This window comes from Balaenoptera ricei, chromosome 1 (genome assembly GCF_028023285.1).
Source record: "Balaenoptera ricei isolate mBalRic1 chromosome 1, mBalRic1.hap2, whole genome shotgun sequence".
In the NCBI taxonomy this organism is placed as follows: domain Eukaryota; kingdom Metazoa; phylum Chordata; class Mammalia; order Artiodactyla; family Balaenopteridae; genus Balaenoptera; species Balaenoptera ricei.
Window position 1 is genome coordinate 35,611,431 of NC_082639.1, and position 142,094 is coordinate 35,753,524.

The 142,094-nt window shown below is 45.6% G+C and overlaps 3 protein-coding genes across 11 annotated transcripts; 1 reads left to right on the plus strand and 2 right to left on the minus strand.

Annotated features, from left to right (window-relative positions):
- Positions 1-5,863: 5,863 nt before the first annotated feature.
- Positions 5,864-11,458, minus strand: MED8 (mediator complex subunit 8). 2 transcript variants are annotated; one of them, XM_059920647.1, is made up of 7 exons: positions 11,421-11,458; positions 9,920-10,038; positions 8,753-8,897; positions 7,921-8,061; positions 7,647-7,728; positions 7,034-7,282; positions 5,864-6,192 (listed from the first exon to the last, which is right to left on the minus strand). In XM_059920647.1, exons 1-7 carry the CDS (start codon positions 11,424-11,426, stop codon positions 6,128-6,130), a joined length of 807 nt encoding a protein of 268 aa, XP_059776630.1. In that variant the 5' UTR covers positions 11,427-11,458; the 3' UTR covers positions 5,864-6,127. The 2 variants fall into 2 exon arrangements, with proteins under 2 accessions (XP_059776630.1, XP_059776620.1); XM_059920637.1 differs by lacking the exon at positions 11,421-11,458 and adding an exon at positions 11,029-11,388.
- Positions 11,459-11,533: 75 nt separating this feature from the next.
- On the plus strand, positions 11,534-64,005 carry SZT2 (SZT2 subunit of KICSTOR complex). Of its 4 annotated transcripts, none has more exons than XM_059920661.1 (72): positions 11,534-11,630; positions 22,229-22,354; positions 22,665-22,838; positions 23,148-23,318; positions 26,615-26,746; positions 27,517-27,658; positions 28,071-28,177; positions 32,858-33,068; positions 33,294-33,464; positions 33,887-34,121; positions 34,311-34,440; positions 35,186-35,328; positions 35,581-35,733; positions 35,880-35,994; positions 36,209-36,426; positions 36,524-36,739; positions 37,128-37,206; positions 37,453-37,547; positions 37,819-37,987; positions 38,188-38,302; positions 38,416-38,529; positions 38,731-38,901; positions 39,066-39,160; positions 39,404-39,527; positions 39,634-39,798; positions 39,890-40,094; positions 40,399-40,514; positions 40,625-40,871; positions 41,740-41,881; positions 42,029-42,121; positions 42,260-42,338; positions 42,442-42,735; positions 42,897-43,038; positions 43,217-43,312; positions 43,401-43,464; positions 43,697-43,882; positions 44,251-44,418; positions 44,507-44,594; positions 44,694-44,765; positions 44,943-45,144; positions 45,964-46,063; positions 46,801-46,930; positions 48,870-49,022; positions 49,122-49,224; positions 49,314-49,419; positions 49,505-49,616; positions 50,244-50,362; positions 50,471-50,635; positions 50,916-51,000; positions 51,164-51,328; positions 51,417-51,584; positions 51,946-52,085; positions 52,519-52,685; positions 52,803-52,900; positions 52,990-53,122; positions 53,239-53,369; positions 53,501-53,601; positions 53,675-53,866; positions 54,047-54,314; positions 54,417-54,496; positions 54,581-54,706; positions 54,832-55,031; positions 56,932-57,022; positions 57,264-57,344; positions 57,423-57,497; positions 59,765-59,978; positions 60,401-60,554; positions 60,693-60,815; positions 60,924-61,329; positions 61,461-61,577; positions 62,899-62,967; positions 63,121-64,005. In XM_059920661.1, the coding sequence occupies exons 1-72, from the start codon at positions 11,604-11,606 to the stop codon at positions 63,262-63,264; spliced, it is 10,308 nt and encodes a 3,435-aa protein (XP_059776644.1). In that variant the 5' UTR covers positions 11,534-11,603; the 3' UTR covers positions 63,265-64,005. The 4 variants fall into 4 exon arrangements, with proteins under 4 accessions (XP_059776644.1, XP_059776655.1, XP_059776674.1 ...); XM_059920672.1 differs by having other exon boundaries at positions 53,675-53,851; XM_059920691.1 differs by having other exon boundaries at positions 39,890-40,050; positions 40,625-40,693.
- HYI (hydroxypyruvate isomerase (putative)) lies at positions 63,998-66,600 on the minus strand. 5 transcript variants are annotated; one of them, XM_059920743.1, is made up of 8 exons: positions 66,350-66,591; positions 66,161-66,272; positions 65,113-65,227; positions 64,857-64,909; positions 64,693-64,742; positions 64,511-64,580; positions 64,277-64,411; positions 63,998-64,157 (listed from the first exon to the last, which is right to left on the minus strand). In XM_059920743.1, the coding sequence occupies exons 1-7, from the start codon at positions 66,546-66,548 to the stop codon at positions 64,318-64,320; spliced, it is 693 nt and encodes a 230-aa protein (XP_059776726.1). In that variant the 5' UTR covers positions 66,549-66,591; the 3' UTR covers positions 63,998-64,157; positions 64,277-64,317. The 5 variants fall into 5 exon arrangements, with proteins under 5 accessions (XP_059776726.1, XP_059776698.1, XP_059776708.1 ...); XM_059920715.1 differs by having other exon boundaries at positions 64,857-64,944; XM_059920725.1 differs by having other exon boundaries at positions 64,831-64,909; positions 66,350-66,590.
- Between the last annotated feature and the right edge of the window lie 75,494 nt (positions 66,601-142,094).

A 142,094-nucleotide genomic window follows, 5' to 3' on the forward strand; every position in this document is an offset into this window, starting at 1 on the left:
TTTTGAAAGATTAAGATTGAGTATTCATCACAGAACGATGGGGCAAAATGTTCCACGCAGAGGGAACAGTGGGACTAAAGGAATGGAGTCTGTTACATTCAGGAAACTTCAAGCAGTTTGAAGTGGGTGTCAGGACAATACAGAAAATAAGTCAGAAGTCAGGGGCTAGATCACACAGAATCCTACTTGCCTTTCCAGGAAATCTAAGCTGTTTTTCAAACTTCCACTGAAGTAAATGTGAAAAAAAAAAAAAAAAGGAAGAAGAAAGAAATATCCCCAGAGAATCCCAAAGGGCTAATCCCAAAGGGCTAATTATGAAGTCCTTCAGACTAGTAGGAATTCTTTGAAGTCTATTTTCTCTTACTGCATGCATGATAATTCTGCATTCTGGGGCTTCCCTGGTGGCGCAGTGGTTGAGAATCTGCCTGCCAATGCAGGGGACACGGGTTCGAGCCCTGGTCTGGGAGGATCCCACATGCCGCGGAGCAGCTGGGCCCGTGAGCCACAATTACTGAGCCTGCGCGTCTGGAGCCTGAGCTCTGCAACAAGAGAGGCCGCGATAATGAGAGGCCCGCGCACCGCAGTGAAGAGTGGCACCCACTTGCCGCAACTAGAGAAAGCCCTCACACAGAAACGAAGACCCAACACAGCCATAAATAAAATAAGTAAATAAATAAATAAACCCAAAAGTTAAAAAAAAAAAAAAATTCTGCATTCTGTTTAAATTATTTACCCTCGAGTAAAATGGGCATTCCAGGATGATTTTTTTTTTAATATTTATTTATTTATTTATTTAGGCTGCTCCGGGTCTTAGCTGCAGCACGCGGGATCTTCGTTGCGGCATGCGGACTTCTTAGTTGTGGCATGCGGACTCTTAGTTGTGGCATGCATGTGGGATCTAGCTCCCCGACCAGGGATCGAACCCAGGCCCCCTGCATTGGGAGCGTGGAGTCTTACCCACTGGACTACCAGGGAAGTCCCTCTAGGATGATTTTTATCCTGTGACTTTCAGTATGCCTGGCACACTGCCCCTACCAACCTGCCAGGTATGTGGACCCCAGTTTGAGAAACACGGGAAGGAAACGATCAAAAGGATTTTAATCAAGGGAGTAATGTGATCAGACCTGCAGTTTAGACAGATGTATCTGGCAGCCATATGGAAGATGAGTTGGAGTGGGCAAGACTGGATACAGGGAGTCTGAACAATACTTTTAGGGTGAGAGGCCCAGAGCCTAAACTGCAGGGCAGGATCCTGGGGAGACAGAAATGACAGGATTTAGTATCTGATTGAGTTGGTGGGGGGTGTTTAGGATGGCTTCCATAGACCTGGCTTAGGTCACACCTAGGATGTTGGAAAAGAAACAGGTTTGAAGGGAAAGATGATTGGATTTGGACAGTCAGAACCTGAGGTACTCGCGGATTATATGGGCAGAGATACCCAATAGGCATCTGCAAGTCAGCAAAGAGGGCTGGGCTGAAAATAAAACCTGTTTGAGTTATGTACATAAAGGTGGTGGTCACAGAGAGAGCAGGTAGAATAAGAAAAGAGGGTTAAGGACAGAGTACTGGAGAATAACAACATTCAAGAAGCAGGCAGAGGGGGACTTCCCTGGTGGCACAGTGGTTAAGACCCTGCACTCCCAATGCAGGGGGCCCGGGTTCCATCCCTGGTCAGAGAACTAGATCCCACATGCATGCCGCAACTAAGAGTCTGCATGCCACAACTAAGGAGCCTGCCTGCCACAACTAAGACCCAGCACAACCGAATAAATAAATAAATAAATAAATGCTTTTTTTAAAAAAAAAAGAAGCAGGCAGAGGGACAAAAGGCCAAAAGCTGCAGAGAAGGAATGGCCAGAGAGGTGGGAGCCGGTGAAGGGCAAGAGGTGAAAAGTTAATGGCCAGCACTGTTAAACACCATGGAGATAAGTAAGAAATATAAGGACTGAAAAAAGTCTGGATTTAGCCATCAGGTCAGCAGTGATCTGAGACAGGGTAGTTCCCGAGGAAGGGTGGAAGCGGGGCTATAGAGTGAATGTGAGGTGTGCAGGAAAATGGTAGGCTCTGTATTTCACGAGCGTGGCTGTGAGTCAGTGAGTGGGGACATGGGCTCAAGAAGGACTAACATGGAAGGATACTAACCAGGGCCATGAAAATGGGTGCAGCCCAGAAAAATTAGTACAAAAAAAGAAATAAGGATGCTCTACATTTGGGGTGTGGGCCAGAGAAGATGAAGAATCAAAATGACCATAAACTAGGGAAATTCGGGTGAGAGCCAGGGAAGGCAGTGGAATGGCAGAGGGAAAGCGGGAAGGGGAGCAGCCTAGGGCTCCTTGGATTTGATTCAGTAGGGAAGGTTATCATGACATGGAAAAGTATAATTTACTGCTTTTATGGGGGAGTCTCTCTGGTACATATATCTTGCCCAGGGGAGAGAGGGGGATACCTGAGTGGGAAGGTGACTTCTGGCATTCAATGCATTTATCTCTGTGGTAACTTACTACCTCTTTGATGAATTTTCACTAAAGAACTAGTGAAAGCTAGAAAACAATTTTAGGGAAGTGATCTAGAGGGATGTGGGTATTTTAAGCTGCAGGTGACAGGGAACTTTAGGAACAGTTTGGAGGGGTTCAAGGGATTGGCGGGCTGATCTAGGAAAAACCTGGCCTATAATAACATAGTCATGCAATGAGGAATATGAAAAATGCCAGGGATAAACAGGCTGGAGAATCATTGCCAGAGACTTTAAAGCTAGGAAGGATCACTGGGAGCACCTAGGCGAGAAAACTGAGGCGTAGGGAAGTCAGGGGCCTTGTCCATAATGTACTTGGGGAAGCTGCCATGTCCAAATGGTAGGCGACATCTTGAGAACATGTGAACTCATCAAGAGATGACAACAGAGATCCAGGACCTGCCTCAGAGACGCACAGGAGCTCAAGAACAAAAGAGAGATAAGTTAAAGGGAAGAAGAGAGGAAGTTTGTCCTGTGGGACAAAACACATGTTGAAGCAATGGATGCTATGGCCCTGTCAGATGGATTGGAGTTTACCTTCTGTTCCAGTTAGAAAGCCACATCTGCAGGGTGGCAAACCCCTTCCAAGTGTTAGCCCCTGTGTGTTCAAAGCTGACGGGCCAGAGCCACATCGAGCCTCCACAGGTTGGTACAGTGAACACTCTGGACTGAACCAGAAAGGGACCACAGCCCCCAACCCTACTCCTGGCCCATTGCTAAACTCCAATAGGCTAGCCCCCCAAATCTGGAACAGATGGAAGAAAATGTACATCCCTTGGTAGTTTCTCTGAACAGTAATCAGGAGTTGACCTAGGGTGGGCATTTGGAAGGATTCCGCCTCCGTCCTGCCTGGTGCTGGGATCAGCTCACACGGCTCCTGTGTCCACAGGGCACAGAGAATACATTGTCCATAAGGAGGATTATTCTGTACAAGAAGCTCAGACAAAGGGAGAGGTTGTTCCCAGCTGCCTGGGGGAGGTGAGAAGGGGGTGGGAAAGGGACCAGCCTTGCACTGGGGCATTCCTGCAGAGCTCAGCTTCTTCCCTTCAACAGCAGGACAGGAGGTGGGCGCTACACCCACTGCAGCTCAGTCCTAATGGCAGGACTGATAATGGAGTTAGAAGGAGCACTTAGCTAGAACCTATCTACCTTGGCTGTTTCCCAAGAAAATGCAAGGTGAAGTTAGGTGACCTAGCTAGGTAGGGCAGCAATAGACACCAGGAGGGGAAGAGAACAGGGTGACTGGGGCAATGAGCAAAAGGGAGGTTCAACAATGACTGAGTCCCAGCCTCAGGGCAGAGCTGGAGAGGAAGTGGTCCTAGCAATGGGTGTCATGCGAACACAGATGCAGTAAGCGTCCGCCTTCAGCAGGATGACCTCTGTGCTACAGAAGATTGAAGTTTCACAGCTGCTGCTTCTTTCTCCATCCCAGACACACACCTGGGAGACGATGGCCTAATCTCATTCTCCCGGGGCCCCAAGAGTAGGAGAAAACACAGGCCCCAGGCCAAACAGAGCCATCAGAAACTGAGCAACAGTACCAGAGTGGAGCAAGAGGGCCATCTTTTGCAAATCTGGAATCTGAGCAAGGGAGCAGGTCAATGTCCTCTTCTTGAAAGGAAACTCTGTATTCCCTCCTTTGGGAATGAGTGTGTTAGGGATGGGAGATACTCTCCATTGAAGCATTTACTGGGCTGTATGGGCCCCAAAGTTGGCAATGCTACATAGATTTGTGCACTCCAGAGGATCTGGGGTTGAGGGGTTGGGAATGAGAGCACGTGCTCCCGGAGTGAATATAAAGACATGAATGCCTGCGGAGTAATGACTGTTGGTTTAAGGGCACAAGATGTAGGTGGGGTCCTGCATATGTCCCTGTTGGCGCAGGAGGACATTTCCACTCTGGGAGGACAAGGAAGCCATTTCAGATGGTACTTTGGGAATGACGTCGATATTAGCCTGGGACAACAAAGAAACTTGGGGTGGTTTCAATAGGTCCAAAAAGTTTTCAAGAAACTTTCAATAGGAAGGAATCTTTTGGCAGAATAAAAGACAGCAGTCACCAAAAGATGCTCCAGGGGTTTTAGAGAAGCACACCTTGAACTCTATCCAGTATGACAGTTAGCTCTGACATTTCCAGTGCAAAGGGAAGAGAAGATAAGGAACATCTGAGTGGGCTGAAAGACCAGTAAGGGAGCACTGTTGAAGTGGGGGACAGGTCTGACATTGCCTCAGAGCTGATGGCAGGACTTTCCATGCTCTTGTGTACTATGATCAGTGAGCTGTGTGAATACCATTTCTTGTCTTGATGGAACAGGAATGGACATGACATCTGCAACCACTTTTCCAGCCCTTTGCTGCCACAGCCTGGCAGAATTCTGCCTGGCACCGAACAAATGCCGAAGTACTAATGTGTGACAGAAGAGAACAGAAAAAAGGCAGCTGGAAGGTATGAGCAGGGCCTCCTATTACCTCTCAGGACATTTAGATCAAAGCTAATCAAAGATAAGAAAACTTTTTATTGGAAAACAAATTAGAATTGCCTTGCAGCAACCTTAAGCTGGAGACCCAAGCCCACTCTGCTCTCAGCTTTATAAAAGCAGGCAAAAGTACTGGCGGCTGCCACCTCCCGCCATCCATCTGGCCCTTACTGGAACCACAGGCTCAGTGTACTGGAGAAAAACCATCCTGGCTGGAGCCCAGGAACCAGGCATATTATGAGGATAACTCAACCATGATGAAAAATGGTGTGAGGTGCAATTCCCCTCTCCCTCTAAAATAAGAAAAAAAGAGTCTGGAGAACAAGGGACTTTTTCATTTGCTAAGAAAAACCCTTTCTCACATAGTCCGGCCTGGTAGAGCCACTTCCTGAGGAAGCCCCCATATACCGGGCCTTCAACATCTTCCTTCGTGTGTGAAGGGTAGGGTAAAGGATAGGGTACTTTGTGACTATTTCCCAGATAAGAGCTGAATTGGCTTCTCAGAGGATGGAGAGTAGAGCAGGCCTGAGCTTCTCCAGAGCCACAAGTGGACGGTCTGTCTCAGCCCAGAGGCCTCGTCACCTGCAGCTTGGAGAGATGGCCAGGATGGAATCTGGGCAGGAAGGCCTGCGGAGACAGTAAGCCTCTAAGGACATAGAGGCTGTCATCGTTTCTGGCAGCACGAAATAAGCACAGGCTTTCAAACAGAGCTGAGTGGTCCATGATCTTGTGTCCATCAGCTCACCACAGACATGAAGCAGTATCAGATCAGGATAAGTTCTGGATCGAGGACTGAAGAGGGGGCAGTGGGGAGAAGTGGCTGTAGAAACTCTCATTTATTGAATACCCATTATTTCATAGACCGTGCCAAGTGTTTTACATTCATTTTCCCATTTTAATCCTCACAACAACCCTATGAGGTAGGTATTATCACCATTTATAAACAAGAAAACCGGCTCAGAAAAATTCGGTCACTTGCCCAAGGTCACACAGCTAGTCGGCAGTGGAGATGGGATCTGTCTGTGGCTGAAAGCCCGTATTCTTTTTATTATACCCATCTAGGTCAGCTTTGGGCAAACGGCAGTTTCACTGCCCAACTCTGCAAAGAGCACCTGAGAGTGGAGGTTGTCGGCCACACTCACCGCTGGTAGGGATGCATGGAAGCCGACTTGATGTTGGTTTTTATTCCACTTGGCATTTTCCCTAAAAGGAACATGAAGAAAGACACCTGAAGCACAGTAAGACGTTCATGGTAAATCAGAAATGTGGTCTCTCAGGTTCCCTTCTGCACCTCCGCTATCGTCTCAGAATCTCTGTGGCATCTGACCCTGGACGGCAAGGCTCAGAGGTATGGCTCCTCGTCCAGCCCTCTCCCTGAAGGTGTCTAGGGGGAGGAATAGTGGGAGGGGTTGGAACACACCCGGCTCCTGCTCATCCCCTCCTAGAAAAAGAGAACTAAATCTGTGGGACCCCCATTTAATGTCACAGGTAAAAGAGTGCTATGTCCTCGCTTATTTTAATTGTCCCTTTGCCTAGACAGCTTGGAAGAAAAATACCTCTTCTAGCTGCCTGCATCTGAACTCTGCCAGGCTGTTCTTATAATTACTAAAGGCGAGCAGGAGAGACAGGATACAGAGAAAGGAATACACGCAGCACCGGGAAACTTGCCTGCTTGTCCATTCCCAACACACCTACCCAATGGTCCTAATGAAGGTCTGACCATTCATTTCTCTACCTAAGACAAGACAGTGACAACACACCTAATATCCAGAGTTAAAGGGGACAGAAGGGTAGTTGAGACCGAGGTCTGAGATGGGGTGGGAGGTGAGAGCAGTTTCTGCTCGTCAAAGTTCTTCCTCATTGTCTGGTGCCTATTAAGAGTCTCAAATGAGACTTTTACTCCAAAAGCTTATTTTCTGGGTCACAGTCCAAGGGAGAAAAGGAGAATATCTCCAGCTCTGGGGATGCTGGGGCCCCAGATAACCCAGCTTATTCCCACTTCCCTGCTCAAGGTCTGCCACCATGCCAATCCCTGTCACCTTACCTGGTTGACCTGCTTGGGCCATCTGCACCCCACTGAGCATTGGCTGCTGCTGACTTGGAGCTCCTGCCATCTGCACCTGCTGTAATCCTGAGGCTCCTGAGAGGATTGTCCCAGCTCCTGGCTGGCCCGGCTGGCCAGGACCACTGCTGCCTGAAGGCCTCCAATTAGACAGCCCCTTCCCAAAGGCAACAGCTGCCACTAATGCATTGGTGTCTGCTGGGTTAAAGGTCTGCTTGTTCGGCCGGAGACCTGAAGAAAAAGGTAAGTGGGGACCCCGAGGTATGCTTCTGGCCCTGGACCGAACCTAGCAGCAGGAAGACCAGTATGGGTACCAGGGCTTGGAGTTCTGACTTCAGCAGAATCTAGGCTCCCTGGCAGCCCAGAGGAAGAGCCAGAGGACCCCCATGACTATCTCAGAATACTCCCTTCTCCCTTTGCCCATTTCCTCCACCTGCTCCAGGGCTGGCCAGAAATACAAAAGGCTAACAGAATGGACGCATACCTTTTCCTAAGCAGCACATCCTTACGTCCTCACTTCACCACTACCAACACCACCCTTCCGATTGATCTTATCCCTCTTTCCTCCTCCGTTTTGCCACCAATCCCTCCGTACCTCCACTCTCCGCTTCTCGTTCCTCTTTGCTGATTTTCTCCAGAAGGTTTGAGCACATTTTATTCAAGCTCTGGATCTGCTTCTGCAACACACATAAATTTGTGCAGAGATTAGGGCAAGCAAGAAATGATTACGGGGAAGTTTCTTCCTTGGGCTATTCCAGGGGCAACTGAGGGGTAACCAGCTGTGCATCCCTACCATACAGAGGTGGTAATGCCCAGCTTCTCATGATAAAACTCGGGGTGGGGGCAGCAGGGCAGTGACTCAGTCCAACCTGAGCTGCATCAGCACCAATGCGGGCAGCATCCGTTGTCAGCTGCTTCTCTTGCTCTTCTACCTCAGGGTCAGGCTTGGTTCTCAAATGGTCAGGGACCACCTCATGGCTGAAAACAGGTACCCGTCCTTCAGTCTGCCTCTGTAACACACAGATTTTATTGATCCTACTGTGCACTCCAAGAAAATTCAATCTGGCCTGATATATACATAGTTCCTTCCAAAGGCAAACAGTGCATTTTCAGGGAAAACACAACCTGAGACTAACAATATCTGACTTCCTAAGACACTATCCCCCTCACTCCATCCTTCAGTTCTGTCTTCTCACTCCCCTATCTCTACCAGACCTAAGGATAAACCTCTCTCTGCCACATTTAAATCAAAGATTGAAAGAGAAAAAGTCAGGGACTTCCCGGGTGGTCCAATGGTTAAGACTCCATGCTTTCACTGCAGGGAGCACGGGTTGGATCCCTGGTCAGGGAACTAAGATCCCACATGCCGCGCAGCTCAGCCAAAAAACAACAATGACAACAAAACCAAAAAAAAAAAAAGAAATAGAAAAAGTCACAAAAGAACATACTTTCTGCTCAAGACAGGTGCTGGAGGAAAAAGGTCTTTGTCTTGGTGACAAATGCCTCAGATTAATTCAGTTTGGGAGTGGCTCTCCCAACTCCAGAAGGACAAAAAGCAAGGGCTCCAAAATGCAGCCCTCGCTTCTTACTGCCACACACTACTGCACATTCAGAACTTCTAGAATAGCCAACCAACCACTGCGCCCTCAGTCCTCATCTAAGAACTTAATTTCCCAAGTTGCACCCCTCTCCTCCTCTTACCATGAGATCTTCATCTCGGTCTGGGGACAACACCAGAGGGATGATGACCTGGTTACGGAACAGTGGTGTCTTTTCATGCTTCAAGACCTTGTTCAGAGTGTTCAACTGTCCAGAGAGCAAGGCAAAGCTGTCCAGGACAGATGGCCTGGTGGTGGAAAGAAGGTGTCAGAATGTTCCCGGTAAAGGAGCCTCAAAGGGGTCCTTCAGACTAGGAATACCCAGACTCACCCCCAAAACACTCATAGCCCTATGGCTGGCCTGGGCAGGAACTAGACTGGCTCACAGGGATTATGGGGTTAAGAAAGAGGGACACACTTTCAGTTTCTGATACAGATGGAGAAGAAAGGCAGGTCATTACAGCAGGCCCCCCTTATCTGCAGTTTCACTTTCCGAGGTTTCATCTACCCATGGTCAACCACAGTCCAAAAATATTACATGGCAAATTCCAGAAAAAAGCAATCCATAAGTTTTAAACTGGGCGCTGTTCTGAGCAGCGTGATGAAGTCTTGCTTCATCCTGCTCTGTCCCACCCAGGACGTTAATCACCCCTTTGTCCAGCATATCCATGCTGTATACGCTACCCACCCCATTAGTATAGGAAAAAAACCATAGTATATACAGTGTAGGTTTCAGTACTATCACAGTTGCAGGCATCCACAGAGGGTCTTAGAACTTATCCCCCACAGATTAGGGGGGACTACTATATTTGAATGGGGGTGAGGACAATGGCAAAATAGGAACCATGGCTACACTATTATCACTAAAACTTCAGAAACTGGGTAAAAGTCTCCTTTCTGGCCTAAAAATAGTATCCACACTTCTAGAGTAGACTGGGCCTAAAAGACTCAGCAACATCCGTGGCAAGAGATCCAGTATGAATACTGTAGTGGGAGGACCCACTGCGGGAAGACGTCCTCCCAGAGAAGTCAAAGAATGAGAATCAAAAGCTAGTGAGAACCTGGGCTGGGAAACTGGGCATCTCTCTACTTCCTTACCCTGGGGGCCCAAAGCCAACTTCAAAGTTAAATGTTGGGAAACCCAACTCTTTCTAAATCAAAAGATGTTTGCAAACTGATAAATGCTTACGTCACTGGAAATGTCCTATCCAGCAGGTGGCCTGGCCCCCCACCCATGGAGCCCTCCCCAACTTGCCCTGGGAACCCTTACCAGGTCAGCCGGTCATACTCATTCTCCAACTTGTAAATGAAACTCCCCAGTGAGTTCTTCAGATCAGCCACTTGACTCAGCAGTGCATCTAATGATGCCTCAAGCTGCTTCTCCTCCCTCTGCACCAATAGGAATAGGTTGGTTACTCAGATGAGTGTGAGGATGACACATACAGAGGAAGGCTGAAAAGCCAGGATGACAGTGTGCGACACCAGTCCAGTGACACAGGATCTCATTGGCATAGGGAGAGCCAGGTTGTTTACTTTCTTTGGTATTAGGGTTACAGACAGCGTCAACCCTTAGACCTTTAAACCCATTCATCTGACCTCAATTCCTCCTACCTACTGATTCCTTTCTCTCATTGCTCCTAATCCAGGCCTGGTTTTTCTCTGTATTAGGTACACTCTATTCTCTCCCACTGAGCAATTTTCACCAGACCTAATGCCTGGGGTTTATTATCTTTTGGGCACCTCTGCAGCATACATACTCTGACTTCCTCTGTCCTAAAACCTGCCGGTGAGTCTAGCCGTTCTTGCCCATGATACAATCTCTGGAAAATCTACCTACACATGAAGGCTCCTCTGAATACCTGCCACTGCCGCCGCCACCACCGCTGCCACCCCCCACTTTCATTTGCCCTCAGTCTTTGCTGCTTCAACCTCCTCCTTGCTAAATTAATCTGCACTCATTTTTTCTCTGTGCCAATATTCCTGTGCCCCTTTCACAAGCTTAGTCAACCTCTAAAAACTTACGGAGAGGCTACCAGCTGCAAGAAACTAAGTGACAAATGAAAAACAAAACAAACAAACAAACAAAATGCACATGCCCCTAAGCACTACACAAACTATTTTAAATGCTGGGGGAGGGGGGTCTCCAAAGCATTTCCTTTCCATCTATGGCCTCCAGTTTCATTTCATTTCATCCTTAATTACTATCGGGCACAGACTAGGAAGAATGAAGCAAAACTGTCTTACCAAATCGCCAACGTTTAGGACAGGAGCCTTGATCCTGGGTTCCACCCACGGCCTCAGGTTATATTAGTCTGGCTTTTGGCCACCGCGGTCCCACAATTCCTTCCACCCTCGGGCTTCTCTCCAATTACAGATTACCTGTTCTGTCGGCATCCAACAGCGGCCATCCAACAGCCTAGGCCGGGGCCTGAGCCGATCCACCACTTTCTTGAGCCGTCTTCCTCGGACTGCACCTCAACCTTCCCAAATTACAACCTGATCCTTTCCCACACCCTAGCAAGTCAGTGCTGCCTTCTCCCTCCCGACTTAACCGCAGTCTGTCTCCCGTCAGCCGAGCTCCACCCCTATCTCTCATCTGCGCCGCTCCCTCGCCAGTGGGCCTCTGCCCCATCGCGCGTCCCCTTATTCGACGGTCGAGGGCTCTACCCTCTCCTCTCAGCCCCAACTCCTCACTCCCTCCTCCGCCAGCCCACTCTCGGTCCCGATACCCGAAGCTAGCTAGCGGTCACTAGCGCCAACCTGGCCCTCACCTGCATTGCGGCAACAGGGGCGGTGTCAAAGACTTCCTCTTCCGTTTCCCAAGTCAGCCAATCAGAAAGCTCAGAACTCGGCCCTCCCCCTCACTTCCTGTCCCGCCGGTCGCCAGGCCGCCGGGTCAGGGGTCACGAGCGGAGCAGCTTCTCTGGCCCGGGCCGGCGCGGGAGGGCTGTGTGATGGCCTCGGAGCGCCCGGAGCCGGAGGTGAGGGGCGGGCGGGCGCAGCGCTGGGTCCCGAGATCCGAGGGGGAAGGCCCGGCGGCCGGGCGCGGCCGTGGCCTCCTCCGGGTCCGGGGCCGCCGGGCCAGCCCGAGGCCCAGACAATCGTATCTCCTCACCCGCACTTTCCTGGGGGGGCTAGAGAAGGAACTTGTCGCTGTTTTGTTTGCCGAAATTTCATCCACGACGCCAACTCTAGGGCTCTCGGGTTCTTTGACCTCGTAATGGTATTAAGAAAACCTGTATTTTGATTTTCCGTTGCAGTTTCAGTGGGCAGCTTTGCCAGTTGCTGCATTTCTTCAAATATTGGAATGGCGTAAACAGCATGAATTTAGTTCTATCGCTCATGCTTTTGGAGAGCAACTTTGGTTTCATGAAAAAACATTTGACTCAGAGAGAAACCTCGTTCCGGTATTGGCGCTGCCGTGTAACTATCTGTGCAACTTCGGGCAAGTCTTGACTTCCCGGCCTGTTTCCTTCTTCATAAAGTACTTATCATTGGTGTATTGTTAGGGTCACATGCTTTAAATCAGAAAATGCAAATAAAGTATCCGTAAGGTGCTAAGGACCATGCAAGGAACTTTATATACATTGTGTCATTCAAACTTGTGCAAAGGAAGGTGGCAATACCCACTGTCATTTACAGGTAAGAAGCTGAGAATCGATAGAAGTACCTTACCCAAGTGCTACTCTCAGCTGGGGTGTAGCAGAGTTTTGGAGTTAGAAGATCTGAGTGTAAAATCTCGGATTTGGAAAGAACAACGTCACTAGGAGAGGGGCCCGGTGTTACAAGAGAATATATGAGTAGATGGGAAGGGTGAGAGATGTGTATAATGATGCAGATAGTTGTCATTACTTATTGAATGCTTACTGTGTGTCAGGGACCATCTCAGCACTTTACCAACATCAGTTAATACTCTGAACCCTACTCAGTAGACAATACTATCATCCCCATTTTTCAGTTGAGGAAACTGAGGCACAGAGATAGATATTAAGAGTAATAAAGTTGCACAGCTAGTAAGTACCAGAGCCAGGACTCCAAAACTGGTGGTCTGCTGTAGATCTTGTGTTCTTAGTCATAGTGTTTACAGTATAAATAATAAAGTAGCCACAGGATGGTGAATCTCCAATTCGATGTCACGAGACCCAAGATTAAATATGGTTGTAGGAAACTACCCTATTAAAAAGGATCAGATGTGTCGACAGGGGTGATGGAGTAGCCTACGCATCAGAGATATCATTGAGAAAAACCGATGAAGGAATTTGGAGTATGTTTTGTTATGGGTTAAAATGAGAAGAAATGGAGGGATGTTGTGGTGAAACACAACATACCTTTTAGGCAGGTAGTCTAAAACAGCACTGCATCCAATGCAAGGCATATATGTCAGTTTTCTAGTAGCCACATTTAAAAAGGTAAAAAAAAAACAGGTAAAATTAACTTTAATAATATATTTTTCTTTAACCCCATATTTCCAAAACATTATCATTTCAATATGTAATAAATATTAAAAATTATGAGATATTTAACATTCTTTTATTGTACGAAGTCTTTAAAATCCAGAGTGTATTTTACAGCGTATCTCACTTTGGACTAGCAACATCTCAAGTGCTCAGTAGCCCCATATGGTAATGGCTACCATATTGAGCAGTGCAAATCTAAAGGAACTTGGAGTCAAGACATACGCTCCTGGAAGTCTCACTCAGCCAAAAGTTCATTTGTTGAATTCTTGATTTACATTTCTGAAAATTTTATCTCAGAAGGTAAAGGGAGTAAAGAGTTCTGCCCCTGAGCAGAAAAGTGACTGATTGTTAGAGGTTATTACAATTCCAAGAGAGAAATATTGGGCATAGTCAGATTTAAGAAGTCATTCATTCCTCAGATACTTAAATTATTTTATGCTGCTGCTATGGACTCAGAACTGTGCTAATTATCAGGGTGGATACGGAGCAGTGTAAGACACATTCCCTGTTCTAATGGAGTGCACATGTTGAATTATGATAATAAGCGCTTCAAAGGAAAAGTACGGAATGAATGAGTGTTTAACAGGGGTTCTTAACCTAATTGTTCAGTGGAGGGGGTGGATCAGAAAGCCTCAGAGGAATGACATTTAAGCCTGAAGAAGGAGTGGAAGGTGGCTGTGAGAAGAGGCAGAGCGCATTACAGGCAGAGGGAACAGTGAAAATGCTGAGGTGAGGAGGAACTGAGAACCTTCAGAGAACTAAGACGAAGCAGCTGCCAGTGTGGGCGCAGTGGCAATGAGAATAGCTAACACGAGTGCTTACTGAGTATCATCTAATACTGGGAAAACCCCTGTGAAATAGACACTGTTGGGACTTCCCTGGCAGTCCAGTGGTTAAGACTAAGCCTTCCAGTGTAGGGGGTGCGGGTGCGGGTTTGATCCCTGGTCGGGGAGCTAAGATCCCACATACCTCGTGGCCAAAAAACCAAAGCATAAAACAGAAGTAATATTATAACAAATTCAATAAAGACTTTAAAGATGGTCCACATCAAAAAAATCTTAAAAAAAAAAAAAAAAGCACTCTTACTATCCCTGTTTCTCAGATGGGGAAATTAAGGCACAGAGAGTTTAAGTAACTTCACCAAGGCCTTATACTAATAAGCAGCAGAACCAGCGTTTGATCCAAGGCGCTCGAACTCAGGTGGAGGTGGGTGAGAGAGAAGGCTGGTGAAGAAGATTCAGGTTGAGGCCATGCTACAGGTTCAGGACTTTGGTATAAGTACAGTGGTTCAAAGGCATGTGGAGACTACATTATTTTGTGGGATTCTGTCAACAGAAAACAGCACAGGGGTTGGAAAAGTCTCCAGGAATAATTTATACCTTAACCACCAAGGGACAGGGGCAATGAACAAACAACAAATTAACGAGATGGACAGTGTTTGCTTCATCCTGGTATACATGGTATGCAGCACAGTGCCTGATAATGTTTTATTCATCTTGCTATAAATGGTATAGAGGCCTCAATAAATGTTCCAAAGAATGATAGGCTTCCTCTATCATTGTTCTGACTCTCCTGATTAATTGCCACAACATCCTTCTGAAGTAGACATTCTTTTCTTTTTTTAAAATTTATTTATTTTATTTATTTATTTTTGGCTGCATTGGGTCTTCGTTGCTGCACGTGGGCTTTTCTCTAGTTGCGGCGAGTGGGAGCTACTCTTCGTTGCGGTGCGCGGGCTTCTCATTGCGGTGGCTTCTCTTGTTGTGGAGCATGGGCTCTAGGCGCACGGGCTTCAGTAGTTGTGGCACTTGGGCTCAGTAGTTGTAGTTCGCGGGCTCTAGAGCGCAGGCTCAGTAGTTGTGGCGCACGGGCTTAGTTGCTCCGCGGCATGTGGGATCTTCCTGGACCAGGGCTCGAACCCGTGTCCCCTGCATTGGCAGGCGGATTCCTAACCACTGCGCCACCAAGGAAGTCCCTGAAGTAGACATTCTTATCCACATGTTATAGATGAAGAAACTGAGGCCTGGAAAAACTAACTTGTCCAAGCTCACCTAGATAGCAAGTAGTAGAGCCAGATTTAAATCCAGATCTCTGACTTCGAAACCCTGCTTTCTCTTTGCCAGACTGCTCCAGTGCACTTCAGACTCAGAAGGATTAAGTGTCAGGGATTAAAGCTCCATATGAGTGTGGGTGCTGGGAGAACACAACTAATTCAGGGATTCTCAAACAGGAAAGCGGAAGAATCACTTGGGGGAGCTTGTTACGTATAGCTTCCCAAGCTCTCTCAGCTCTTAATTCAGGTGGTCTCGGATGGCGCCCAGGAATCTGCATTTTAACAAGCACCTCAGGTGGTTCTGATGCTGCTGGTCCTTGGATCACACTTGGAAAAATACCATTCTAGCTGCTTTAATTAATTCTTGAGTCTTTAGTTCTGTTAAATCACCTCTTTTTTTTTTTTTAAAGAGCTAAGGGTCTGGCTTTTTTTTTTTTTAATTATTAGCACCTTTAATTATTATTATTTATTTGGGTGTGTTGGGTCTTCGTTTCTATGCGAGGGCTTCCCCCAGCTGCGGCAAGCGGGGGCCACTCTTCATCACGCTGCGCGGGCCTCTCACTATCGTGGCCTCTCTTGTTGCAGAGCACAGGCTCCAGACGCGCAGGCTCACTATTTGTGGCTCACGGGACTAGCTGCTCCGTGGCATGTGGGATCCTCCCAGACCAGGGCTCGAACCCGTGTGCCCTGCATTAGCAGGCAGATTCTCAACCACTGCGCCACCAGGGAAGCCCTAAATCACCTCTTGAATGTGACGAAGACTTAGAGATGATGTTTGTGAAAATGTAGTTGTTGACTTGGAAGGGTCGTGTATGGGGGGAATGTTGCGAGAAAACTCGAGTTAGGAAACGTTCCTGGTTTCAAGACAGTGGATTCTATAAGAACTGATTGGTGAACTAGACTTCAGTTTGGCCTTGAAGAGTCAGTCTGTCATTCAAAATAACCTTCGAAACGAGGTGGAGAAATGGAAGCTGCACAGCAGTGGAATTAAGCAGCCTACTAACAAATAGTGTGAAGAAAATCTTCTAATAGGACAGTGCTTGTTTATATCCTCCATCTGGTGTATTCCCCTTTCCCTCCTCACTAGGCCAACCCTGCTCAGTCTTCAGGGTCACTTTCTCTTAAGACTCTTGCCTGAATCAGGTTACTTTGTTACATGCTGTCATAAAACCACATTCTTATCCTTGGCACACTTAGTTTGTATTAATATAGTATTTAGAGTGATTATTTGATTAGTTTTTTCCTCCACTATAGGGTAAATCTTGTGAGGGCAGAGAATGCCAATTTTTGCTTTCCATTGTATCCTTAGGACCTAGCCCAGTGCTAGCATGTATCAGGCTGTCCGTAAATTTGTTGACTGATAAATGAATGCATGCTCACCTTGCCTTTGTCCTCTTGGGACTTGGATGAGGACTTGATGGCATCCTGATCAAATTAGCAGGGAAATTAAGCTGGAAAGAGATTTACTAGAAGACAAAACAGCAGTCAAGCTTCACAATAGAAAATAGGCTGGATTTATCCAATGTAATAGGACGAATTGAATAATTGTGTGTGTCCCAAAAAAGCCAGCTGCATGAGGAGAGAATGGAGGATGTGTCTAAGCAGCAGCAGAAGCGAGAAAGTCAGAGAGGTTTCTCGGGTCAATAACATGGTAAAGCTTCGCCTGAAGTAAATAGAATCTAGGAGATTCTGAATCTGTGACCTCACCTGGGTATTGTGCTCTCTTCTGGCCCCCACATTTTAAGTTGAAAAGTAGACCATCCAGAGCTCATTTGTAGGCACGTGATCTGAGATATAAAATAGTGAGGGAACTTGAAACCATGCCATTTGAGATACATGTAAGGAACCTGGAGATGTTTGTTATGGAGAATCAAAGACTCAGAACCATCATCAGATGTTTGATAGCTTCTCCTTTGGCAGAGGGTCAGATTTTTCCCTGTGTGGCCCCAGGAGGTAAAACCCAAAGTGAGTTAGATATGTTCAAGAGAACAGATTTCAAGAGCAGGTCAAGGTAATATCAACAAGACAGATTCTGGCTCAGTGTGAAGAAATTTCCAACTCTGCCAACTAAGTGGGGGTGAGCCAAAAAAGCTGAAGGGAATGGCTGTGCAGGACTTCCTCCAGACTCAAAGAAGCAGCACCTTGTTACTACTACTGTGTGCATTTATGTGGCACTTTTAACTTTACAATGTGCTTTCACCCATCATTGGGGTAGGTGGTGGTATTTTATAGAGGAGGAAACTAAAATTCAAGCCCAGAGTCTCAGCTATCATATCACATTTTCTTTCCATAATACTGTAATTCTGTCTAAAACAAATCTATTAGAGTTTACACTACAACTCCCCTTCCCCCGATTCCAGAATTGTAGAAAAGAAGATAATACCAGTAAAGAACATACTAGTGAAAAAAAAAACTTGGTAAAAACAACTTTCATGGAGGCAAAGGAAAAGTCCAAACAACAGACTGGGTTAGTTTTTCCATAAAGCAGATGAGGAAGGATGAGAACTCTTGAACAACAAAAGCCAGATGTTGATAAAAATGAAAAATTAGGAATCTCTGGTAAGATACTAAGAACATAGCTTGAAATAGAGAAGAGAATAAATATAGCTTGCGAGAGCAATTTCCCTCATTCATACATTCATTCAACAAATACTCAAACCCTTAGTGTGTCTTGGCACTGCGCTAGTTGCTAGAGATACAGCAAAGAACAATATAGACAGCCCCTACCTCCCTGGAGCTTCTACACTTGTAGGGGAAACCAACGTTAAAAAATACACAAATTCTTCATTATAAACTGTGGTGGATGCGATTAAGAAGTCCAGACTGCTTTGTTAATGCCTAGCAGAGATAACAAACAGTGTAGGGAATCATGGAAAAGTTCATTTATTAAACCCAGAGTGGCCAAGATTTTAGTCCTAGAAGATGAAGTGACCAAGTGTCCCCAGCTGTCCTTACGGTGGCCCCTCCTTTAACCCTGGCTCAATATGGGCCAAAACTCCTCTCCTGGATATTTCCTTGCATAACTGAAACAGGCTGGCACTTGAAAAAAAGTCTTTACTAAGCACCAAAGAAGAACAAAAGGAAAAATGTGGAGAAGATTGTTAAGATTACCTCACCTTAAGAAGAGTTGTACTGCCTGTGATTCATTTTAAATGCTGCGTTTGCTTTGCTTAGCTTAGAATATATAGTGAATTCACTTATTCAGCAAAATTTTATTGAGCATCCTATTGCCAGGCAATGCACCAGGCTCTGGGGATAGAGTGATAAACAGAAAGGGCTGCTGAACTGGGATATCCTTCCTATTCTGATAATACTGAGCCCAGCCCGTCCTTTTTTAGATAAGAACCTTGGCAAGGATCCAGCATAGTCAACTTGTAGACGAGAGAGATCACTAATATCATACCCACACCAGTTCAGCCAATCCTGAGGGAGAGGTTGCCTATTGGCATTGAGCGCCGTTGCTCCTTCTCTGCGAAAGCCAAAGCCCAATACAAATGAATATATTTTATGGTGTTTATTGGTGCTCTAATCATACATATGGAAGCCATCAGGCCTTGAATTTCTTATAAGGGTGTTGACAAAATACCAATGAAAAGTTAATGCTAAATGTTTTACAGTACAATATGTAAGTATACCCAAGTTAATAGACTAACACTGTGGGAAAGAAATTAGGCAATCTGGCAGAATTTTCGAGATGTTAATCAGGGAGAAGACTGTCTTTTCTATTTATTTATTTATGGGAGTATCTCCTCCTGAGACCAAGGATCAGAGAAAGAGAGGGCAGGTAATTGCTGCAGTTTCCTTCTTTGCCAGTAGACCCCTTTTGTCTTTTTAGGAGTTTGGCAATGAGAGCGTTCAGTTTGATGGGATCTTTTGAGGGGGATGGTGGTTAGAAATAATGGGAAATAGCTATATCTGATTTCTCTAGCTAATGGAAATCATCCTGCAACTTACTCGTTTCTGATGTTGCCGTAGTCATCCTTGACGCCTTGTTTTTTTTGGTTTTTTTTGGTTACTTTCCTCCCTACTTCAGTTAATCACCGGTTCTTGTCCATCTTATTCTAAAGATTCCTTAAAGTACAATTGAGCTCACTTCACTTGCTCACTTGTCTTGAAGTTTAGTTCAACTGACTTTTCTAAGACTCTCTCAGTGAAAGGCAGTGCTGGTTTTACGTTCTAGCACAACTACTTGTCTCTTCAGGAACAGTCTCAAACAGTTCACAGAATGGCTACTTTGAGTAGCTCTGGTCTAGGCCATTGTCATCTCCCCTGGTTGTTAGGGGATCTTTCTAAATCATGTGGTAGCCAGACGGAATTTTTTTGAATGCAGATATAATAGTACTGCCCTGCTGAAAAAAGAGTTTGGTAGCTTGACCTAACTCTTGGATAAAATCCAAAATCCTAGCCAGGGCCTGCCTCAGCCCAGTGCAGGGAAACAGTACAACAGAGTGGTATTTCCCAAAATGTGATTTTAGATGGTGTAGAGACAAAACACAAAATAATACTAAATCACATCATATTGATGTTTAAATTGTCTTTTTGATTATGTCAAAGCATCCTTTCTATTTATAAACCCCCATCGTGTTCCTTCTTGTAACCACTTTAAATCTTTTCTGCTCTTAAGTCCCCAGTTTGATCCAGTTGTCACACTCAGTAGATGGGTTTTGCAGCTCATCAAGCCTGGGTTTGACTTCTGACCCTATGCCTATGAATTCTGCTAAGTCACTTAACTTTTTTGGACCTCAGCTTTCTTCTATTAAATGTTTTGTGTGAAGACTGAATGCAGTTACTTAGGTAAAGAGCCTAGTATTGGGCCTGGTAATAACCTGTAATAATTAACTTCTATTATATTCTTTTTTTTTTTTTTAACTTTTGGGGTTTATTTATTTATTTATTTATTTATTTATGTTTGTGTTGGGTCTTCGTTTCTGTGCGAGGGCTTTCTCTAGTTGCGGCAAGTGGGGACCACTCTTCATCGCGGTGCGCGGGCCTCTCATTATCGTGGCCTCTCTTGTTGTGGAGCACAGGCTCCAGACGCGCAGGCTCAGTAGCTGTGGCTCACGGGCCTAGTTGCTCCGCGGCATGTGGGATCTTCCCAGACCAGGGCTCGAACCCATGTCCCCTGCATTGGCAGGCAGATTCTCAACCACTGCGCCACCAGGGAAGCCCTATTATATTCTTATAAGTGCCATGCACTGTGCTGAGTGCTTCATATGCGCGGTTTCCCTTCATCCGCAGAACAGCACAATTAGATTGGTATTAGGATTTATCTCCATTTTACAAATGAGGACACTGAGGCTTAAATAGTTTGAGTGCCTTTTCCACAATCTCACAGCTAATAAGAAGCTGAATTGGGATTCAAACCCAGGCTGTTTGAATCTGAAATTCTTGTACTTAACTTTTACAGTGTACTATTGAATGTATTTTAGGTGCTCAATAAATATGAGTTCCTTCCCTCTTCTTCCTTCTCCTCTCATGCATGCCATTTTCTAATATCTGTTTCTATACCTCTTTATGCTTGCCTTCTGAAGAAGAAAGACTTTCTTCATCTTTAGTCATTGCATCTCTGCTCTCCACACTCTTCTCCGACATCAGGCACCCTTCATTATTGCTTTTACAGGACTTTTTCCATCTCTTCTCCATGCATATTTCCCCATTATTGAAAAAAAAAAAAATCTTCACTTCCTTTCAACATCCCGTTTCTCAACAGGTAGCTCACTTCCTCACAGCCTGTCCCCCACACTAGGAACGCTGGAGGAGAAATTTGCAGTTTGTCTAAACAGGAGGAGAGTAATCTTTTCATCTGAGGCAAGAGTAAGGGGGTAAAGGAATGTTACAGATAAGGGTTAATCTGGAGGAAACATTGGAGGAGTTCAGACCAGTTGACCCTTATTTTTATTTATTTATTTATTTATTTATTTATTTGTTTATTTATTTATTTATTTATTTATTTATGGCTGTGTTGGGTCTTCGTTTCTGTGCGAGGGCTTCCTCTAGTTGCGGCAAGCGGGGGCCACTCTTCATCACGGTGCGCGGGCCTCTCACTATCGCGGCCTCTCTTGTTGCGGAGCACAGGCTCCAGACGCGCAGGCTCAGTAATTGTGGCTCACGGGCCCAGCTGCTCCGCGGCATGTGGGATCTTCCCAGACCAGGGCTCGAACCCGTGTCCCCTGCATTGGCAGGCAGATTCTCAACCACTGCGCCACCAGGGAAGCCCTTGACCCTTATTTTCTCTGCAAAACAGTAGGCAAATTTATCTGCTGGGATGGCGGGGGTTGAGAGATTGGAAAACCTGAGGGGAATAAGGAAAGGTTACTGACCAGGGAGAAGCAAAAGGATTGGTAAAGGCCACTAGAAGTGACACCACTGGCGAGGTGACAAGTTTCTTTCTGTCAGAGTACAGCTGGTGTGGTATTTGTGTGGATAAGGAAGAAAGTCAAATTCACCCTGAGTCAAGATTTAGCTGGGCTTGTGTAGTGATAGGTGAGGACACGGGCAAGGGAAGTGACACTTGTTAGGACACAGTTGAACCGACTGCCCATGAGGCAGTGGAAGGAAGGAACTAGAGCGTTGACAGCTGAGAAGGGTGGGGGTGGGAGACTGTGACCCACAGAAGTTGGGCTTTGAGGTCTTTAGTAGGCTTGCCATTCACCCAGTGAAGATCCTTTAGTGCCTGCTGTTGTCAAGGCTTATTAGGGGGAACTGCCAGGCATTATTGTCTGCTCTGTTTTAAGCAATTTGCTAAGCACAGGGACACAAAAATAGAGCAAGACGCAATCCCCACCCTCAAAGAACTTAGAGTTTATAGGAGAAACTCACATATCTGTTGAAATGTGCAAAGGTCACTTGGTCTACATAGACATCTTTATAGGGGGAATGGGAGCCAAGAGTTGAGAACTGAATCCTTGGGAAGCCCTTGCACTGAGGTGGGGGTAAACGTTTCACTTCTGCTGCCTTGCCTCTCACTAATGGATTCTGAGCTCTTTGGACAAGTTACTTGCACCATGATCTATATGTACTAGGAACTAGTGAATTTTTATGGATTTATTAAATGTCTCTTTGTCCCCAGGTGGAAGAAGCTGGGCAGGTGTTCCTGTTGATGAAAAAGGATTATCGAATATCCCGAAATGTTCGCCTGGCTTGGTTCCTCAATCACCTGCATCAGACTGTGCAGGCCACACCCCAGGAGCTGCTGGTGAGGCCCAGAGACACACAGGATGTGAAGGGCTAGCCCTGAGGATCTGTCTTTTTAGGAGGGTGCTGGAAACACACAGGAGGGGAGACTAACTCTGAGGGGTCTGACTCTAGGAGGGGCAAGTGACTTTGCCCACAAGATGATTCCCCAGGGGAAATCTTGTTTAATTGTTTTTCCAGCTCGGAATAGTGCTTGGTTGGGTTGCAGAAGGTAGAACCAATGGTGTGTCATTTTGGATATGGAAGTCAGGTCCTGGAAAGAAAGGGGTGACTTCCTGACTCTTCCCTTTCCTCCCCATCCTAATTGTCAGCTTCAGTCTGAGCAGGAGTTGGAAGTCCTCAGTGTCCTGCCTCCTGGGTGGCAGCCAGATGAACCGGTGGTCCCCAGGCCATTCCTGCTTGTACCATCCACCCGGGTCACCTTCCTGGCCTGGCAGTATCGGTTTGTCATTGAGCTGGACCTCAGCCCATCTACTGGCATTGTGGTAAGGGGTTGGTTGAGGGGAGACAGTGGGAAGAAAGGATTGGGTGGGAAGTGAGGAGAAGAGGAGGGGCCTGGGATAAGTGAAGAATGATCCCACAATGATACCATTTTGAAAAGGAGACAGGTTTCCTTTACACAATGGAAGGAGTGGTGGGTGTTTGAAGACAGATCCCATTCATCTGTGGCACTGTATTTGGATGTGTGATCAACCTTAAGAGTCTAACTGACCCATGGAAGCTGCTTGTTTCTGCCCTCTGCTCAGGGCTGCCTTTGGTTACCCTTGAGAGACCTTTCTCTGCATTGCCCTCAGGATGATTCCACAGGGGAGATCTTGTTTGATGAAGTTTTCCACGCCCTCTCCCGCTGCCTAGGCGGGCTGCTCCGGCCCTTCCGAGTGCCTGGATCTTGCATCGACTTCCAACCTGAGATCTACGTCACTATCCAGGCCTACTCCTCAATCATTGGCTTGCAGTCCCACCAGGTATTGCATCCTTTCTTCAAGTTTGTATCCTCAGACCTAATTTCGGATAGTCCACTGACCAAGTCCTTATCCTGTCTCCACTCTCCGTGCCCGAAGTCCCCAGCTCTCCTCGAACCTGTTCCTAGTCATCTCTGTGAGTCTCTCTCCTCTTAAGAAGTATCCATTGCTCTGGTCTTAAAGGGCCTTCCCATAGCATTAGGTGAGTTGGCATTGACTGGACAAATGCCCCTCTCATTCCTCCTCTAAGTCTCTGGTTCTGGCCACTGAATGACTGTTTTCTCTCCCCCGCTCCCTTTAGTTCCATCAGAAGGTTAGCTAATGTCCTAACTCCTTGCGCTACCAGCAGGAGAAACAAAGACCCAGAAACATAATTTCTTCCAAGGACAGAGGAGGGTCATTTTTCTCCTAGAGCCCTGTGAACTGTTGGGTGTAATGCTGACTACACAGATAATTACAGGGCTTATCCAGCACCCAAGCAGGCCATCAGAAGGCACTCCTTTTTGGAGAATGGCCAAGTCTGTTACTGGAATATCTGTATTGGGCTTAGATAAGCATTGGGCCAGTTTCCCTTCATCTACTCTTAACCACCCTCAACTCACTGGTAGAGGCTTACCCTGAAATTGTCCCTGATGGCTTCATTGTCACCTTAGCTATCAAACTGGCTTTGAGAGAAGGGGATGCAAGGAATAGTATCTGAGGGGCTGAAATATACACAAGGCAATTGGTACATGCCTGGATCCCAGCCCTCTGCCCTGGTTTAAAGTGTTCTCCTAGTGCAGGTGTTAGGACTGTTGGTTGTGGGCTACATCCCCAGACTTTGCAGGTGCTCACAGTCAAGGCGGGAAAAGCTTGGATATTAGGTAATCACTCAACACTTGGTTCACTTTGACAAACACTTACTAAAGCCTGACTGGGCTAGGTCCTGGAGACACAGATGAATCAGACCCTGTCCCTATCCTGATGGGAGGGGTTGAGAGTTAGTTGTGGAGACAGATATAAAAGGGGGTAATTTCAGTTGAATGTGATAAGGACACTGGTAAGTTTTGACTCGTGCTATGGGAGCACCCAGCCAAGCCTGGGGCAGCAACAGGAGAGACTTTTGGACAAAGAGGCATTTGAACTGAATCTTGAAGGATGAATTGATGTTAACTAATCAAAGAAGAGGAAATGAGCTTTCCAGGCAGAGGGGCCAGCAAAAGCAAAGACACAGAGCTATGAAACTGTGCTCTCAGACAGGGGTTCTAGGGAACTACATGTTACTCAGTTGGACACAATGAAGTTTGAATGATGGGGGGAAGGTTAGGGCGTTGGTAAAGAGGAGACTGGAGAGATAAGTGGGGGCAGAATTATGAAAGGCCTTGAATGTCATGGCTAAGAACTTGTACTTTATTCTGTAGGGGAGTTTAGTGTGGTGGTGAAGAGCACTGGATCTGGAATAACAGTGCCTTATGTGCTTCCTGGCTATACCACTTACTGGCTGTGTGCTCTTATGCAAGTTACTTAACCTCTCTGTGCATCTGGGTCTTTTCTCCAAAATGGGGATGTCAACAGTACCAGTATTGCATGGTGATTGAATTAATATATGTCAAGCATTTAAAACAGTGCCTGCCACATAGAAAACATGCAAATGTTAGCTGTTAGAACTATTAGCCATGGGTAGAGAACCACTGGAGGTTTGGAATGTCAGTGACAGGATCAGATGCGTACACTAGGAAGATCACACTTGTTTGTGGCCGGTGAGAAAGATGGATGGGGGGCAAATTCTGGATTGGGGAGAACAGGCAGAAGAGTATTGCAGCATGGGAAAGGAGATAAGTCCTGAACGAGGACAGCAGCTATGGAGAAGACAAGGACTGAGAACTTAGGTAAGCCTCCAGGGCCACTTGCCACTAAGTCAGCTAAGAAGTCAGACAGCTTCCTCACTGTCTCCGTAGCTCCCTCAAGATGCATCCTGCTGTTTTTCAAAACAAACAAACAAACAAAAAGTCACGTTTATAATACATGCCCAGTGAAGGAGATTTGAAAAATACGTAAAATATAAAAAACTCACAAAACTCACTTATAATAACCACCCATAAATAACTACTGTTGACATGTTGTGGACTGTGTTTCTTCTCTTTGAGTTTGTGTTTACTTCCCTCACCACCACCCCTCCATCCAGAGAGAGGAGAAACATCAGGCTCATTCTAAACACACAGTTTTACATCCTGCTTTTTTAACGTATGATATGGGCATTTTTCCGTGTCACTAAATATTTTTGAAAACACAATTTTTAATGACCACTTGTCTTAATATTTTATCATATTTTGTCGTTATATATTTAGCCAAACCTTTACTGTTGGACCCTTAGGTTGACCCAGTTTTCACTCTTCTAAACAATACAGCTCTGAGCATCTTTCTCACCTTTTCACAGCCCCAGTTCCCACTATTCCTCTGATTCTGTTTCTTTTCTCACAGTCAGGCCTTTAGTGGTCCAGAGTCCCACTCTGCCCTCTTCTGGCTGTCCCCACCCACTCACCTGAATAGAGAGAAGAAGTAGCTGTTGCACGGGAGGGCAGGGGTTGGGGAGAAGTGGGCAGGTTGTAGGAGTCTGATGGGGGCAGGGAGAGAGGAGAGATCCCGAGGGCCACCACAGGGACCACCAGGCCTTTATAAAATTTTTAGGATGGGGACACTTATTTATGTCGAGAGTAGAAGGAAGGAAACCCCATGGAGAGAGAATGAAGCTATTAGATAAAAGATCCAAGAGTGGATGGAACGATTAGCTTTAGAGAGAAAAAGGAGGAAGAGGAATCTTTTCTTCTGAGCCTGAAAGGAAGAACTAGAACACAGATAGATATAAACATCTAGCAAACACTGAGGACATTTTCGATGGGTTGGAGAGTAGTACACCCTCAGGGTTAGGGTGAGTGGGTAGTTCCTGTTGACTTGTTTCCTTTCTCTGTGAAGAGGGGGGTGGGAATTATCTGCTGAGGGTAAAAGGAAAGAAGGAGCATTCACTGGGGGAATAAGATTTTGAGCTTAAAAAAGAGAAAAGGTCCAGAACAGCTTCTGTGTGCAGTGCTTAGAAATCAACAAGAATAAGAAAGTACGAGTCAATGAAAAAGGCTTTGCCTGGCCAGATAGGGCAGCTTATAGACAATGTTCTGGAGGCCAAGGTGGAGGAAACTGGAAGATCTTAACGGTGCCTCCATGCTTGGGGAAGCCCAGTGTGGAGAATAAATAGGGAGACCAGAGGGGTACTGCCCAGTGTCCCCCTGACCTTCATGTCTTGCTCTTTCCACTGTGCTTCTCAGGTGCTGGTCCAGGGCTGCCTTTTGGACCCTTCCCAGCGGGAGGTGTTCCTGCAGCAGGTGTATGAGCAGCTCTGTCTCTTTGAGGATAAGGTGGCCACCATGCTGCAGCAGCAGTATGATTCCCAGAGCCAGGTATGTGGGAGAGAAAGTGGGTAGAGGCCACTTAGAAAGAGGAGCTGTTAAGGGACAGAGAGGAGAGAGGAAGGACAAGCCAAATATTATAGAGGGAGAAGACAGCAGAAAAAAAGGACTGAAAGCCAGGGACAGAGGGTGCCAAGGAAAGAAGTGCTAGTGAGTGCACACAACAGGTTTCCTGTTGAAGAGGGCTCGGATACACTCCCCAAGACACACGTTCTTGCTGGGAGAAAATGTGAAGGCCATTTGCTTGTGTTTTTTCAGCCTTGGATCTTCTCCCCCAGTGGCTCTGAGAAGGTGATCATGGGTGACTTTGATCTCTAGTATTTTGTACAATCAGCGATAAAGCTGCTTGGGCTCACTACAGTGCACTCTCTCGTTCCTTTAGATATCCTAGAAGTAGCCAGGCAGATAGCAGTTCTATATGTCTGAAGACTTAATCTGATTGATGTGTAAGATATTTCATAATGGCGATGGGAAAAATATGGGAAAGGGGCCTTATTGGCAAAAGGTGGGGAAGCCCTGCTCCAGTACAGTGTGGTGCTTCATCTGGTGCTGGACTCCCTGCCCATCTGAGGGTCAGTATCCAAGCACACATTAGGGGAGGGAGCATAGTCAGGACTTGGCCGCACAGTAGGGGAATTGGGGTCCTCACAGGATTAGGCCCATCTGGCCTGGGCAGTGCTGGGCTATAAATTCTGGTTTTGCTGTGGATGGGGCAGCAGTGCCATCTGTCCCATTCTATCTTTTCTGTTTTCTTGAGCCAGGCAGAGGACCAGTCTCCAGACTCAGGGGAGCCCCCAGGTCGGAAAGTGGGAGTCTCCATGGTGACAGCTGATCTTGGACTGGTCAGTATGATTCGTCAGGGCATCTTGGCACTGCAGTTGCTGCCGTCAAACTCCAGTGCAGGTCAGTAGAAGGAATGTTGGTGGGATTGGGGAAAAGGGGGAATACAGGAAGGGAAGGGGGCATTATCGGCAAAGATAGAGGTTCCAGGGGATCAGTGGGCCCCAGGGAAGAGTGTCTGTTTCCTTGTTTGTAAAAGGTAAGTGTTTCTTAGTGTATATCTCAAGTACTCCCTTCTCTGACAACTGTCATGGACCCTAGTGGGAAGGAGTAGAGCACCAAGGTTGTCACTTAGGAGGAAGTTGGGATCCAGCCCTCGAGAGGAAGGAACAGGAGGAAAGGAGAGAAGGAAAGGTGCTGGAGGATTATAAAACACATTGGTTGGTGGACACTGAGGCCCCGTCCATCAGATGCCTCCCCGTGACTTTGATCAGGCCAGAGTCCCCAGGTCTGAGTCTGATGCTTCCTGCTCCAGGTATCATTGTGATCACAGATGGGGTTACCAGTGTCCCTGATGTTGCTGTCTGTGAGACGTTGCTGAACCAGCTTCGCAGTGGCACTGTGGCTTGTTCCTTTGTGCAGGTGAGGACTTTCTGGGAAGGAGGAGAGGGAGGTGTCGTATATCACAAGGTGGGATGTGGCTGGTTACTTTCTTGCAGGCAATGATTTCCCAGGTAAAGCCAATGACATAGTTCTGGAGGGTGGGGGGGGACATCATGTCTAGAACAGGGTGGGTACTGTGGTGGGAGAGGACTCTCATCTTTGTCCTCTTTCCTTAGGATGTGAGAGGCAGCATGTTACAGTAAGAAGAATGCAGAATTTGCAGTCTGGCAGTCAGTTCCAGTTCCACCTCTCTTATTAGATTAATTATTACTGTTTTGGTTGCAAGGGTCAGAAAACCCAGCTCAAACTGGCTTAAGCAGAGGAGAGAGTAGGTATATTCAGGGACCTGCAGCCAGTTTGGATTGACAGACTATAGGATAGGAGGCAGAGAGCTGTGGGAAACAAGGCTGAAGGGTAGGCATGGGCCAAGCATGGAAAGCCGCTTCTGCTGTGTTAGGCGTTCCAGCATAATTCTGCGGGTGATGCAGATATATGGAAGGAAAACCACTAGCTAGGTGTATGTTTTATAAAGGTCACTCTTGTTGCTGGGGGAAGGGCAGGAGAGAAGGCAGGGAGGCTGTTAATTGCAGTGGTCAGGTGAGAGAGGATCAGGGTTTAAACTGGGGGAATTCAGGGTAAGAGAGAAGGTGGTAGGATTGAGGAAATGAAGCGGTAGAGTCAACATAACTTATGATCAGCAGAATGTAAGGGGTGAGCAAGAGAGAGGGGCTAAGGATGTCTCCAACTTTCTGACTTCACTGATGACTGTGTATCTGGCAGAGCAAACAGAGAGCAGCAGTTGGGGTGGAGTGAGGACAGGACGATGAATCCAGGTGTGCGCATGTTGTGTTTGAGGTGCCTGTGGGTCAACAGGGTAGCTGTAAAGCATCACCTCTGGAGTTAGGCATGCCTGGCCGGCATCCTGGCTTCACTTACTGGCTGTGTGACATGGGGCACATCACTGTCACTTCTTGGTTGGATTCATTTGTAAATGGGTGAGATGATGCATTTAAAGGGCTTAGCATAATGCATAATTACGTAATAAATGACTGCCGTTCATAGCAGTTAGCAGTTGGATATGCAGATCGGATACTCAAGAGACAGCACTAGCTGAGATATAGCAAGTTAGCATTTAGCAGCCGACACATGGTGTTTGAGAGGGGAGGAGGGTCCCCAAAGAACCTGGGGGCCACCAGTGTTCAAAGATCTTTCATAGGAAGAGGGCCCAGCAAAGAATGAAGGGAAATCATCAGACAAGAACCGGGAGCTCTGGTGTCAAAAATTTCAGAGTTTGGGGGAAAAAAGGAGAACTTAACAGCATGGGATGCAGCAGAGAGATCATGTAAAATGAGGAATGAAAATTACCCTTTGGGAGATCAGCTTGGTGCTTTGTGACCACCTAGAGGGGCGGGATAGGGAGGGTGGGAGGGAGATGCAAGAGGGAGGGGATATGGGGATATTTGTATATGTATAGCTGATTCACTATGTTATACAGCAGAAACTAACACACCATTGTAAAGCAATTATACTCCGATAAAGATGTTAAAAAAAAAAAAAAGGAAAGAAAAGTGCCCTTTGGGTTTGGCGATTAGGAGGTAGTTATGGGGATTTTTTCCAGGCCATTTCAGTGAAGAGGCGGTGAGGGAAATGATTGCAGTGGATTGAAGAGTGGATAGAAGAGAAGGAAGTAGAGAAAAGTGTTGACACGCGGAATTTGGTTGTTCAGATCAAGTGGGGAGCGAGAGAGAGAATGGCAGCCAGAGGGGAGTACAGGGTGGAAGGAGAGGGGTGTTCTGCTTTGTTTTGTGTTTTAAGCTAGAGACTTCAGCATGTTTCCAAGGAGCTGTGATGAAGCAGAGTTTGAAAATAAGGGAAAGGAAAGGAAGCCGGATGGAGTAAAGTCCGTAAATTGACAGGAGGGCATTGGCTCAAGAAACAGATGGAGGGACTCTTTAGGAGCAGGAGAGTGTAACTTCTTCTTTGAGACTGGATAGAAGTGAAGATGTAGATAAATTCTGCCAAGGGGGCCTCTGATTTCTCTCCAAAGTAGAAGGTGAGGATGTGTACTGGAGGGAGGGAGGGAGGGAGGCAGAGCTGGGAAGGAGGAGCGGCACTGAGGACGGCCCCGAAGGACTAGCTGGGTTGGGTGTCATATGTTTTGATGTGGTGCCAACCTACACACCTATGCAGTTTTTTTTTTCCATTTGGGATTCATTGGGATCTCATTTGGGATCTGGGTATAGAACTTGTGATCCTAGTTGGGGTTTTCAGGTGGAAGCAGAGAAAAGGTGAAGACAGCCAGGGAGTTGAGAATGATGCATAAGAAGTTACTTGCCCATGGGGTCCAGGCTGGGTTGAGAAAGGAGGGCCAGGAGGACGTGGATAGATTTGAAAAGAGTAGAGATTCAAGGCCTGGGAGCCTTAATGAAGTCAAAGAGCAGCAGGAGGAGGATGGAAGGAACCTAAAAATGGGACAAAGTTGTGTGTAATTAGTCGGATATGGCAATTGAATTTGCAAAGAGGAAGTAGTTCCAGGTGAAGCCCAGGGCCAATGTGTAGTCAGAGGGCAGGTGAGTGGAATAAGGTTCCTGGTGATAAGGGTTAAGGAGCAGAGAGGCCAGGGAATTGAATGAACCATCTAGAGTACATCTGCAAAGGGCCAACTAGTAAACTTTTTTTTAAAAATATAAATCTATTTATTTATTTATTTTTGGCTGCGTTGGGTCTTCGTTGCTGCACGCGGGCTTCCTCTAGTTGCAACTAGCGGGGGCTACTCTTCGTTGCGGTGCACGGACATTGCATTGTGGTGGCTTCTCTTGTTGCGGAGCATGGACTCTAGGCATGTGGGCTTCAGTAGTTGTGGCTCGCGGGCTCTAGAGCGCAGGCTCAGTAGTTGTGGTGCAGCGCTTAGTTGCTCCACGACATGTGGGATCTTCCCGGACCAGGGATCGAACCTGTGTCCCTTGCGTTGGCAGGCAGATTCTCAACCACTGCGCCACCAGGGAAGTCCCCCAACTAGTAAACATTTTAAGCTTTGTGGGCCATGTGGTTGTCACAACTACTCAGCTGTGCTCTTATAGCCTGAAAGGGGGCACAGACGATAAGAAAATGTATGGGGGGCTTCCCTGGTGGCGCAGTGGTTGAGAATCTGCCTGCCAATGCAGGGGACACGGGTTCGAGCCCTGGTCTGGGAAGATCCCACATGCCGTGGAGCAGCTGGGTCCGTGAGCCACAATTACTGAGCCTGCACGTCTGGAGCCTGTGCTCCGCAACAAGAGAGGCCGCGATAGTGAGAGGCCCGTGCACTGCGATGAAGAGTGGCCCCTGCTTGCCACAACTAGAGAAAGCCCTTGCACAGAAACGAAGACCCAACACAGCCATAAATAAAAAATGAAACTTTAAAAAAAAAAAAAAAAAAAGAAAATGTATGGGCATGGCTGTGTTCCAATAAAACTTTATTTATTTATTTATTTATTTTACTTATTTTACTTATTTATCTCTTTGGCTACGTTGGGTCTTTGCTGCTGCATGCAGGCTTTCCCTAGTTGTGGCAAGCACGGGCTACTCTTCGTTGCGGTGCGTGGTCTTCTCATTGAGGTGACTTCTCTTGTTGCAGAGCATGGGCTCTAGGCGTGCGGGCTTCCATAGTTGTGGCATGCAGGCTCAGCAATTGTGGCTCGCGGGCTCTAGAGCGCAGGCTCAATAGTTGTGGCACACGGGCTTAGTTGCTCTGCGGCATGTGGGATCTTCCCGGACCAGGGCTCGAACCCGTGTCCCCTGCATTGGCAGGCGGATTCTTAACCACTGTGCCACCAGGGAAATCCCAATAAAACTTTATTTACAAAAATAGATGATAGGGGCTTCCCTGGTGGCGCAGTGGTTGAGAATCTGCCTGCCAGTGCAGGGGACACGGGTTCGGGCCCTGGTCTGGGAAGATCCCACATGCCGCGGAGCAACTAGGCCCGTGAGCCACAACTACTGAGCCTGCGCGTCTGGAGCCTGTTCTCTGCAACAAGAGAGGCCGCGATAGTAAGAGGCCCGCGCACCGCGATGAAGAGTGGCCCCCGCTTGCCACAACTAGAGAAAGCCCTCGCACAGAAATGAAGACCCAACACAGCCATAAATAAACAAATAAATAAATAAATAATTAAAAAAAAAAAAAAATAGATGATAGGCTAGATTTGACCACAGGTTATATGTTGTTTGCCAATCTCCAATCTTTAGGCTTGGTGCTCAAAATATGGTCCACAGTCCAGCAGCCTTGGCATCACCAGGGAGCTTGTTAGAAATGCAAAATCTCAGGCCCCACCCCAGACCTACTGCATTTTAACAAAATCCCCAGGTGTTTTGTGTGCACCCTAAAGTTTGAGAAGCACTTTGTTAGACACTGTAGTCTTGAGATGATGATAGGAATCCAATGAACCAGTGGCCAAAATCTTTAGTGAATGGGGGCAGGCTGGTATTTGAGGTGGAGCAAGAGGGGTGTGGCTAGATGGCATGGGCTTCAGACAGAAGGGCTCAGGGAAGGAAAGCTGCAGAGCAGTGGTCTGTCTTGGGAGAACACTGGCCCACTTCCCACCGTGTGGGTCAGGGACGGGAGCAGCCACCCAGCCTGGTGCCTCTTTTGGAGCTAGGTCTCTAATTGCTCACTTTCTTCAGGTAGGAGGAGTTTATTCTTATGACTGTAGTTTTGGCCATGTGCCCAACGTGGAACTGATGAAGTTCATCGCGATGGCAACATTTGGCTCCTACCTGTCCACTTGTCCTGAGCCCGAGCCAGGCAACCTGGGTCTGACTGTCTACCACCGGGCGTTTCTCCTCTACTCCTTCCTGCGCAGTGGGGAAGCCCTGAACCCTGAATATTACTGTGGTGAGTGACAGACTGGGGCAGGTGTGGGAACGGGGGAATATAATGTGGACCTAGAGATGACGCAGGAATCCATCTAGGGCTTGGGTCCCCGGGGCACTAGCAGTATAACTGGGGCTGACGGCTTTGGCACTGTTCTCTCGCGACTCAGTGTAGCCTCTGCTCCTGTGCCTCTGTCAGCTAACAGATAAAACACTTTCCCCTTCCCCATCCTCACTGGTCTTCTAGGCTCTCAGCACCGCCTGTTTAATGAGCACCTGGTCTCCGCAAGCAGCAACCCTGCCTTGGCCCTGCGCCGGAAAAAGCACACTGAGAAGGAGGTGCCGGCTGACTTGGTCAGCACCGTGTCTGTGCGGCTTCGAGAGGGCTACAGTGTCCGAGAGGTCACACTGGCCAAAGGTAAGGGTTTAGGCCCTGCTGTATCCCACAAGTCTGAACAAAGCAGAAGACACACATGTACCGTGCATGAGAGGGTGTCTCAGTGACAGATTCTGCCTGTCATTTGAGACAAGTGGGTTCTGAGTTGCCTTCAGGGCTTAGTTCTCATAGCATTTAGCTTCCCAATTCCATCTCCTTTTGCCCCAGGTGAGTCAGCTGAGGATGGTGTGGTGTCCTGAACTTAGCTTTGTTTTCAGATTACTCCTACAAACTTCAGTTTGTGTCATTTGGCAGGCTCTGGGCCTGCATTCTGTGGAACCACGCTTGGAACCTTTGGCCAGGCTAGAGTTCCATGTGGTAGGTGGGGTTTCGGATAGGACTCAGTCCCAGGCCTGGAGTCCCATGCACTCCTGCCCTAACCAGCTCTCCTGCTTCCCCTGAAGGAGGGTCCCAGCTGGAGGTGAAGCTGGTGTTGCTGTGGAAACACAACATGCGCATCGAGTATGTGGCTGTGGCACCCTGGCCCCTGGAGCCTGAGGGCCCTCGAGGCACCCGGGTGGAAGTGACAATGGAAGGTGGCTATGACATCCTGCATGATGTGTCCTGTGCGCTAAGGCAACCCATTCGCTCGCTGTATCGGACCCACGTTATCCGGCGGTTCTGGAACACGCTGCAGAGGTGAGTGAGGTCACCGCTCAGTGAGGGATGCCCCATTTGTTGTGTGGAGGGACAGATGTGTGAAACTGGGGGCTAGAGAGGGTCACCCCGAGCACTAAGCTTGTGTCCAGGGCCCCCTGTGCCCCTGGGGCTCCCCTCCTCTGACTCACCAGAGTCCGGTGAGGCTCAGGGTTGGCGCTTGTTCTGCAGCATTAATCAGACGGACCAGATGCTAGCCCACCTTCAGTCCTTCTCCTCAGTCCCGGAACATTTCACGCTTCCCGACAGCACCAAGAGCGGAGTGCCTCTCTTCTACATCCCGCCTGGCTCCACCACCCCGGTGAGGGGCCCCAACGCTCACTCTCCCCATCTTGTGCCCACCCAGACTTGGATTGGCACTGCATCTAGAGCCCAGAACCACGTTCGTTTTCCTCTCCTCTCAAATCTGAGGCCCCCAAACCAGGACCCTAAGCTTTAGCCTTGAGAGCCCCCTCCCTCCTTCCACGCCCCCGGGGGAAGGAAGGGTCTATAGAGAGAGGCTGTCCTCAGCAGACCACGGGTGTCAGAGGTAAAGACTTGCAGAATGTCTAGGTGGTTGTCTCCCAGCTGGCTGCGAGCCCCCTTGCCGGTCTCCATGTGGCATACTCTGGCCTCCCCCAGCACCTTCAGCCAACCACCGTGAACTGTGCACTTCCTGAAGACCATGGCTCCCTTTGTCCTGTGCTTTCTCCACACTCGGCCCCGGCTGTCAGCCTAGCACTGACAAGCAGGGGGCTTATGCTAGCAAATAATGGCCTCATCCTGGGGTCCTGCCATCACTCAGCGGCTTTCCTCCAAAGTCAGTGATGGAAGTTCCATCCTTTGCCTGGATTCAGCTTTAAAGGGCTACACAGCCTGTCCCTGGGCTCGTTCATCCTAATCCAGCCTTCGTATTGGAGGCCATTTTTGCCTCTGTCCCAGGCTGGGCCATGGGTTCCTTTAGCCTTACACCAGTGCCACCTCTGACCCCCTGAGCCCCACGACTCTGTTTGCTGCGTGGAGGTTATTCATGAATGCTCCTATAGGGCTGTCCTTCCTGTCCGCAGGTGCTCTCCCTTCAGCACAGTGGTTCCGACTCCTCGCACGCCCAGTTCGCTGCCTACTGGAAGCCAGTGCTGTCCATGGACGCTAACTCTTGGCAGCGTTGGCTGCACATGCATCGCCTGGTGCTAATCCTGGAACATGACACGTGGGTATCCGCCATAGTTGGGCCATCGTTGGGGTGGAGGGGCTGGGGTGAGGGGACAGGGAGTGATGGAGAAGGGAAGCAGCAGATGAGCCCGTACCGACCTTGGCCAAGATAACTCCAAGCCGTCCTAGCCCTCCTGCTCATGAGCCTTCAGATCCTCAGACAGGGCCTAGCAGAGAGAGGTAGCAGTCTGTTCTTCTGCCCCATGACTGGGGCTGGGAGGGCTGCCCTCTCTCCACACCCTCTTCCCAGGCCAATCCCCAAGCACCTGCACACCCCGGGCAGCAATGGCCGCTACAGCACCGTCCAGTGCAGGATCTCACACTCCTCGCTGACCTCCCTGCTCCGTGACTGGAGCAGCTTCGTGCTAGTCGAGGGCTATTCCTATGTGAAGCTGCTCTCCAGGTGGGCAAAGTGATGTCCCCTCACTCCTCCCCCTCCCCCTCATCCCACGTCTCTTCCTCTCACCCCAAACCCTCTCCCTCCTACCTCCTAAACCCATCTTCTCCCAGCCAAGGGCTGCTCACGGACTCCCTCCCGTTTCTCCCCAGTGCCCCAGACCAGCCCCCCTCCTCCTTCTACATGATCCGCATCATTTCCAAGGCCCCGTGCATGGTGCTCCGCCTGGGTTTCCCCATCGGCACGCCAGCACAGGCTCGGCACAAGGTGAGCTGGGCCCCGACTCACTCCCAGCCCGAGGAGCCCTGGAATGTTGACTAGCTCTTTCTCCCCAGAACCCCCAGGGCCAGGGCCAGTAGAGGGAGGAGCCCCCAGACCAAGTAAGGCTTGGGGTACAAGGCTTTCTCACCTTGTCTGTGGGCCCCTTCTCCACATCTGTAGGAGACGGGAGTAGGAGGGTCTGATCACATTTTTCCCTCAGATCGTGTCAGACTTGCAGGAAGAAATCCTGCGCCTACGTTTCCCCCACCGGGTGCAAAGCAAGGAGCCAACACCCAAGGTGAAACGAAAAGGGCTGGGGGGCGCCGGTGGGGCCAACTCTCCCTCCAAGTCCCCCCCCATGCTGGGGCCACAGCAGGCCCTGTCTGATCGGCCCTGCCTTGTGGTCCTGCATAAGCCACTGGACAAGCTGCTCATCAGGTTGGTAGAGAGTGGGGACAGGGCCAGGAGTACGCGGGGGGCTGCGGCTAAGCTGGGTATGAGTAGAGATCAACTGGGAATTGCCCCCGTTGCTCAGGTATGAGAAGCTACCGCTGGACTACCGGGCACCCTTCTTGCTGACACTGGAGCCACCAGGGCCACTGCCCCTGGTGTCGGGCCGCTCAGCCTCTTCTAGCCTAGCGTCGCTATCCCGCTACCTCTACCATCAGCGCTGGCTCTGGAGCATCCCATCAGGACTGGCCCCCGCACTGCCGCTCAGCGCCATCGCCCAGCTCCTCTCCATCCTCACTGAGTACGTCACCAAGCCTGCTGGGCAACTTGGGCAGAGTCTAGTGTAGACTCCGGGTTTGGAAGCTGGCAGAAAGCCTAAGCCAGATACTGCCCCGTCTCAGCCCCAGTTTCTGCTGCAGCCGCTGCTATGCAGAGGATCCAGCACAGAGCAGTGTGGGCTGCTGCCCTCCCCACCAGAACTCCCCCGACTCAGTTTATTTTGGCCTCTGGCCCTAACTGGGCCTGCCACCCCTGAGGGACCAGTCGTTTGGGCAGGGCCACCAGCAGACAAGTCTGCCTGGATGGCTGCTGGAAAGTGGGTATATAAGTGGCGTGGGAAGCAGGGGCTGTACACTGAGTGTCTCTCCCCATCTCATCCTGTCCCCACCCCCACTCTTGTGGGGCTTCAGAGTCCGGCTCTCGGAAGGGTTCCACTTTGCCTGCAGCGGGGAAGGAATCATCAACATGGTCCTGGAGCTTCCAATTCAGGTATGTGCTGTCCCTCACGACCCCTCCCACCAAGGTCCAGCATCATCCCAGGGATACTCGCCTCTGAGCTGGGTTGGGACCGCTGGAAACGCTGCCTCACAGGGACCCTGTGGCCAGAGGACCCAAGGCCTGAGGCCAGTCCCAGGACAGTGTGGCGAGGGGACTAAAGTGCTGAGGGTCAGAGCTGGGCCAGGCCAGATCTCTGCCTGGGCTGGGGCAGGGCCAAGCTCTCCCATCCTGTCCCAGAACGAGCCCCCGGGGCAGGCTGCAGTCGAAGAGAGGCACACGTGCGTCGTCCAGTACATCCTCTTCCCCCCGCACTCTACCTCCACCAAGGACAGGTGAGGCCCAGCCCCTCTCTGAGCCACCTTGCTCCACATTCCCCCTTCTTCCTACTGTCCCCTGAAGTTCTGTCTCCCAGTGCTGAGAGTTGGGGCGGGGGATACTGTCTCCAGATGCTTCACTGGGCAGACGCAGGTCTGGAGAGACCACGTGTGAATTGTGGCTGTCCCGTGTGCCCTGGCCTTCCCGCCCTCCATGGACCAACTCCCAACCAGGTGGTGATGGGTTGGACTCTCCTTTCTTCCAGTCTCAGAGCCCTTCTTCCTTTAGCTTCTCAACAGATGATGACAACGATGTGGAGGTGGAGGCCCTGGAGGGAGACTCGGAGCTCAACCTGGTCACCGAGGTGTGGGTGGAGCCACAGTATGGACGAGTGGGACCTGGCCCTGAGAGCTGGAGGCACCTCCAGGACTTGGCATACTCTGAGATCCCTCGAGCTGTGAGTGGCCTCAGGAGTACCCTACCACTTACCAGGTTGGGTGCATCCCCTTGGGAGCAGCACAGCTTGGCGGCTTCCTGGTCCCCCTGAGTCTCTGTGTTCTGAATGTCCGTGACTCTGAGGGCTTCCTTGAGAGCTGGAGGCTGGGGTCCTCTGGGCCAGGAGGGGCTGACCCCTGCCCTCTGCTATTCCTCCCCTAGCTCCACCCTCGGGATGCTGCCTGCATAGGCTCCATGCTGAGCTTTGAGTACTTGTTACAGCTGTGCCAGAGCAAGGAGTGGAGTCCCCTGCCCCCAGAGCCGAGGGTCTCTGACGGTCAGTGGGGAGGGGGCCCCTGGGGAGGAGCAGGCGAGCGGGTGGGGAGAAGGCAGCCACAGTCAGGGACTGTGGGCCTCACTGCGCTCTTGTCTTCCTTCCCTCCCTCCCAGGATTGGACCAGGGAGGAGACGCCTGTGTCCATGAGATCCCTTTCCATTTTGACCTAATGGGACTGTTGCCGCAGTGCCAGCAGATCCAGATGTTCTTCCTTCTGCTTTCCAGAGGTGGGTGAACCTTATACCTAGAGGGCCAGCCAGCCAGGGAGTGTTAGAACGTAGAGGGCAGATGAGTCTGCGAATGAGCGGAAGAGTGAGGGCGCAGGAGGGGGCTTGGAGGCTGCAGGAGGGGCCGGGCTGGTTGGGGCTGAGCCGGGGGTGCCGGGCAGCAGGAGGCCTTTGGTGCTGAGCAGAGTGTGTGTCGGGCAGAGCCAGAGGGCGTCCCTCTCGCCGAGGGGCCCTGTCCCGCCAACGACATGGTGCTGTGCCTGCTGCACAGCTGCCTGGGGCAGGAGCTGAGTGACCGGGAGCTCCCGCTGCCCGCCGCCGACCAGGCCGCCTTCCTGCGCGAGGTGCTGCGGAGGAGCTGCCACAGTCCACGTGAGCCCCCACCTTGTTCCCGGCACCGGACTTTGGCCCAGCCGCTTTCCCCCACCCCACAGGGTGCCTTCTGTCTGGGTCTTGGCCTCCCCTTCCCTTCACCTCCGAGCCCTGCCTCTCTTGCTGGCCCTGCTCTCTCCCACCTCCCTCTACCCCCATTGTAGGTCCAGAGGGGCCACCATTGGGGGACTGCGGGATCCTGAAGGATCAAGCAGGCGGCAGCGCCCAGGCCAGCGGAGACTCAGTTCTTCCCACCCGGGTCAGCACTTGTGCCTCCCCTTGAGCCCTTTGTCATAGTGACTTCCTGCCGTCCCCACATATTCCCCCCCCAGGTTTCCATCACTGGGGATACTAAGTGCCCCCCTCCACTGACAGGATGCCATCATTCCCCTTGCTCCCCGATCTTGCAAGCTATCCCTGAGGATGGACTCTCGGGCGGAGAAAGAGAGCGGGCATTGGATGGTCCCTTATAGATGGCTCTAAGTTTGTTTCTCTCTTACAGAGTCTAGGCCCTTCTGAAACTCTCGGGCCTGTCAATTCTGCCCAGCCCCCTCAGTGGCGCTGCTATGCAAGGCTTGTGACCCCCCAGCATGTGTTTCTGACTTTCCTCCCTGCGACCTTCTCAGGTACCAACCGCTGACCTCTCTCACTAACCCCCTCAGATACAAGCCCTGGAGCTCCCTCACCAGCCCAGCAGGTGGCTCTGAGTTATGTCTTGCTTTTCCTTTTCAGATGTCCAGCATCTGGCTGCCTGTGGCCTGGAGGGACCCTCTCAAGAGGAGACAAAGTCTAAGTTCGAGGACTGCAGTGGGGCTCCCAGCCTGAAAGATCTGGGAGGAACTGGGGTCAGGGCAACAAAGTCCCAGGTCCCCATCCTCAGTGTCACCCCAGCCAGCGGTAAGGCTGCTGACTCTTAAGTCAGTTAAGCTGCAGCGGGAATGGGAACAGATAAGAGGTCTCAAAGCCATGTGCCACCTCTTGCCCACAGACAGTGCCCAGAATCCAGGAGAGCTGAGCCCACCCTTCCATCGGGACTTACCAGCTTACACTGGGCGCCAGGCTTCACAGACAGAGGGTGCAGATGGGCCCCGGACCCGGTGTCCTGTCTACATCTATAGCTGTTCCCTGGAAGCGCTGAGGGAGCAGATGGTGGGTGTGCAGCCCCCTCAGGCGCCCCGAGACCTCGTCTTCCGGTGAGTGCCCTCAGTGTTGACCTAGGTCCTCTCCCAACCCCCAGCCAACCGTGGCCCCCATCTGTGGCTCAGATACATACTCAGGGGTACGGACAGACAGGTTGATGGTCAGTGGCAGGAGCTCAGCTTCTGAGCCATGTCCTGCCCATTTCGTGCTGGACTTCCTCAGCACATCAGTTGAGCTTGCTGGGCCATGAATACATTTGGTAGGGACCTAGGGATGATCCACTGGAAGGTTGGGGATGGTGAGTCTGAGGTGTCACCAGGGGAGCTGGCCAAGCCCTCTCTTTCCTCCTGTTTCTAGGACTCAGCTCCTCGACCAGCCTGCCCTCTCCTCAGCCTGGATGGAGCCCAGGCACAAGGAGGCAGCTACCCACTGTGCCTTGCTGCAGGAGCATGCACAGCGATGCTACGTCCGTGGTGAGTGTGACGCCGTGGCAGGGAGGAGCCCACTTTGCAGGATTACGGGCGTGGGGACTGGAGAGGCCCTTGCAGAGCTTGACCCTCGTGGCCCCTTCCACTTCCACCAGGGCTGTTCCGGAGCTTGCAGCAAGCACAGAGCGTGACCTTGCAGGACATGCTGATAGCAGTGGACGCCTGTGAGGAGCTACTACAGGAAGTAGACATCACCCCTTTTCTGCTCGCACTGTGTGGCCACACTCGGGGTTTGCCTCATGCACCCCCAAGCCCTGGTCCTCTCAGCCCTGGGCCCTTCAGCAGCAGTGTGGAGGAGGGCCCCGAGCCTCGGGAACGAGCTGTCTTGGCTTCTGAGTCCAGGTTGGGATGGTCCCTGAATGACATATAAGGGGGCACACAGACAAAGCCCCTATAAGCAGGGGCCTTCTGACCTGGGGGAGTGGCTGTGCACGGTAGTCCCCAGCCGTGCTTTGTCCTGGCTTCCCACCCCTCCTGCCCAGGCTTCTTTCTCCCATTTGGCACCCACGGCGGTCTTCCTCTCCTACTCTCCTTGTTCTCCTGGCTCTCCTGTTCTGGTGTGGAGTGTTGAGCTAGATTAGGGGTGGGAGTTGTCAGTGGCCATCAGTGAAAGTAGAAGTTTGTTCTGAGGACATTCACATAATAGTAACAATCCCCCAAACTGTGAGTTTCATAGAGGCAAAAACTGTTGAAGGGAGGGAGAGAGGCATGCAGACAGACAGCTACGTGTCTGGTGTCTGCAGTGGGTCAGCACTGGGGAAACAGAAGGAGCGGAAGGATGAGTCCACTGATGATGCCCAGATCGGAAGTCCAGCCCAGTTCTCTCTGCGGAGGTCTAGATCCCACACCTTTCATGCCTCCTAAATGAGTGCACTTTCTTCCCACTAACCCTTGCTTCTCCGCCTGTGTCCCTCCTCCACGGTGAAAGATCTCTCCCTCCACCCACTGGTCCAAGTCAGAAAACTGGGAGTCAGCCTTACTCATTCCTCTGTTTCACAGAAATGTCCAGCCACTAAGAAATGTGGAGGTTAGAGCCAAGACGGGTGGGTTGACTCTCCTGGCCTCTTCCCGCCCATGTCGTGCGCTAATAAGCACCCTTCCTAGAGGCAAAGACAGACAGGTGTGTGCTGCTCCCACTCGGGAAGCAGGCTCGTTTAGGCCTTGATGGTTCCTAACAATTCACTGTCCCCACCCCGCCCTGCCCACTCAGCATAGAGACCGAGGACCTAAGCGAGCCTGAGTTTCAGAGCACCCGTGTCCCTGGCCATCCAGACCCTGGCCTGGAGATATCTCTGACAGACGTCTGCCAGCTCAGAGGAGAGGCACACGATGCCCTGCATAGCCTCATCCAGGTGAGGGTAGAGAGGGCAGAGTCCTGCCTGCACAGGGGGGCAGTGGTCCCTCCTGGGTTCGGGGTGTATAGGTGTCTGTTCTAGGGTGGGAGCAGTGTCCTGCCAAGCAGTGACTGACATCGTAGCCTCCTTCTAACCCCCAAACAGGAGAAGTTCCTGGAGATCAGCGGTCTGTACTTCCGCACAGTGCCCTCCAATCCCCACTACTTCTTCTATTGCCCTCCATCCAGCAGGCGTGAGGTGAGTGGCTTTCTCCCTTACCTCCCTCCTACCCCCAACCTGTAGCCCCAGAGGCCCCGCTTGACCCACCCGGATCCTCTTAACTCTCGGTTCCCTGAGGCCCTGCCTTGGATCATACTGTCTCTTTCTTTTGCCCAGGATGAGGGCCCCCGGGACACAGGAGACAGAAAAGTCAGTGACTTGGAGTTTTCAGAGGCTGAGCTCATGGGAGAAGAAGGTATATAGGCAAGTGGGTAGAGGTGGGAAAGGCTGCTTCAAGCCAGGATTCGGGGGCCTTTGCTGCCAACCTATCCTGTTGACCACACGACGTGTATCTCTAGGAGACACATCTGCCTGCTGTGTCGTCACCGAGAGTGACCCAGAGCTGGAGGTGGAATACCTCGAGAGCCGTGAACCAGACCTGGGGCCTGCTGGGCTGGACTCCGCCTCATTGTCAGACGCAGATACCGTGAACCCCGATGAAGACTCCTTCAGCATCCTGGGGGGCGACTCACCCACGGGGCCCGAGAGCCTGGCACATGACCTGCCACCACTCTTCCTGCACCTCACATGCTCCGTGCGGCTACGCGGCCAGCACAGCTCAGTACCCGTGTGCAGCCTGCCCACCTGCCTGGGTGAGTTTGGGATGCCTAGGGGAGGGTCACTGGTCCAATACAGCCTGTCTGCCTGCCTGGGGGTCGGGGAGAGCCTACGGGTGTAACTCTTTAGCCCTGGAGACTTGGAATCTGTGTTCATCCCAGGGCTGCAGTAACCCCTAACTTCCCTCCTCTCCCAGGCCAGGTGCTTTCTAGTCTGGAAGGCCCCCCCATTGGAGGCCGAGTTCTTCTGCGGGACCTCAGTGTCACTCTGGACGTCTTTGTGCTGACCTTGCCCCTGGAAGTGGAGCTTCCCCCGACCTCAGACCCTCAGCACCACCGGTGGGGCAGCAAGTTTGGTGGGAGGATCTGGGGTCTTGTTGGAGTAGGGGGACCATTAAGAAATCTGTGGGCACCTGGGGACTAAGGGTACCTTAAGGTTTCCAAGAAAGGAATGCTGAGGAGGCCCTAGGAGGATAATAGCTGCTGACCTTTGACCTTTGCTCCTACCCTGTTTCAGGTCAACATCTGAGAGCAGTACGTCCTTCCCACGATCCCCAGGGCAACCATCCGATGATGGCCTGGGGCCCCCACTGCCACCTCCAGGAGAAGACAGGTACTTCCTTATGCTCCCTCTCTGAGTTCCTTGTTCCCTGTTGGTTTTGTTTTCTGGAAACCAATATCTAAACCTTTCTTCCAATTAGGCACCCAGGACTATCTAATTTGGCCACACCCCACAGACTGGCTATTGAGACCACCATGAGTGAGGTGAGGGCCTTCCCTCCCCCAACCTAAGTGACAGCCCCTCAACACTGTAACTGACACCCTTTCCATCAGATGGTGAGGTAAGGCACCCTGTTTATGCTGGGGTCCAAGTGAGGCCTCTCTCAGTCTGTGAGGTGGAGTATCTTCTAGTATCTTCTAATCTAAGAGTGCAGTGATGTCCCAATCAGCATGGGAGGTGCCCTTCACCACTTCCTGGATTGCTCTCCACCTGTAGATCCGCTGGTTGCTGGAGGATGAGATGGTGGGGGCACTCCGAAGAGGGGGCCTCCCCCAGAGCCCTGCCCTGCACCGTGCAGCTGCCCACATCCATAGCTCTCTTGGACGCTCCACCTGCCTTCGCCAAACTCTGCCACTGAGCTTTGTGTTCGGGCCAGAGCGTTCCCTCACACAATTCAAGGAGGTATGCTGCCCTCAGAATGCTCCCTGGTCACCTGGGGGCCCGTCCGTCCCTGGACTCCACATACAGAACCAGAAGGCTCTCTCTTGGTTTGGGTTCACCTCCTCACCCTATTGTCCGACCTTTACCCCATGCCTGGCAGCCCAGCTCAGTGGGAAGAGACCCAGCTCAGTGGGAAGAGACCCAGCTCAACCTTGCCACTGGGCCTGTTGAACCTTAGGCAAGTCACTGAGCCTTTTCGTAACTCAGCAGTAGGGATGCTAGTGTCTGCTTCACCCGGTAGTTGTGAGGGTCTGATGAGGAAGTGTGGGGTGCCATGAACAGGGAGGGCTGCTCCTGCCTAATCTCTGCCCTTGGCTCCTGCTCCCCAGGAGTTCCGCCGCCTCCACCTCCCTGGGCATGTTCTTCTTGAGGACGCTGACAGTGGCTTCTTCTTTGTGGCAGTTGGCCAAGAGCCAGGTGGGTCTCGTGGGGAGCCCCCTTCGGCGGCCTGGGCTTGGCACAGCCAGGAGGACAGGGCGGAAGGCGTTGAAGGGGAGGTGAGTCTTTCCTGGGCTGACCTGGGAACGGAGGGGGTGGTGGTGGAAGTGTGGGGCCTGTACTCCATCCTGACCTCCTGCCTCTCAGGCCCTGACAGCCAGCCCCCAAGCCCCTGGCTCCCCAGAGGATTCTGAGGGCCCCCTGCTCATCAGTCTGCCCAGCCTGCCCCAGCGAGGTAAGAGAGGACTTGCAGCTCCCTGGCCCTGCTTCCATGTTCAGAGGGCATCCTCGGCAGGATTGAGAGAGGCTCCAGGCATTTCCCTTCTCTTCCCAGGGAGCCAGCCTGGGCCCAGCCGGGGACTCAGCCTCATGTCCAGTCAGGGCAGTGTGGACTCAGACCACCTAGGTAAGCTGGGGCGGGGCGCGGAAGACTAAGCTGATGGGAAGTGGACTCAGGGCTGCACAGTGAAAGGTCTGGGCAGGGCCATCAGAAGGGACTAACCTGGAGGGGCCCACCAAGCTGATACACTTGGGGCTCAGATGAGCCTAAGGATGGGGTTGAACTTCAGCACGTTTGACACAGGTTACGACGGTGGCAGCAGTGGCTCAGACAGTGAGGGTCCCAGTGAGACCCCAGGTGAGAAGGCCCCCTTCACGCTGCGGACCCCGCCCGGCCCAGCACCTCCACAGCCTTCGCTCGCGGGCCTCCCTGGGCCCTGCCTGCCTGACTTCTGGCTCATCGTCCGGGTGCTGCAGGACCGTGTGGAAGTGTATGCACACGCACGGTAAGGAGCAGCGGGGCCCTACACCCTGACTCTGATGTTAGCTTCTTCTCCCTGGTCCCACATCACCCCTCTTCAGTGTCGTTAGAAGGCTAGACTTGGGACTGAGGGTTTGGGTAGGGGTCTGACTTGTGTTCTAAGGTTGGGGGCTCCTGACCACTTCCCACAGATTGTAGCAAAGCGCATCACTCTGCTTTCCTAATGGAGTTGAAAAGCTGATGAGGATTTTGGTTCCTAGCCGAGCATTAAGCGCATCTGTAGTTCACAGCAGCTTCAGGAGCTGTAGATATATAAAAATAAGGAATAATAGATAATATTTAACAAGTACTTGCTATGCGGCAGGCACCGTTCTAAGTTTTTTACATGGATCAACTCATTTAATCTGTAACAGCCCTATGAGGTATTACTATCCTCGTGGTCTGAATGAAGAAACTCCAGCACAGATAAGTTAAACACTTGCCCAAGGTCTCAGTTAGTAAGTGGCAGCGCCAGGATCCATACCTAGGTATCTGGTTCAGTACTGCTCTAATCACAGTGTTGAGAGGGGTGGGGGTGTTGAGAGAAGGGAGGACCCACCATCCTGAGGAAGAAGATCTGAGGGTAGAGAAGGTGAGCTGCATGATGGAAGCCTCAGTATGGCAGCTGGTGAGGCAAGCATGGAACCCAGGCTTCCAGAATTGCTATTGAGAATTCCATCTTTCCCAGTTCCCATCTTGTTTACTTCCCCTTGTCCAGTCCTCCTTCCTTTTCATGGTTCCTCTTGGCGCCAACTCCCATGACACCCTCCCCACTGCAATTCTGTGTCCAATCCATCCTTCCCAGGAGCCTGATTCGGGAGGATGGGGGGCCAGGCACTGAGTGTCGCCACCTGCAGCAGCTCCTGGTGAGGCGAGTTGGGGAGATCTGCAGGGAGGTCAACCAGGTAAGAGGCAGCCGGGGGCAGGGCTTTCCAGGCATGGGACACAGCCCAGATGAGGAAGGGGTTTCCAGGAACCTGACCTTCAGAGGCTGTTGGCCCATCTTTGATGTTTTCTTTGACCCTTAGTTACTGGGATGCTATTACGCCCTAGGCTCCCTACAAACTGGGGAGCTCTCCCTAACCCACCCCCAGAGTGGGTCACTCTCTCATCCCCTCCCAGTGACTATGAGATGCTCCCTCTCATTGCACTGTGCTACCATTTGGGACATGATAGTGAACAAGACAGAGGGAAACCCTGACTCTCTGGAGCTTATGTCAAGTGGAGGAGATAGACATGGAACAACTAAAACACACAAACTATTTCCACTACAATTGTGAAGGCTTCTACAGAGGAAAAGCAGAGACTGGTGTGAGAGCGTATAACAGGGATCTGACCATCTGCAGTGTCAGGGAAAGCTGGGAAGAAGAGATTTTTTTAAGCTGAGACCTGAAAGATGGTGAACAGATTCTGGCAAAGAGGAGGGACAGATGTTCCTATCTGGGCTTCAGTGCTCAGAGCCCGGAGCCCAGTGACTGTCAGACATCATCTCTGAGCTCCCAGTGGTTACAGATGCTCTTTTTGACTTCTAACCCCCAGTGATAATGGGCGTTCCCTCCAGCCTTTGATCACCCCTCACCACCCCCACCATTGTATGGGGGAATATTTCAGTTCCCAGAGGCCTTGCTCCTTCTTCTCCCAGCGGCTGCTTCTTCAGGACCTTCATGACAGTCACGTGTGTAACTCTCTTCTGGTGGCTGAGAGTGAAGAAGATCTATGGCGCAGCGAGACCCCCTTCCACTCCCGTCAGCGGGTACCACTGCCCAGTGATGGTGAGTCCTGCCCAGTGATGGTGGGTCCCACCCAGGAGCCTCCCTCCCCAGGGGATGCTGCTGCCCCTGCCTTTATCGAAGACTCTGTTGAGAAGCTGCGGGTAGAGTCACCATTAATTGCCATCAGTGCCAGGTAATACAGGGAGGGCAGGGAGGAGAGGACAGAAAAGGATCACCAGGTTTGGCTGTTGCGAGTTCATCAGTGACTTTAGTGAAAATGCTTTCAATGGAGAGACGGGAGTAGAAACCAGAGGAAATGGAAACATGAAAGGATGTTAGGTAAGAGGAGCTGGGACTAATTAGTCTTTCAAGTAGCCTGGCAGTGAAGGAAGAGACAAAGTAGATACGGCAGAAACTAAAGGAAGGTGGGAGGCAAGGCAGGAATTTAAAATAAGGTAAATAAATAAATAAATAAATAAAATAAAATAAAATAAAATAAGGTAGAGACTTGAGCACCCTTATGTTCCACGGGAAAGAGCCAGCAGAGGGGGAGAAATACAGGAGAGAAGGTACACGGAAGAGGCCCCCCGCTGTGACCTGTCTTCCTAAATGCACGCCTCTGCCTGGCCCTACCTTGTTTTCCAAAATGACTGTCTTTCCCCTGCAGGATAATAGACAGGGCCGAAGAAGGGGGCAGGGGCATCGTGGACAAGCAGGCCAGCTCACAGGGGAGAAGAACAGAGGGGTGGAGCCTGAGGGCCGGTAGAAGGATTTGCCTTCTGATTGGCTGTCCCTCCAGACAGGCAGGCAGGCACAGAACCCTTCGGGGTTTCTGAGATTTCTGGTCATAGTTAGGAAACGTGATAATCTACTCGAGATGGTAATTGAAGTCTCCGCAATTCTGCTTCCTTCTCTTACTCCTCATGACCTCTCACCCCAGCTCACAGAGGAAAGCCAGATCATGCCATTCCTTTGCCATTGTCTCTCTGTTATAAAAGTCAGATCACTCCTTATCTTTAACATTCTCAGCAAGTCCGTGGACGAACGTTCCTAACAGCTCCGGGAGAGTACATCTCTCAGCTCATCCTGGGATGTATTCCATATCAAAGCAGAATCCCCATAATTGATGGACTTCCCAGGGTTTTGAAGCATCTTCTGCAAATCGAGTATGAGCTACGACAGCCAAGCACTTTTACTTCACAATGGCTCCCAGCAGCCCAGGATGTAAGATCAGTCAGAATCCAGACCCAGCCCTTCCTCATTTTAGTCTCTCCATATGGTTTTGCTGAAACCCTTAGCAACCAGCGTTCCATTCCAGACTCTGCAGCCTCCCAGGTGTCCTGTACGCTGCTCACATCTGACAGCAGCTTCTCTGAGAAACCAAATTGCCACCTTGACCTACCGGAAGGTTCCTCATCGACCTGGAAACCTAAAAAGGGTGGACTGAGGCCATGGGCTGTGGCCATGGGCTCTTGTGTAGAGCCACACTGCCCTTTGGGTTCTCTGGGATAGCTGTCCTCCAAAGCACAGGACGTAGTTTCCCCCCACTTTGCTGCACGTGTGTGTAAGCAGTCACGCCCTTTTTGTTTTAATGGGGTTATTGTTGCAACTCCCAATGAGTACACAAGTGGGGTGTATGTTGTGTACCCCGTATATGTATATGTATATGTGTGTGTATATGTATATGTATATGTTTTGACAGGCTCAGAGTGTCTTCGCATTATCTTCAGGATTTTCTCATGCTTTGCCTTGCCTGACACCTTTTCTTAGCTCCTTCTCCACATCTCCCTGACATAGTTCTGAAAACCTTTGTGCTGTGACTTATCTGCCTAAAAGCATGGTCCTATCTTATTACCCAAAATGACCATCTATCCCCCCTGCAGAGTAATAGGCCCGAGGAGTAGGGGGAGTGAGGACAGGTAGGCTGGTTCACAGGTGAGAAGTCTCTGAGGGTCGAGGGCTGTGTCCCGTTTCTGATCCATTGTCACCCTTCCCGCAGATTACGCTGCTGATGAGAGCTGTGGACCCCGAGGGTACCTAGCAGCCACCATGCAGTTTGTCCCTGGCCATTTCTCCTGTGACGTTGTGTGGGGAACCGTGATTCGAGTCCACTCACGCCTCAAAATGGGGCCCAGCATGGGGGTCTCTCGGGGTATGTGATTGACATGAGAGGGCAGGTAGAGTTCAGGCAGGTCGAGGTCGGGGGGCGATCTGGAGAAGGGAGTTTCCTGAACCCATGTTCCTCCCCCAGCCATCCAGGCCCTGCGCTCTGTGCTCAATGCCTTCTCCGTGGTGAACCGGAAGAATATGTTTGTTTATCAGGAGCGAGCAACGAAGGCTGTGTACTATCTGCGGTATGTGGGCCCTGAGAAGATGGGCTACAGCATGGGTTAAGGTTGGCGCAGGAGGAGGTATGTCCAAAGCCCTTGCCACTCTTTCCCAGGCTCCTGGAGACGTCCTGCAGTGAGCGGCCATGGGACGGCGATGCCCTGCCCCCGTCCCTAGCTCTGTCCCGAAGCCAGGAGCCCATCTACTCTGAGGAAGCCTCGGCATGTATCCCCCACTCCCCGATGCCCCCGTGCTCCCTCATGCTTTGCTCCCTGGAGCCGGGCCCTGACCAGAGTTTCCCTGCAGGGTCCTCGTTCTCCCCTGGACATGGCCTCCAGCCGAGGTTCAGATGCTGCTCGTCCTGTGGGCCAAGTGGACAGACATATCCAGCTGCTGGTGCATGGCGTAGGGCAGGCAGGTGAGGGCCATGCGGAGGGGTCGGGGAGCGACCAGATGAGGTTCCAAAGTCCTCTGGGACTTCTCTTCTTATGCCAGCTCATGCTGTGCTCTGGGCTTCTCTCAAGCAGGAGCTGGGTGGGAAAGGACAGGCTCCTGGGATGTTTAGGGGTAGGACCTGTCGCTGACTGAAATGCATCTTAGGGAAGAGGAGCTGTAAAAGTTGACACCCAGATGTCTGTCCTGGGTGACTGTGTGGGTGGATGGTGGTACCACTGGCCGGGTACTGGGGCAGGTTTGGGGTGAAGATGATGGGTTCAGTTTGGGATACGTTGAGCCTGAGGCATCCAGTAGGCAACTGGCTCATTTAATTTATTTATGGCTCAAAAGTGCACTAGTCTTAGGTTAAGACTGCGACATATGAGGTAGTTGCTATTATTATCCCCATTGTATTGAGGGGGGCACTGAGGCTTTGAGAGGTTAGACTCACTTGTCCACGGTCACATGACGAGTAGCTTGGCAGAACCAGAGCCTGGTGCTGGCCACCTCTGGTGCATGGGAGCCTGTTTGAATCTGGGGTTAAGGGCTGGGATGGGGGTAGCTGGATCCTCCGCCCGTGTCCCCACCTTGCCGCCGTGGCTGTGTCCAGGTCCCGAGATCACAGATGAGCTGGTGCGGGTTCTGCGTCGGCGCCTGGATGAGGCCACCCTGGACGTCATCACGGTCATGCTCGTTCGGAACTGCAAGCTGACGCCGGCTGACGTGGAGGTCAGCTCCCTCCCAGGCTCCCTGCGTGGCTCCCCGCAGCCGCAGGGACGGTCTCCGCGGCAACCTCTTCCTTCATCTCTGACTCCCCTTCCTTCCCTCTCTCTGCAGTTCATCCAGCCCCCTGGAAGTCTGCCCTCGGAGGTGCTGCATCTGGCGCTGCCGCCCTCCTGCAGGCCCTGGCTTCCTGCCCTGGCCTGGTACCTGCGGCAGAATCTGCTCATCTTCCTGCACTCCCCCAAGTACACAGACAGCAACAGCCGGAACCACTTCCAGGTGAGACTGCACGCACCTCTCCCCACCCGCGTGCACCAGGCCCTCCACCCACCACACACCCTTGCTGTGTAACTGTTTGCTACAGATGCCCCCCACCAATGTACCTTTGCCCATGGGCCTGTGTACACCCAGGCACCCCTTCCCCGGCCTTTATTATCTACCTGTGTCTTCCTGTGCTTCTACGTGTAGCTGTCCCCCACTTCTCCTTGTGGATACCCGTTCCCTGATGGCATTTGTCCATTTGCCTGGTCTTAGTGCTCGGTGGCCGTTCTCTCCCCAGCATCCACTCCCACCACAGGGTGGCCTCCCCGACTTGGACATCTACTTGTACAACAAGCCTGGAGGACAAGGCACTGGGGGCAAAGGTACAGTGCAGGGCCTGGGCCCGTGGCACCACCAGGCATGGGAAAGCCTGTTCCTGTCCCACGACTGAGGGCCTTTCCCAGCCTTGCAGCTGAGGGGGATTGGGTGGGGTGGGGCAGGGCCTGGAAGTCCCAGACCTGAGCTTTCCTGTGGATTTCTACCCAGGGGTCGCCTGCATCACTCTAGCTTTTGTGGATAAGGAGGGAGCCCCCATCTCACTGGCATCATGGCCCCCCTCTTCTCCGGGGCCCCCAGACCCACTGCAGGAGGAGGAATTTGAGCAGCTGACTCAAGTCACTCGCTGCCCAGTCGTGCCGGATAATTCTTCAGGTAGGGAAGCTTGGTCAGAGGAGGGAGTGTTCCTTTAATGCTGCAGAAACCAGGGACACACTCAAGTGGCCCCCATTCTCTCCTCCAGCTCCGAACGGGGCCCCACGGCTTCGACTGGATGTGTGGGAAAAGGGGAACATCAGTATCGTGCAGCTGGAGGAGAAGCTCCGAGCAGCAGCTCGCCAGTCCCTGGCTGATGCCATCATGGAGCTCCGGCTGCTGCCAGCTTCACTATGTACAGAGGACACGTCCCCAGGTACGCAGGGTCTGGAGAACCTCACAGGTCTAGGTGCAAACGTGAGAATCTGGGGAGACGTCGCAGAGCCCCCATCTGAAATACACATTCACAGCTGTCCATCACCTTCCCTGCATCAGCAAGGTGATACGCCTTGGTAGAAATGTATGCATGCTGGTCACTCAGTTAGAGAGGGGGAATATATGGTCAGGAACTCCCTTCACACAAACTCACACAGCCATGGACCTTCAGTTGCATATACTGCCATTCAGGAACAGGTAGAGTAAGTGGCACATCACTCTCTTACCAGTCTTGGGGCTAGATTGTCTGAAATGGGGATTGATGGTCAGTGACAGGAGTCTGTAATGTCTGCTGCCCACAGGAAGTCTCAAGAGCGGGTCATTGGAAACCAAGAGCCCTGCAGGCCGAGCTAGCATCTTTCCCCCTGGCCCTGGCCCTCGCCCTGGCGAGCCTGTGACACCCCCAAGCAAAGCTGGCCGACGTAGCTTCTGGGATATGCTGGTAATGGGAAAAAGGGAGGTGGTGAAGTTGACATCTATCTGCCTTCTTGTCTGCCTCCTGTCTCCCTACACGCTCCTACAGGCCCTGCCCCAGATCTCCTGTTGTGTAAAACTGCTCTGTGCCTTGGATAGGAGTGTGCAGAGCGTGGCAAGTTCTCACTGATACCGAGAGAGCCTCAGCTTGTTAAGTGCTTTCACTTCCACTTTTCCTGTCGGATCCTCCTAGCCTGCACGATTGCAGCAGGCCTTTCACCAGTGAGGCAGCTGAGGCTCCAGAAAGTTGAGTAGCCTGTCCAAGGCTGCTTGGTCAGCCTCCAGGGCCTGAACCCGGGCCTCCAAATCCTCCAGGCTCTTGTTACCGTTCCATGATGCCTCCGTCCTCCGCCCCGTTCCCCTTCCCTTTAGCCCCTCCTCATTCACTGCATTGTCCCCAGAGTAAAACAGAATGTGGGGACTTGGGTTCCCCCAAAACAACTGATGACATTGTCCTGGATCGGCCAGAAGACACTCGGGGCCGGAGGCGTCACAAAACAGAGAGTGTTCGGACTCCCGGTGGGACTGAGCGGGCAGCAGGCCCAGAGTCTGGAGCCCAGAGACAAAGGTGTGTGTGTGTGTTGTCATGGGAGGTGTGGTGTGAAGTCACAGGGGATGTTGGGTGCGTGTAAACACAGCCGTCTTGTATGTGGGTGCAAGGCTGTTACTCCTGCTGTGTCTTCAGACGCAGGACCACACAGCTGGAGGAGGGTGAGGCGGGCACCCTGCAGCCTGTGTTTGCTCTTGTCGCTCAGCGCTGGATGGAGTTCATGGTTCAGATGGGTGAGACCCCAGCCCCCTCTCCCACCCTTACGCTCCTGCCCTGGTCCCCATGCCACAGCCCCACCGTGACTTCTATGTCCTGGATCCAGGATGTGCCTCGGTGTCCAGGAGCTCCACTCACATGGTGTCCCGGTTCCTGCTCCCATCTGTCCTGTCTGAATTCACCACTCTGGTCACCTCAATGGCTGGAGACACCAGTGTCCGCATCTTTGAGCAGCATTTGTGAGTTTGGGGTCTCACAGCAGCTGAGGTAGGAGAGGTGGGGGCCTGGGCCCAGGAGGAGATAACCAGGGAATGGGGCCATGGACGGTCTGCTTTCTGTCCGTCCCTCCCACTAGGGCTTCTGAGCCAGAGATCTTCAGTCCTTGTTCCCTTGGACAGCTGGGCCCAACTCCCCGCCCGGCAGCTGAGCGGCATCTGCTGCTTCTGGGGAGGAACTTCTCGCAGTGGAGGAGACCCACCCAGCAGGGTGAGGCCATGGCCTGGAGGAGGGTGGGCTCAGAGTGACTGACCCTGGAGCCGCTGACCCCGTGGGAGGCAGGGTGGGATCAAAGGGGGTCGGCCCCCAGACCCTCATTTTGCCCCTCCCTGACCCTGTAGCTGCCAAAGCCGTGCAGCGCTTCGAGCCAGGAGGCGACGGGAGCTTGGGGCGAAATGCTCCCCGGCAGAGATTCTTGCTGCTGGAGGTCATGGACAAGAAGGTAGACGTGGGGCCAGGGGCTGGCTGGGAGGAGGGGCTCCATGATCCCACTGACGCTGAGCCCTGACTTCCAGCTGCAGCTGCTGACCTACAACTGGGCTCCAGACCTGGGGGCGGCCCTGGGCCGAGCACTGGTTCGCCTCGTGCAGTGGCAGAACGCACGCGCCCATCTCATCTTCTGCCTCCTCAGCCAGAAGCTTGGGCTCTTCCACCACTACGGCCAGTTGGACTTCCCAGTGCGCGACGCAAAGGTGCCTGCTGCTCAGGTTCTCTCCTCTCCTGAGTGGTCAGCTAAAGGAAGTAGCAGTTCGGGAACAGGAGAGGGGACAGGCTGAGGGCAGGGGCAGTGGGGCGGGAGAGTCTGAGAGAGGAGGCCACGGGGGCGGTGGGAGAGGAGGTCTGAGGGCAAAGGCCATGGACCCATTGTGAGGCTCCGTCTCTCTTAGGAGCCAAACCCATTCCTGCTGCCGACCATGGAAGCAGAGACCCTCATCCGGAGTGCAAGCCCCCCTCTGAGCCGCGAGCAGGGACGGCTGAGTGGGTCCTCTCGGGGTGGGGGCCCCCTTGCCCTGGACACATTCCCCTTCGATGAGGCCCTAAGGGATATCACGGCCGCCCGCCCCAGCTCCTCCCTCGGCCCTGTGCCCAGACCGCCCGATCCTGTCACCTACCATGGACAACAGTTCCTGGAGATCAAGATGGCAGAGCGCAGAGGTGAGGGCGCTGAGCCGGGCAGCGGGCAGGGCAATCTGTGGAGTCTGGCAGGGCGAGAGGTGGCCACTCCTGGGGGCCGCTACTAATGCCTCCAACCCCCAGAACTGGAGCGCCAGATGAAGATGGAGAACCTGTTTGTAACGTGGCAGCAGCGCTCCGCCCCAGCCAGCATGCCCATCAGTGTGAGTGGCCAACCCGCGTCCTCTGGGAGCGTCCCATGACCCTGCCCTGGCCACCGCCCCGGTGCTCACTGCCCACTTCCCCAGGCCGGGGAGCTGGAGACCCTGAAACAGTCGTCTCGCCTGGTGCATTACTGTGCGACGGCACTGCTCTTCGACCCCGCAGCCTGGCTGCATGGGCCCCCAGAGACCTCTGGGCCCCTGGAGGGGCAGGTGAGGCTCCAGGCTCTGGATTTCTCCTGTGGGACCTCCCTTTACCCAGCGGGGACCTCCATTCCTCCACCCCTGCTAGGGTGGTTGACGGTGGGTAGAGCCTTTCTTAATCTCCACTCCCACAGCGGCGCCACCGCCCTGAGTCAGGGTCTGGGAGCCGAGAGGCCTCCGCCAGCTGCGACTCCTCGGATGGGCCTCCACCGGGCGCCCGGGAGGAGCCTTGGCTGAAGGAGCTGAGCTTGGCTTTCCTGCAGCAGTACGTGCAGTATCTGCAGAGCATGGGCTTTGTGCTGGTGCCGCTGCGGCCCCCCTCGCCCGCCCGCAGGTGAGCGCGTCTCGTCTCCCCGCCCTCCTCTCCTCCTCCCCAGCAGGTGAGGCCCCACACACCCTTCCTCTTGGGTCCTATTTGGGTAGTTTGGGCCTTGCGTACAACCATCTCATCAGGCCCGCACACACACGTTAGGATCTGGGACACCTACCTGCAGCCCTCAAGCACATTCCGTAAGCCTCACACATCTCCTGGAACCCATGGCCACGTTCATACACAAACTGGGTACATTTTCACAGAGCTGCTTGCCCACGTGTGTCTTCTGTGCTTTAACGCTGGTGTCCATCCACACACACCAGTCCTGTACAGGCTCTTGGACCTGGGTCTTAATGATTGTTGTCCTGATCACCTCCTGACCTCTCCAGAGATTTACATCGTTCCTGGCCCAGGAAGTTCTTTTCTCACCATGTTTTTTGGTTTGTTTTTTGTTTTGTTTTTTTCTCACCAAGGACCCCTGCAATGGGCCTACTTGCATCACTGTCCTCTGGCCTGTTCTTGGTCATGTTCACTCACTGGCCAGTAGTGGGAGGTCTGAGTCCTGGGAAGTAGTAGACAGCTCCTCTGGCAACACCTTCCATCTCCCCAGAACGCAGTGAAAACTGCAGCCACCTTTCCCATCCTGTGTCAAGTCTCAAATTCCCATTTCTGTGGCCCGTGCCCTATGCCCCTCTCAACGTCTGAGCCTCCAGATTCTATGTTCCCAGCTCCTTCCCAGTGGCTGCATGGGAACATGTCTGTTCGTGTTATGCCGTTGCTTTCATGTATCCAGATGTGTGAGTTTCTTTTCTCCCTCCTCTCTGCTTTCAGTTTGATACTTTTTCAGACTAGTAAATATAAGTTGTACTTCCTTAATCAAGACACCCTCTTGGCCCAGAAAGCCAATTCCAACTCCTTAGCGTTTTTGTAACCAGCTCTCCACCTCCCAGGCCTCCCTCTCTTTTCCAGGCCTTAGGAAGAGAGGACAGGCCTGCACCTCTGGGACATTTCATTCAGCGCCCCTCTTATTTCTCAACGACAGACCCCAGGAGGAGCTCTCTTCTCATTGCCCTCCGCAGCCAGTTCCCAGCTGTAGGGATTTCTCTGGAGTTCGCATCCTTCCCATTCAGTTACGTTCTTCCCAGAAATCAGAATTCCCTTTTAAAACCAAAGAAACTAGGATTAAAAATATGTTTCTAGAGGAAAATTTAAAGTCAGGCCTTCCTTCCTCTCCAGTCTCTAACCATCACCAATCACTAGTTAGGTCTGGTCCCTATTTCCTTGAGGATTAAGTGGGGCATTTCTCACCAGAGGCTTTGAACCCCCAGCAGGAGTTCCAGTGGTTTATAGCTCCTGAGTATGAGTGGGTCCCACTGGCCCTCTTTCTCTTTTCCCTTTGCCTCTGAGTTGAGAAATGAAGAACAGCAGGCCTGTGGAACACTGAAAATGCCCTTCCCGGGTCAAAAGAGAACCCCTTTTCCCTCTCAGGGGAACGTCCCTAACCAGGGCATCAAGGATCTGCTTGCGCTTTCCCCATGAAATCTTAGACATCACCCTCTCCCCTCCCTTGCTGTCCACAGTAAGCAGGTATCTCCATCCGCTCATAGGTGTCTCCCCCCAGTCACAGCAGCCTCTGCAGCTCTACCCTCACCCTCTCACTGGAAGAGAGGGGCCTGATCCCCGCCTCCCCCTTAGAGCAGCAGCTGCTGTGGAGAGAGCCCCGCCCCACAGTCGAGCCCTGGACTCCTGGCCTAGCCTTGCCACTTACCCACCGTGGGACCCCAGGCAGGTTCTTCCCTTCTCTAGGCCTGTCTCCTCTCCTGCAGAACGATTCCACGTGAAATGGGTTCTGGGTCTGATAGCCGTAACCCTTCACCCCACTGGCCTGCCTCACCCCCTTGTCCCTCTTCCTTTTCTGCAGCACCAGCCGGCTGCGGGCCATGGCTATCCTTGGAACAGAAGGTCGGGGTTCCTTCTCCTGCCCGAAAGCCAAGACTGAAGGGAGCCCCAAGGTAACACGTCGTCGTGTTCCTTCCCCAAGAGTGAAATCAGTGATGCCTCAGACACCAGCATCACTGAGCCTGAATTATTTGCCCAAGGCCTAAAGCCAGGGGCTCTGGGTGATGACTGAGGTCATTGATCCCAGCCTGACACCATTAAAGTCACTGACCCAGGGGACTTTTTCCCCGATGGTCCGAGGCTGGTGAGCCCCCTGCCCTTGCCCCTGAACCCCAGTCTTTTTCCTTTCTGCAGAGCACTGGCTCTCCAGTGACCACGTACCACCTGCAGCGGGCACTGCCCGGGGGCATCATCCTCATGGAGCTGGCTTTCCAGGTGAGCAGAAGCACTACACGGGAGAGCCAGGCCCACCTGTCTCTTGCCCTCCTGACCTCATCTTCATCCTCTCTCTAGGGCTGTTACTTCTGTGTCAAACAGTTTGCCCTGGAATGTTCCCGAATCCCCATGGGGCAAGCTGTCAACTCTCAGGTACGTGGTGGGGACAGAGGGCCGTGGGGTCTCAGGCGTAGTCAGTGCAGCCCCAGGGACCATCTGGTGCTGCAGGCAGCTGGGCCATTCCAGTGCTGTGACCGCCTCAGGCGCCAGTCTTACTCTGTGGTAGTCCAGAGCTGTATTCAGCCACGGCGCCGGGGGCAGAAGGCAGTGTAGCACAGTGGCTGGTCTGGCCCTGTGGTCGTTCTGGCACTGACCATAGATTGGTAGACAGGACATTTGAGCAGAGCGGGTAATCTGACACATGGGTGGGTCGGTGCCATGGGCAGTCCTGGCCTAATCTAGGGCTGGGGACAACCTGGCACTGTCCATGTAGTCACTAACACTTAGAATGTGGACTAGAGTCCCCACCCACACAGCACAGCCCCCACACTCAGTTGTTATTTCTGTCCCTGTCTGACTGCCTGAAGGCAGGGCTTTTGCACCCCATGAGGTTCTGAGCACTCAAGAGGGCTCAGAACGAATGAGTCGGGACTGAGTGTGGTCAGAGACCCGAAGCCCTCCAGCCTTGAGTGAGTTCGGCCCCTTCGTTGTTAGGCTTCTGCCTTCCTTGTGCCTCGAGTTGAGTTTCTGAGAGATCAGGGTCTGACTGGATGCAGTCTGTCGCCCTCCAGTACAGATGGCACAAACTTTTCCCGTATCTGGACAGCTCAGATCCAGCCCACAGGTGGTTGCCTTTGACTTGGGTGTGGATGTCTGGTCTAGCCATCACAGGATAGTGAGACCCAGGAAAGCTTGGTGACTTGAGTGCAGGAACCTACCTGGGCCAGGGCACAGAAGGCAGATTGGACAGGCAGGCACTCTTTCACACTTTGCTGTAGTATTGGCGGGAAGGACCCACCCCATTATTCTCTTGAGCTGCCTGAAGTCCTGGCTGCCCTGCCCCCTGATCTCCACCCAGTTTGGCTCTCTCTGCCCCTACATATCTAATCTCTAACCTTACTTAGAAATCTAAGTTGCTTTATTATAGCTATTACGTATTTATTAAGTGCTTAGTGTACATGCTAAGGGAAGAGGAGAACTTTACTCCTACTGTACAGATAAGGAAACTGAGGTTCACAGAGGTTAAGTGATGTGCCCCAGGGCACACAGCTAGTTGCTGGCAGTACTAGGGTTGCAAGCTGGGTCTCTGACTCTGAGGCTCATCCTTGGTTACTGCAGTTTATCACGCAGCTCTAAATTTATGAGGACCTTTCCTTTATCTCCATGGTAGATGAGGAAACTGAAGCAGAGAGGTTGTGACTTACCCAAGGTCATGGAGCTACTCTGACTCCGAGGCAACTGCTGCTTCTACAGTCATTGATTTCCTTTCCTGTTAATTTTTATGCCCAGTACCCCCAAGGGCACGGTCAGGTAGATTCTGCCATTCTAGCATCACCTATCCAACTGTTAACACACTCTCAGTAATGCTGATTTCCACCAAGAGAAGCACCAGCTCTGTGTCTCTGCCCTCCTTTCTTCCTCCATCAGTGGTTCATTTGTTCATTCATTCATTCATTCACAGATGAATTAGAGGAGGCCAGCCCTGGACTAGCCTTGGCAGGATGTCCCAGATGAAGCTTTACAAATGAGTGGGAGTTAGCCAGCTTTGGGGATCAGGGGGAGCAGCATTCAGGCAAAGAGAACGGCAGGTACAAAAGTGTAGAGAAAATATGTGGTATACTTGGGAAGAGCAAGTAATCTGATGAGAAGATAAAGCTGGAGAGATGGGAAGTGACCAGGAAAACCTTTCTAATAGTAAGTAATTACACACCTGGCCTACCCTGACCACCCTGTTTAAAACCACACCTGCTTTATTTACTGCTTGATTTTCCATAACCATCTACTAACGTGCTATTTACTCATTTACTCTGCCTAATATTTATTGTCTTATCTCCCCACTACTAGACTGTAAGCTCCTTGAGGGTAGGGGTTTGTATCCCCAGCAACTAGAACAGTACCAGGTAGGCACGTGGTAGGCACTCGACAAGTATTAGTTGCATGAGTGAATCTGTGCCAGACTTGAGTGGAGACTGGGATACAGAGTAAAAAGGTTCATGTCTCAAAATGGTCAGTTCATGTAAACAGAGTTACAACACTGCATAATGTAATGAGGAGGGCTTCTCATGGAAGTGTTTCTGGTAGAGGGGCCCACGGCGACAGGGTGAATCTTGAGCTGCCGTTTCCCAGGCAAGAGGAGGGAAGTGAGATGTGCGGGCAGCCTGCCACCGTTTCCTGACCTGGTCCCCCCCCACCCCCCCCAGCTGTCCATGCTGTTCACGGAGGAGTGTGACAAGGTGCGGGACCTGATGCATGTGCACTCGTTTAGCTACGACTTCCACCTGCGCCTCGTGCACCAGCACGTGCTGGGCGCCCACCTGGTGCTGCGGCACGGCTACCACCTCACCACCTTCCTGCGACACTTCCTGGCCCACCACCCTGATGGGCCCCACTTCGGCCGCAATCACATTTACCAAGGTCGGTGCCCAGGGGCAAGCCAGTGAACCCGAAAAAGAACAGGCTGCCAGGTGTCTCAAGCCAGGGCCAGGGGGACCACTTCCGGGGGCCAGACCTTGTCTCTACCTCTCCTGTCCTATATGGTCAGTCACCTCATGTCACCTGGACCCTGTCCCCATGTCTCTGTCTTAAGTTCTTCCCAGTCTGTTTTCATAGCAAGTTTGGTTTAATTTTCATAGCAAGCAAAGTTTAGATCCTGTGTCGTGTGTACCCTGCCCCCTGTGTGTCCTGAGCTACTTCTGTCCCATCTCCATGTCCCTCAGGAGCTCCCCAGAAAGAATCGGCCTTCCTGCCAGTCAGAGCCTCATGGATTCCCATCCTCTGGCCCCACCAGATCACTGTGTCTGTCCCAGACTCAGTGTCTCCTGTAACTCGCCCCTCAGGGACCCTGGAGCTCCCCACTCCGCTCATTGCTGCCCACCAGCTGTACAACTACGTGGCCGACCATGCCAGCTCCTACCACATGAAGCCACTACGGATGGCCCGGCCAGGAGGCCCGGAACATAACGAGTACGCCCTGGTGTCGGCGTGGCACAGGTAAGGCGAGAGGGGATGTCTGGAGCTGCAGTCGGGGCCATCCTTGCAGTGGGGGACCTGTATTTTCTTGGGCAGAAGGGGTGGGGTTGGCTTCATCAGAACCTCAGGCTTGACGTCTCCCCAACCCCCACCGCACAGCTCTGGCTCCTACCTGGACTCTGAGGGACTTCGTCACCAGGACGACTTCGACGTGTCTCTGCTTGTTTGTCACTGTGCCGCACCCTTTGAGGAGCAAGGAGAGGCCGAACGGCACGTTCTGCGGTCAGCAGATCCCCTGCCTTGAACTTTCCCGTTGCCCAGCCGCTCCGTGCTGTTGCCCCGTGTCTCTCCTGCTGTGACCGTCACACTCCTGTCCCCTCCCCACCCTAGGCTGCAGTTCTTCGTGGTGCTCACCAGCCAACGAGAGCTCTTCCCCAGACTCACTGCTGACATGCGCCGGTTCCGGAAGCCGCCCAGACTGCCCCCTGAGCCAGAGGCTCCTGGGAGCTCAGCCGGTAGCCCTGGGGAGGCCTCAGGGGTTGGTCTGGCCCCTGGACCGGCTCCCCTCTTCCCCCCACTGGCTGCAGAGGTGGGCGTGGCACGGGCACGGCTGGCTCAGCTGGTACGGCTGGCTGGAGGGCATTGCCGTCGGGACACCCTTTGGAAGCGCCTCTTCTTGTTGGAACCACCAGGACCTGATCGGCTGCGACTAGGGGGGCGCCTGGCCCTGGCTGAGCTGGAGGAGCTCCTAGAAGCAGTCCATGCCAAATCCATTGGCGACATCGACCCCCAGCTGGTAAGCAGCTGTGGGTTCCAGAAGGGGCTGGGATGGATGCTAGGAATCCCACTGGCAGCCAAGGTAGAGGTTGCAAGGGTCTCAGAGGTGGTTCTGGAACAGCAGATGCATGCCTGTGGACCTTCCCCTAGGACTGCTTCCTGTCTATGACGGTCTCCTGGTACCAGAGCCTGATCAAGGTTCTCCTGAGCCGCTTTCCCCAGAGCTGTCGCCATTTCCAGAGCCCAGACTTGGGAACTCAGTACCTGGTAAGTCTCCTTGACCTTCCTCTGAAAGGGGAGACACAGCAGAAATCCTCATCAGAGAGATGACAAGGTCCCCCTCAAAGAACCCCAGTCTGACTAAACAGGGAGGCTGAGATGGAGTGACCACACCGGTAGATGGATGTAAAACCCTTCAAGCACCAAGCCACAGCATGTGATTCACTGAGAATAACCTAGAGCTGTGCCCTCAGGGCTCACAACAGCACAAACCTTGGCTAGCGATCCTGAGGGCCAAGCTCTGGAACCTTGTGAGTGGTTGGTCTTGGAGGTCCCAGTCCCAGAAAGGACTTCCTGGGCTTTCAAGCCTTTTCACCAAAGTGTGGCCCTCACACCAGCAGCGTCAGCACCACCTGGGAGCTGACCGAAGTGCAGACTCTCAGACCCCACCCCAGACCTGCTGGCTCAGAACCTGCCTTTCAGCCAGATCCGCAGGTGATTTGTGTGCAGTAGAGGTTGACAAGTTGCTGGGAAGGACAGGTAGAGGGGAGAGCTATGGCAGTGGGCACAAGCCTGGGGATTGAGAGCCTAAAGGATGGCCCCAACGAGAGCAGCGATCAGGAGAGGAGACATTCAAGAGAAGATTTCAAAAGAAAAGGTACTTGGTCTGTGGTAAGGGGTCCTGCGACATAGTGCTTGTGGGGAAGACTAGTTTCAAGGTGTGACAAAGCATCGCCCAGAGAAGCCGAGGTTAGTTAGGGTAAGGCTGCAGTAGTGCAGGTGGGTGTGAGCCGATGGGGATGCTTCTGTGGGTGGCGGGAACGCTGAAGCAGGAGTGGGTTTGGGGGAAGGGTGAAGAATTGAGTCTGAGGCCCAGGAGGACCTTCGAGGACCACAGTCTAGAAGGTATATGGGCATCGGGGATTGGAGCTCAGGAGAGAGGTGTAGGCAGCACTTATACAAACAGGTGGTGACTGAAGCTGGGCATAGAAGAAACTGCCCAGGGAGAGATCACAAAGCTGAGCACCAGGGACAGACATCAGGGAGGCCAGAGATACGAAACCCAGGAGCAAAGGAGGGCTCATGTCAAGGGGAGAGAACCCTCCTTTACTGATGGGCTTCAGTGTGTCAGCTTATGCAGGGCCTTCCAGTCAAGTACCACTCGCTCATTCTGACGAGGCTGGACAGGCTAACCAGGAGCCAGTGAGGATGAGGACCGAGGTTGGGCTTGGAGGAGGTCCTGGGTGACCGTACAGTGTAGGTGGGGTCAGGTGTGGAAGCGGGCCTTCCTCAGACTGGTCCCACTTTCAGGATGCCTTCAGGGAGGGTCTGTGCCTCACTCCGCATCTCATTTTGTCTTTTGCTACAGGTTGTGCTGAATCAGAAGTTCACTGACTGTTTTGTGCTAGTGTTTCTGGATTCCCACTTGGGAAAGACGGTGAGAACGGGAGGGGGCAGTGAGGGGCTTTGTGTCAGCCTAGTGGGAGGCTGTACCCCAAATGCGCCATCCCAGAGCCTGCTGAGGTTGGGGAGCCCTGCTCCCTGGGCTCAGCCTGCCCTCCTCTCACCACCCCCACCCCGTGTTCCCCAGTCTCTGACAGTGGTTTTCCGAGAGCCCTTCCCGGTACAGCCCCAGGACAGCGAGAGCCCCCCTGCCCAGCTGGTCTCTACTTACCACCACCTGGAGTCCGTCATCAACACAGCCTGCTTCACCCTCTGGACCCGCCTCCTCTGAGGGATGGACCACTGAATGTCCTCAAATTATGGCTCTGTAGGATTGCCCACTTGCAGCAGGACTGACCAGCCTTTCTGGGCCCCTGGACAAGACTGGACACTGAGGGATGCCAAAGGTTGTGTGAATGTGTTTTGGGGACCTGGTAGCAGGAGCTGCCCTCCCTAAACACTCGCTGCCACTGACCAGCCCAGGGATCCAGAAGGTCCGGTCACCTCCCTGAGGTGCCCATGCCATCTCAGGTCCCTGGGCCATTCCAGAAGGAGACTCCTCCTCCCTCCTCACTTGGTGGAGTCTGGGAATTCTTCACATCAGGTGGCACGTAGACCCCTTAGAGTTCCTCTGCCTGAATCCTGCCTCCGTGTCTTGGCTTGCTGTCAGCCACCCGCCTCCCCCACCCCCATCTTGAGCCCTGTGGTCTTCACTTCCCACTGGGACATTATTGCTGGACAATTGCCACTGAGATAAGACACCTGGGTTCCAATCCCAGCTCTGCCTTTGAAGCATCTGTGACCACGGGTGAGTCCCTTTGCTCTCGGACCCTTGGTTTCTCATCTGTACGTGAGGTGGTGGGCTTGAAAGCTCTCCCATCTCCACAACAACACTGGCACAGACTGGAGGACTTGAACGTGAGCTATATGTCCCTTCTCTGCAGGAAGGAAGTGACCCAAAGAAACTGAAAAGTTAGACACTGTGTGTCCCTCCCCTTCCCCCTCCAATAACATACACACATGGAAACCTTCAGCAGATTGTCTTTAATTCAGAGGAGACTCGGGATGTGCAGCTCACCGTCCCAGAGGTGTGTGGCTGGAGCGCAGGACCTCACTGGCCAGCCTGTGGGCGGCCCCGCTTATCCCAGTACGAACGTAGCCAACTCAAGCCCTCTACCGTGTCTCCTGAGGGGAGAGGGACCCGAGGCGTCTCAACCCATGAGGAGGAAAACAGCCCCTGCCCGACACCTGTCCCTCCAGATCCCCTTCCCCAGGGCCAGGCCTGGAGCTCAGCCCACCCTCACCTCGAGGCTGGTACTCGCAGCCCACAAAGCCTTTGTAGCCTTCATCTTCCAGCAGTTGGAACAGATAGGGGAAGTTCAGCTCTCCAGGGCTGCTGGGTTCCCCTCGGCCCGGGACCTGTGCCACCTGCACGTGCCCTGGGGGCAGATGTGGGCAGATGTGGGGGGGTAGAAAGAGTGGGAGGACAGAGGAAGCAGCATGGCAGACTAGGAAGAAGCCAAGAAAGGGGCCCTCACCAACGAAGGGCAGGAACTCCCGGATGTTCCCTGTCAGGTTCCCGTCCATGATCTGCCAGTGGAATATGTCCTGGGGCAGAGATTCCGACAGTCACAGACCCTGCAGGCCACATCATTCTGCCTGGATTTGGAGAACACAGGCCCATGGGCCCTCTGAGAAGCACTCCCTCTCTCCCACTTACCATCTGTAACTGGAGGTTGGGTCTTCCAACTTTCTCTAAGATGGCTGCCGCTGGGAGAGAAACCAGGGAGGGGGCCATGAGACTCAAGGAGGGCACAAGAATCAAGGGACAGGAGGAGACACAGGGCTGGGGTCCTACCCTGCTGGGGTGTGTCCAGGAAGTACCGGGGGTCCGTGATGCGGGTGTTGATGGGTTCCAGCAGCCCCACAAGGTTCTCCTAGCACCAGGCGGGATCCATGAGTAGAGCTCTCCCTGAGGTTTGTACCCCCTCAGTCAATCACCGATCAAGCCCGTCACCAATCCCTCCGGCCTGGACCGGGGCCCAGGCTTGTGCCTCACTGCCCTCCCCACTGTGCATCCCCTCCACACACACAGACATTCATGAAGCATGTGTGTCTGTATGTGTTTTCACTGTCTCACCTGAGCCAAAACCCCAGCTGCGTGCCTCAGGTTCTCCAGAAAAACTGTCTCCATTTCACCCCTGACTGCTGCTCGATCAGCCCCCTGGGGCACTCGGCCAGCCATCAGGTGAATCCTGTGGGGAAAATGGGCCTGGAGGGGGCTGTGGAGTCCATCCTCGAAGCGCGAGCCTTCACTCCCTCGCTCCCTGGGTGCACCTCTTCCAGCTGCTCTCTGATCATGCCAGCTTCCCATCTCCCCAGGTCTCTCACTTAGCCCCTCCTGTACTTCCAAATTCTCCTTTTCCGTGCCCCTTCTCCTCGTGCCTGCAAACATGCTTAAGTCTCACCTTTAAAAAATTACTTTGACCCTTACCCTTCTCAGGAATTCCGCGCTGCTTGTCTCTCCTCCTTTCATCTGTTAGCTTCCCATCTGTTTTCTGCACACACACCCCTCCACCCCCTTAATAACCCCTTGTTGCCAGTTCCTTCTCAGCCTGGTTGCTCTGTGCAGGATTTGACGTTTATGATATCAGCCCCACTTTGAGTCCCCCTCACTTCACCACCTGATCCTTCTCAGCCACCTCTAAAGCAGACAGGTTACATTTCCAGCCTCGTAAACTCTGCAGAACACACCAAGCCCCTCTAGCCTTTGGCCCCTGCATCCTTGACTGGAATGCTCCTTACCTCAAGCAAGTGCCCACTAGAGACCCACTACTTACTACCTGTAAGAAGCTTTCTCTGATCCCAGACAAGAGTTACTGCCTACCTGCTCCCACAGTCTCCTTGAACTGACCTGTCCTCAAATGGATCACTCCGTTTGTTTACTGTGCTATCTATCTCCCAGGTCAAACTGAGCTCCCAGCATGGGATCCCAGCAAGAGTTGAGCAAGAAAGAGTTGCAAGCTGAGAGTGACACACAACAGATGAAATACAGGAGGCAATTTACAAGGGACCCAGACGGAAGGGGCGAAGAAGGGCCAGTGCGCTCGGACCCCTGAGCCTCTCAAGCCCCGGCGGCCTGTTCTCTCGTGGGTCATGGGGGCGGGGGATTGGAGAGAGGAGGATACCTGGGACAGCCCAGAGCCTTGGCGTACAGCACAGCCTGCTCCAGCCCATCTCGGAAGGCCGCCTGCCTCCCGGGAACGGCCCCCAGACCCATCTCCCCTTTCTCTCGGTCTCCTGCGGAGAGAATGGGCCTCAGTTCCCGGCTCACGCTCCCGGCTCGCCCCGCCCGGGCCCGGGCCCCCACAGCGCACCCGGGGGCGTGTTGATCAGCACGAGCTGCAGCCCCACTTCCCGCGCCGCGCGCGCCAGCGCCTCCGGCGGCTCCCCGTACGGCCAGCCGACCTCGGCCGCCTCGAAACCCGAACTGCCCGCGGCTCGGAGCCGCGCGGGGAGGCCGGGGAGCTCGGAGAACAGCCACGACACGTTGGCCGAGAAGCGCAGCGGAGCCATGGCCGGCCGGGAGCGCGCGTGGAGCAGAGTCCGCGCAGCCGGAAGGCGGCAGCCGCGGGCGGGGCTGGGGAGGGGAAGGGACTGAGGGCCCGCGCGGGGAGCGGGGCGGGCGCCGAGCGGCGGAGGAGCCCGGCCTCGCCGGGCGGGGGCGCGCTGGCGCCGCGAGCTGGGTGCCGGCTCTCTCCGGCTGGGAAAGCCGTGCGTCGTAAAAACCGCGGACTGGCCAGAAAAGTGCACTTTCCCTGACAGGAGAGGGCGGCGCGGGGAGAGGGCGGGGCCCCAGTTAACGTGAAGGAGCGTGGACGCTAACAAACGCTTCGTGCTTTCCTTCTTTATAACCAGAGTACCTGTTCATTATGGAACATTTGAAAGTGTGTGCTGCACCACTCACCCGTTAACTTTCCCGTACAGAGCAAAAACTAAACACGTGCAGTCTTTTCTTAGAAAACCCTGATCATAGTGTATATAAGGTTTTATGGCATATTATTTCGTGACCATTTCCCGTGACAACCTTGAATTAGCTGCTCACTGTTCCGCACCTGGACAGCCCAGAATTGATCATGCTACTCTGTTGATGGTCATTAGGGAGTTCAACGTGTGTGTGCGCGTGCGCTATAAAAGCACTTTAATGCACTTCTTGGTCCCATCTCTGAATCGTTTTCTTAGGTTCCTTTTGTAGGAACAAAGTACGAAGTCCTTTATACGGAAAACTGCCCCCACCCCTGGACTCCGCACTGAGCGGCTATGGGCGGGCTGTCCCCTCTCAACCCCGGCTGATTGGACCACGGAAAGACATCTGATCCAAGGGCAGCCAATCCATAGAATAGCCCAAGACCCTTGATTTGTCCAATTTGGAAAGATAGTCTGGCCAATCAGGTTCCCTCTTGGAGAGTTCAAACAAGGAAATACTGAGAGCCAAGTAGGAGGTGGGTTTGCCAGAAGATGACTGTGGCTGTAGAAACTAAATAAGCAGGAGTCAGGTGGTAAAGAAAAGCTGGAGCAGAGGGGGTGGGAAACTGAGCACTGTGAGTAGGGGGAGCACGTTGAGATACCGCTGCTGCAGAGTTCTCAGGACTGGCCAAACCCACGGCAGCTCCCAGGTCTACGCTTCCCAAGGCCAGGATGTTTAGACTTTCCCGGGTTTCTGTGTCTGTAGCCTCTTAATGTTTCTTCAGATCATTCGAATGGATTTATCAATATTTCAGCCACACTAACCCAACTGAATGGGCAGATTCCAAGTTGGGTGAAAAAATAGGAACATGCTTAAGTTCTTGACGACTGTGCTAAATGGCTTTTCAAAAATATTGTCAGTTTACACTTGGACAGTACATTCATAGACGTCATCTTGATCTGCTTCCTGTACTAGCTTTGACAAAAAGCAGCTTGAAGTGCAACATCGGGAGCACCCAGCGTCCGCTGTCTTCCTGTCACTGCTCTCCTGCATCCCAAGTCAGGCTCACCCAGACACCTGGGGTCCAGGCTCAACTCAGAGTTAATCCAAGTGCCTGGCAGGTACTGTTTCTTCAGCTCTGCCTCCAAGCACGGACTGCCACCAGCTATGACTGATCACCAGATTTCCTGCCCCCCTGCAGCTGGCAGTATACTTGGAACTCAGACTCCTCCTGGAACGTGTTTCTTGGGTACTGTCCAATCAGGATGTGACCTCACTAAGTTTAACATTTTAATCAATCCCAACTTCAGCGTGTTTATGATCCATGGTTGGCAATACAGAGTAACATCTAAGGTAAGTAATTCCTTATTAACACTTCACTGTAAATCTGAGTATGCAAATTTTATTTAAGACTTTCAAAGCACCACCATCTGCTGGGGTCTGTACCAGAAACAAAATTTGTCCAGCCTCCAATGGTTCCACTCCTTTTTCGCTTGTATTCCCTGTAGGGCAGCAGAGATGATGTATAAACTAGATGTGCATGACTCACTTTTTCCCTTAATTCCCTTACAACCACCTTTACATAATGTATCAAAATATATACAAGAGAGGTACAATGCCCATGACAATTATTTTCTTTAGTCACCATTTGTTTATATCTTAACCCACTTTGCAACATAAGCATTACACTAAGTTATTACAAATCTTGATTCTTTGCATTTAACTTTTAATCAAAGAACTTGTACAGGTATGATGATCAGTTAAGATAACAACAGCTTGTAAATAATTACATGGATAATGGCTGACACTTGCACGTAGAGTTCAGAGTCTCATTTGACCACTGGATTGCACTTGCCAATGTCGTAAAAAATATTACAACTAATATGTGAAATGCAAATCAAAACCTCAATGAAATTTCATTTTATACTTTCCAGATTGGGGAGGGAAAAAAAACCCTTAAAAGTCAGACAATAGCAAGTATTGGAAGGGATCTGGAACAACTGCAACATTTATTCACTGCTGATAGGAGTATAAATCACTACAACCACTTTGGAAAATAATTTGGCATTATTTCTTAAAACTGAACATTCATATACCTTTGATCCAGCGGTTCCTTGCCCAGGTTTATCTCCTGGAGAACCTTGTGCACGAGTGTACCAGGAAAGAATTCAGTGATGTTCATAGCACCACTGTTTATGTAGCAAAAATAAGGAATTAACTCAAATGTCCCTTGATACATGTATAGATGTGTTGTTGTATAGTCCTACAGTGTTGTTTATAAAAGTGAAGAAAAAGCTGGTGACTCAAATGGTAAAATTGAGTTTGCTCCTGGATTAGAGTAATATATGAAGAGCTTAGTGACGTTTGGGTCGAATTGAAAGCATCAGTATGAACACATCGAATGGATAAATCTCAGAAACATAATCGTAAGTGAAAGAAGCAAATCACAGAGAAATATATACAGTATGATTCCATTTACATGAAGTCAAAAGCAGGGAAAACCAAACAATATCTTGTGTAGGGCTACAAACATCTGTGGTAAAACTATAAAGAAGAGCAAGTGATAATGACCACAAAATTCAAGATGATAGTGACCTCTGGAGTGGGAGGGAAGGGAGTGGCATTGGAGACTTCAAGAGTAATGGTCGTCCCCTTTCTCTGGTGTGGTGTGATCACACATCTTTGTTTTATCACTACTCTTTATATCTTACATATATTTTATAAATATCATTTTGTATCTGTTTCATATTTAATAAGAACAAAATTTTAAAACTTTCTGTATGCATTATTACCACCTGTTAGCACATTTTCTATTAACATCCTCATTGTAGTATCATGAGAATCTCAAGGTTTTTCTACAGACTCAGCTTGTCTGTATTAGACTAGAATGACTCCTTTTTGGATTCAGTGTGTCACTGCTCAAGCTAGTGGTCTTTGATTGTATTACCTGCTCAGAACCTGTGCTAGGCAGCCTGTGAAATGGTCCCCAGTGATCTCCACATTCTGGTCTCCATGCCCCCTCTGCTTGAATATGGGCTGGACCTCGAGATTCACTTCAAACAAATAGAATACAGCAAAAATGGTCCAATGTCACCTCAGAGATTAGGTTACAAAAAGACTTTGGCTTGTGTCTTGGGTGCCCTCTCTCACTCTTTCACTCACTTGCTCTGAGGAAAACCAGCTGCCATATTGTGAGCTGCCCTATGGAAAGAGCTATGTCAAGGGGCTGATGCAGCCTGTGAATGAGCTTGGAAGCAGGTCTGCTCCCACTGAGCCTTAAGATGACTGTGATCCTGACCAGCACCTTGACTGCAGCCTCATGACAGACAAGGTTTGAGTCAGAGACATCCACCTAAGGCACGCCCAGATTTCTAGCCTACAGAAACTCTTTGATAGTAAACATTTGTCATTTTAAGCCACTGAGTTGTGGGGTAATTTGTTAGCAGCAATAGATATCTAGTAGAGGTTCCCTTTCTTCTTCTGGGAACTGTTCCCTTGTTTGGGGGAATTATCACTTTCACCACTTCTTCATCTTAAGTGTGAATAGACGCTGTCATCTTCTTATAAGATCCTCTCTTCCCAGCCACAGTGATTGGTCAGTGAGTGGGCACCTGACACAAGCTGGACCAACCAGAGTACCTGTTATAGACATTGTAGGTTGCCTACCCCACATCTGTTCCCTCTTTTCTCCTTCTTAATAGAACCATACCTCATGGGGACACTCAGCCAGAGAGAGTAGAAATGATGTACAGAGAGACGTGGCAAGAAAAACCGAGAGAGGCGTTGTATTCGCTTGGAACATCTGTAAGGGAATCAATCAAGCTAGCCTTCCTGCTTCATCTTAATTCTTTCCAAAAAAGAGATGTCTCAGAACTAACTTGCTTTTCCCATCCCAAGACCAAGCATTTGTGCACATTTCAAAAAACACTTGGTGCTTTTGGTAAGAAGCAATTTGAAGACCTGGACCCTGGGCACTTGGGCTATGTATTTATATCATTTCATGAATTTATATCATTTCATATAGCTGGTAGTGGTAAACTGGATGACTCATGGCAACTTAGGGGTCTCAGTGTCTATGAGGGAATCTTTATCTTTCAAAGTCATGAGTTTATGCTGATGATTTTTATTTCACCCGATCTTCATTAAGCTTTTTCCTACCTTGCTCTAATACAAGAGCATCTTCATTTCTATTTTAACTTTCTTATTTGAGCTCCCAGTCTTTTTATCACTTTTATACAACATGTTCAAATCAGGCTCCATATATCATGTTATATATTTTCACATCCAACCATGTGTTCAGAATCTAGTGTCACTTTATTTTTTGTTGGAACCATGGAGTCTGCATTTCTAAGGCTTCGGAATGTAACTTTCCCACTTTACTCAATTTTACCAGTAATAGTCCATATCACACAGATTCATGATAGCTTGTAACTGTGTCAAAAAGGAAACTAAACCTTTGGTAAAATTTTTCTTTCATAGGTTTCTACTGTATCCAAGTATGTCATAGAGGAATATCCGTGATACATCTATTATACATTAGGACTTGATAACTAAAATTTCAGCACATTTACACAGAATCATTTCACACACACAGTACATTGAATAATAACATCATTATACAAAACAGCATTGAATCACTTTACAAAATTTGTGCTTGCATGAGCGATCATTATATTCTTGGAAGAATATAATAATATTTGCTGTTCCATGTTATACATCCTTATCTTTAAAAGGAGGCTCCTATAACTGGCCCTTATCTTTAGTTTCTATTCTATTACTGGGTGGCTGGATTGCATCCAGAAACTCTTCTTGTGCACTTCCCCTACGTATGCATGTTGTTAGGAACACATGAAGGCTCTTGGCCATATTAGTTAATGGAGTGTTAGCTAATTACATACCCATCCACATGCAACCTTTAAACTTAAATACAACCAGTGAATGTATGACTCAAAGAGTACAAGTGTGGATAGTCAGAAAGGTTTTTTTTTCATGTTTAGAATTTTGAAAAATCTCAATAACCCTAACTACAGAATCTTATTCTTCCCTTGTTTAATTTTTACACTCATGAATTCTACCCATGGTATTAGGTATATATTTTTTGCAACTTGTTTTTTTTTTTCCACTTAGCATTATATATAGGAGGTCTTATAGGATGTCTTTCCTTGGCGGGGGGGGGAATATAAATATAAATAAATAAATAAATATATATATATATATATATATATATATATATATATATATAGAAACTCAATCTATCTTACTGTTCTCCCTTTCTTTGGCCATTCTTTTAACTGCATTTTATTCCAGAATATGAAAATTTTATCCTTCCCCTATTGATGGACAAAAAGATTGCTTCCAATTTATCACTATTACAATAAACATCCTTGTATATGCCTTTTTGTGTGTGGATACAAATATGAGTATTTCTCCAGTATATATGTCTGAAAGTGGACTTCCTTGGCCAAAGGATATGCACGTTTAAAGTTCTAATTCACTGCCAAATTGCCCTTCAAAACGCTTTATCAGTTTACATTCGTACTGACAGCCTATGAGCGCCTGTTTCTCTACATCTTCATCAACGCTGGATTCTTGCCAATCTGAAGCGGGGAAAAAACATTTTAAAAAATCAAATCCTTCATTATGACTGAAGTTGAACATCTTTCCAGATGTATATTTGCCATTAGCATTCCCTCTTCTGTGAATTGCTTATCTGTAGACTTTGTCCACTCTTCAGTAGGATTCTTAATGTTTTAATTAATCAGTTTGTAGATGTTCTTTATAGAAATTCTGGATATTAAGTCTTTGGCTGTTTTTGCTTATCTTTGACTTTAGTTAAAGTATCATTTGCTGTTCAGAGTGTTGGAGGAGTGCCACCTTTCTACCAGGCTTCGCATTCCCGTTTTGAAGGAGGTCTGCCCTCTACAGACGTCTCTGGGTGCCTGCCCCGCCTTCTCGGTCTTCCCCAGGGGAAGGAGAGTGACTCCTTTGGCAGAAAGAAGGAGCCAAAATGCTCAGCTCATTCCCATCCTCCCTCCTCTCTGTAAAAAGGCACACTCCCTACTCTGCCCCCCTCTGCCATAAGTTTTACAGGAATAAACCCTCACAGGGCTGACCTCAGGGGTGAAATATTAGCAACCTGCTTGCCTAGCAGACCTAAGCCATATTGTCCAGTGTCAGTTGTAGTGGTAATAAAGGTAATATTTGTATCTCCATCTGTCACACTCCCGTGCCTATCTCTTAATAGGTTCTTGTATCACTGAGTCCAAACAGAAAACAGATGGCACACTCAAATTAGGATAATTCAGAAGATTGAATAAAGGGACTATTTATGAAGACGTGGGCAGGCCGTAGGGGAAATACATGGGATAATGCAGCAACCTAAGGCTGGTAACAGCAGAGCTGTTACTCCTCCTAAGCCTAAAAGGGTGAAGGGGATGGGGGCATGGGGACTGAAATCCACGAGGAGAAAGTCGTGTAGCGATAACTGTCCTACGAGGAACCGAAGCCCTCAGTTGCAGGACACGGGCAGCCTGAGGCAGCCTGTAGGGAGGAAACCTGAGAAATAAATAGCCTACCTGACTCTCCTTCTGCCCTGTAATCTCCTGCTGGGCCTCCCCACTAGATAAACCAACCAGAGCCCAAGGACAAGGGAACCCATTGATGGAGCCAACATCAGTCCCTCTGTTTGGGCAGAAAGCAAGGAGGAAAACAGAATGAGGGACAAACAGGAAATATCTGGCAGGGTTCTCCTCTTTCTTCCCTCAGTATGCCCTCTCATTCTTCATCTGGGTGAAAAATTCACATCTCCATCAGCAGGATGCACAAAATCCCACTGACTACCATTTTATCAAGAGGTGATCTCAATCCAGAAAAACCTCTCTGGAAACCTAAAGCTTTACTACCACTAGTGTTCTTCAAATAAGGAATCGGGTTAAAGTGAGGAGAGGTGTGGTAGGCAGAATCCGGAGATAGTCTCCTCAGATTCCTGCTCCCGGCTGTACACACCCGGAGTGTGTTTTCTCTCAGTTTTTCAATCAAACACTAGTCTAGATACTGCTATGAAGGGATTTTGCAGAGACAGTTAAGGTCCCAAATCATTTATGAAAGGGAGAGCTGGGTGAGCCTGACCTAGTCAGGAGAGCCCTTAAAAGGCCCAGGGCTCTTCCTGGTGAAAGAGATTTGAAGTTAATGCATGAGAAGTTGTCCACTGGTGGCTTTGGAGATGGAGAAGGAATATGGGTGGCCTTGAGGAGCTGAGAGTAGCCCCTGGCTGACAGCCAGCAGGGATAAGGAAGCCTCAATCCTTTGGCCACGGAGAACTGAATTCTGCCACAACCAAGTGAGCCTGAAAGAGGACCCTGAGCCCCAGATGGGAATGCAGCCCAACACCTTGATTTTAGCCTTTTGAAACTTTGAGCAGAGAACCCAGCCATACATGCCACGCCTGGACTTTTTTTTTTTTTTTTTTGGCCGTGCCACGTAGCTTGCAGGGTCTCAGTTCCCCGACCAGTGATTGAACCCGGGCCATGGCGGTGAAAGCCCAGAATCCTAACCAGTAGGCCACCAGGGAACTCCCTGCTCCTGGACTTCTGCCCTACAGAACTGTGAGCTAGTAAATGGATGTTGTTTTAGGCTGCTGAATCTGTGATAATTCGTCAGATAGCAGTAGAAACCCATACGGGAGCAAACGGTAAAGAAACATAGACACAGCTGTTACGGTCCCCATTTTTGCAGCTGGTAATAGGGCCTAAACTGGTAATCACAGCTGTCTTCTTCCAGCACTCAAAGCAAGTTCCCTTTGCCCTTTCCAGCACCGCAGCTGGATGAGTTTCTTTACCTGATGGAATGACACATACCTTCATTGCTGTAGGATCCAAGTCTTTGGTGGTCTTGACAGTACTGGGTTGTCAATCTCCACTGACCAGAACTTTAGAGCAAGAGAAGAATTAGAGTTGCCCTAAACCAAGTCCTCCTCATACCCGCTCTATAGCAGCAACACAATTTTCCCTGGAGATCAGGATCAACCACCTCAGTCAGGCTAGAGAACCTCTCCTCTGACTGTTTAGTGGCACGTGGAGCCTAAAATGAACAGGGGAAATCTCAGCTTCTAGTTCATTGGAACCATGACCATGTTTCCTGGCAGAAGAATTACTGCTGTGGACACTAGAAGCTTCAGATCCACCAAACCTTTGGTTGCAAGGATGGAAAACAAAAAAGTCTTCTAGTGAATGATTAGGTGTAACAGTGAGAGGGACCACTCCCAGAGCCCTTTGTTCTCTGGCCACGGATCCTGCCATCGGGGAGATGGCACCAAAAACTGACCTCTGGTTTAGAACATATACTGCTGGAAGGGTGTTTTCTTCCCTCTGGCACTGTAACCGAGTGCTTAGTAATCCACCTCCCGTCCTCTCTGGCTGTTTGATTCTAGGTGATCAGCCACATGATAATACCAGTGAATTTCATGGGCATAAGCCTGTGGGCACACTTCTTTTTTTTTTGAATTTTTGAATTTTATTTTATTTACTTTTTTATACAGCACGTTCTGATTAGTCATCCATTTTATACACATCAGTGTATACATGTCAATCCCAATCGCCCAATTCATCCCACCACCACCATGCCCACCCCCCACCGCTTTCCCCTTGGTGTCCATACGTTTGTTCTCTACATCTGTGTCTCAATTTCTGCCCTGCAAACCAGTTCATCTGTACATTTTTCTAGGTTCCACATATATGCGTTAATATACGATATTTGTTTTTCTCTATCTGACTTACTTCACTCTGTATGACAGTCTCTAGATCCATCCACGGCTCTACAAGTGACCCAATTTCATTCCTTTTTATGGCTGAGTAATATTCCATTGTATATATGTACCACTTCTTCTTTATCCATTCGTCTGTTGCTGGGCACTTAGGTTGCTTCCATGACCTGGCTATTGTAAACAGTGCTGCAATGAACATTGGGGTGCATGTGTCTTTTTGAATTATGTTTATCTCTGGGTATATGCCCAGTAGTGGGATTGCTGGGTCGTATGGTAGTTCTATTTTTAGGTTTTAAGGAACCTCCATACTGTTCTTCATAGTGGCTGTATCAATTTACATTCCCACCAACACTGCAAGAGTGTTCCCTTTTCTCCACACCCTCTCCAGCATTTGTTGTTTGTAGATTTTCTGATGATGCCCATTCTAACTGGTGTGAGGTGATACCTCATTGTAGTTTTGATTTGCATTTCTCAAATAATTAGTGATGTTGAGCAGCTTTTCATGTGCTTCTTGGCCATCTGTATGCTTTCTTTGGAGAAATGTCTATTTATGTCTTCTGCCCATTTTTTGATTGGGTTGTTTGTTTTTTTAATATTGAGCTGCATGAGCTGTTTATATATTTTGGAGATCAATCCTTTGTCCATTGATTTGTTTGCAAATGTTTTCTCCCATTCTGAGGGTTGTCTTTTCATTTTGTTTATGGTTTCCTTTGCTGTGCAAAAGCTTTTACGTTTCATTAGGTCCCATTTGTTTATTTTTGTTTTTATTTCCATTATTCTAGGAGGTGGATCACAAAAGATCTTGCTGTGATTTATGTCAAAGAGTGTTTTTCCTATGTTGTTCTCTAAGAGTTTTATAGTGTCCAGTCTTATATTTAGGTCTCTAATCCATTTTGAGTTTATTTTTGTGTATGGTGTTAGGGAGTGTTCTAATTTCATTCTTTTACATGTAGCTGTCCAGTTTTCCTAGCACCAGTTATTAAAGAGACTGTCTTTTCTCCACTGTATATCCTTGCCTCCTTTGTCATAGACTAGTTGACCATAGGTGCGTGGGTTTATCTCTGGGCTTTCTATCTTGTTCCATTGATCTATATTTCTGTTTTTGTGCCAGTACCATATTGCTTTGATGACTATAACTTTGTACTATAGTCTGAAGTCAGGGAGTCTGATTCCTCCAGTTCTGCTTTTTTCCCTCATTACTGCTTTGGCTATTCAGGGTCTTTTGTGTCTCCATACAAATTTTAAGACTTTTTGTTCTAGTTCTGTAAAAAATGCCATTGGTAATTTGATAGGGATTGCATTGAATCTGTAGATTGCTTTGAGTAGTAGAGTCATTTTCACAATATTGATTCTTCCAATCCAAGAACATGGTATATCTCTCCATCTGTTTGTATCATCTTTAATTTCTTTCTTCAGTGACTTATAGTTTTCCACATACAGGTCTTTTGTCTCCCTAGGTAGGTTTATTCCTAGGTATTTTATTCTTTTTATTACAGGGGTAAATGGGAGTGTTTCCTTAACTTCTCTTTCAGATTTTTCATCATTAGTGTATAGGAATGCAGGAGATTTCTGTCCATTAATTTTGTATCCTGCAACTTTACCAAATTCATTGATTAGCTCTAGTAGTTTTCTGGTGGCATCCTTAGGATTCTCTATATATAGTATCATGTCATCTGCAAACAGTGACAGTTTTACTTCTTCTTTTCCAATTTGTATTCCTTTTATTTCTTTCTCTTCTCTGATTGCCATGGCTAGGACTTCCAAAACTATTTTGAATAAGAGTGGTGAGAGTGGACATCCTTGTCTTGTTCCTGATCTTAGAGGAAATGCTTTCAGTTTTTTACCATTGAGAATGATATTTGCTGTGGGTTTGTTGTATATGGCCTTTATTATGTTGAGGTAGGTTCCCCTCTGTGCCCAATTTCTGGAGAGTTTTTATCATAAATGGGTGTTGAATTTTGTCAAAAGCTTTTTCTGCGTCTATTGAGATGATCATATGGTTTTTATTCTTCAATTTGTTAATATGGTGTATCACATTGATTGATTTGTGTATATTGAAGAATCCTTGCATCCCTGGGATAAATCCCACTTGATCATGGTGCATGATCCTTTTAATATGTCGTTGGATTCTGCTTGCTAGTCTATTGTTGAGGATTTTTGCATCTACATTCATCAGTGATATTGGTAATTTTCTTTTTTTGTAGTATCTTTGTCTGGTTTTGGTATCAGGGTGATGGTGGCCTCATAGAATGAGTATGGGGGTGTTCCTTCCTCTGCAATTTTTTGGAAGAGCTTGAGAAGGATGGGTGTTAGCTCTTCTGTCAATGTTTGATAGAATTCACCTGTGAAGCCATCTGGTCCTGGACTTTTGTTTGTTGGAAGATTTTTAATCAGTTTCAATTTCATTACTTGTGATTAGTCTGCTCATATTTTCTATTTCTTCCCGGTTCAGTCTCGGAAGGTTATACCTTTCTAAGAATTTGTCCATTTCTTCCAGGTTGTCCATTTTATTGGCATAGATTTGCTTGTAGTAGTCTCTTCAGACGCTTTGTATTTCTGTGGTGTCTGTTGTAATGTCTCCTTTTTCATTTCTAATTTTATTGATTTGAGTCCTCTCTCTCTTTTTCTTGATGAGTCTGGCTAATGGTTTATCAATTTTGTTTATCTTCTCAGAGAACCAGCATTTAGTTTTATTGATCTTTGCTATTGTTTCCTTTGTTTCTATTTCATTTATTTCTGCTCTGATCTTTATGATTTCTTTCCTTCTACTAACTTTGGGTTTTGTTTGTTCGTCTTTCTCTAGTTCCTTTAGGTGTAAGGTTAAATTGTTTACTTGAGATTTTTCTTGTTTCTTGAAGTAGGCTTGTATAGCTGTAACCTTCCCTCTTAGAACTGCTTTTGCTGCATCCCATAGGTTTTGGGTTGTCGTGTTTTCATTGTCATTTGTCTCTAGGTATTTTTTGATTTCCTCTTTGATTTCTTCAGTGATCTCTTGGTTATTTAGTAACGTAATGTTTAGCCTCCATGTATTTGTGTTTTCTACGGTTTTTTCCCCAGTAATTCACTTCTAATCTCATAGCGTTGTGGTCAGAAAAGATGCCTGATATGATTTCAATTTTCTTAAATTTACTGAGGCTTGATTTGTGACCCAAGATGTGATCTATCCTGGAGAGTGTTCCATGTGCACTTGAGAAGAAAGTGTATTCTGTTGTTTTTGTGTGGAATGTCCTGTAAATATCAGTTAAATCTATCTGGTCTATTGTGTCATTTAAAGCTTGTGTTTCCTTATTAATTTTCTGTTTGGATGATCTGTCCATTGGTGTAAGTGAGGTGTTAAAGTCCCCCACTATTATTGTGTTACTGTCAATTTCCTCTTTTATAGCTGTTAGCAGTTGCCTTATGTATTGAGGTGCTCCTATGTTGGGTGCATATATATTTATAATTGTTATATCTTCTTCTTGGATTGATCCCTTGATCATTATGTGTGTCCTTCCTTGTCTCTTGTAACATTCTTTATTTGAAAGTCTATTTTATCTGATATGAGTATTGCTACTCCAGCTTTCTTTTGATTTCCATTTGCATGGAACATCTTTTTCCATCCCCTCACTTTCAGTCTGTATGTGTCCCTAGGTCTGAAGTGGGTCTCTTGTAGACAGCATATAAATGGGTCTTGTTTTTGTATCCATTCAGCAAGCCTGTGTCTTTTGGTTGGAGCATTTAATCCATTCTCGTTTAAGGTAATTATCGATATGTATGTTCCTATGACCATTTTCTTAATTGTTTTGGGTTTCTTTTTGTAGGTCCTTTTCTTCTCTTGTGTTTCCCACTTAGAGAAGTTCCTTTAGCATTTGTTGTAGAGCTGGTTTGGAGGTGCTGAATTCTCTTAGCTTTTGCTTATCTGTAAAGCTTTTGATTTCATCGGATCTGAATGAGATCCTTGCCAGGTAGAGTAATCTTGGTTGTAGGTTCTTCCCTTTCATCACTTTAAGTGTATCATGCCACTCCCTTCTGGCTTGTAGAGTTTCTCCTGAGAAATCAGCTGTTAACCTTTTGGGAGTTCCCTTGTATGTTATTTGTTGTTTTTCCCTTGCTGCTTTCAATAATTTTTCTTTGTCTTTAATTTTTGCCAATTTGATCACTATGTGTCTCAGCATGTTTCTCCTTGGGTTTATCCTGTATGGGACTCTCTGCGCTTCCTGGACTTGGGTGGCTATTTCCTTTCCCATGTTAGGGAAGTTTTCGACTATAATCTCTTCAAATATTTTCTCGGGTCCTTTCTCTCTCTCTTGTCCTTCTGGGACCCCTATAATGCGAATGTTGTTGTGTTTAATGTTGTCCCAGAGGTCTCTTAGGCTGTCTTCATTTCTTTTCATTCTTTTTTCTTTATTCTGTTCCGCAGCAGTGAATTCCACCATTCTGTCTTCCAGGTCACTTATCTGTTCTTCTGCCTCAGTTATTCTGCTACTGATTCCTTTTAGTGTATTTTTCATTTCAGTTATTGTATTGTTCATCTCTGTTTGTTTGTTCTTTAATTCTTCTAGGTCTTTGTTAAACATTTCTTGCATCTTCTCGATCTTTGCCTCCATTCTTTTTCCGAGGTCCTGGATCATCTTCACTATCATTATTCTGAATTCTTTTTCTGGAAGGTTGCCTATCTCCACTTCATTTAGTTGTTTTTCTGGGGTTTTATCTTGTTCCTTCATCTGGTGCATAGCCTTCTGCCTTTTCATCTTGTCTATCTTTCTGTGAATGTGGTTTTTGTTCCACCAGCTGCAGGATTGTAGTTCTTATTGTTTGTACTATCTGCCTTCTGGTGGATGAGGCTATCTAAGAGGCTTTTGCAAGTTTCCTGATGGGAGGGAGTGGTGGTGGGTAGAGCTGGCTCTTGCTCTGGTAGGCAGAGCTCAGTAAAACTTTAATCCACTTGACTGCTGATGGGTGGTGCTGGGTTCCCTCCCTGTTGGTTGTTTGGCCTGAGGCGACCTAACACGAGCCTACCCGGGCTCTTTGGTGGGGCTAATGGCTGACTCTGGGAAGGCTCAGGGCAAGGAGTACTTCCCAGAACTTCTGCTGCCAGTGTCCTTGTCCTCATGGTGAGACAGAGCCACCCCCAGCCTCTGCAGCAGACCCTCCAACACAAGCAGGTAGGTCTGATTCAGTCTCCTATGGGGTCACTGCTCCTTTCCCTGCGTCCCAATATGCACACTACTTTGTGTGTGCCCTCCAAGAGTGGAGTCTCTGTTTCCCCCAGTCCTGTCGAAGTCCTGCAATCAGATCCCGCTAGCCTTCAAAGTCTGATTCTCTAGGAATTCCTCCTCCTGGTGCCGGACCCCAGCCTGACGTGGGGCTCAGAACCTTCACTCCACTGGGTGGACTTCTGTGGTATGTGTTCTCCAGTTTGTGAGTCACCCACCCAGCAGTTATGGGATTTGATTTTATTGTGATTGCGCCCCTCTTACCGTCTCATTGTGGCTTCTCCTTTGTCTTTGGGTGTGGGGTATCCTTTTTGGTGAGTTCCAGTGTCTTCCTGTCGATGATTGTGCAGCAGTTACTTGTGATTCTGGTGTTCTCGCAGGAGGGAGTGAGAGCACGTCCTTCTACTCCGCCATCTTTTTTTTTTTTTTTTTTTTTTTTTTATTTTTGGCTGTGTTGGGTCTTCATTTCTGTGTGAGGGCTTTCTCCAGTTGCAGCGAGTGGGGGCCACTCTTCATCACGGTGCGCAGGCCTCTCACTGTCGCGGCCTCTCCCATTGTGGAGCACAGGCTCCAGACACGCAGGCTCAGTAGTTGTGGCTCACGGGTCTAGTTGCTCCGTGGCATGTGGGATCCTCCCAGACCGGGGTTCGAACCCGTGTCCCCTGCATTGGCAGGCAGATTCTCAACCACTGCGCCACCAGGGAAGCCCTACTCCGCCATCTTGAACCAATCTCCTGCCACACTTCTTATGCTGTAAAATGTGTGCCCTTGCCAGAGGTGATGTTGCGTTTGATAGCAAAGTGAAGGATAAGGCATTCTGTAAGTCTACAAATGATCCTGGAAGAAGAACTTCAGGCAAAGAAAACAATCGGAATATGTATTTACCCCGTGAGAACCAAGCTTCACTCCCTCTAAGATAGAGGGGTCCACGGTGGCCTCCCTCCAATCCCAGTGTCTCTCTTTCTTTGTGGTGTGAAATTCAAGGGGCAGCAACTTGTCTCTCCATTTAGAAGGTTGCCCCAGACCACAGAGGCCCTAGAAACTTCCCCTATATGGTGGGCCCCCCTCCACCTCAGGCACACATACATCTTACAAAGGCATCTAGAGTGCTAGGCAATTCCCACTCACAGGTCCAGTTAGCATAATACCATCAATGTGATGAACCAAGACGTCCTGTCTGATATCAAGATACCTGAGTTCCCCTTACATAATATGACAGGGAGGACAAGACTTGACATTGTCCTTGTAAAGATATGGTATACTATTTTCCCTGCTATGTAAGTTCAAATTGCTTCAGCTTTTCCTGGAAAGAAAATGTTTTCCAGGTCAAAAGCTGAATGCCAGGTGCCTGGGCTGTGTTGACTTGCCACAGTGAAGATTCCACATTTGGTACTCTAGTTGTGATTGGCATCACTACCTAAGTTTGCAGAGATTTACTCTCTTTCTCTATGTCCCATCTGGCTCTTGCACTAGCCAGATAAGTGAGTCAAATGGGGATGTGCTAGGAATCACTACCCTTGCACATCTCAAGTTTTAAAGGTAGTACCAATCTCTGTAATTTCCCCAAGGTGGAAGTACTGCTTCTGACTTACCTTCTTGGTGTGGTGGGGATGGGAATGGGGAAGTCGTTTCAGGAGCTTTCACTTTGCCTCTCTCATCATAATAGCCTTCATTTCATGAGTGAAAAGACCAATATAAGAATTCTACCCATTATTAAGTATCTCTCTTTTCACCATATATTCTGGGAGTGGGGGAAAAACACAGGGTCCGTGACCCCATGGACACTGTATTAGACTTGGGTCAGGACTCCATACATAACCTGACTCTCATAAGTTCCCAGTCTCACTGGTGGCACTTCAGGGCTCTGGGGATCAGCATGAATTCATATCCAATATCTTTTTTAAAAATATATTTATTTATTTGGCTGTACCAGGTCTTAGTTGCGGAATGCGGGATCTAGTTCCCTGACCAGGGATCGAACCCGGGCCCCCTGCATTGAGAGCACAGAGTCTTAACTGCTGGACCACCAGGGAAGTCCCAGATCCAATATCTGTTAACCTAAGGAAGATCATGTACCTTTCAGTAGTGCACAGTTACCTTGGTCAGTGGCAGCAAGTCATTTGGGGACAACACATGGTATCTATCTACAGCCACATCGCAGGGTCCTCCCTCAGTTGAGAGTTTCTGAGTCTGTGAACTGACTTAATTAGATCTGGAAATTGGGTAAAAGGCCAAGAATACCCCCTCCCCAGTTTCTACCCAGAAATCTAGTATTTTTCATCTGTGTTTGTCAAGCAACACCTTAACAGGCTGCCCAACTGTTTCATTTCTAAAAATCTTTGCCACAGTTCCCTAGAGATCAAAGCACTTGGACTGCCTTTCTTGGCTCACCTGGTCTCTGACAGGTAAGCATGGCCATCTTTCCCTTTCTACTCTGGGATCCCATTATTCCCACTGAGATCAAGGGATATAATTCCTTTGCATTATCCCCAACCATCATCGCCAGTCTATAGATGACAGTCCAGTCACTGCAAGCTCTTCAAGGACTTCTTAATGCCTTCATGAAGGGAGTGTCCTCCAGGCCTTCCTGAGGGCTATGGTTGGGGAGAATTGAGCAGGTTTACCCACTACCATCATTCTCAAACTGTGATGATTCTGATGCATGCTAAAGTTTGAGAACCATTACTGTAGAACAGGGCTTCTCAAACTTTAATGTGCATGTAAATCACCTGGAGATCTTTTTGGATGCAGAATCTGATTCATTATGTCTGGGGTAGAGCCGAAGCTTCTGCATTTTTTAACAAGCTCCTAGATGATGCCAGTGCTTCTGATCTGATACCACCGCTTTGAGCAGTAATGCTATAGAGGAGGGTGTCTGATGACTCAGGAAATGGGAATATAATGGATCTATTCTATCAGTGGTCCTCAAACTTTGGGGTGTATCAGAATCACCTGAGAGCTTGTTAAAACAGATTTCTGACTCCCCAAAAGCTTATGACTCTATAGATCTGAGGTGAGGCCCAAGAATTGGCATTTCTAACATGTTCACAGATGATGCTGATGTTGATGGTACAGGGACCACACCTTGAGAACCTGTTATCTAATATTCCTTAGAATCCACTACCACACATTTTCCCTAGATCCTTGTTTCTACACCTTGGCAAAGTTTTGTAGCCTTTAAGTGCATAGGCCATCTTCTTCTGGAGCAGGCCTTATACCTCTCCATCTGGGCCTTGATATGGGCCTGAAAGTGATAAGAGATAAGGATATGGGACCTAAGGAGAATTGACCTCAGCTTATGAGGCAACTGCCCTGGGTGCAATTATTGTAAGACTTTTATACAAAGGAGAGATAGTTTTTCCAGCCAGCAGAAGAGGTTCGAAGGAGTATGGAGGGTCAGAATTTTCAGCCATGTCATGTCTGCATCATGACTCCCTTTCCCATGTCTCAGAGTTTTACTCCTCCCATCAATAACCTTGACTGGGTGTAAAAGACTTGGCAGAGTTAAGCATTTAACTGGTGTTGCAAATCTACCACCCTTACAATCAGATCCTAGGATTGGTTCTTAGCCATATTTCCTCTGCAGTTAGTGGAAACAAGGGACTCCTTCATTGCTTCCATGGAGGTATTCTGGTTTTCCGTGTGTCTTTTTAATTGTATTTCTGTAGCTTTTATTTTCTCTTTTTCCCTATGTATACTTTTCAGGGTGGTAAAAAGAATCCAGTTGGTTCCACTATTTTATAACCACCGTTCTTACCACAGCAGTGAAGTGTCAGAGCCACTTGATCTCTTAATGCCTTGCCCTCCATCTGCATTTCATCTCATGCTGCCACCATTGATAATTTGAGTAATGATGATGCTACCACATGCCATGGATTGCCTATTTCCTAATTCTTCCCCAGCAAGGTTATCACTGTGATCCTCAAATATATGAGCAACTGAATTCCAGGATCCCATTTTGAGGGACTATTTCCTGATTCCACAATTACTGTATTATTCTGAATCCAAATAGGAAACAGATGGCTCACTGAAATTAGTATAATTCAAAGAGGGTTTTATAAAGGTACTATTTATTAAGGTTTGGGCAGGGTAAGTGTATAGGGAACCCACAAGGGATAATGTGGTAATCCAGAACTAAGAACAGCAGAACGATTAACACCCGTAGGCCTGAAGGGATGAAGAGAGGGAGTGGTTTCTGTAATCCTGAAGGAAATTCCGATAGAGTGGGTCAATTGGAAAAAAGCAATGACTTTTGATCGACGGACACAGTAGCCCAAGTGGACTTCTAAGGGAGATGTCTTGCTGGGGATCTGCATTGGCTGAACCCAACAAGAAGCCAGAAGGTGAAGAATCCACTGACATACTCCATGCTGGTCAGAGCCAAGGCAAAGAGCAGGGTGGAAAAATGTACACAGTGAATCTGGAGAGGCAAATATCCTACTAATTTTTTTCTGACGCTCTTACTATTTATTTTTCTTTACATTCAAATCTGCCATTTTGTTCTTTGTTTTCTACTTGTTTCACCAAGTTTTTGTTCCTTTATTTCTCCTTTATTGCCATCTTTGGGACTAATTATTTTTTATTTTTCCATTTTTCCCTCCATTACCTTGCCAGTTTTACATTCTTTTCTTATTCTTTTAGTAGTTACCATAGAGACTGAATAATCTCCTTACATCCATATGAACTCATGTTTAGTTTAATATAGATACAGATATAGAAATACATATTTATAAATATTTATACATACACACACAAACATACATATGTGTGTACACAGGCTAGTATACAAACATATGCTTCCTTACTCTGTCAGCTGAGAGGGCACCCCATTAGCAGCAACCACAGCTAGTACTGAACCTTGGTTTCTAATGCCATTCTCAAATCAAAGAAACCAGGGCTGTTTGGAGAAATAGCTGACTAAAATTGGAACAGAAAATATACAAGATAAGCCTAAATCATCTTGTAGTGCCAGAAAGTGAAGAAGTGCTTTTAAAATAAAAAGGTGAGGGTATGTCAAAAGGACACAGGAATCAAATGAAGAGTTCCCAATGGCCAAAGCTGGAACAATTTGAGGAAAAAAAAAAAAAAAGAGTACTCTATTATAGCACAAAGTATAAAATAAATATCCATGAACCCATACTGATATAAATAAATAACTGAATAAATAAATGAAGGAGAAGAGAGAAATCTCCCTGTATAAGAATTACAAATAATTTATATAAATACTCTGCCTTCAAGGAGGTAGAACATAATTCCCCACTCCTCAGGTATGAACCATACATAGTCACTTCCTTCCAAAGAGTATAGTATGAAAAAAAGGAAAAAGTAATTTTACAGTGGAGAAGTCTGACACACACTACCTCAGCCAGGAGATCAAGATTAATGTCAGCATTGATAGGTCATATTGATGGTAGGTTCCCCTTGATATAATGTGAAAAAAGGCAAGTACCAGTGTATTCGTCCTCTCCAAAACAGACAACCCCAATATAAATATGAGAAAAAAATTAGACAAATACCAGCTGAGGGACATTCTACAAAATACTGACCAGTGCTCCTCAAAACTGTCAAGGTCATCAAAAACAAGGAAAGTGTGAGAAATTATCACAATCAAGAGTTGCCTAAGGGGACATGACAAGGAAATGTCATGTGATATCATAGATTGAATCCTGGACAGGAAAAGAATATTAGATAAAAACTAAAGAAATGTAAATAAAATGTGAACTTTGGTTAATAATAATGTGCCCATATTATTAACAGTTCATTAATTGTGACAAATGTACTAATAATGCAAAATTTAATAATAGGGGAAATTGAGTACGGGAACTCTCTGTACTGTCGTCTCAATTTTTCTGTAAATCTATTCTAAACTTTGAAAGTGTATTTAAAAAACATGACTCCTTGACTCAGTACAGTCTACTTTAAAGTAGTACTTTTGTTACTTCCCAAAAAATGAAAGAAACTTATGACAGTTTAACTCCATTTACCTCTCCCTCCCCACCTTTGGTGCAATTTTTGTTATCCTTTTTATTTCTATATCTGTTTAAACGCCACAAGACATTATTGTTGTTTTAAACAATTAATATTTAAACACACACCATCTATATCTATATCTATATATCTGTATCTATGTACACACATGCATACATGCATACACAAAACATCTGTGTGTGTGTATATATATATACACACATATATATACTATGTGTGTATGTGTGTGTGTGTGTATATGTATATAGTGTTTCACATTCCTTCCTGCAATACTGTGCTTCCATATAGGATTATTTTCCTTCAGCCTGAAACTCCCTTTAATAGTTTTTTTTTAACATCTTTATTGGAGTATAATTGCTTTACAATGGTGTGTTAGTTTCTGCTTTATAACAAAGTGAATCAGCTATACATACACATGTATCCCCATATCTCTTCCCTCTTTCGTCTCCCTCCCACCCCCCCATCCCACCCCTCTAGGTGGTCACAAAGCACCGACCTGATCTCCCTGAGCTATGTGGCTGCTTCACACTAGCTATCTATTTTACATTTGATAGTGTATATATGTCCATGCCACTCTCTCACTTCATCCCAACTTACCTTCCCCCTCCCTGTTTCCTCAAGTCCATTCTCTATGTCTGCGTCTTTATTCCTGTCCTGCACCTAGGTTCTTCAGAACCTTTCTTTTTCTTTTTTTTTAGATTCCATATATATGTGTCAGCATACGGTATTTGTTTTCTCTTTCTGACTTACTTCACTCTGTATGACAGACTCTAGGTCCATCCACCTCGCTACAAATAACTAAGTTTCGTTCCCTTTAATGACTGAGTAATGTTCCATTGTATATGTGTGCCACATCTTCTTTATCCATTCATCTGTCATTGGACACTTAGGTTGTTTCCATGTCCTGCCTATTGTAAATAGAGCTGCAATGAACATTGGGGTACATGACTCTTTTTGAATTATGGTTTTCTCAGGGTTTGTGCCCAGTAGTGGGATTGCTGGGTCATATGATAGTTCTATTTTTAGTTTTCTAAGGAACCTCCATACTGTTCTCCATAGTGGCTGTATCAATTTACATTCCCACCGACAGTGCAAGAGGGTTCCCTTTTCTCCACACCCTCACCAGCATTTATTGTTCGTAGATTTTTTGATGATGGCCGTTCTGACTGGTGTGAGGTAATACCTCATTGTGGTTTTGATTTGCATTTCTCTAATGATTAGTGATGTTTAGCATCCTTTCATGTGTTTGCTGGCAATCTGTATATCTTCTCTGGAGAAATCTCTGTGTAGATTTTTGGATTGGGTTGTTTGTTTTTTTTATATTGAGCTGCATGAGCTGCTTGTAAATTTTGGAGATTAATCCTTTGTCAGTTGCTTCATTTCCAAATATTTTCTCCCATTCTGAGGGTTGTCTTTTAGTCTTGTTTATGGTTTCCTTTGCTTTGCAAAAGCTTTTAAGTTTCAGTAGGTCCCATTTGTTTATTTTTGTTTTTATTTCCATTTCTCTAGGAGGTGGGTCAAAAAGGATCTTGCTGTGATTTATGTCATAGAGTGTTCTGTCTATGTTTTCCTCTAAGAGTTTGATAGTGTCTGGCCTTACATTTAGGTCTTTAATCCATTTTGAGTTTATTTTTGTGTATGGTGTTAGGGAGTGTTCTAATTCCATTCTTTTACATGCAGCCATCCAGTTTTCCCAGCACCACTTATTGAAGAGGCTGTCTTTTCTCCACTGTATATGCTTGCCTCCTTTATCAAAAATAAGGTGACCATATGAGCGTGGGTTTATCTCTGGGCTTTCTATCTTGTTCCATTGATCTATATTTCTGGTTTTGTGCCAGTACCATACTCTCTTGATTACTGTAGCTTTGTAGTATAGTCTGAAGTCAGGGAGCCTGATTCTTCCAGCTCCATTTTTCTTTCTCAAGATTGCTTTGGCTATTCGAGGTCTTTTGTGTTTCCATACAAATTGTGAAATTTTTTGTTCTAGATCTGTGAAAAATGCCATTGGTAGTTTGATAGTGATTGCATTGAATCTGTAGATTGCTTTGAGTAGTATAGTCATTTTCACAATGTTGATTCTTCCAATCCAAGAACATGGTATATCTCTCCATCTGTTTGTATCATCTTTAATTTCTTTCATCAGTGTCTTATAGTTTTCCGCATACAGGTCTTTTGTCTCCTTAGGTAGGTTTATTCCTAGGTATTTTACTCTTTTTGTTGCAATGGTAAATAGGAGTGTTTCCTTAATTTCTCTTTCAGATTTTTCATCATTAGTGTATAGGAATGCAAGAGACTTCTGTGCATTAATTTTGTATCCTGCTACTTTACCATATTCACTGATTAGCTCTAGTAGTTTTCTGGTAGCATCTTTAGGATTCTCTATGTATAGTATCATGTCATCTGCAAACAGTGACAGCTTTACTTCTTCTTTTCTGATTTCGATTCCTTTATTTCTTTTTCTTCTCTGATTACTGTGGCTAAAACTTTCAAAACTATGTTGAATAATAGTGGTGAGAGTGGACAACCTTGTCTTGTTCCTGGTCTTAGTGAAAATGGTTTCAATTTTTCACCGTTGAGAATGATGTTGGCTGTGGGTTTGTCATATATGACCTTTATTATGTTGAGGTAAGTTCCCTTTATGCCTACTTTCTGGAGGGTTTTATCATAAATGGGTGTTGAATTTTGTCGAAAGCTTTTTCTGCAACTATTGGGATGATTATATGGTTTTTATTCTTCAATTTGTTAATATGGTTTACACATTGATTTGCGTATATTGAAGAATCCTTGCAACCCTGGGATAAATCCCACTTCATCAAGGTGTATGATCCTTTTAATGTGTTGTTGGATTCTGTTTGCTAGTATTTTGTGAGGATTTTTGCATCTATGTTCATCAGTGATATTAGCCTGTAGTTTTCTTTCTCTGTGACATATTTGTCTGGTTTTGGTATCAGAGTGATGGTGGCCTTGTAGAATGAGTTTGGAAGTGTTCCTCCCTCTGCTATATTTTGGAAGAGTTTGAGAAGGATAGGTGTTAGCTCTTCTCTAAATGTTTGATAGAATTCACCTGTGAAGCCATCTGATCCTGGGGTTTTGTTTGTTGGAAGACCTTTTTTTTTTTTTTTTTTTTTTTTTTTTTATTGGCTGCGTTGAGTCTTCGTTGCTGCGTGCGGGCTTTCTCTAGTTGCGGCGAGCGGGGGCTGCTCTTTGTTGTGGTGCACAGGCTTCTCATTGTGGTGGCTTCTCCTGTTGCGGAGCACAGGCTCTAGGCATGCGGGCTTCAGTAGTTGTGGCACACAGGCTCAGTAGTTGTAGCTTGTGGGCTCTAGAGCGCAGGGTCAGTAGTTGTGATGCATGGGCTTAGCTGCTCCACGGTATGTGGGATCTTCCGGGACCAGGGCTTGAACCCATGTCCCCTGCATTGGCAGGCGGATTCTTAACTACTGCACCACCAGGGAAGCCCCTGTTGGAAGACTTTTAATCAGAGTTTCACTTTCAGTACTTGTGATTGGTCTGTTTATATTTTCTATTTCTTCCTGGTTCAGTTGCAGAAGGTTGTGCTTTTCTAAGAATTTGTTCATTTCTTCCAGGTTTTCCATTTTATTGGCATATAGTTGCTTGTAGTAATATCTCATGATCCCTCATATTTCTGCAGTGTCAGTTGTTACTTCTCCTTTTTTCATTTCTAATTCTATTGATTTGAGTCTTCTCCCTTTTTTTCTTCATAAGTCTGGATAATGGTTTATAAATTTTGTTTATCTTCTCAAAGAGCCAGCTTTTAGTTTTATTGATCTTTGCTATTGTTTCTTTCATTTCTTTTTCATTTATTTCTGACCTGAACTTTATGATTTCTTTCCTTCTGCTAACTTTGGGGTTTTTTTGCTCTTCTTTCTCTAATTGCTTTAGGTGTAACGTTAGGTTGTTTATTTGAGATGTTTCTTGTTTCTTGAGGTAGGATTGTACTGCTATAAACTTCCCCCTTAGAACTGCTTTTGCTGCATCCCATAGGTTTTGGGTCCTCGTGTTTTCATGATCATTTGTTTCTAAGTATTTTATTATTTCCTCTTTGATTTCCTTAGTGACCTCTTGGTTATTAAGTAATGTATTGTTTAGCCTCCATGTGTTTGTATTTTTTACAGACTTTTTCCTGTAACTGATAGCTAGTCTCATAGCGTTGTGTTCAGAAAAGATACTTGATACGATTTCAATTTTCTTAAATTTACCAAGGCTTGATTTGTGACCCAAGATATGATCTATCCAGGAGAATGTTCCATGAGCACTTGAGAAGAAAGTGTATTCTGTTGTTTTTGGATTGAATGCCCTATAAATATCAATTAAGTCCGTCTTGTTTAATGTGTTATTTAAAGCTTGTGTTTCCTTATTTATTTTCATTTTGGATGATCTGTCCATTGGTGAAAGTGGGGTGTTAACGTCCCCTACTATGACTGTGTTACTGTCGATTTCCTCTTTCATGGCTGTTAGCAATTGCCTTATGTATTGAGGTGCTCCTATGTTGGATGCATAAATATTTACAATTGTAATATCTTCTTCTTGGATTGATCCCTTGATCATTATGTAGTGTTCTTCTTTGTCTCTTGTAATAGTCTTTATTTTAAAGTCTATGTTGTCTGATATGAGAATTGCTACTCCAGCTTTCTTTTGATTTCCATTTGCATGGAATATCTTTTTCCAACCCCTCACTTTCAGTCTGTATGTGTCCCTAGGTCTGAAGTGGGTCTCTTGTAGACAGCATATATATGGGTCTTGTTTTTGTATCCATTCAGCCAGCTATGTCTTTTGGTTGGAGCATTTAATCCATTTACATTTAAGGTAACTATCGATATGTATGTTCCTATTACCATTTTCTTAATTGTTTTGGGTTTGCTATTGTAGGTCTTTTACTTCTCCTATGTTTCCTGCCTAGAGAAGTTCCTTTAGCATTTGTTGTAAAGCTGGCTTGGTGGTGCTGAATTCTCTTAGCTTTTGCTTGTCTATAAAGGTTTTAATTTCTCCGTCAAATCTGAATGAGATCCTTGCTGGGTAGAGTAATCTTGGTTGTAGGTTTTTCCCTTTCATCACTTTAAATATGTCCTGCCACACCCTTCTGGCTTACAGAGTTTCTGCTGAAAGATCAGCTGTTAACCTTATGGGGATTCCCTTGTATGTTATTTGTTGTTTTTCTCTTGCTTCTTTTAATATTTTTTCTTTGTATTTAATTTTTCATAGTTTGATTAATATGTGTCTTGGCATGGTTCTCCTTGGATTTATCCTGTATGGCTCTCTCTGCACTTCCTAGACTTGATTAACTATTTCCTTTCCCATATTAGGGAAGTTTTCAACTATAATCTCTTCAAATATTTTCTCAGTCCCTTTCTTTTTCTCTTCTTCTTCTGGGATCCCTATAATTCGAATGTTGGTGTGTTTAGTGTTGTCCCAGAGGTCTCTGAGACTGTCCTCAATTCTTTTCATTCCTTTTTCTTTATTCTGCTGTGCGGTAGTTATTTCCACTATTTTATCTTCCAGGTCACTTATGCATTCTTCTGCCTCAGTTATTCTGCTATTGATTCCTTCTAGAGAATTTTTAATTTCATTTATTGTGTTGTTCATCGTTGTTTGTTTGCTCTTTGGTTCTTCTAGGTCCTTGTTAAACGTTTCTTGTATTTTCTCCATTGTATTTCCAAGATTTTGGATCATCTTTACTATCATTACTCTGAATTCTTTTTCAGGTAGGCTGCCTATTTCCTCTTCACTTGTTTGCTCTGGTGGGTTTTTACCTTGCTCCTTCATCTGCTCTGTGTTTCTCTGTCTTCTCATTTTGCTTAACTTACTGTGTTTGGGGTCTCCTTTTTGCAGGCCGCAGGTTCATAGTTCCCGTTGTTTTTGGTGTTGGCCCCCAGTGGGTAAGGTTGGTTCAGTGGGTTGTGTAGGCTTCCTGGTGGAGGGGACTAGAGGCTGTGTTCTGGTGGATGAGGCTGGATCTTGTCTTTCTGGTGGGCAGGACTGCATCTGGTGGTGTGTTTCGGGGTGTCTGTGACCTTATTATGATTTTATGCAGCCTCTCTGCTAATGAGTGGGGTTGTGTTCCTGTCTTGCTAGTTGTTTGGCATAGGGTGTCCAGCACTGTAGCTTGCTGGTCGTTGAGTGGAGCTGGGTCTTAGCATTGAGATGGAGATCTCTGGGAGAGCTTTCACCGTTTGATATTATGTGGAGCCTGGAGGTCTCTGGTGGACCAATGTCCTGAACTCGGCTCTCCCACCTCAGAGGCACAGGCCTGACACCCGGCCGGAGCACCAAGACCCTGTCAGCCACACAGCTCAGAAGAAAAGGGAGAAAAAAAAGAAAGAAAGAAAGACAACAATAAAATAAAATAAAGTTATTAAAATAAAAAATAATTATTAAAAATAAAAAAATTAAAAAGTAATTTAAAAAAAGAAGAAAAGAAAGAAAGAAAGATGAGAGCAACCAAACCAAAAAACAAATCCACCAATGAGAACCAGCTCTAAAAACTATGCAAAAAAAAAAAAAAGCGGACAGACAGAACCCTAGGATAAATGGTAAAAGCAAAGCTTTACAGACAAAAATCATACTCACAAAAAGAGAAAAAGGAAAAATATATATATATATTGTTGCTCCCAAAGTCCACTGCGTTAATTTTGGGATGATTCATTGTCTACTCAGGTATTCCACAGATGCAAGGTACATCAAGTTGATTGTGGAAATTTAATCTGCTGCTCCTGAGGCTGCTGGGAGAGATTTCCCTTTCTCTTCTTTGTTCGCACAGCTCCTGAGGTTCAGCTTTGGATTTGGCCCCGCCTCTGCATGTAGGTCGCCTGAGGGTGGCTGTTCTTCGCTCAGAGAGGATGGGGTTAAAGTAGCAGCTGATTAGGGCGCTCTGGCTCACTCAGGCCGGGGGGGAGGTAGGGATACGTAGTGCGTAGTGCAGGACGAGCCTGCGGCGGCAGAGGCCAGCATGACCTTGCACCAGCCTGAGGTGCGCCGTGTGTTCTCCCGGGGAAGTTGTCCCTGGATCACGGGACCCTGGCAGTGGCTGGCTGCGCAAGCTCCTGGGAGGGGAGGCGTGGATAATGACCTGTGCTTGCGCACAGGCTTCTTGGTGGCTGCAGCAGCAGCCTTAGCGTTTCATGCCTATCTCTGCTGTCAGCGCTGATAACCGCGGCTCACACCCATCTCTGGAGCTCGTTTAGGTGGTGCTCTGAATCCCCTCTCCTCCCACACCCTGAAACAATGATCTCTTGACTCTTAGACAGGTCCAGACTTTTTCCCGGACTCCCTCCCGGCTAGCTTGGCGCACTAGCCCCTTCAGGCTGTGTTCACGCAGCCAACCCCAGTCCTCTCCCTGGGATCTGACCTCCGAAGCCCAAGCCTCAGCGCCCAGGCCCCACCCACCCTGGCGGGTGAGCAGACAAGCCTCTCAGGCTTGTGAGTGCTGGTCGGCACCAATCCTCTGTGCGGGAATCTCTCCGCTTTGCCCTCTGCACCCCTATTGCTGCGCTCTCCTCCAGGGCCCCGAAGCTTCCCCCCAGCCACCCCCCATCTCTGCCAGTGAAGTGGCTTCCTAGTGTGGGGAAACTTTTCCTCCTTCACAGCTCCCTCCCAGTGGTGCAGGTCCCATCCCTATTCTTTTGTCTGTTTTTTCTTTTTTCTTTTGCCCTACCCAGGTACGTGGGGAGTTTCTTGCCTTTTGGGAAGTCTGAGGTCTTCTGCCAGCGTTCAGTAGGTGTTCTGTAGGAGTTGTTCCACATGTAGATGTGTTTCTGATGTATTTGTGGGGAGGAAGGTGATCTCCACATCTTACTCTTCCACCATCTTGAAGGTCTCTCTCCTTGTCCCACCCTTTTAATAGTTTTTAATGTGGGTCTGATGGTGACAAATTCTCTCAGCTTTTATTTGTTGGAAAACAACTTTATTTCATTTTCCTTTTTGAAGTATATTTACACTGGGTATAGATGCTAGATTGGCAGGCATTCCATTGTCTTATGGCATCCATTGTTTTTGTTGAAGAGCCAGCTATCATTCTTAATGTTGCTTCTATGAAGGTAATGTGTTTTTCCCTCTCTAGCCATTTTAAAGATATTTTCTGCCTTTGGTTTTCATCAGTTTGACTCTAATATGCCTGAGCATGGCTTTATTTGTATTTATCTTATTTAGAATCTTCAGAGCCTCTTGAATTTGTGGTTTTATGCCTGTCCCATTTGCTTCTGTCTCACTCTTCTCCTTCTGGAAACCTTACTATACATGTGTTAGACTTTTCCATTATATCTCATATTATCTCTTATGGGTTCTTTAAGATCCTCTTTTAAAATCTTTTTAAGAATCTCTCAGTGTTTCAATCTATGTATTGTTTTCTAGACTGTCTTCCAGTTTATAAATCATCTGCATGTCTAGTCACCTATCAAACCCACCTATTGAATTTCTGGAATTTAATTTAACCATTTCTTATAGATTCCACGTTTCTGGTGAAACACACTATGTATGTTGTTGACTATATTAATAACAGTTATTTTTGGGTCCGTGTCTAGTAACTCCAATATCTGAATCATGTATGGGTCTATTTTTCTCTTGATTTTTAAGCATTTGGTTCTGTTTCAATCATGCTTCATAATTTTTATTGAATGCCAGTCACTGTGTATGAAAAATTGTTAAGACTTTGATGATGTTGTCTTTCTACAATGAGGATTAAATTTTCTTCTAGAGGGTAGAGTATTGGCCAAATACCTCAATCCTGTCAAGGGTTGGATTTACCCCTGGAGCAGAGCCCTGTTCCCAAGTCAAGAAACTTACTCTTAATGTGTGGCCCTTACCCCCAGGGATGGCTTTTCTAGAGTCACAACTAAAAGCCTAAGGCTTTTACCAAGACCCTTTCACCCTGGCAGGACTTGAACTCCAACTTCTGTCTTCCCAACATAATGCATTTGCTGAAATCCCTGCTCAACTTTTTACTCTATCAGCTATTCTATTCTTCTAAGTTTCTTGGAGTCTTACTGTGTGCATGTCCATCTTAGGAGTTGGCCAAGATATAAAGACATATTAGGTGCAGAAAAATCCAACACAAGCTACTCTCCACTGCCTTTTATTACAGTTAGATGTTTATCTTTGTTAAATATGAAATATATAATACATTAAAAAGAGTATGTATAACATATATGTAAATTTTCTAAAATAACAAAACATAAACTAATAGTGAGGTTAAGAAATAAAATAACAACAGAACCTTTGAAGTTTCTTATATGCCCCTCTTCAAATGCAAAGGCATCCTCCTCCCTGAACCCAAAGGTAACCACCATCCCAAATTGGTCTTCATCATTTCGTTGCTTTTCTTTATAGTTTTATCACATATATATGTGCTATATATTGTTTAGCTTGGCTTGTAATTCTAATACAATATAAGTGAAAGCATATTGGTTTTTTTCTTTTGTGATTTGCTTTCTATTCTAAACATTAATCTTTGAGATTCATTCTTGCTAATGTATGTTGCTAGTTCATTTTCATTGCTATATTATGTTGTATTAAGTAGTATTACATTGTATGGATGTATTGACGTTTGCTTATTCACCAGTTGATGGATAGTTGAGCTTCCAGTTTCATGCAATTACGAAAAGCTGCTATAAACATTTGTATACAGGTTTTAGTGAAAACATAAGCTTTCATTTCTCATGGGTAAATACCTAGGAGTGTGATTACTGGATCACATGTTGAGTGTATGTTTAACTTTATAAGGAACTTTCAAACTGTTTCCCAAAGTGGCTGTATCATTTTTGCATTCCCACCAGCAATGTATGAGAGTTCCAGTTGCTCCATATCTTCTTCAGTGCATGGTTTTGTCAGTTTCCGTTTGTTCCTTTGTATACTTAGCCATTCTAATAGATGTGTAGCAGTGTCATGTTGTAATTTTAATTTGCACTTCCCTAATATCAAATGATGTTGAGAATCTTTTCATGTGCTTTTTTCCTATCCATATATCTTTTGAGGTAAAGTGTCTGTTAAAAATGTTTGCCTATTTTTGGGCTTCCCTGGTGGTGCAGTGGTTGAGAATCTGCCTGCCAATGCAGGGGACACGGGTTCGAGCCCTGGTCTGGGAAGATCCCACATGCCGCAGAGCAACTGGGCCCGTGAGCCACAACTACTGAGCCTGCGTGTCTGGAGCCTGTGCTCCACAACAAGAGAGGCTGCGACAGTGAGAGGCCCGTGCACCGCGATGAAGAGTGACCCCCGCTCGCCACAACTAGAGAAAGCCCTCGCACAGAAACAAAGATCCAACACAGCCAAAAATAAATAAATAAATAAATAAAATTTTTTTAAAAAAGCAAAACGCAAAATTCAGTTTAAAAAAAATGTTTGCCTATTTTTAAATTGAGATATTTTCTTATTACTGAGTTTTGGGTATTTAAAAACTTTATTCTGGATACATATCCTTTGACAGATATGTGTTTTGCAAATATTTTCTCACAGTCTCTGACTTATCTTTTCATTTTTCAACAGTGTCTTTCACAGAGCAGAAAATTTTAATTTTAATGAAGTCTAGTTTATATTTTTTGTAATGGATCAAGGTTTGGGTGTCATATATAAAAAATCTTTGCCCCCCCAAAGACACAGTGATTTTCTTTTATGTTTTCTTCAAGAAGTTTTATCACTTTGGGTTTTACCTTTAGCCTATTTTGAGTTAATTTTTGTATTAAGTGAAAAATGTGGGTCAAGGTTCAGTTTTTGTGTTTTTTTTTTTTAAATTTATTTCGTTGCACCAGGTCTTAGTTGCAGCAGGTGAGCTCCTTATTTGTGGCTCGCCAGCTCCTTAGTTGTGGCTCGCTGGCTCCTTAGTTGTGGCATGCATGTGGGATCTAGTTCCCTGACCAGGGATCAAACCCAGGCCCCCTGCATTGGGAGCACAGAGTCTTAACCACTGTACCACCAGGGAAGTCCCCAAGGCTCAGTTTTTGTGCATGAACATTCAGTTGTTCCAGCACTGAGCCAGGAAACAGGACCTCGGAGCCATAGCCACAAGAAACTGGATTCTGCCAATAACCTGAATGAGTTTAGAAGCAGGTTCTTCCCAAGAGCCTCCAGTTCGCTGACCAGGGATCAAACCTGCACCCTCAGGACTGAAAGCTCAGAGTCTTAACTGCTGGACCGTCAGGGAATTCCCCAGAATCCCCCACTTCTTACCATCTCTGCCACCCTCATCCAAGCCACCATCATCTCAGGTTTATCCACTGAGAGGGACTGGGGACGGCAACATCCCAAAGCAAGGAGCCCGCTTAGCAACCAGATCTCAGATTCTGAGTGCTAAGAAATCTGGCAGAGACCATCTTCATCAAATGAATCAAGTAAACAAAGTTAACATCACAAGGAATGCAACAAATTGAAATTGTGCACCCCCCGATAGGATGCAGTAGGAAGAACACAGTATCACTTGAGTGATATTCCTGCCAAAGTGCATCGCTTGAGACCTGTGACTTGCATGAGTGGCAGCTCCAGTGGAATCCTGTGGGACATAATTCATTTTTCATATGGATAGGAATTATCAAAGCAAAAACTGCACTGGACAGAGTTATAGCACTGTGTGGCTGACAGGGTATTGGGGCTCTGGCCGGGTGTCAGGGCTGAGCCTCTGAGGTGGGAGAGCCATGGTCAGGACATTGGTCCACCAGAGACTTCCTGGCCCCACGTAATATCAATGGGCAAGAGCTCCCGCAGAGATCTCCATCTCAATGCTAAGACCTAGCTCCACTCAATGACCAGCAAGCTACAGTGCTGGACACCTCATGCCAAACAACTAGCAAGACAAGATCACAACCCTACCCATTAGCAGAGAGGCTGTCTAAAATCGTAAGTTCACAGACACACCAAAACACACCACCGGATGTGGTCCTGCCCACCAGAAAGACAAGATCCAGCCTCATCCACCAGAACACAGCCTCTAGTCCCCTCCACCAGGAAGCCTACACAACCCACTGAACCAACCTTACCCACTGGGGGCCAACACCAAAAACAATGGGAACTATGAACCTGCGGCCTGCAAAAAGGAGACCCCAAACACAGTAAGTTAAGCAAAATGAGAAGACAGAGAAACAGAGCAGATGAAGGAGCAAGGTAAAAACCCACCAGAGCAAACAAGTGAAGAGGAAATAGGCAGCCTACCTGAAAAAGAATTCAGAGTAATGATAGTAAAGATGATCCAAAATCTTGGAAATACAATGGAGAAAATACAAGAAACGTTTAACAAGGACCTAGAAGAACCAAAGAGCAAACAAACAACGATGAACAACACAATAAATGAAATTAAAAATTCTCTGGAAGGAATCAATAGCAGAATAACTGAGGCAGAAGAATGCATAAGTGACCTGGAAGATAAAATAGTGGAAATAACTACCGCAGAGCAGAATAAAGAAAAAAGAATGAAAAGAATTGAGGACAGTCTCAGAGACCTCTGGGACAACATTAAACACACCAACATTCGAATTTTAGGGGTCCCAGAAGAAGAAGAGTAAAAGAAAGGGACTGAGAAAATATTTGAAGAGATTATAGTTGAAAACTTCCCTAATATGGGAAAGGAAATAGTCTACCAAGTCCAGGAAGTGCAGAGGGTTCCATACAGGATAAATCCAAGGAGAAACACGCCAAGACACATATTAATCAAACTATGAAAAATTAAATACAAAGAAAAAATAGTAAAAGCAGCAAGAGAAAAGCAACAAATAACATACAAGGGAATCCCCATAACATTAACAGTTGATCTATCAGCAGAAATTCTGCACGCCAGAAGGGTGTGGCAGGACATATTTAAAGCGATGAAAGGGAAAAAGCTACAACCAAGATAACTCTACCCAGCAAGGATCTCATTCAGATTCAATGGAGAAATTAAAACCTTTACAGACAAGCAAAAGGTAAGAAAACTCAACACCACCAAATCAGCTTAACAACAAATGCTAAAGGAACTTCTCTAGGAAAGAAACACAGGAAAAAGAAAAGACCTGCAATAACAAACCCAAAACAACTAAGAAAATGGTAATAAGAACATACATATCGATAACTACCTTAAATGTAAATGGATTAAATGCTCCAAACAAAAGACATAGCTGGCTGAATGGATACAAAAGAAAACCCGTATACATGCTGTCTACAAGAGACCCACTTCAGACCTAGGGACACATACAGACTGAAAGTGAGGGGATGGAAAAAGATATTCCATGCAAATGGAAATCAAAAGAAAGCTGGAGTAGCAATTCTCATATCAGACAACATAGACTTTAAAATAAAGACTATTACAAGAGACAAAGAAGAACACTACATAATGATCAAGGGATCAATCCAAGAAGAAGATATTACAATTGTAAATATTTATGCATCCAACATAGGAGCACCTCAATACATAAGGCAATTGCTAACAGCCATGAAAGGGGAAATCGACAGTAACACAGTCATAGTAGGGGACGTTAACACCCCACTTTCACCAATGGACAGATCATCCAAAATGAAAATAAATAAGGAAACACAAGCTTTAAATAACACATTAAACAAGACGGACTTAATTGATATTTATAGGGCATTCAATCCAAAAACAACAGAATACACTTTCTTCTCAAGTGCTCATGGAAGATTCTCCTGGATAGATCATATCTTGGGTCACAAATCAAGCCTCAGTAAATTTAAGAAAATTGAAATCGTATAAAGTATCTTTTCCGACCGCAATGCTATAAGACTAGATATCAATCACAGAAAAAATCTGGAAAAACTACAAACACATGGAGGCTAAACAATACACTACTTAACAACCAAGAGATTACTGAAGAAATGAAAGAGGAAATCCAAAATACCTAGAAACAAATGACAATGAAAACATGACGACCCAAAACCTATGGGATGCAGCAAAAGCAGTTCTAAGAGGGAAGTTTATAGCACTACAATCCTACCTCAAGAAACAAGAAACATCTCAAATAAACAACCTAACCTTACACCTAAAGCAATTAGAGAAAGAGGAACAAAAAAAATCCCAAAGTTAGCAGGAGGAAAGAAATCATAAAGATCAGATCAGAAATAAATGAAAAAGAAATGAAGGAAACGATAGCAAAGATCAATAAAACTAAAAGCTGGTTCTTTGAGAAGATAAACAAAATTGATAAACCATTATCCAGACTCATGAAGTAAAAAAGGGAGAAGATAGAAATAGAAATGAAAAAGAAGTAACAACTGACACTGCAGAAATACGACGGATCATGAGATATTACTACAAGCAACTATATGCCAATAAAATGGACAATCTGGAAGAAATGGACAAATTCTTAGAAAAGCACAACCTTCCGAGACTGAACCAGGAAGAAACAGAAAATTTTAACAGACCAATCACAAGCACTGAAATTGAAACTGTGATTAAAAATAATCAAACAAACAAAAACCCAGGACCAGATGGCTTCACAGGTGAATTCTATCAAACATTTAGAGAAGAGCTAACACCTATCCTTCTCAAACTCTTCCAAAATATAGCAGAGGGAGGAACACTCCCAAACTCATTCTATGAGACCACCATCGCCCTGGTACCAAAACCAGACAAAGATGTCACAAAAAAAGAATACTACAGGCCCATATCACTGATGAACATAGATGCAAAAATCCTCACAAAATACTAGCAAACAGAATCCAACAACACATTAAAAGAATCATACACCATGATCAAGTGGGGTTTATCCCAGGGATACAAGAATTCTTCAATATATGCAAATCAATCAATGTGTAAACCATATTAACAAATTGAAGAATAAAAACCATATGATCATCTCAATAGATGCAGAAAAAGCTTTTGACAATATCCAACACCCATTTATGACAAAAACCCTCCAGAAAGTAGGCATAAAGGGAACTTACCTCAACACAATAAGGGCCATATATGAGAAACTCACAGCCAGCATTGTTCTCAATGGTGAAAAACTGAAACCATTTTCCACTAAGATCAGGAACAAGACACGGTTGCCCACTCTTGCCACTATTATTCAAGATAGTTTTGGAAGTCTAGCCACGGCAATCAGAGGAGAAAAATAAAAGGAATACAGATTGGAAAAGAGGAAGTAAAACTGTCACTGTTTGCAGATGACCTGATACTATACATAGAGAATCCTAAAGATGCTACCAGAAAACTACTAGAGCTAATCAATGAGTTTGGTAAAGTAGCAGGATACAACGTTAATGCACAGAAATCTCTTGCATTCCTATATACTAGTGATGAAAAATCTGAAAGAGAAATTAAGGAAACACTCCTATTTACCATTGCAACAAAAAGAATAAAATACCTAGGAATAAACCTACCTAAGGAGACAAAAGACCCATATGCAGAAAACTGTAAGACAGTGATGAAAGAAATTAAAGATGGTACAAACAGATGGAGAGATATACCATGATTGGAAGAATCAACATTGTGAAATGACTATACTACCCAAAGCAATCTACAGATTCAATGCAATCACTATCAAACTACCACTGGCATTTTTCACAGAACTAGAACAAAAAATTTCACAATTTGTATGGAAACACGGAAGACCCCGAATAGCCAAAGCAATCTTGGGAATGAAAAACGGAGCTGGAGGAATCAAGCGCCCTGACTTAAGACTATACTAAAAAGCTACATTAATCAAGACAGTATGGTACTGGCACAAAACCAGAAATATGGATCAATGGAACAGGATAGAATGCCCAGAGATAAACCCACGCACATATGGTCATCTTATCTTTGATAAAGGAGGCAAGAATATACAATGGAGAAAAGACACCCTCTTCAATAAGCGGTGCTGGGAAAACTGGCCAGCTACATGTAAAAGAATGAAATTAGAACATTCCCTTATACCATACACAAAAATAAACTCAAAATGGATTAAAGACCTAAATTTAAGGCCAGACACTGTAAACTCTTAGAGGAAAACATAGGTAGAACACTCTATGACATAAATCACAGCAAGATCCTTTTTGACCCACCTCCTAGAGAAATGGAAATAAAAACAAAAATAAACAAACGGGACCTAATGAAACTTAAAAGCTTTTGCACAGCAAAGGAAACCATAAACAAAACGAAAAGACAGCCCTCAGAATGGGAGAAAATATTTGCAAATGAAGCAACTGACAAAGGATTAATCTCCAAAATATACAAGCAGCTCATGCAGCTCAATATTAAAAAAAACAAACAACCCAATCAAAAAATGGGCAGAAGACCTACATAGAGATTTCTCCAGAGAAGATATACAGATTGCCAGCAAACACATGAAAGGATGCTCAACATCACTAATCATTAGAGAAATGCAAATCAAAACTACAGTGAGGTATCACCTCACACCAGTCAGAATGGCCATGATCAAAAAATCTACAAACAATTAATGCTGAAGAGGGTGTGGAGAAAAGGGAACACTCTTGCACTGGGAATGTAAATTGATACAGCCACTATGGAGAACAGTATGGAGGTTCCTTAAAAAACTAAAAATAGAACTACCATACGACCCAGCAATCCCACTACTGGGCATATACCCTGAGAAAACCATAATTCAAAAAGAGTCATGTACCCCAATGTTCATTGCAGCTCTATTTACAATAGCCAGGACATGGAAGCAACCTAAGTGTCCATCATCGGATGAATGGATAAAGAAGATGTGGCACATATATACAATGGAATATTACTCAGCCATAAAAAGAAACGAAATGGAGTTATTTGTAGTGAGTTGGATAGACCTAGAGACTGTCATACAGAGTGATGTAAGTCAGAAAGAGAAAAATAAATACCGTATGCTAACACATATATATGGAATCTAAAAAAAAAAAAAAAAAGGTTCTGAAGAACCTAGGGGCAGGACAGGAATAAAGACACAGTCATAGTGAATGGACTTGAGGACCCGGGGAGGGAAAGGGTAAGCTGGGAGGAAGTGAGAGAGTAGCATGGACTTATATACGCTACCAAATGTAAAGTAGATAGCTAGTGGGATGCAGCTGCATAGCACATGGAGATCAGCTCTGTGCTTTGTGACCACCTGGAGGGGTGGGATAGGGAGGGTGGGAGGGAGACACAAGAGGGAAGGGATATGGGGATATATGTATACGTATAGCTGATTCACTTTGTTATATAGCAGAAACTAACACACCATTGTAAAGCAATTATACTCCAGTAAAGATGTTAGAAAAAAAACATAGTTCCAGCACTGTTTATTGAAAAGATTATCCTTTCTCCAAATTTGCATTTGCATCTTTGTACAAAATAAGTTTACCACAGTGTCAGTCAATTTCTGGACTCAATTCTGTTCCATTGATCTATATGCCTGTCCTTTTGCCATTACCACACAGACTTGATTACAGTATCTTTGAAGATCTTGAAATGAGGTAGTGGAGTTCTCCAACTTGCTTTTCATTATGGTTTTTAGAGAACAATATTTCGGCCTTCTTGATTTTCTCAGTTGTATCATTGTTTTCTATTTCAGCAATTTTGGCTCTTTTCCTTATTATTTCCTTCCTTCTCCATTAGGCTTATTCTATTGTTCTGTTTTCTAATTTCTAAATTAGACGGTTAGCTCATTTATTTTTAGCTTTTCTTCTACAAGTTTCTGAATAAAATCTATAAATGTCCCTCCAGATTTCTCTTTAGCAGCATCCTACAAGTTTTGATATGTTGTATTTATTTTGTATTTTTATCTAAGTATGTCCTTATTTACATTTTCATCTCTTCTTTGATCCAGCAATTATTTGGAAGTATGCATTTAAATTTTCAAATTTATGGGATTTTAAAACTTTTTACGTAATTGCATTATGGTCAAAGAATGTGGTTTAAGTGGTGTTAATTCTCTTAAATTTATTGATTTAATATATGATTTAGCACATGATCAGTTTTGTAAATGTCCCATGTATGCTTCAAAATATTTTATATATTTTTATTCTCCAGTTGTTGGGTGCAATGTTTTAATTGTGTTCATAAGATCGAACTATTAATTGTCTTATTTAAATCTTCTATATCTTTACTGATTTTCTGAATGTTCAATCTTTAAAATTTTAATAAGTTTCTGTTGAAAATCTTCCACATGAGTAACAAATTAAGTAGTATTATATTATAGCCCAAAGTATAAAATAAATCTCCATGAGTCCATACTGATATAAATGATTGAATAAGTAAATAGATGGAGGAGAAGAGAGAAATCTCCCTTGCAGAATTCTAAATAATTTATGTAGATACTCTGCCCTCAGAAAAGGGAAGTATAATTCTTTATTCCTTTATTTTTATTTTTTAATTAATTATTTATTTATTTATGGCTGTGTTGGGTCTTCGTTTCTGTGCGAGGGCTTTCTCTAGCTGCGGCAAGCGGGGGCCATTCTTCATCACGGTGCGCGGGCCTCTCACTATTGTGGCCTCTCTTGTTGCAGAGCACAGGCTCCAGACGCGCAGGCTCAGTAGTTGTGGCTCACGGGCCTAGTTGCTCCGCGGCATGTGGGATCTTCCCAGACCAGGGCTCGAACCCGTGTCCCCTGCATTAGCAGGCAGATTCTCAACCACTGCGCCACCAGGGAAGCCCCTTTTATTTTTTTTTAAACATCTTTATTGGATTATAATTGCTTTACAATGGTGTGTTAGTTACTGCTTTATAACAAAGTGAATCAGCTATACATATACATATATCCCCATATCTCCTCCCTCTTGCGTCTCCCTCCCACCCTCCCTATCCCACCCCTGTAGGTGGTCACAAAGCACCGAGCTGATCTCCCTGTGCTATGTGGCTTCTTCCCACTAGCTATGTATTTTACATTTGCTTGTATATATAAGTCCATGCCACTCTCTCACTTCGTCCCAACTTACCCTTCCCCCTCCCCATGTCCTCAAGTCCATTCTCTACGTCTGCGTCCTTATTCCTTTAGCTTGAGGTGCACACGGTGACTTCATTCCAAAGAGTAGAGCATTGACGGGAAGGAAAAAGAGTAATTTTACAGTGGAGAAACCTGATAAACACTAACTCAGCCAGGTGATCAAGGTCAACATCAACAGCTATATAAGTCACATTGATAGTATGTACCCTGGATATGATATGGTGAGAATGGTACTTTACCTCTGTGGGCTTCCTCTCAAATACATTACCAGTCTAATCATGAGAAAACATTACATCATTTCCAGTAAAGGAGTAACCTACAAAACACTTGACTGGTACTTCTCAAAATAGTCAAGGTCATGAAAAACAGGGAAAGTCTGAGAAACTGTCACAACCAAGAAGAGCCTGCCTAAGGAGACATGACAACTAAATGTAATGTGGTATCCTGGACGGGATTCTGGAACAGAAAAAGGATATTAGGTAAAAACTAAGGAAATTTGAATAAACTACTTTATTTAATAATAATGTATCAATATTGGTTCATTAATTATAACAAATGTACCATACTAATATGTTAATAACAAGGGAAACTGGGTGAGGGGGTATATAAGAAATCTCCATATTATCTTTTCAAGTTTTGTGTAAAGATAAATCTGTTCTAAAAAATAAAGTCTATTTTGAAAAAAAAAAATCTTCCACAATTATAATGGATTTATCAATTCTTCCTTGTAATTTTATTGATTTTTGCTTAATATAAAGTTATGTCATATATATATATAATGCATATATATTTAGAAATGTTATCTAAATCTATATATATATATATTTAGAAATGTTATCTCTAGTGTGTTTAATATTTTATCATCTTTATCTGATTGTTTTTATTCTTGGTATGTTTTTTTGCCTTAAAGTCTGCTTTGTTTGATATTAATCTAGCTATGCCAGCTTTCTTTTGCTTAGTGTTTGTTACATGTTTTTCCATCTTATTACTTCCAACCTTTCTTTGTCCTTATGTTTTAGGTGTGTCTCTTGTGAATAACGTGTAACTGGATTTTATTGGGCTTTCTTTGTTTCTTAATATAGGCTGACTACTCCTTTACTTTATTGTGATTATATAAATAGTTGAAATAATTTCTACTCTTATCTGTGCTTTCACTTTGTCTTCCTACCTGCACACACATATCCGCATATATCTACCCCTTCTTACAGTGGCGTACTGGAAAAAGTTTAACCACCAGCTCTCTAAATATAGTTCTGATATCAATGTTGGTTTATATTTTCATTGACATTAATAAGAACATCTTCTTTGCTAAACTAGATAATAGTTTCAAATATTAGAAGGCTAGGGGCTTCCCTGGTGGCGCAGCGGTTGAGAATCTGCCTGCCAATGCAGGGCACACGGGTTCGAGCCCTGGTCTGGGAAGATCCCACATGCCGCGGAGCAACTAGACCCGTGAGCCACAACTACTGAGACTGCGCGTCTGGAGCCTGTGCTCCGCAACAAGAGAGGCCGCGATAGTGAGAGGCCCGCGCACCGCGATGAAGAGTGGCCCCCGCTTGCCGCAATTAGAGAAAGCCCTCGCACAGAAACGAAGACCCAACAACAGCCATAAATAAATAAATAAAAATTAAAAATAAAAAAAATTAAAGTGAACTAAAAAAAAAAAAAAAAAAAAAAGGCTATTCCCTCAATATTTTGTGCTATTCCCGATATAATGGCTGCAGACACAACATACTTTTAAGTTTAACCTGTGTTAACATTTTTCTTCATCACTTTCTTGAGTCTGGATTATCAACAAAACAATAAACCAAGCCCTGATTTGTATTGTTTCCTGATTTCTGGGTGTAATCACTCCTATCATGGCTCCTTTCAAGCTACCAACATGACATCACTAAATATAGAGTTTGAAAAAAATGAGCAATAGCACACATAGTATTTCCTCCAGACAGATGGAAGAGATGTGAATAACTTCAAGAGCACAGGTAATAGTAAAATAATTATGACGTGATGAATTTTGAGTATTTATTACCTCTGTTATTAATAAACTTTGTATATTTAATTGTAAGTTATCTATTTTAACATCTAATCATAGCTATGGTTAACAACTGGTTCACATAATTCCTGAAAACTTAACAGTTGGCTCTCAGGAGCCAGTACAGGATGTCTCCAGCACACCACTTCTTTTGGATTTTTTTCCTCTACTAGTTTTGAAAGTATACACTTCATTTATATGCTTTTAGTAGTTACTCTAAACATTTTAACATTTATATTTAACTTTAAAAGTCTACAGTTAGTATCTATATCATCCTCCCAATCAATTCATGGATCTTGTGATATTTGAACTCCAGTCACCCTATTTCAGACCTATGTGCTATTGTTGTCCTTGTTGTTCTGTATGTTAGATCTACCTCGTTATCTTTAACCCCATGAATTAGATATTATTAACAAATTTTTACAACGTTTTATTTTTTAATTTATTCACATGTTTTTCATGTTCTTTGCTCACAATTTTTTTCTTGCATTCAAGGCATTTCTAGGATTGATTTCCTTCTGCCAATGTACATCCAGTGGTAAGCAGTAAAGTGGGGGTGAGGGGATCCCTGATTTGTAGTCAATAAGTGTACTCCCACCACAGACTGTTTCAATCTACCAGTGTAACATCACTGAATGTGGACGTAGGAAGAGACGGTCGAATTTTGCAGGCTCCAGCACACCACTGAATTCAGTTTTTCTTTTCCCTTCTTCCCTCCTTCCTTCCTTTTCTTCCTTCTTTCCTTCCTTCCTTGCTCCCTCCCATCCTTTCTTACCTTTTTTTACATTTTTATTGAGGTATAATTGGCATGCAATAAACTGTATAAATTTAAAGTGTACAGTTTGATAAGTTCTGACATCACCATCACCACAATCAAGATAGTGAACTACCCATCCCCCACAAACGTTTCCTCATGACCCTTGGTGATCACTTCCTCCCACCCCTACTTACCCCTGCCTCATCCCTAGGCAAACACTAATCTGTTTCTCTGTCACTAAAGATTAGCTTGCATATTCTAGAGTTTCCATCAGCAGTGAATGAGCGTCTCGTTGCTCCATTTTCTCAGCAACACTTGATGTAGTCAGTCTCTTTAAATTGTAGCCCTTCTAGTGGGTATGTAGTAGTATCATTGAGGCTTTAACTTACATTTCGCTCATGACTACTGAAGATGAGTATTTCATCTAAAGGTGCTTAACCTTTAGCATCTTCTTTAGTCAATTGAAGGTAAATTCCTCTGTTTTTATTTGTCCAGAAATACCTTTATTTTGCCCTCTCTTTTGAAAGAAAATTTTGCTGAGCATATAATTAAACAATTACTTTCTCCCAGCACTTTGCAGATTGTATCCTCCCATCTTCTGAGTTCCACTGTGGCTGTTGAAAAGACAGCTTTCAGTCTAATTCTTGTCCCCTTGTAATGATCTGTTTTTGCTCTTTCTTCATCTTATACAGATGTATATTTCTTTTTATTTATCCTCTTTGAGAATTGTTCGTCTTTTTGAATCTCATACTGATAATTGACACCTCTTATCTGTTTTGGAAATTCTCAGCGACAATCTCTGAATATTGCAGCTCCCCTTCTTTCTGGAATTCCTATTACGTTTATGGTAGGCCTTTTCATTCACTCCTCCTTATCTCTTAATCCTTCACATTTTCGCTACCTTCATTTCTTATTAATGCATTCTGGGTAGTTTCCTAGATGTATCTTCTCCTTCCACCTGAGTATGATTTCCCTTTTTTTATTTTTTCCCATTTTATTTTTAATTTCCAGAAGTTCTATTTGGTTTGTTTTCAACTCTGCATAATTCCTCTTGATGGTCACTTTCTCCTTTGCCAAACTTTTGATGTCTTTTGTATTTCCTTAAGCGTATTAAATGTGTCTTTTATATTCTGTACCTGATCATTCTAGTAGCTATCATATATACAGGTCTGATTCTGCTAGGTGTTGTTTCTGCTGATTCACACAGGGAGTGTCTTAGTACCTCCTATGTTTGAGGATTTTTTAAATGTGTGTGAACTCATGTTCTTTGAAAATATATATGTGGGAATTGAGGCCTGGGTGAAAATGTGTTCCTCTGTGGAAAAATCTCCCATTGTTGCTTCTGCCAGGTAGTTAAGTGCACTGCAAACCCAGAATCACTTTAACTAAGTTTGGGGCTTGAGGGTTTTTTTTGATGCACACTTGTGAGACATCACTTCCAAGTGAGCACAGCCCCAGGTTTGGAGACAGGTATCCACATTGCCTTTTTTCTGTTGGCAACATTTTTTTTTTTTTTCAGTTCAATCACTTTTCTAGTTCACCCTCAGGGAATTACAGCTTTATGTGTTTTCAGTCCAAACTCCCTGCCCTCTTAGGCTTCAACCCCTATCCTCTGCATTTTGCTAGGCCATCAGGGATTGGCAGATGTCACCAGGCAAATACCAGCTCCAGCTGGAATTTTTCTGGAATGGAGCTTTCTTCTTGTCTCTGACAATTTCCCTTTATTTTCTGACATCGCCATGCCTTTAAAAAGAAAGATGCTTTTTTGTATTTCATCCAGCATTTTAAGTGCTCTATACTAGGAGGTTTCTCCAGACAGCTATTGCTAGAAATAGACTATTTATATGTTTACCCATCTGGAATTTAATTTTATACGTGGTGTGAGGCAGAGGTCTAAGAACTCTGCCACCATTTTTACTGTTCCTCCTTTTTCTTCAGAAATGGTATCTGTAAATCAACTTTTAAAACAATATTTCTTCCCTATTTTCTGTTGCTTATTGCCAGCTGGATATCTAAAAGAGTCATAGAAACCTACTTTTAAGTGAAATATTCCTAAAATAAAAAACTGTAATACTATTGGCTCCTTTAGTGGCTCTGGGTTTTTTACTCCTATGTATTTCTTCATGAATAAACCCAAAATCTATATAACAAAGTTTTTTGGTTCTTTTCCCTTTTTTAAAATAAATTTATTTATTTTATTTTATCTATTTTTGGCTGCATTGGGTCTTCGCTGATGCATGCAGGCATTCTCTAGTTGTGGCAGCGGGGGCTACTCTTCGTTGAGGTGCGTGGGCTTCTCATTGACCTGGCTTCTCTTGTTGCAGAGCATGGGCTCTAGGCATGCAGGCTTCAGTAATTGTGGCACATGGGCTCAGTAGTTGTGGCTCACAGGCTCTAGAGTGCAGGCTCAGTAATTGTGGTGCACGGGCTTAGTTGCTCCACGGCATGTGGGATCTTCCCAGATCAGAGCTCAAACCTGTGTCCCCTGCATTGGCAGGCAGATTCTTAATGACTGCGCCACCAGGGAAGCCCAACAAAGTTTTTTCTAACAATACAATTTCATCATTTGATTAGAGGGAAAAGGGAGCTAGGTCTTCTGGTATACAGATAAGGAAATGCAGATTAACAACATTTTGCATTTTAAAAAAATCACAAATTTTAACAAAGAAGGAATTCATAACTTGGACTCTCAAAACTATAAATCATACTGGAATAGAATTATCATCAGTTTAAAGACCAACACAACCTGAGATTCGTTCAAAATGGGGGAGTAGAAGGACGTGTGCTCACTCCCTCTTGCAAGAGCACCAGAATCACAACTAACTGCTGAACAGTCATCAACAGGAAGACACTGGAACTCACGAAAAAAGGTACCCCACATCCAAAGACAAAGGAGAAGACACAATGAAATGGTAGGAGGGGCGCAATCACAATAAAATCAAATCCCATAACTGCTGGGTGGGTGACTCACAAACTGGAAAACAATTATACCACAGAAGTCCACCCAGTGGAGTGAAGTGCAAATCAAAACTACAATGAGGTATCACCTCACACCAGTCAGAATAGCCATCTTCAGAAAATCTACAGACAACAAATGCCGGAGAGGTTGTGGAGAAAAGGGAACCCTCTTGCACTGTTGGTGGGAGTTTAAATTGATACAGCCACTGTGGAGAACAGTATGGAGGTTCCTTAAAAAACTAAAAATAGAACTACCATACAACCCAGCAATCCCACTACTGGGCATATAGCCAGAGAAAACCATAATTCAAAAAGACATATGCACCCCAATGTTCATTGGAGCACTATTTACAACAGCCAGGACATGGAAGCAACCTAAATGCCCATCGACAGACGAATGGGTAAAGAAGATGTGGTGCATATATACAATGGAATATTACTCAGCCATAAAAAGGAACGAAATTGGGTCATTTGTAGAGACGTGGATGGACCTAGAGACTGTCATACAGATTGAAGTAAGCCAGAAAGAGAAAAACAAATATTGTATATTAACACATATATGTGGAATCTAGAAAAATGGTACAGATGAACCAGTTTGCAAGGCAGAAATAGAGACACAGCTGTAGAGAACAAATGTATGGACACCAAGGGGGGAAAGTGGGGGGTGGGTGGCGGGTCGTGGTGATGGGATGAATTGGGAGATTGGTATTGACATATATACACTAATATGTATAAAATAGATAACTAATATGAACCTGCTGTATTAAAAAATAAAATTCAAAAAAAATAAAAGTAAAGAAAATAAAGACCAAGACAACTTTCTATCAGCTAAATTCATACCAAAGGATGGAAAACAGAAGATGCTGCAAAATAATTTGCCGCATGTTTTTTCATGTAAGTGGAGAGAATACACTGCTCAGCCCCAATCACATATAGACAGGCAAACATTAGAAAGAGAACATCTGTTGCAGTTTTCACAGCATAAATTTGTATTTTCAGTTATGTTAAATTGTTACTTGGGAAGCATATTCCCAAGGAAACAATAACTTCTAAAGCTCTATAAACACTGTTTTTTATTTGATTAGCTCTCAGCCAAGCTAAAAATATCAAAGAAGACCTCTAGAACAAAACTCTTTATTCAAAATATCAATCCCACTTAGAAGGAAAGATATGAGGGGGGAAGTTAAACATATTTTTAAAGATGCTTTTTTATTTTAATCAGTGAATGCAACTCGTGGGGGAAGAAGATCTCCTGGTTCTTCAAATAAGGTAAAAATTTATGTACGATAAAATGCTCAGATTTTAATGAGTTTTGACAAGAATATACATCCACGTAATCATCACAATCAAAATAGTAAACATTTCCATTACATAAGAGCGTTTGCTCGTGCCCTGTTCCAGTCATCCTCCCATCTTACCCAAAAGGTAAATACCACTCTCATTTCTATTGTCATAGCTTAGTTTGTCTCAATCAAACATTGGAAAACTTTTCTATAAAGGGACAGATAGTAAACATTTTAGGCTTTGCAGGGCACATACAATTTCTGTCACTACTGCTTCTCCTCCTTCTTCTCCTTTACAACCCTCTAAAAGTGTAAAAATCATTCTTAATTCAAGGTTATACAAAAACGGGCACTGGGCTAGATTTGATCAATGGGCCACTGTCTAGAACCCCAGATATATGGAATCCTACTCTTTTGATCTGGCTTCTTTCACTTAACATACTTTTGAGTCAATCCATTTTATTGCATGTATCAATAATTTGTTCTTTTTATTGATTTTTGGATTTATTGATTTTCTGTATTTGTCTGTTTCTCTTTCATTTGTTTCCACTCTTATCTCTATTATCTCCTTTATCCTCCTTACTTTGAGTTTAATTTGCTCTTCTTTTTTAGCATTTTAAGGTGGAAGCATAGATAATTGATTTTAACACTTTGTTCTTTTCTAATATTAGCATTTAAAGCTATAAATTTCCTTCAAAGTGTTGTTTTAGCTGCATCCCCCAAATTTTGGTATAAGTTCATTATCATTCAGTTCAAAGTATTTTTGAATATCCCTTGTAATTTCTTATTGACTTCTGGATTTAAAGGGTGTTCTTTAATATCCAAATGTTTGGGGATTTTCTAGTTTTTTAAAATGTATTTTTATTTGTTTCTAATTTAATTCTATGGTGATCACAGAACATATTCTGTATGGTTTCAGTCCTTTGGAATTCATTGAGACTTGTCTTAATGCCCAGCATATGGTCTACCTTGATAAATGTTCCTTGTGCACTTGAAAAGAAAGTGTACTCTGGAGTTGTATCAATGTTATATAAATGTCAATTAGGTCACATTGGTTGATAACACTCAAATTTCCTGTATCCTTACTATTTTTACTGCACTTGTTTTGTCAATTACTGAGAGGACACAACAATTTGTAATATGTATATGCACCTGTATCAGTCAGCTTGGGCTGCCATAGCAAAATACCACAGACTGGGTGGCTTAAACAATAGACCTTTATTTCTCACAGTTCTGGTGGCTGGGAAGTTCAAGATCACAGTAATAGAGCCCTCTTCCTGGCTTGTAGACAGCCAGCCTTCTCGCTATATCCTCACATGGTAGAGAGAGAGTTCTAGTTTCTTCCTCTTCTTATAAAAACACGAATCCCATCATGGGGACCCCACACTCATGACCTCATTTAAACCTAATTACCAAAATGCCCTACCTCCAAATACCAACACTTTGGGAATTAAGGCTTCAACACATAAATTTTGGGGAGACACAACATTTAGTCCATAATAGCACCTAACAATAGAGCTTCAAAATACATAAAGTAAAAATTGACAGAACTATCAGGAGAATTGGTCAAATTCACAATTATTGGAGATTTCAGCACCATCTCTCTTGAAAAGTAGATCCTCTTATCATTAAGAAATAACATCTTTATCTCTGATAATACTCCTTGTCTTAAAGTTTACATTTTCTTATATTAAAATGGCCACACCAACTTTCTTATACCTCCAGCCAAGATAGAGTACCAGGGATCAGATTTACCCCCTCACCTGAAACAGGCAAAATACATGAAACAAGTTTTCAAGACACTGTACATCAAGCAAAAAAGAACAGTGATCCTGGACTTCCCTGGTGGTCCAGTGGCTAAGACTCCATACTCCCAATGCAGGGGGCCCAGGTTTGATCCCTGGTCAGGGAACTAGATCCCACATGCCACAACTAAAAATCCCACATGCCACAACTAAAAGATTCCACATGCCACAACTAAAAATCCCACATGCCACAACTAAAAGATCCCACGTGCCACAACTAAGACCTAGTGCAGCCAAAGAAAATAAATAAATATTTTTTTTAAAAAGACAAAAAAAAAAGTGATCCTTGAGATTGGGAAACAAATGAGGTAAATCCTATGATTTCCCAAACTTACTGCCTTGAAAGAGTTTCTAGGCCATGGAATAAGTAGGGGGAACTTTGGTAGAACCTAGAGATGTCCTGAGATGAGAGGATGGAACTGAGAGTCTGGAGACAAGGCAGCTAGAGTTTATAGGACAGACTACAAAAGAGTGGAGAGCTGCACAGAGAGAGAACCCTGAAGATTTACAGAGGATCCCACTCCAGTATTCAACAGATACACTGGTCAGTACATGTGTGTGAGGAAACTTCCTGAGACTGGAGAAAGAACCATCCAAAAGGATTAGAGGGAGCAGTGCCTGGCACTCACACACAAGGCCAGACTGGAAAACTCTAAATTCACCAGGCATTGGGCAGAGTACTCAAGCATTGTGTAGAATGCCACAGGAGCAGGCAAAAATTAGCCTTGGACTGAGCATGGCTGCAGACCCAGCCAATGAATCATAAATGCAAGACCTGAAAGGACCAAACTGTTTAAAAGTAACTTAGTTGCATCCCAGAACAAAGTTCAAGAAGAATTAAAAGGTCCTGCTTTTTTATATCTAGTCTGTCAATTTCTACCTTTTAATAAGGATATTTAGTCCATTTACAGTTAATATAATTATGATATGGTTGGGTTTTAGTTAAACATCCTGTTATTTGTTTTCTATGTATTCCCTGTGTTCTTTATTCCTTTGTTCTTTCTTTTCTGCCTTCTTTTGGATTAATCGAGTATTTTTAGTATTCCATTTTTATCTTCTTCATTGGTATTTCTAAAAATAAGAGTTTTATTGATATCTAATTCACATGTCATACAATTCACCTATTTAAAGTACAGTTGACCCTTGAATGACACGGGTTTGAACTTTTCAGGTCCACTTATATGCAGATTTTTCATGATCCCTGGTTGGTTGAATCCACGGGTGTGGAACCATGGATACAGAGGACCAAATGTAAATCTCTGTGGGGATTTCTGACTGTGCAGGAATTAGTGTTCCTAACCCTTGTGTTGTTCAAGGGTCAATTGTATACAATTCAATGGTTTTTAGAATATTCACAGAGTTGTGCAACCATCACCACAAAAAATTTTAGAACATTTTCATTACTCCCCCCAAAAAACCCACATACCAGTTAGCTCCCTTCCCTCTGCTGCCAGCCTTCTTCTAGCCCTAGTCAACAACTAAACTACTTTCTGTCTCTAGAATTGCCTGTACTGGACATTTCATAAAAATGGAATCATACAATTTGTGGCCCTGGGTGTCTGGCTTCTTTCACTTAGCATAATGTTTTCAAGATTCGTCCACGTTGTAGCAAGGATCAGTACTTCATTCTTTTTTTTTTTTTTAAAGTTCTGTCTTTTTTTATATATAATTTATGTTAACCCTCTTATTTATTTATTTATTTTTGGCTGTGTTGGGTCTTCATTGCTGCACGTGGGCTTTCTCTAGTTGCGGAGAGCAGGGGCTACTCTTCGTTGCAGTGCACAGGCTTCTCATTGCGGTGGCTTCTCTTATTGCATAGCATGGGTTCTAGGTGCACGGGCTTCAGTAGTTGTGGCCTGTGGGCTCTAGAGCACAGGCTCAGTAGTTTTGGCACACGGGCTTAGTTGTTCCATGGCATGGGAGATCTTCCTGGACCACGACTCGAACCCATGTCCCCTGCATTGGCAGGTGGATTCTTAACCACTGTGCCACCAGGGAAGCCCAGTACTTCATTCTGTTTTATGGTGAAATAATATTCCATTGTATGGATAAGCCAAATTTTATTTATCCGTTCTTCAGTTGATGGACACTAAGTTGTTTCCACTTTTGGACTATAATGAATAATACTGCTATGAACATTTGTGTATAAGTTTTTGTATGTATATATGTTTTCATTTCTCTTGGGCATATACCTAGGATTTTAAGTGTTAGGTCATATGGTAACCCATTGTTTAAATTTTTCAAAAACTGCCAGATTGTTTTCCAAAGTGACCCATTTTACATTACCTGCAATATATAAGGGTTCCAATTTTCCACATACTCACCAATATTTGTTATTATCTGGTTTTTTTTTCTTATAGCCATCCTAGTGAGTGTGAAATGGTATCTCAATGAGTTTTTTTTAATTTAATTTATTTCTTTATACAGCAGGTTCTTATTAGTTATCCATTTAATACATATTAGCATATATATGTCAATCCCAATCTCCCAATTCATCACAGCACCACCACCACCCCCGCCGCTTTTCCCCCTTGGTGTCCATACGTTTGTTCTCTACATCTTTGTCTCAATTTCTGTCCAGCAAACCAGTTGATCTGTACCATTTTTCTAGGTTCCACATATATGCATTAATATACGATATTTGTTTTTCTCTTTCTGGCTTACTTCACTCTGTATGACAGTCTCTAGATCCATCCACATCTCTACAAATGACCCAATTTCGTTCCTTTTTATGGCTGAGTAATATTCCATTGTATATATGTACCACTTCTTCTTTATCCATTCGTCTGTCGCTGGGCCTTTAGGTTGCTTCCATGACCTGGCTATAGTAAATAGTGCTGCAATGAACATTGGGGTGCATGTGTCTTTTTGAATTATGGTTTTCTCTGGGTATATGCTCAGTAGAGGGATTGCTGGGTCATATGGTAATTCTATTTTTAGTTTTTAAAGGAACCTCCATACTATTCTCCATAGTGGCTGTGTCAATTTACATTCCCACCAACAGTGCAAGAGGGTTCCCTTTTCTTCACAGCCTCTCCAGCATTTGTTGTTTGTAGATTTCCTGATGATGCCCATTCTAACTGGTGCGAGGTGATACCTCATTGTAGTTTTGATTTGCATTTCTCTAATAATTAGTGATGTTGAGCAGCTTTTCATGTGCTTCTTGGCCATCTGTATGTCTTCTTTGGAGAAATGTCTATTTACGTCTTCTGCCCACTTTTTGATTGGGTTGTTTGTTTTTTTAATATTGAACTGCATGAGCTCTTTATGTATTTTGGAGATTAATCCTTTGTCCGTTGATTCATTGTAAACATTTTCTCTTTTTCTGAGGGTTGTCTTTTTGTCTTGTTTATGGTTTCCTTTGCTTTGCAAAAGCTTTTAAGTTTCAGTAGGTTCCATTTGTTTATTTTTGTTTTTATTTCCATTACTCTAGGAGGTGGATCAAAAAAGATCTTGCTGTGATTTATGTCAAAGTGTGTTCTTCCTATGTTTTCCTCTAAGAGTTTTATACTGTACGGTCTTACATTTAGATCTCTAATCCATTTTGAGTTTATTTTTGTGTATGGTGTTAGGGAGTGTTCTAATTTCATTCTTTTACATGTAGCTGTCCAGTTTTCCTAGCACCAGTTATTAAAGAGACTGTCTTTTCTCCATTGTATATCCTTGCCTCCTTTGTCATAGATTAGTTGACCATACATGCGTGGGTTTATCTCTGGGCTTTCTAACCTGTTCCATTGATCTATATCTCTTTTTTGGTGCCAGTACTATATTGTCTTGATGACTGTAGCTTTGTAGTATAGTCTGAAGTCAGGGAGCCTGATTCCTCCAGCTCCGTTTTTTTCCCTCAAGACTGCTTTGGCTATTCGGGGTCATTTGTGTCTCCATACAAATTTTAAGATTTTTTGTTCTAGTTCTGTAAAAAATGCCATTGGTAATTTGATAGGGATTACATTAAATCTGTAGATTGCTTTGGGTAGTAGAGTCACTTTCACAATATTGATTCTTCCAATCCAAGAACATGGTATATCTCTCCATCTGTTGGTATCATCTTTAATTTCTTTCATCAGTGACTTATAGTTTTCCACATACATGTCTTTTGTCTCCCTAGGTAGGTTTATTCCTAGGTATTTTATTCTTTTTATTGCAATGGTAAATGGGAGTGTTTCCTTAATTTCTCTTTCAGATTTTTCATCATTAGTGTATAGGAATGCAAGAGATTTCTGTGCATTAATTTTGTGTCCTGCAACTTTACCAAATTCATTGATTAGCTCTAGTAGTTTTCTGGTGGCATCTTTAGGATTCTCTATGTATAGTATCATGTCATCTGCAAACAGTGACAGTGTTACTTCTTCTTTTACAATTTGTATTTCTTTTTCTTCTCTGATTGTCGTGGCTAGGACTTCCAAAACTATGTTGAATAAGAGTGGTGAGAGTGGATGTCCTTGTCTTGTTCCTGATCTTAGAGGAAATGCTTTCAGTTTTTCACCATTGAGAATGATGTTTGCTGTGGGTTTGTCATATATGGCCTTTATTATGTTGAGGTAGGTTCCCTCTATGCCCACTTTCTGGAAACTTTTTGTCATAACTGGGTGTTGAATTTTGTCAAAAGCTTTTTCTGCGTCTATTGAGATGATCATATGGTTTTTATTATTCAACTGGTTAATATGGTGTATCACATTGATTGATTTGCATATATTGAAAAATCCTCACATCCCTGGGATAAATCCCGCTTGATTATGGTGCATGATCCTTTTAATGTGTTGCTGGATTCTGTTTGCTAGTATTTTGTTGAGGATTTTTGCATCTATATTCATCAGTGATATTGGTCTCCAATTTTCTTTTTTTGTAGTATCTTTGTCTGGTTTTGGTATCAGGGTGATGGTGGCCTCATAGAAAGAGTATGAGGGTGTTCCTTCCTCTGCAATTTTTTGGAAGAGCTTGAGAAGGATGGGTGTTAGCTCTTCTGTCAATGTTTGATAGAATTCACCTGTGAAGCCATCTGGTCCTGGACTTTCATTTGTTGAAAGATTTTTAATCAGTTTCAATTTCATTACTTGTGATTAGTCTGTTCATATTTTCTATTTCTTCCTGGTTCAATCTCGGAAGGTTATACCTTTCTAAGAATTTGTCCATTTCTTCCAGGTTGTCCATTTTATTGGCATAGAGTTGCTTGTAGTAGTCTCTTCGGATGCTTTGTATTTCTGTAGTGTCTGTTGTAACTTCTCCTTTTTCATTTCGAATTTTATTGATTTGAGTCCTCTCCCTCTTGTTCTTGATGAGTCTGGCTAATGGTTTATCAATTTTGTTTATCTTCTCAAAGAACCAGCTTTTAGTTTTATTGATCTTTGCTATTCTTTTCTTTGTTTCTATTTCATTTATTTCTGCTGTGATGTTTATAATTTCTTTCCTTCTGCTAACTTTGGGTTTTGTTTGTTCTTCTTTCTCTAGTCCCTTTAGGTGTAAGGTTAGATTGTTTACTTGAGATTTTTCTTGTTTCTTTAGGTAGGCTTGTATAGCTGTAACCTTCCCTCTTAGAACTGCTTTTGCTGCATCCCATAGGTTTTGGATCATCGTGTTTTCATTGTGATTTGTCTCTAGGTATTTTTTGATTTCTTCAGTGATCTCTTGGTTATTTAGTAACGTATTGTTTAGCCTCCATGTGTTTGTGTTTTTTACGTTTTTTTTTTCCTGTAATTCATTTCTAATCTCATAGCGTTGTGGTCAGAAAAGATGCTTGATATGATTTCAATTTTCTTTAATTTACTGAGGCTTGATTTGTGACCCAAGATGTGATCTATCCTGGAGAATGTTCCATGCGCACTTGAGAAGAAAGTGTATTCTGTTGTTTTTGTGTGGAATGTCCTGTAAATATCAATTAAATCTATCTGGTCTATTGTGTCATTTAAAGCTTATTAATTTTATGTTTGGATGATCTGTCGATTGGTGTAAGTGAGGTGTTAAAATCCCCCACTATTATTGTGTTACTGTCAATTTCCTCTTTTATAGCTGTTAGCAGTTGCCTTATGTATTGAGGTGCTCCTATGTTGGGTGCATATATATGTATAATTGTTATATCTTCTTCTTGGATTGATCCCTTGATCATTATGTAGTGTCTTTCCTTGTCTCTTGTAACATTCTTTATTTGAAAGTCTATTTTATCTGATATGAGTATTGCTACTCCAGCTTTCTTTTGATTTCCATTTACATGGAGCATCTTTTTCCATCCCCTCACTTTCAGTCTGTATGTGTCCCTAGGTCTGAAGTGGGTCTCTTGTAGACAGCATATATACGGGTCTTGTTTTTGTATCCATTCAGCAAGCGTGTGTCTTTTGGTTGGAGCATTTAATCCATTCACGTTTAAGGTAATTATCGATATGTATGTTCCCATGACCATTTTCTTAATTGTTTTGGATTTCTTTTTGTAGGTCCTTTTCTTCTCTTGTGTTTCCCACTTAGAGAAGTTCCTTTAGCATTTGTTGTAGAGCTGGTTTGGAGGTGCTGAATTCTCTTAGCTTTTGCTTATCTGTACAGCTTTTGATTTCTCCATTGAATCTGAATGAGATCCTGGTCGGGTAGAGTAATCTTGGTTGTAGGTTCTTCCCTTTTGTCACTTTAAATATGTCATGCCACCCCCTTCTGGCTTGTAGAGTTTCTGCTGAGAAATCAGCTGTTAACTTTATGGGAGTTCCATTATATGTTATTTGTCGTTTTTCCCTTGTTGCTTTTAGTAATTTTTATTTGTCTTTAATTTTTGCCAATTTGATTACTATGTGTCTCGGCATGTTTCTCCTTGGATTTATCCTGCCTGGGACTCTCTGTGCTTCCTGGACTAGGAGGCTCTTTCCTTTCCCATGTTAGGGAAGTTTTCGACTATAATCTCTTCAAATATTTTCTCGGGTCCTTTCTCTCTCTCTTGTCCTTCTGGGACCCCTATAATGCGAATGTTGTTGTGTTTAATGTTGTCACAGAGGTCTCTTAGGCTGTCTTCATTTCTTTTCATTCTTTTTTCTTTATTCTGTTCCGCAGCAGTGAATTCCACCATTCTGTCGTCCAGGTCACTTATCCGTTCTTCTGCCTCAGTTATTCTGCTGTTCATTCCTTCTAGTGTATTTTTCATTCAGTTATTGTATTGTTCATCTCTGTTTGTTTGTTCTTCAATTCTTCTAGATGTTTGTTCTTTAATTCTTCCAGGTCTTTGTTAAACATTTCTTGCATCTTCTTGATCTTTGCTTCCATTCTTTTTCCTAGGTCCTGGATCATCTTCACTATCATTATTCTGAATTCTTTTTCTGGAAGGTTGCCTATCTCCACTTCATTTAGTTGTTTTTCTGGGGTTTTATCTTGTTCCTTCATCTGGTACATAGCCTTCTGCCTTTTCATCTTGTCTATCTTTCTGTGAATGTGGTTTTTGTTCCACAGGCTGCAAGATTGTAGGTCTCCTTGCTTCTGCTATCTGCCCTCTGGTGGATGAGGCTATCTAAAAGGCTTGAGCAAGTTTCCTCAGTGGGGTTTTGATTTGCCTTTTCCTGATGGTTAAGGATGTTGAGATCTTCTCATGTGCCTATTGGCTGTTCATATATCTTCTTTGGAGTCTTTTGGCTTTTTACCTATACTTCTTTATGTTATTATTCAGTGGTTTCTCTAGGGATTACAGTATTCATCCATACCTTACTGTAATCTATGCTGAATTAATATTATATCACATCATACATAGGATAGTATACAATGATATAATTCCATTTACACCTCATCCTATCTTCTGTGCTATATTTCATAAGAACAGTATTTTATAAACCCCAGAATATATTGTTACCATTTGCTTTAAACAGACAACTGAATTTTAAAGAATTTTTAAAATAAAAATAATTGTTTTATTTTTAAACAATATATTCCTTTTCCAGTACTCTTTATTCCACCCTGGAGATCCAATTTTCCATCTGATAAAACTTTCTTTCCACCTGAAGATCTTCCTTTAGTACTTCTTGCAGTTAGTTTGTAGACAGTGAATTCTTTCAACTTTTGCTTATCTGAAAATGTCTTTATTTCACCTTCCTTTTAAAAATACATTTCACTCAATATAAAATTCCACTTTGACAATCTTTTTTCTTCCAGCATTTTACAAATATCATTTCATGTCTTCTGGACTTTTATTGTTTCTGATGAGAAGTCAGCTGACATTCTTATAATTGTTCCCCTGTGTCCTTTTTTTCTGGATGCTTTAAGATTTTTTTTGTTCTTTATTTTTTGTTTTCAGCAGTTTGACTATGATATATGCAGGTGTGATTTTCTTTGTATTTATCCATTTTGGGAATTTGTGACCTTCCCAGATTGGGTGTTGCTATATATTTTTAATCAAATTTAAGACTTTTTAAGGCAAAACTTCTCTAATTAGAATTCAGGGACTTCCCTGGTGGTCCAGTGGTTAAGACTCCTCACTTCCACAGTAGGGGGCATGGGTTAGATCCCTGGTCATGGAACTAAGATCTGGCATGCTGCTTCTGCAGCCACAAAAAAAAAAAAAGAATTTAAATGTGTTTTCTCTTCCATTCTATTTCTCTTCTCATTATGAAACTCCAATTTTATGGGTATTATCTTGTTGCTATCTCACATGTTATAGATGAGTTGTTCTTTCTCTCTTTTTTTTAAACCTTTTTTTCTCTCTGTGCTTCAGTGTAGATTATATATATTGACCTGTCTTCAAGTCCCCTAATATTTAATTCTGTTTTGTCCAGCCTTCTTATTTTTAATTGAGATGTATTTACATACCATAAAATTCTCCTTTTTAGAGTGTACAATCATTGGGTTTTTTTTTTAAGTATATTTAAAAAGTTGTGCGATCACCGTCACGATCTAATTCCAGAATATTTTCATCACCTTAAAAAGAAATCCCATTGCCGTTAGCAGTCACTTTTTATTTTCCCTTTCCCCCATCCCTGGCAACTAATTTACTCTCTGTCTCTATAAATATGCCAATTTTTTACATTTTATATAAATAGAATCATAAAATATTTGGCTTTTTGTGCCTGGCTGCTTTCACTTAATCATATTTTTTCAAGGTTCATCCATGTTGTGATATGAATCAGTAATGCATTCCTTTTTTGTGCCTAAATAATATTACATTATGTGGATTTACCATATTTTGTTTATCCATTTATTAGTTGATGAACATTTGGGTTGTTCCCACTTTTTAGCTATTATGAATGATGCTGCTATGAACATTCATATATACATTTTTATGTGGACATATGTTTTCATTTCTCTTAGGTATTTACCTAGGAGTGGAATTGCTGGGTCATATGGTAACTCTATGTTTAACTTTTTAATGAATTGCCAAACTGTTTTCCATGGCAGTTACACAATTTTATGTTCAGATCAGCATTGCATGAGGGTTCCAATTTCTCTGCAGCTGTGCCAACATTTGTTATTGCCCTTTAAAAATTATTATAGCCATCCTAGGGACTCCCCTCGTGGTGCAGTGGTTAAGAATCTGCCTGCCAATGCAGGGAACACAGGTTCGATCCCTGCTCTGTGAAGATCCCACATGCCATGGAGCAGCCAAGCCCGTGAGCCACAACTACTGAGCCTGCGTGCCCTAGAGCCCGCGCACTGCAGCCACTGAGCCCATGTGCTGCAACTACTGAAGCCGGCATGCTCCAGGGCCCACGTGCCACAACTACTGAGCCTGCATGCTGCAACAACTGAAGCCCACACACCTAGAGCCTGTGCTCTGCAACAAGAGAAGCCACTGCAATGAGAAGCCTGCGCACTGCAGTGAAGAGTAGCCTCTGCTCACTGCAACTAGAGAAAGCCTCCACACAGCAATGAAGACCCAATGCAGCCAAAAATAAATAAAAATTTTTAAAAAGATAAAAATAAAATTATTATAGCCATCCTAGTGACTGTAAAGTGATATGTCATTGTAGTCTTGATTTGCATTTCCCTGATGAGTAATGATGTCAGGAGGCATCTTTTCGTGTACTTATTGGCCATTTCTAGGTCTTCTTTGGAGAAATATCTATTCAGATCCTTTGGGTTGTTTTGGGTTAAAAATACCCCAATTTTTAAGTTGGATTATTTGTCTTTTTTTATTATTGAGTTGTAAGAGTTTTTTTATATATTCTAGATAAAAGCCCTTTGTCAGATATAGGATTGACAAATATTGTCTCCTGTTCTGTAGGTTGTCTTTTCATTTTCTTGATAATGTTCTTTGTGCAAAAGTTTTTAATTTCAATGAAGTCCCATTTATCTATTTTTTCTTTGGTTGCTTGTGCTTTAGTTGTCATATTTAGCAAACCATTGCCTAATCCAAGGTCATAACGATTTACTTCTATATTTTCTTTTAAGAGTTTTATAATTTTAGCTGTTATATTAAGCTCTTAGATTCATTTTGAGTTAATTTTTTTATATGGTGTGACGTAAGAGTCCAATTCATTCTTTCACTTGCGGATAATCAACTGTCCCACCACCTTTTGTTGAAAAGACTGTTCTTTCTCCCATTGAATGGTCTTGGCATCCTTGTTAAAAATCAACTGACCATAGACTCTTAATTCTATTCCATTGATCTATATGGCTATCCTCATGCCAGTACCACACTGTCTTGATGTCTTGATTACTGAAACTTTGTAGTAAGTTTTGAAATTGGGAAGTGTGAATCCTCCAACTTTGTTCTTCCTTTTCAAGATTGTTTCGGCTATTTGGGGTCTTTTACGTATCCATATTAATTTTAGGATCATCGGGACTTCCCTGGTGGCGCAGTGGTTAAGAATCCGCCTGCCAAAATTTTAAGGCTGTAATGAGGAGTCACATTTACAATCGTCAATATATTCTCTACAATGAATATGCTCCCTTAATTAAATCATGATGCTGGGAAAAAAAAAAAAAAAGGAATCCGCCTGCTAATGCAGGGGACACAGTTTCGAGCCCTGGTCTGGGAAGATCCCACATGCTGCGGAGCAACTAAGCCTGTGTGCCACAACTACTGAGCCTGTGTTCTAGAGCCCATGAGCCACAACTACTGAAGCCCACGTGCCTAGAGCCCGTGCTCTGCAACAAGAGAAGCCGCCACAATGAGAAGCCTACTCACCGCAATGAAGAGTAGCCCCTGCTCGCCGCAACTAGAGAAAGCCCGCACACAGCAATGAAGACCCAATGCAGCCAAAAATTAATTAATTAATTAATTTTTAAAAAATTTTAGGATCATCTTATCAATCTCTACAAAAGAGTAGTTGGAATTTTGATAGGGATTCCATTAAATCTCCAGACCAATTTGGGGAATATTGCCAGCTTAACAATATTAAGTCTTCCAAACCATGAAAATGGGATGTTTTTCTATTTATTTAGATCTCCTTTAATTTCTTTCAACAATGTTTTCCAGTCTTCAGTGTAGAAGTCTTACACATATTTCAGTAAATTTATACCTAAATATTGCATTCATTTTGATGCTATCATGAATAAAATTGTTTTCTCAGTTTCATTTTTAGAGTTCATTGCTATACAGAAATACAGTTGATTTTGTCTCTGGATCTTGTGTTTTGATCTTGAATCCTGCACACTTGCTTAACCCATTTATTAGTTCTAATAGTTTTTAGTGGATTCTTTAGGATTTTCTGTATATAATATTATTTCATCTACAAATAAAGATAGTTTTACTTTTACCTTAACAACCTTGATGGCTTTTATTTCTTTTCTTGCCCAACTGCCCTGGCTAGTATCTCTAGTACAATGTTGAATAAAGTGACAAGAGCAGACATCCTTGTCTTGTTTCTGATTTTAGAGGGAAAGCATCTAGGCTTTCATCATTAAGTATGATGTTAACTGTGGATTTTTCATAGATGCCTCATATAATGTTGAGGAAATTCTCTTATAGTCCTAGTTTGGTTAGTATCTATCATGAAAAGGAGTTGGAGTTTGTCAAATGTTTTTGTGTGTGTGTGTGCCTATTGAGATGATCATGTAGTTTTTGGTTTTTATTCGATTTATATGGTGTACTACATCAATTGATTTTTTAGCTGTTAAAATAACCTTGCATTCCTGGGATAAATTCCCACTTGGTCAACTGTATAATTCTTTTTATATGTTGCTTGATCAGATTGTTATTATTTTGTTGAGGATTCTTGTATCTATCTTCATAAGACATATTAGTCTGTAGTTTTCTTGTGGTATTTTTGTCTGGTTTTGGTATTAGGATAGTGCTTGTCTCATGGAATGAGTTGAAAACTGTTTCCTTTTATTTTTTGGAAGAGTTTGTGAAAAAGTGGTATTAATTCTTTAAATGTTTGGTAGAATTCACTAGTGAAGCCATCTGGGCCTGGGCTTTTACGAATGGACAGTTTTGTTTTTCTTAATTACTAATTCACTCTCTCTACTTATTATGTATCTATTGGGACTATTTCTTCTTGAGTCAGTTTCAGTAGTTTGAGTCTTTCTACAAATTTGCACACTTAATCTACATTATCTAATTGTTGACATAATTGTTTATAGTATTCCCTTATAATCCTTTTTATTTATATGTCAACAGTAATATCCCCAGTTTTATTCCTAGATTTAATAATCTGAGTCTTCTCTCCTTTTTTCTTGTCATGTCTAGCTAAAGATTTGTAAATTTTGTTCTTCTTTTTAAAAAACCAATTTAATTTTTGGTTTTTTTAATTTTCTCTATTGATTTCTTTTTTATTATTATTATTTTTTAGTTTTTAATTATGCTGGGTCTTAGTTGTGACATGTGTGCTCCTTAGTTGCAGCCAGCAGGCTTCTTAGTTGCAGCTCACTGGCTCCTTAGTTGTGGCACATATGCTCCTTAGTTGTGGCATGTGAACTGTTAGTTGCAACATGCATGTGGGATCTAGTTCCCTGACCAGGGAACAAACCTGTGTCCCCTGCATTGGAAGGCAGATTCTTAACCACTGCACCACGAGGGAAGTCCCTCTATTGATTTCTTATTCTGTATTTTGTTTATTTCTGATTTAATCTTTATTATTTCTTTTATTCTATTTGCTTTGGGTTTAATTTTCTCTTCTTTTTCTAGTTTCTTAAGGTGAAAAGCTGGGTTATTGATTTGCAGTCATTCTTCTTTTTGAATGTACATCTTTACATTATTTCCCTCTGAGCAGTTTTCCTGCATCCCATAAGTTTTGATATGTTGTGTTTTTGTTTTCATTCCTCTCAAAGTAATTTCTAATTTCCCTTGGGATTTCTTCTTTACCTCTTGCATGTTTGAGAGTGTGTTGTTTAACTTCCACATATTTGTGAATTCCCATGTTTCCTTCAGTTATTTCTAATTTTATTTCATTGTGCCTGGAGAACATACATTGTATGAGTTCAGTCCTTTTAAATTTATTAAGCCTTGTTTTATTGCCTAACATATGGTCTATTCTGGGGAATAATTCATGTGCACTTGAGAAGGATGTGCATTTTGTTGTTGTTGAGTAGAATATTCTATAGATGTCTGTCAGGTCAACTTGGTTTATAGTGTTGTTTAATTCTCCCATTTCTTTTCTGATCTTCTAATTGTCAGTTTTTGCTTTTATAATTTGAAGCTATCTTTACTTTCACTGATTATTTCTTCTGCCAGCTCAAATTTGCTGTTGAAGACCTCTAATGATTTTTCCATTCTAATTATATTTTTCTACTCCAGAATTTCTATTTGGTTATTTTTTATTATTGTCTCTTTGTTGATATTCTTTAAATGGTGATACATCATTTTCATAATTTCCTTTAGTTCTTTAGACATGGTTTCCTTCAGTGCTTTGAATATATTTAAAATAGTCAATTTTAAGTCTTGGTCTAGAAGGTTCAACATCTGGGCTTCTTCAGGGACAGTTTTTATTAATTCCCTTTTTCCTGTGGATACTTTTTTGTATTCACAGGAAAAAGAGAATAATAATTTTTCACTATAACTGGACATGTTAAATACTATTATGTGGTACCTTGGAAATCATTGCCCCCCCCCACCAGTGTTTATTGTTATTGCTACTTGTAGCTGTGTGGGGTTTTGTTTGTTTGTTTATTTTTGTTTTTAGTGACTTCTCTGAACTAATTCTTTAAAGTGTATATTCTTTTTTTTTTTTTTTAACATATAAAAATAATTTTTTATTGTTGTATTCAGAGACACTAGATCTGTTGTTGGTTGAATCATGTAGCCCCATATTCATATGTTGAAAGAATATAGGGCTACATACCATAACCACCAGTTCCTCAGACTGCGCCTTATTTGGGAAAAGGGTCACTGCAGATGTAATTAGTTAAAATGAGGTAATACTAGAGTAGGGTGAACCTCTAATCCAATATGACCGATATCCTAATACCGTAGAAAATTTTGATGTAGAGGCACGCACACAGGGAGAACACTGTGTAAATATTGGAGATACACTGCCACAAGCCAAGGAAATACCAGAGGTTAGGAGAAATATCTGAAATAGATTCTTCCCTAGTACCTTCAAAAAGAAGCATGGCCCACTGACACCTCGATCTTAGACTTTTGGCCTCCAGAACTATGATACAGTACCTTTCTGTTGTTTAAGCTACTCAGTTTGAGATACTCTGTTATAAGAGCCTTAGCAAACTAATATATACATCATATTAAAGTGTATATTCTTTATTGTGTGTGGCCAATGAGGTTTTTACTTGGTTAGCTTGGTGGTCAGCAAATGATTGGACAGAGAGAGATTTCCTTAAAAACTGGAACGAATAAGTCATTGCCAAGGGGTTCTGTATGTGTGTTGGGATGCACCTTCAACACTCAGTCAGGCAGTTTACTACTCCACCTAAGCCTTTACTTCCTATTTGCACAGGCCCTCAAGGTCAGCCATAAGTGAGAGCTTGGGGCTTTCTCCAGTCTTCCTGAGCATGTGCACAGCACTACACATGTATGTGGCCTTGTAGATCCCCAGGAATATGACAGAGCTTTTCAAGACCCCATGGTCATCTCATTCCCTAGATTTTCCTTTTACGCTTTTTGGTTAGTCTCTTCTACCCCCAGCTGTTATTCATTGCTTCAGGTAGCCATGAAGTTAAAACATTTGCGTGTAATTATTTTCAACAAACACCCCCTCCTTCCCCTCAGGAGGAGGCTGTTTATATGAGCTTGCTTGCTTCAAACTAGCCTTGTAATTGGGGTCTTTTTAGGGACAGGCCAAACAATGACACTTCTTTGAGAACAAGTCTTTGGAAGAGATCCAGCTCCAGTTTGTTCCCTCCAGTGGCTGCCAAGAGGGCTTCCCAAGAGGGAATTGGGCTGTTATTCTTCAAGGCTACTGATAAACTGGAGAGTGGGAGACTAGAGCAAGTTTGAATGTGACAAAACTTGCTGCTTTTACTGAGATTCAAACATTTTTCTTGAATACACACTCCCCAGGTTACTCCAAGCTCTTGGTTAATTTCCAGAGTTCTGCATATGTTAATCCTGTCAATCGTTTTCCAATTCTTTTGTTGTTTTTACGGAGGAGTGAATTTTTGGAGGATCTTACTCTTCCATTTTCCCAATCTGCTTTTAATCTTATTCAATGAGTATTTTATTTCATTTAGTATATTTTTCAGTTCAAGGATTTCCATTGACCTTTTAAAATATATGTAACAGTTTTATTCAGATATAGTATACATAACATACACTTCACCCATTTAAAGTGTACAATTTAATTCACATTCACAGAGTTGTGGTTTTTGTTTTGTTTTTTTACAGTTTTTGTACCTCTACTGAAATTCTCCATTTACCACATTATTTTTACCTTTTCCTGTGAGTTCTTTAACATATTTATCAGTTATCTTGTCTGTTAATTCCAACATTGGGTTATCTGAGGGTTTGTTCCTATAGCCTTATGTTTTTTTCTCTACTAAGAGTCACATTTTCCTGTTTCTTCATATGTCTAATAATTTTTTATCGTATACTGGGTATCGTAGGTAAAACATTGTGGAGATTCTGAATTCTGTTATCTTCCTCAGAAGAAGGTTGAGTTTTGTTCTCGTGGGCAATAAATTACTGGTACATCACCCTGAGCTTGTGGAAGCTTGGTTTTATGCTTTATTATAATTCTTTTTTTTTTTTTTTTTTTTTTTGGCCTTATTCCTAGGGAGAATTCCTTGGTCCCAGTCACTGTCCTTCTGGAATTTCAGTGGAAAGCCTGTGGTATTTACAAAGCTCCCCCTAACATGATGACACTCAAACTCCAAGCACTGCTTCCCCTGAAGTGGAGAGCTGTGGAAGTCTCTGCTCAGCTGTTTCAGGCTTCTGGAAGGTATTTTCCCTTAATTTTTTTGGAGTCTCTCCACTCATGTAGTTTAGGAGTCAGCCAAGGATTTGAGGAAAATTTATGTACAGATTTAGTGTTCCACCTTCTGTAGTCCCCACCTTCCTCATTTTCCCTCCTCAAGTTCCTGCCGCTCTGACAGCCCTAAATTCTGTCCTCTGACTCATCAGGCTACAGCTTTCTATTTGTTCTTTATCCTCACACTTTGCAAGAACTGGGAAGTACTGTCTGAGGAGAAACCATATAAACATGGATCTCACCTAGCATGTTCTATTCTTTCAAGAATTGAATTCTCTCAAGTTTCTTCCTGTTTTTTGGCATTCTCCAGTAACTTCAAGTCATTTAAAAAATATTTTGACCAGAGTTTATCATTTTTATCTTCAAGAGAACAAATCTGATGTAAACTATGCTGCCAACACCAAAAGTGTGGACCTTGTTCTTAAATTGTTACCCTCTTAATGTTAGTTATAAAAATTATTCATTTATTATCCATTTTATTATACAACTAATAAATACTCTTATATAAAATAATACAAGTAATACAGAGGTATACAAAGGAAAAATTAATTTTTAAGTAATTAAAAAATTAATCACTTTAATTACCCCCATCCCATTTTCCTCTCCATATAGTTTGATATTTTTTCTTTATTCACACACACACACAGAAACACACATATATTATTTTTACATGAATTATATACTATACATGTTATTTGGCAATTCGCTTTTTTTTCACTTATGTATTTAAAGGTTTTTCTATGAGTACATATTTATTCTTTCATCAAATATTCATAGGGCACTTGCTATGTGTCAGGCACTATTCCAGGTCCTGGGGATAAATCAGTGAACCAAACATACAAAAGACTTGCTTTCATGAAACTTACATTCTAATGAGGGTGGGAAGAGGTGGATTAGAAATGAACAATAAAAGAAATAAATAAGTAAAGTGGTAAGTGATGTGGAGAAAAATTAAGTGAGAAAGGCAATAGGGAGTGCTAGCATGTGGAAGGAAAAGAGGTTTGCAGTTTTTCAGAGGGTGAACAAAGAAGGCCTCACTCAAAAGGTAATGTTTGAACAGACGTGCAAGAAGTGAGGCAATATGAGAAAAGATCTTTCTAGGCAAAGTGAGAGCAAAGGCTTGGCAACAACCTGCTAGCATGTTTGGGGAACAACAAAGAGGCTTCTGTGTCTGAAGCAGAGTGAGGGAGGAAGCAGTAATTGGAGATGAGGTCAGATTGCTCTAGAGGGCCATAAACACCCAAGACTTGTTGGCCACTGTAGTTACCTATCTCTACATGACATTCCATGGAAGGGGTCAACTTGACCCTCTTGAGCCACTAGTATTTTTTCTTCAGTTGACTCTACATGGTGTTCCTGTTGAACCTGGCCCCCACAACCCAATGCATGCTCTTCTACTCTGATGCTGACCTTGTTGGCCTGGGTTTTTCTTAGTAGAGTTGCAACTTAACTCTAGTTTCCCCAAAACATTACCATGCCTAGGTGCTCTGACCTAAAAGCACAGCTTTCCCTATGATCTCTTAGATACTTGTTTTGAGCCCAGATTCCCCCTTCCTTCATGATGATTTCTCCACTGGAAACCACTGTGTTCTTCTTACCAGCAGACCTACATCAGGACATTAGTGTTCTACCCGTCAGGGCTCCTTAACTTCCAGTGTCAGAAGAGAGGCTACAACTGCCATCCCCTCCTTCTCAGAGGACTTGTGCTTCTCATGTAAATCAGTTCACCTTCTCCTCAAAGACCAAACCTCCATAGCAAGGGCATCTGTAAGAATCCTGCTTTGATGAAGCCACAGAAAGCTTCATTTCACCATTCTCTCAGGGCAAGGGCTGCCTGTCTAATGTACACTGCCATAAATAATGGATACCATGAAAGCTATCCTTCCCTGAATGGAGAAGGTTTTTTTCAAGGTGAAATGTTAAAATCACCTAAGCAGAGAAGCAGGGCAGCTGCTTGGCCCTCTCTTACATATGGATGTATTGTAATTTAATTGATCTTTCCTCTACTTTTAGATATTTGTTTCCCTCCTTTTTTATTATTATAAATAATTCTGCAGTGAGTATCTTGGCATGAGTGCAGATATTTCTGTAAAATAGATTCTTGAAAGAAGAATTGCTGGGTCAAAAGACACATGCATTTAAATTTAAAATATTCCCAAATTGCCCTACAACAACACGTTACAGATTTTTATTCCTATGAGAATGTGTTTCCCCACTTCATCACCATCACTAAATATTAAGGATCATTTTTCACTTTTGATATTAATATTGTTTCAATTTCCATATCTCTGATTACTAGTGAGGTTGAACTTGTTTTTATGTCTACCAACCATTTTTATTTTTCTGTGAACTGACTGTTCATAACCTTTGCTTATTTTTCTATTGGATAGTTTGTCATTTTCTTACCTGGCACACATTGTTTTAAGTTTATTCCTAGATATTTTGAAGTTGTTGTTGTTAATTGATTACTACGGACAAATAGTAGAGCTATTGATTTTGGTGTCTTGGTCTTATTGCTGGCATCCTTCCTGAACATTTTTCTTGATTTTAATAGTTTTATAGTTGATTATCATTTCTTTCCTGGGGAACCCATCATATCATTTGCAAATAAGGGTTTACTGTGACTACTGATGTATTTGGACTTATGCCTACTATTTTGGTCTGTATTTTCTGTTGATCATGTTTTCTGATTTCCTTTTTCTCTTCATGCCTTTTGAGGCTTGATAGCATATCTTTGTTCCTTTTGTGGTCTGGAAGATCTGCATTCTGTTTCTACACTTCTAGTGGTTGTCCTTGTATATATTGTTAAATATTGAAACAAATTATCCTATTAATGTCAAGAATCAGATCAGCTAATAAATTTCCTCCAAATAAGATAAGATCATTAACTGCACTCCACTCCTCACCCCTTTTTTATTGAAGTCATTTGAAGTCTTAGTATCAGATTATTTTTTACAATCATTTTTCACATTGCATCTCTATTACTTAGGAATCCTTTACTTTCTGCTTTTTGCTATATAGCATCTTCTATTTTCTTTTGCCACCTCCCATGATTTAAAAGGTAGTAATTCTGTTTTTCATTTTACTGGTGATTGGCTTTTATTTTTACCAACTATATTCCTAAACCTCTATTTCTCTGATTAGGAAAGTAAAGAACAATCAATATCTTCCACTCCCTTACTTTATGTCAGATGAAGATTTTAGTGTATCCTTACCTGTCTTGCCCTCTGTTCTCTCATTTCCCTGTCTTTTAAAATGTACTGTGGGTTTATAAATCCAGCTTGCATTTCAACCATATATATTTTGTTGTTGTTGTTCAAGTCTTATGATATATTTAGTTTGTTTTAAATGCTTGCAACCAAACCTTTTATATTACAGTGTTCCCATTTTCAAGTTCTTAATTTTAATTCATCTCCTGAGCAGCTGAAATATGTCTTCGGGTTGTTTACTTAGGGAGAACACATGCGTGATACATTTTCTACATCCTTCTCTGTATATCTAGAATGTATTTCTGTTGTTTTCGCACATGAATGATAATTTGTTTGGTTCGGGATTCTTGTGTCACCATCTTTTTCACCCAAAACTATAATCATTGCTCCCTATTGTCTGGCATTTAGAAATACTGAGGCAAAGCCTAAGACCAACCTAAAACTTCCCCCTTTGTAACCTGATTTAATCTGTGGATCCGTGCAATATTTTTCCTTCATGATAGAAAAAGAATTTTTGCATGGCTAGGATATGTCCTGGTATATAATTCTTTTGTTAATTTTCCCTGGAACTCATTGATTTATTTACCCAATCGTTTTTCAGCTCAGGAGGTCATTTCCCATTGAGTATGTGAATATTACTTCCGTTCATTTGATGGTAATGATTGTAAATATCTCTTGGCTGTGCCCTCTTTTCCATCACCTCTCATCTCTCACCAGGGTGAAGGCAACACCCTGCTTTCACTCGACCCCTACTCCCTTTTCATTCTCTACTTCCATTTAAGACCCTTGCACTGAGGACCCTGACTGCTCTGTTCACTGCTCTGAACACGAGCTTCCCGCTGCCCTGGGACTGTGACCCAGATCCTGAATGTAGCTACTGCAGCCTCTGGTGAGGCACCCCCATCCCCAGCCTCGTCTCCCACTACATACCAACCGTGTACCCTACACGCCAGCCATGCTGCTTCCTCTTACTCCTTCAATTAGGCCGGCTCCCTCCACGCCCGTCACTCTCACCATTGGCCACCCAGGCCTGGCCAGTCAGAATGCCCCATTCCTTAGGACACAGAGATCAGGCCAGAGGAGGCATGTGATCTACGCTGGACCAATCACCAGTTGTCTGGGCCCTGATTTCTGCCCCTCTGCTCTTATGGCCTGGCCAACTCCTCCCTGTTCTTTTTTTTTTTTTTTTTTTTAATTTTTATTAGAGTATAGTTGCTTTACAATGTTGTGTTAGTTTCTGCTGTACAGCAAAGTGAATCAGTCATACGTACACATATATCCCCTCTTTTTTAGACTTCCTTCCCATTTAGGTCTCCCTGTTCTTTAGATCTCAGCTTAAATGTTGCTTCCTAGAAAAACTCTCCCTGACCCTTGCACCTCCCCTCTGTTATGTCTGGAACTTTGTCTTTTGTTCAGTTTTTTCAATAAGTATTTTTGAGCATCCCCTATGTGCTTGGGGATACATCAATGAGCAAAAGAGATGACCCTGCCCTCACAGAGCTTCATTCTACAGGTGTTTCTTCATGGTGCTTCTTAGAATTAGTATATAAAATAATTGATTGTGGGATTCTTTTTTTTCTGCCCCTTCCACAAAACAGTAAGCTCTCTGAGGGCAGGGATCAAATCCACTTGTTTATACTTGTAGCTCTGGGATATAAGTCACTTCTTGGTATATGACAGGCACTCAATAAATGTTTGATGAATGAATTAATGAATTCATGCTATTTGTAGAAGTCAGGACTCTTTCAGTTACAATCCATCTCAAACTAGCTTCAGCAAAAAAATAAAGAAAAGAAAAAAAAAAGAAGAAGTAAAAGGAAACAAAAAAAGAGAAAGAAGTGAAAAGAAAAAAGCAAGGGGAGATGTGGATTCATAGGCTCACTCCAGGGGAAAGGCCACGGGCAGCTCTAGCATCGTGCATAGTGGACCCAGCGCCCCCCTCGATGCCACCAGGGCTCCCTCTGCTTCCCTCTGTGTATTGATCTTCTCCTCTCCGGCTCTAGATGGATTTCCTCCATGTTGCCAGGGGAGATAGGTGCCGACAGTTCCAAATTCACATATTCTCAGTTTAGCAACACCAAAGAAAAAAGCCTTTGTTTCTCTCAGCATCTGTATGTTTGCAGGGCCCAGACAACTGGTGATTGGTCCAGCATAGATCAGATGCCTCCTCTGGCCTGATCTCTGTGTCCTAGGGAATGGGGCATTCTGACTGGCCAGGCCTGGGTGACACACCTCTCCCTGAGGGTCTGGGGGAAGTCAGGTGGGCAGGACACCGTGACCTTCACACCAAGAAGTCTCGCAGTTCATGAGTTATTCCCCGAAGGAATAACAGATGTCACCAACAGGAAGAAAGAAACATGCTAATAGGACAAATGCAACAATTGCCCCCGTATCATGGGATGGGTTTTCTTGCATTCTTTATTTTTTGCAGCCAGTGCTTCTGCATCTCTCTCCCTTAGTCTATTCATTCTGTCTTCTGGTTAGCAGCTGTTTCCTGGGGTGCCGTCCTCGTGCTCAGCACAGGCAGTAGAGGAGTCCCGGGAACCTTGCACCTGCTATACGCAAAGCTACCTTTTGAAGACAGTAGCTTCAGATGGCTCTTTCATACTCTGGGAACCCTTGTCCCAGAGTAATGCTCCACTGGAGGAGGGCCAAACGGCCCCAATCAAATCATTTTGCGTCTCTGTGATCCAGACCGGAAGACCAGGTTAGTAGAACTGCTGGTCTGATTTCATGTGTTGAGGAGCTAGCTCTTCATCTGGAGCCCTCCCGGGCCCACGCTGTTTTGAGGGCACTGCACACTTTGCTGTCCTGTAACGCGGAGTTAGGGTCCAGGTTCAGATCATTATAAACAGGTTATTCACTTACATGAAAGTCCAGTGGGCTATTCCCAAGTCAGGCAAGATATAGGAGGGCTTTGCCCTGGGGTCCCAACAGCAGCTATAATTCAGATTTCTCCACCTGCTCCCCTCACAAGCATCACATCTAGACATTCCTGCTTCCTGAAAGGCCAGCCCTGGAGATAAGAGTCCTGGCAGTGAAAGACTCACATAACCTTGGAGGGAGGGCCCCTCCTCCACTCCACCATGGCCTGTATCATCTGCTCAAGCCCACTGCTTTTCCTGGGGTCTCACCAAGTCCCTCAGTTTTTTTCTGAAGGCCCTATAGCTCTGAAGGGCTCACACTTCATGAGCCTAGGATCAAATTCAAGGCAGGCACTATGGGCTCCCCAGCCCCCTTTTCCCCAAGCACATGTGCCCTGAAATATCCCCCAGGCAGGGGCAGGTTCAGTTCCAGGACCCAGCAGGCAGGATTGGTCTCCAAAGCAGCAAAGCCCTCCCTCTTCCTCCTGCTGGAAGGAGCCTTCTGAGTCCTGAAGCCATTCTTCCCACTAACCACACTCCCTAGGGCTGCATGGAGTCACGTTTGTCCTGGAAAAGGGAGGAGCAGAAACAGGAGGTCTTCATTTGGATTCCGAGCACAGAGGCCTCTCCCATGCCTTCATTTGAACCTTCTCAGGATTTCACTGGCTTATCATGTCGCTTGCATATGAGTGGGCCACCCAGGGCTGTGCTGGCTCTCCCCTGACACCCTTGAGGCCAGTCCCCGCGTGCGGCTGCATCCCAGATAAACAGGACTCCAGCTCCAAAGGCAGCAATAGATAACGTCGATTTTTCTGAGGCTTTGTGAGATGACAGGGGAGTCCAGCGCTCCCCTCAGGCTCCTTCCACCAAGTCCTTCTGCGCACAGCAGCTGCACATCCCTCCCCTCTCCCCAACCTTTCTTCCTTGCTCTCTCTCCCTCTCTCCGAGGTGGCTCCAGCCTCCCCTCTCCTCTCTCTCAAAATCAGCACGTAACCCCCACCCCCACCCCCTGCATCCTTAGCCAGATGGAGGCCACCACCTGCTGGCCGTCCCCCTAGCACCCCCAGAAAGGCCTCAGTTCATCTCTCCGCCCTCTCCTGCTCAAGAGATGCCTCTGGTCTTTAGCAGAGAAATGGGTGTGCTATTTGCTTGTGCCCAGGAGTTTCTTCTGGCTCAAGCCCAGCCCACTGCCCCCTCCTCCCTTCCCACCCCATCCTCGCCTTCATCCCTGAAGCTCTGCTCACAGGCGTGCCTGCCAGTCCCAGCCTGGCTCTTCAGGACAGTCTCCTCCAGGACCTGTCCCCCGACCCCCGCTGGCTCGAAGGGGACCCTCGGTGGTTACCAAAACCTGTGGTGATGCCCTGGGGCTGAGGAATGTGTGACTGCTACGGAGGCAAACCCACGGGTCCTGGGATTCACTAGGAGCTGAGCCGGAAGCTGGTCCTTCGGCCGGGGGCTGCTGTCCTGTGTCTCCCACTCCCTCGTTTTCCTGGGCACCACTCTGTCCACTTTGGTCTCCCTTCCCCAGGAGAAATGCCATGTTTGCCAAGCTCTTTTCCCACGGGCACGGTCTGCTATAACAAACCCTTCATTGCCACAATCTGTACACATTTTCCGGGCAGGAGAGGGTGGAGGGTTTCATGCCACAAAGCCCTGGACTGTCCTGAGTTGGCCCCAAGGCTGTCTGCCCATTGCTGGACCCTATGGGGAGCCACGAGAGCCAAGAATCTCCATGCACTAAACTTGGGCATGGTATCTAGCCAGGTCTGGAGCCCATCTGAGGGGCCCTCAGATTGGGGCTTATCTCCCCACTCCCCAGGGCTCATCTATTGAGAATTTGACCTACATCACCTCCAGCTTCCTGTGTCGTCCTCTCTGATCCCAACCTCCCTCTCTTCCTCCCTCACTAAGAGTTGGAATGCAGGTGGCCCCTCCAGATTCTAGAGGGTCTAAAATTGTTCAGGAAAACCTGGCCAAATCGTCCCCACACTGCCTGGCTTCGGCCATTCCAGATTCTCAAAGCTGGGCTTGTACACCGTGCAAACAGCTCGCTCCAAACGTTTCTGCAGCCCATACACACATGTGAGAGTGCCTCCCCATTCCCGGTGGCCTGGGGTCACTGCCTCAACACCGGAAACAGGCACCTCACCTCCTTGCTCTGTGCTGTCACAGCTGTCAGCTCATAGGACCACTTGGTTCCCCAGAAGCAAACCCTGAAAGGACAATTTGTATGCAGGAGATTTAAGAGTTCCTGGGAAAAAACACTGGGGAGTGGGGGGCGGGGGCGGGTGGTCAGCAGGCAGGGAGGGGGTCAAGTGAGGGTGGGATATTGAGCAAAGTCCCATGGAGGGTAACCTTGGCTCGATCCCACACGGGGACTTTGAGGACCACCCCGCAGGGTCGTCCTGACCAGGGAGCAGAGGAGCCCCACGGTCACTGGTAAAGGCTGCCCCTGCCCTGTGTCAGTTCCCAGGCCCCTGCCTGAGCTCAGTCTCTGACAAAGATGGAGTGCAGGCACTTGGGTGTGAAAGAGCTCGGAGCTGATGCGCAAAAAACATCCAGGGGAATATGGGCAGAGCACTGACAGCATCAGCTAGTCTCTCTGCAATAACTTCCTTTTTTTTTTTTTTAAATTTATTTATTTATTTTTGGCTGCATTGGGTCTTCATTGCTGCGTGCAGACTTTCTCTCTAGTTGCGGAGAGTGGGGGCTACTCTTCGTTGCAGTGCGCGGGATTCTCATTGCGCTGGCTTCTCTTGTTGCAGAGCACGGGCTCTAGGCACGCGGGCTTCAGTAGTTGTGGCACGCGGGCTCAGTAGTTGTGGTGCACGGGCTTAGTTGCTCTGCGGCATGTGGGATCTTCCCTGACCAGGGCTCGAACCCGTGTCCTCTGCCTTGGCAGGCAGATTCTTAACCACTGCGCCACCAGGGAAGCACTGCAATTACTTCTTAATGCAAACTCTTCGTATCTGAAACCTGCCACTCTAAGTCATCTCCCATCCTGGGCAGAGTGCCTTTTTGCCCCATCCTGTCCCTTGGCATCTGCTCAGCCAGCAGGTGAAGTAAGAGTGGACCCCAAACTAATCCAGTTGTATGGGCTCCCAACTCCTCTCTCCTCCAGGAAAAGATTGACCCCCTTAAGGAACTGAAAGTGTGTTGAGGCTGGAGTTTCCTATTTCCTCACAGAGAGGGATTTACACATGAAGGGTAGCAAGGGTTTGGAGCATCCGCACGCCCCACAGAGGAGGCAGTGCCTAGACAGGTGGGGGTGTCCATCTTTGGCAAAACCACCCTCTAATCCATCAACTGAGTGACTGGTAGGTTTCCCCTTGCCCATCTGCTCCAGCTCCCTAGCTCTCCACCCACCACCCCTCCCTCACCCACCACCCCTCCCTTCGTGATATTCTTTTCTTCTTCCTTATCGTCTGCTATCTCCAGATTAAGTGTTGTGAAGAGGGCTTCCCACATCCCCATGGAGAGGAGTAGGTGTCTGGGATCAAGGCGTCCCTAGGATCCCATGCCAAATGGTCATCAGGCATCCCTCCCCTCCTTGTCATCCTCCTCACCATCCGTCTCCTACCCACTCCTCACCAAGAGAGAGGGCTGGCTTCTCCTCAGCCTCATTAGGGCATTTCCTGTTCCACTGATCATGGGGTTATGGTCAGACTCCGCAGACAGGTAGACTGCCACCCTTCCAGGTCTCCCTTGGGTGGAAGTTTGCTTGGATGCACAATCTTAACAGCCCTGGCCTGTGGCCGCATATTATAAACAGTCAGGCATCCTGACCAGTCCCCTATCAGATATGGGGTTTCCTTTAGTGCTAAGCTGTCTCCTGCCTACCTGGGGTCACTGGATCCATTGTGAAACCCCGTCTCCAGTCTGCAACCCTGGCTCTGTACCTGGGTAAATTAGTAAGAAACCTCACCATCGTGTCGACAAGAATACCAGCTCAAATTGCTTTAAGTAAAAGGGGAATGTATTGGCTCATTAACTGAAAGATCACAAGGGCAGTTAGCTTCAGGCTCAGCTGGATCCAGGTACTTAAACAAAGGGTTGATAAACTACTGCCTGTAAGCCACATCTGGCCTGGCCTGCCACCTGTTTTATAAATACCTTGGTATTGAAACACAGCCATGCTTATTTGTTTACATGTTATCTATGGCGGCTTTCAGTCTACAACCAAAGAGCTGAGTAGTCGCAACAGAGACCTATGGCCCACAAAACTGAAAATATTTACTGCTGGCTTCTTATAGAAAACTTTGCCAACCCCTGACTTAAACAATATCATCAGGAATCTACCTTTATCTCTTGCCTGATGGTTGTTGTGAGTTCCCCTAGTCCCTGACCCCTAAACTACACAGACTGAGAGTGGCTGAGGTGTGGTTCCCTAAGTGAAAAGTGGAGTGTGATCCCTGGAAGAAGGATAAGTGGCTTCTGAGGCCAAAACAACACATGTCTGCTCTGCACGCTCCGATCTTGCTTTCTGTGCTGTGTTCCACCAAGCCACCGTAGTGACAAACCATCAGCCACCTGGAGCTTATCCTTCAGCTTGGTGGCATACTGAGTGAGACTGTCCCTGTGTGGCCCCTTGTTGTCAAGCCTAAAATAAGATCAATCAGTGGCCATGGCTCCAGTGCAACTATCACGATGGAGAGCCAACAGCAGCACTGTTCCCAGGGCTTGGCATGGATTAGAGCATCTGCACACCAGCACCACTGCCACTGTTGATCTGGATAGAACTTTCCACGCATGTTTAGTAAAGTTCTGTGGAACCCCTTGGGTTGGGGTCCATTTCAGGGAGTGGTCCTAGCCTTGCCAATTACAATTCTGCTAGTAAAAGGATTCCCCAAAATCTCACAATTTCTTGGTGAGGATGTAAAAAGACAGGAAATCCACAAACTGAGACCCTCTCCCACCACACCCCTGCCAAGAGGATGCTTCTTGATCCCTGGTGGGATGCCCGGGCATGGGAGGAACTGTGCCATCCCAATTTTGACTCTCCAGTTTCAGAAGACAACTGTCAAGGTACACCATTTCTAAGAGCGTGCCACTCTGAGTCCTCTCCAGATAGGCTGGTCGGGAAGCAATGTTGTACACGTAATGCACTGGGCGCATCTGTCCCACTTTATTTGGATGTCCTCTGCCGTCATGGGCCAGAGGAGCCATGCCCTAATTAGCCCCAGCATCTGTTCCCTCCCCAAGGCCCAGTGTCA

What these genes read in the sequence shown, in the direction of transcription:
- SZT2 (XM_059920661.1), top strand. Translation starts at nt 11,604, where the DNA reads ATGGCCTCGGAGCGCCCGGAGCCGGAG. An exon ending in TTCTGGAACACGCTGCAGAG is followed by an intron (nt 34,122 to 34,310) that starts GTGAGTGAGGTC and finishes CTTGTTCTGCAG; the next exon opens with CATTAATCAGACGGACCAGA. An exon ending in TGGAGGTCATGGACAAGAAG is followed by an intron (nt 53,602 to 53,674) that starts GTAGACGTGGGG and finishes CCTGACTTCCAG; the next exon opens with CTGCAGCTGCTGACCTACAA.
- HYI (XM_059920706.1), bottom strand. Translation starts at nt 66,548, where the DNA reads ATGGCTCCGCTGCGCTTCTCGGCCAACGTGTCGTGGCTGTTCTCCGAG. An exon ending in GCTGATCAACACGCCCCCGG is followed by an intron (nt 66,273 to 66,349) that starts GTGCGCTGTGGG and finishes TTCTCTCCGCAG; the next exon opens with GAGACCGAGAGAAAGGGGAG. An exon ending in AAGGCTCTGGGCTGTCCCAG is followed by an intron (nt 65,228 to 66,160) that starts GTATCCTCCTCT and finishes TTTTCCCCACAG; the next exon opens with GATTCACCTGATGGCTGGCC.
- MED8 (XM_059920637.1), bottom strand. An exon ending in ACGAGAAGCGGAGAGTGGAG is followed by an intron (nt 7,283 to 7,646) that starts GTACGGAGGGAT and finishes CTTTTTCTTCAG; the next exon opens with GTCTCCGGCCGAACAAGCAG. An exon ending in GGCCCAAGCAGGTCAACCAG is followed by an intron (nt 6,193 to 7,033) that starts GTAAGGTGACAG and finishes TGTTCCTTTTAG; the next exon opens with GGAAAATGCCAAGTGGAATA.